General features: G+C 41.4%; 1 pseudogene; it reads right to left on the bottom strand.

Annotated features, from left to right (window-relative positions):
- Nucleotides 1-32805: 32805 nt before the first annotated feature.
- LOC121994817 lies at nucleotides 32806-137393 on the bottom strand (annotated as a pseudogene).
- Between the last annotated feature and the right edge of the window lie 6786 nt (nucleotides 137394-144179).

The following is a 144179-nucleotide window of genomic DNA, read 5'->3' as shown; positions in this document are numbered from 1 at the left end:
AGCAGGAGAGCATAAAAGGCGAGAAATCCCTCATATGCAGGTACGCGCACACACTCTCTAGTCACTTTTTTCCACAACTTTTTTCCTTCTTCTTCTCTCTGTTCTTTCTGGGGAAAAAGGACCTGACTTGAGCGTCGGAGGGCCTGATCCGGGGACTTTTTCCCTAGGTTTCGGTCTCTAACGTGAGAGGGGAGATTGTCTGAGTGTGTGCAGGGTCCTGCAGCAGTGTCAGCCACCCGTGGGAGCCGAATCATCTTCTACGACCTCCCGTCAACCATCGGGACACCTGGACCAGCCTCCGTCCGACTCAGCCTCCGGACGGGATCAAATTTGGCGCCGTCTATGGGAAACACAACAGCCTGATCCGGAGCGTGAAGATAGAGGACTCGGGCCGCAGCTCTAGCAGGAGGATCAACGTAACCATGACCGCGGGGGAGTACGAGCTCTTCAAGGAAGTTAGAAGGCAAGCCGCCTCTGAAAAACAAGGAACGGTTTCACGACCTCGCTTGGCGCCCGAAGCATCTAGAGAGCCAGCTCCTGCCTCCGACAGGGGCTCAAAGAGGAAGCAGCAGGAAGAACTCCCTCGTGCTTCATTTCGGGAGCCTCGCCACAACTATCGTCGAGCCGAACCCCGTGAACGCAGTCCAAAGAAAGAGGAGCCGCCGGCGTCGGTGGCGGAGATCTCTCTACATCCACCTCGGGATTCAGGAAAGGGAAAAGCTATAATCCCTGCCAGAGATCTGCCTGAAGATCCAGATGACAAAGTACCATTCTCGGCTCCGATCCTAAGGGAAAGCCTGCCCAAGGGATATCGAGCCCCGAACATTGGAGAATACGATGGGAGCAAGGACCCGGAAGAGCACCTGAGGAAGTTCAAAAACGCGGCCATCTTGTACCAATACAGCGATGCTGTCAAATTCCGAGTATTCCTACACACCCTGTCCGGGTCGGCGCAGAAGTGGTTCGACGGATTGCCCCCGGAGTCCATCAATTGCTTCACGGATTTCAAAACGGCCTTCCTACGCCGTTTCGCCAGTAGTCGTAAGTATCAAAAAACCGACCACTGCCTTTTTGCTCTCAAGCAGGATTCGACCGAGCCCTTGCGGAGCTACATCAATCGGTTTAGTCAGGTGGCCAATGACGTCCCCTCCGCCACCTCAGAAATATTGATGAGTGCCTTCTCCCACGGATTGCGAGAAGGGGAATTCTTCAGAGACCTCATCAAAAACCCCGCCCGGAGTTTTGATGACATGGTGAAAAAAGCTTCTTGCTACATCAAGGTGGAAGAAGCGCAGGCCGCTAGGAGGAAAGCCGAAAAGACGGTGGCCCCAAGCAATCGACCTGAAAGGAGAGCACCGCAGCCAGCTCAGCCCTTCCAACGAGGTCAACCCAGGCCTGCCCCTTAGCCTGCCCAGGGAATTAGACCAGCGCCGCGAGTTGCCGCCGTACACGCGCCCAGGCCTGGACCAAGGGGAGCGCCATATTGCACATATCATCGGTCCAGGACGCATGATCTCAGTAACTGCTTCCAGTTCGCTCGTGACTCCAGGCGAGCTGCAGAGCAGGGCTTGCCTCCCCCGGCGTTGGCACCCCAAATACAGAGAATGGAGGAAGAACGGGCTGCAGCTGGGCGTGCTCGGCAGACCCGGCCCGACCTAGCCGGCCCATCTAACCAAGCTGGCCTCGGGGAAGACCGAAGGAATGCCGGAGAATTGGAGAACCGGGGCAACGCTACCGTGCGAGAGATCGATATGATCTCAGGAGGACCCACTGACGGAGACTCAGGCCGAGCCCATAAGTCACACGTTCAGCGGCTGTACGTGGGAGCCGTGGGATGCAGAAACGAGCAGGCCTCCGGCCCTGTTATTAGCTTTGGGCCTCAAGACCTGGAGGGTCTGGAACTGCCCCACGACGATGCCCTCATAATCAAGGCCGTTATTGTTAATAGCCGAGTGGCTCGGGTCTTTGTGGATACCGGGAGCTCGGTCAACATTTTATTCAGAGCTGCGTTCGAAGAGATGCAGATCGACGCCGCTGAGCTTCAACCTGTAGCCACTTCCTTGTACGGGTTCACAGGTAACGAAGTCAAACCCATGGGTCAGATCAAGCTGGCCATCTCCTTGGGCACTGAGCCATTGGTGCGTACCCGGAGGAGCACCTTCATTGTGGTGGATTCACCTTCCTCCTATAACGTCATCCTGGGAAGGCCAGCCTTGCATGAGTTCCAAGCTGCCGTCTCCACCTTTCACCAGAAGATCAAGTTCCCAGTAGGCGAGCAGGTCGAAGAAGTAAGGGGAGAGCAGAGGGTGTCTCGAAGTTGCTACATCGATATGGTCCGGGTGGTGGCGCGCAAGAGCCGGCGGACTCAGGATGGCGGTGTACATGCCATCCAGGAGGAGCCTCTGCCTGTTGCTGAGGAGCCTGTCTCCTGCGAAGATATTCAGTTGTATCCTGACAGAGCTGAGAGCATCACTTGCATTGCTAGTGACCTGTCGCCGGAGCTGAAGGCGGAGCTGATACAATGCCTGATCTGCAACAGAGACGTCTTTGCTTGGTCCCCGGAAGAACTGCCCGGGGTCAAACCTGAAGTAGCTGAGCACAAGCTGCATACTATACCCGAGGCCAAGCCAGTCAAGCAGAAGAAGAGAAGCTTCTCCGCCGACCAAAATAAGATTATCCGGGCTGAAGTGGATCAGCTCAGGAAGGTAGGACATGTTCGAGAGGTGCAATTCCCATCCTGGCTTTCCAACGTCGTACTGGTGAAGAAGCCCAACAACAAGTGGAGGGTGTGCATAGACTTTCGCGACCTCAACAAAGCCACCCCCAAAGATTGTTACCCACTCCCGCGGATCGATCAGGTGGTGGATTCAACCGCTGGCTGTGAAAGGATATGCATGATGGACACTTATTAGGGATACCATCAGATACCCCTGGCTAAAGAGGATCAGGAGAAGGTTAGTTTCATAACAGCTGATGGCACTTTCTGCTATACCATCATGCCGTTTGGGCTCAGGAACGCTGGAGCTACCTACCAAAGGATGATGGATAAGGTTTTTCGGAGTCAAATCGAGCGGAACGTAGAAGTCTATGTTGATGACATCCTGATCAAGTCCCCCCTGGCGTCCAGTCTGATAAAAGATGTAGAAGAAACCTGTGGGACTCTGAGGCAATATGGGGTAAAGCTGAATCCCCTGAAATGTTTGTTCGGGGCCAGAGGAGGGAAGTTTCTGGGCTACTTGGTGACTGGGCGAGGGATAGAAGCCAATCCTGAGAAGGTTCAAGCACTTCGTGACATGCAGATCCCACAGAATCTGAAGGAAACACAGAAGCTGGTCGGCCGGATAACAGCACTATCCTGATTTATCTCCAGATCTGCAGATCGAGCTGCGCCCTTCTTCAAAGTGCTCAGGAAGGCAGCCAAGTTTCAGTGGACGGAGGAGTGCACGCAGGCCTTGGAGGAGCTAAAGCAATACCTGGAATCCTTACCGTCGCTGTTTAAGCCTGTTGTGGGAGAGCCTCTTTGGGTCTACTTGTAGGCTACCCCTGAGGCCGTGGGGGTTGTGCTGGTTAAGGAGCAGGACAATGTACAACGGCCAGTGTATTTTTTCAGTCATCTATTGAAGGGGGCTGAGTCTCGGTATACGGCCCTAGAAAATTTGGTTTACGGACTTGTGCTAATGGCTCGGCGCCTCCGACCGTATTTTCTGGCGCATCCCATCATCGTCCTGACAAACAGTACTATGGGTCGAGCCTTCACCAAGGTGGAGGTAGCGGGTCGGCTTATCAAATGGGCGACCGAGCCAGGGGAATATGATATACAGTATCAGCCCCGAACCGCGATCAAAGCACAGGCTCTGGCGGATTTCTTGACAGAAGTTTATCAAGCAGACTCGGAGGAGGTCTGGAAGATTTATGTAGACGGATCAGCTACCCATCGGGGAAGTGGTGTAGGCGCACTTCTAATATCTCCACAGGGAGATATTATGCAGCTGGCTGTACGGCTGAATTTCAGAGCTACTAACAATGAGGCAGAGTATGAAGCCCTATTGGCAGGTCTGCAAGCAGCTCGGCATGTGGGGGCAAGCAAAGTTGTGATATACTCAGATTCACAGCTAGTAACGCAGCAGGTGGTCGGGCATTTCGAGGCAAACAATGAAAAGATGCAAGCTTACAAGGAGGCATATGAGAAGATGAGGAAAGATTTTAAAGAGGTCATAGTCACCAAAATTCCCAGGGCTGAAAATGAAAGGGCAGATGAACTAGCTAAAATGGCCAGCTCCCTGACTACTTGGATGCTAGACAGACCTATAGCGCAGACCTTCCTTATAGCTCAGATCGATCTACAAAATAATCTGTGAGAAGTAATTGATTGGAGGGCGCCCATAATAAGTTTCCTCCAGCAGGGAATTATACCCACCAACCCAGAAGAGGCACGAATGCTCAGGAGACAGGCCCATTCTTATGTTATGATTGGAGATCAACTGTACAAAAGATCCTTCTCCAGACCTCTGCTCAGATGCCTGAATACGGAAGAATCAGATCAGGCCTTACGAGAGATACACTTGGGGTGCTGCGGTAATCACGCAGGCGGGAGAACGCTAGCGCGGAAAGTACTATTGGCCGGATATTTCTGGCCTACCTTGCAGAAGGACGCACAGAAGTTGGTGAACACCTGTCTGTCATGCCAAAGGTACCAGAATCTGACGCACCGACCTACAGAGCTGCTGAGAACTTCTATAGTGTCTTGCCCCTCTGACCAGTGGGGTATGGATATAGTGGGTCCTTTCCCGATGGCTACGGGGCAAAGGCGTTTCTTGCTGGTAGCAGTGGATTACTTCTCCAAGTGGGTGGAAGTGGAAGCTCTGGCTAAGATCACTGAAGATGCGGTGATCCAGTTCTTATGGAAGAATATCTTTTGCAGATTCGGCTTGCCTCACAAACTGGTGTCAGACAATGGTAGGCAATTTCAAGGGCGCAAGATACAAAATTGGTGCAAGGGGTTCGGCATAACTCAGGCCTTCACTTCGGTGGCGCATCCACAAAGCAATGGTCAGACAGAGGTAGTCAACCGAGAAATAGTGCGGGGGCTCAAAGTCAAGCTGGATCATACGGGAGGCAGTTGGGTGGATGAGCTGCCAAGCATTTTATGGGTCTATCGTACAACACCCCGGGAAAGTACAGGTTTGACACCTTTCCATTTAGTGTATGGCAATGAAGCAATGGTACCTCTGGAGGTCGGGATGCCGTCTGCGAGAAGAATGATGTATGATGAAGGGAACGCAGAGCGACGGCTGGCTGAGCTAGATTTCATCAACGAAATTCGTGAACAAACAGCGGCCAGGTTGGAGGCCTACAGACAGAGAATGAGGCAAAACTATAATAGAAGGGCGATCCCTCGTTTCTTCGGAGAAGGAGACCTAGTCTAGAAGCAGGTGAAGCCCTTGGGGGAAGTGACGAAGCTAGCACCACAATGGGACGGACCATACAAAGTTATCAAGAAGCTGGCATCAGGGGCTTATTATTTGCAAGACGCTCAGGGAAGGAAGCTAGAGCGACCTTGGAGTGCTAACTACCTACGGCCCTATCGGGTGTGAGGGATACCGACCCCGTTGCTGTAAGCCAGGGCAGCCAAGGGGGCTAGAGGTAGCATGGTAGTCAAGCCAAAACTCGAAGATACGTGTGTACATGTAAAAATTTCATCGGATTAAGAAGTCGATACAGATCATTTGAAAGGAGCAAAAATATCATCTGGAAAGCCTTGAATGATTTGATGGCGATCCAAAAAGTCTGCGGGGATGGAGCTCAAGAAGCCCTGCGCGTGCGACTGACGGATAACCCCGGCCGCCGTGTATGGTATGGTCGCAGAGAAGCGTGCCCCAGCCTGGGATAAAAATTCGAAAGAGGTCAGATAGGAAATTCGACTTCGCAGGCAACGGTCCTCCTCTCCTTCTTGATAGATGGCCAAGGCGGTGGATACTCCCGACAGAGCCTCTCGGGACTGGGACAGTTCTGCTTTCAGAGCCCTCAGTTCAGCTGCTTGAGTCTCCAGTTGAGCTGCCTGAACCTCCAATCTCTCACCCCTCTCCTGCAGAAGGGTATCTTTGGACTGTATCTCTTGAGCTTGGTGGGCTAGTTGTTGCTGATACCCCGTCTCAGATGCGGCTCTCTCCTCTCTCACAGCTCGGAGCTCATTTTTGACCTGCGTCAGGGATTGCCTCTGCCGGTCGGTCTGATTAGTTAAGGCTTGGATTTCGGCTTGCAAAGCATAGCTGGCTTGGGCAGGGTCGTTCAGCTGCAGCTCTAACTCGGAGACCCTCTCCCGCAGTTCTTTACTTTCATGATGGAGGGTGTGGAAGGATTGGTTCAGCACCAAAGATTCTGCATGAGTCTGGATGGAAGACATAACCCTCAGCTAAGACAAGCTAATGCCAAGTATAAGGTGAAGAGTACTTACTTTAGCCCAGGACTTCGAAAACCTGTCCATCTGGGCTAATGGAGGCGAGTCACCCATTTGATCCATACTCTCCGCCCACAAACTGCCGAGGCAGCCTTTCATCATCAAAAGACTCGCCGAGGCGTCAGGCCGCCAAGCTAAAGCAGCTTAAGAGGGGATGGTGGTCCTGTAGCGATGGCGGGCGGAGGAGGAAGGTTGAGAAGGGCCGGCATCAGCATCAGGAGGAGCAGGAGGTTGGTCAGGAACGGGCTCTGTTGGCGCAGGGTTTTGATGACCGCCTGGAATGTGTTTCTCTGCATTGCTAGGGGCAGAGCGGAACGCAGCGGGTCGCCCCCTGTAGGGGTTGGGAGAGGCTGCCAGATGAAGGAAGCAAAAATGAAGAGGGAAGGATGTCATAGCCAGTTATGACGGCAGCAAGGGGGCAATGTGGTAGTATAAGGAACGGAAGCAAGCGTTGATGAGGTCGGACCTGGTCTTCGGCGCCGTCTGTAAAGCAGGGGCTGGTGGTTAGAGTCAGAATCATCAGAGTGAGGCCAGCCATGTGAAGAGGTTGCCGCAGCCCTGTCTGTGGCGCCCCGGCCAGAAGAACTTAGACCTGCGCGAGGAAGAGCTGCACGACCACGTCCGGAGGCCCGGGGGGTTACTCGGAAGACGCGCCTGGCCGGGCGGCTGGTTGGAGTACTACCCCGGCCTCGGCTCAGAGCGGCAGGCGGAGGAGAAGCGGCGTGTGGGTGTAAAGCCCGAAAAATTCCCGAATTTATTTTAGAAATATCCTATGATTTCTCTAGATTTTTAGGATATTTTTACATAATTTTTGGAGTACCGGAAGTAGAAAAAACAAATAAGTCGCAAAATAGCTTAGGCGGAAATCGAACCCGAGACCTATGGTTTAAGGGATAATGCTAGTAACCAGTTGAACCCAGCAGGGCCGTGCTGAAAGAGAAGGGAAACATTTATATTTATATTTGAGTTGGGCCTAGTTACCCACTTAATATAAATATAAACTTAAGTTGGGGTTGGGTTATATTATTTTGGTTCGGCACATCCTTCTCCACCGAAACCCTCCCAACACCACCGCCGCTTCTTCCTTCTTCCCCTCTTCCTCACGCACGGCACACCAAGCCAAGGGTCAAGGGAACATCTTCCGGCGACGACTCCAACACGAAAAAGGTTCTTCTCCGCGAGAAGAACGCGAAGACGCGAGCGGATCGTCGAGAAGATCATCTCCACTGGAATCCTAGCGAATAGAATCGTAAGAAACTACGAACAGGAGGTAAGAAACCCCTCACCTGCAGTATAATTGCTCTCGCTTGTTAGTTTTGGCGTTAATTCAGTAGTTCTATAGTTTTCAATTTTAGGGTGTGCTTGTAGTGCACACCAAGTATTCGGTAGAATGCCCAGTTCAGAAGGATGCACCAGTAGGCGTCCTAACAGCATGTAAAATGTATTAGAAATATTTTATTCAGCTTATTATCAGTTATTACAGCTATATGGATCAGATATCCATTGGGTGGGCTCCCACAGTAGCCTCTAGGTTCAGATAACCTAGCTCTAGGTTCAGATAACCTAGAACAGCAAAGTAAAATAAAACAGTATTCAGTATTTTACTTTTATTCAGATGGCACTGTACTTGGATCAGATATCCATGGGCTGGACTCCCACAGTCGTCCCTAGGTTCAGATAACCTAGTAACCCTGCTGGATTCGGAACTTGCAATCCCGGGTCTCGTAGGGATGCGCGCACAGTAAGCACAGTTGCCAGGGCCCCAGCAGCATGTTTAGTATTTTCATCTATTATTATATATAGTTTTCCAAATACGTAATCAGGGATGGAAACACTAACTTAGTTTCAGTTTCAGTTAAGTATCTCAGTTAAGTTTCATGATTTGAGTTCATGACCAGTTAGATGTATATGCATGACCAGTTCAGTATTCAAGCTTAGTTTTAGATACAGTATGCTATGCTCCGCTTGTTTGTATGCCATGATCAGTTCAGTACATGTATGTATGCCATGCCATGTTGCCATGCTCAGTTCAGTTTTCAAACAGCATGTTTTAAAAACATAATCGCATCGTTGCATGTTTTTGTGAGATAGATGGTTTTTTACTAAGCTTCTTAGCTTACAGATGCTACTTTTCTTATACTGCAGATACCGGTAAAAGAAAAGTGGACTAGCGGAGGCTGGAGGGCGATGCTACGATGATGTGTGTGTGCAAGGGGTCTGGAATAAAGATCCTTGGGATCTATACGCTTTTATTTCAGTTTTAGTACTTAACATGCCTAGTTTTATGACTTAGTCTTGTTACTAGGTGTTATAGCTTAGTAAACTATGTCTTGTTTAGTTTATCATGTTTAGAATGTTAGTATTTATATGCTAGAGTGGTTTTCATGTATCTAGAGCTTATGTATGGGATTTTTGGCATGAATCAGTGCTGAAAATCAGAAATTCTGATTTCGTTTCAGACTATCAGAACCTGGATCGGTCAGCAGACCGATCCAGTGCTACTCCTCTTCCTGGATCGGTCAGCCGACCGATCCAGATGGATACAGTAGCCTACTGTATCTCCCTCGATCGACCCAGCATCGAACAGTAGGCATCCCAGCGTCTCCAGGTGCCTGGATCGGTCTGTAGACCGATCCAGACACACCTGGATCGGTCTGGGAGACCGATCCAGCCTCTGCTGGATCGGTCCGCAGACCGATCCAGCAGGGCACAAAATCGCGGCAAGTTTGATCGATCCGTGGATCGAACAGTAGCTAGCTGGGAAGTCAACTTTGAGTTCTAGCCCAGATGGGAGGTCAAGTATCCTCCTTAGTACATATACCCCAACCGGAAAGGTCTTGAACCGTTTCTTATAACAGCATGGGTGTACCAGTTGTCAGTTTAATAGAGTCAGTTAGTGAAATTTTATTTTACCCAGTTTCCGCACAGTACAGCACAGTAGCTTCAATAGTTAATGTAGTGATCCGGCTCATAGCCTAGTACCCAGGAGTCGGGTCGTTACAGAGTGGTATCAGAGCAAATTCCTTACTTCCTACACACACATCAGCATTGTGCCTACAACTTCCAAGTAAGAACATCTCTCACTCAGTTTTGTTTTCAGCTTTCATATCAGTTATATGTGCTTTCATGTTTGCTCTCATGTTGGTAGTTAATTAATTCATGTTTACAGTAATAGTATTTAACATGTTACCAGTAGTTAACTATAACATGATAGCCTAGTTATATATATGTATTCTCTGCTATTTAGAAAATGGTACGAGGTCGTCCAGCTAAGAAAGCATCAGCGGCTGAGCCCCAGCATGCCTCCCTCGGACCTTACAACACTAGTGGCTCAGCATTAGCTAGAATGAACAGGAGATAGCCTCCAAAGGCTAACCACAGACTACTCCCCACCACCCAGATCGAACCTCACGACTCAAAGAATCACAGGGGTTATGCCACCAGCAAAGATCAGTCCCGAGTCTCAGAGCGGGGCTAAGAGAGAAGCTTACCTTATCCATGGCAGAGAATTAAGCCCGAGAACTTCTCACAAGGAACCATGGGATGCTCAGGCATGGTTTAAAACACTGGAAAGCACGATGGAGCTTCTAGACTGGCCAGAGCACGAAAAGGTGAAGTGTGCCTCCTTCTGTTTAACAGGAGACGCACGCATGTGGTGGGAGCGGATTAAATCGAAGTGGCCAGTAAACCAGATGACATGGGCCAACTTCGAGAAAGAATTCTTCGAGGAATTCTTTCACATGCAGGTCACGAACCGACACTATGACGAGTTTACAGAATTTCGTCAGGGCAACCTATCAGTTCAGGAAGCCGTGAAGAAATTTAACAGGTTGGCCCGTCTGTGTCCAGAACTAGTCAGCACAGAGAAGGAACGAGTACGGTTGATGCTGAAGATGCTCAGACCAGAGATCGCAATGAATGTGGCTGGTGGCGTTCATAGGCCACAAACCACAGAGGAGCTAGTGAGTAGTGCTCTGATCACCGAGCACTATCAGCACAGCATCACCCAGCAGAAGCAGGTTTCCACAGAGCCCAAGGGACAAGCTGGCTCAGGTACTCAGCAGAAACAACAGGGACATAGCTCCAACTGGAAGGGGAAACGCAAGGCAAGCAGTGACCCAAAAGGAGGGCCAGCTGGAAAACATTCCAGACATCCCAAGTGTGCTACTTGTGGGAAACACCATCCAGGAGTTTGCCGCAAGGGTACGCGAGGTTGTTTTGAATGTGGACAGGAAGGGCACATGGCTGCAAAGGTTCGAACAAGAATCCTTCCTCACCGATACAAGATGGAGCTTCACCAACAGCAGCCTACACCGGATGTATGTCGCCTTAGATGGTCCATGATCACCAGATTAGAAGCCCCACGCCTATCACAAATGCCGTGATTTTCTCACCGACCGAGAGGACGTAGCAAATACCTCGGCAGTTGTCACTGTGTCGATCGATTTTATAGCATAATGCAACCTGTCTTATTCGACATCGGGCAACCCACTCTTATGTATTCAAGGCATTTGCCGAGAAATTAGCAACACCTCCAGAGTTACTCAATAGTCAGTTTCTGACAACACTACCCTCAGGAGACATTATGGCATCTACGCACTGGCTCAGAGCAGTGCCAGTCATTATAGCGGACAGAGAACATTTTGGTGATCTAATAGTGCTAGAAATGACTGACTACGATGTCATCTTTGGAATGGATTTTCTAATTAGATACGGCGCTTCTATAGAGTGCCATAAACAAAAGGTCATATTCCAACCTGAAGAAGGAGTACAGTTTGAGTACATAGGAAAACCAAAGAGAAAAGCCAGGAAGTTTCTCTCAGCATTGAAAGCACAGCAGCTATTGGATTCAGGATGCATGGGATTTTTAGCAAATGTAGTCAACACCAGCCAGGACAAGAACCAACAGCTATCAGAGGTTCGAGTCGTTTGTGACTATCCAGCAGTTTTCCCTGAAGAGCTACCAGGCTTAGCACCAGAGAGGGAGATTGAATTTGAGATAGAGCTCATTCCCGGCACAAATCCAATTTCCAAGGCACCTTACCGCATGGCTCCAGCTGAACTGAAGGAACTTCAGGAGCAATTGCAGGAGCTTCTTGACAAGGGTTTCATACGCCCTAGTCACTCGCCATGGGGAGCACCTGTGTTGTTCGTGAAGAAGAAGGATGGAAGCATGCGCCTATGCATAGACTACCGTGCCTTGAACCAGGTCACAATTAAAAACAGGTACCCTCTCCCCAGGATAGATGACCTGTTTGATCAGCTAAAGGGAGCCATAGTGTTCTCTAAAATTGACCTCAGATCAGGATATCACCAGGTTAGAGTCAAGAAAGGTGATATACCTAAAACAGCTTTCAGGACCAGATACGGACATTATGAGTTCGTAGTCATGCCTTTCGGCGTGACAAATGCTCCAGCTACTTTCATGGACCTCATGAACAGAGTATTCAGAGAATACTTAGACAAGTTTGTCATCGTGTTCATCGATGACATTCTTATCTATTCAGGCACTCAGGAGGACCATGCAGAGCATCTGAAGACAGTTTTGCAGATCCTTCAGCAGAACCAGCTGTACGCCAAATTCATGAAATGTGAATTTTGGCTAGACCAGGTAGCCTTTTTAGGCCACATCATCTCCAAGGATGGTGTTATGGAAGATCCCAGCAAGATAGAAGCAGTAAGTAACTGGAAGAGACCCAGGAACACCAGTGAAATCAGAAGCTTTCTGGGATTAGCAGGCTACTACAGGAAATTCGTAGAGGACTTCTCCAGGATAGCCTCCCCACTGATAGCTCTCACCAGGAAGAACAAGAAATTTCGTGAGAATAGCTTCAGCGAACTAAAATGGAGATTGACCAGTGCTCCTATTTTAGCTATACCAGAAAACACGGACAGCTTTGACATCTACAGTGACGCCTCTAAATTGGGATTAGGAGCAGTACTGATGCAGCAGGGCAAGGTGATCGCTTATGCCTCCCTCAAGGATTATGAGAGGAACTATCCTACTCACGACCTTAAGCTTGCAGCAGTGGTGTTCTCTCTCAAGATTTGGAGACATTATTTGTACGGAGCTCAGTGCAGAGTATATACAGATCATCAAAGTCTGAAGTATTTCTTTACTCAGAAGGATCTGAATATGCGACAGCGCAGATGGTTAGAGCTGGTCAAAGATTATGACATAGATATCCTCTACCATCCAGGGAAAGCTAATAAGGTAGCAGACGCACTCAGCAGGAAGTCCAGTGCTACCTTATTATCTTTAGCAGCTATGTCACCACCCCTAAGGAAGGAGATTACAGCTTTTAGTCTCGAGCTTATAGTCGGGCAGCTTTCCACTATGTCCTTAGCATCTACCTTGCTTGATGATATCCAGACAGCTCAGGAGCAGGATCCTGAAATCCAGAAAATCAAGCAAGGGTTAGCAGAATCAGAAAGTGGAGAGTTCAGAGTGTCCGCGAGTGGGGTAGTGTACTGTGGTGACAGACTTTGTGTTCCAGATCAGGAGGAACTACGAAAACAGATTCTAGACGAGGCTCACAGGACCCTATGCGATGCATCCGGTTCCACCAAAATGTATCGGGATCTAAAGAAACGATTTTGGTGGCAGGATGAGCGAGATATCGCCAGATACGCCAAGATCCGCCTAACTCGTCGAGGGTTAAGGCAACATCGACCGGAGGAGTTTTGCGATCGATCCAGATTCCGAATGGAAGTGGAGGATATCTCTATGGACTTCATAGTGGGATTACCCAGAACCACGAATGGTTTTGATGCCATCCGGTAATAGTCGATTGACTAAATCATCTCACTTCTTAGCTATCGAATATCCTATTCCATGGAGCAACTAGCTCGGTTGTATCTCAAGGAGATTGTCAGTCGCATGGAGTCCCACGAACCATTATATCGGACAGAGACAGCAGATTTACTTCACACTTGGAAGTGTGTACAGTCAACTATGGGCACCCAGTTAAAATTCAGCACAGCCTTCCATCCCAGAATGATGGTCGGACAGGCGAGTAAATCAGGTACTTGAAGATATGCTCCGGCTTGTGCCCTAGATTTCAAGGGAAGTTGGTGCAAATATCTAGTCTAGCAGAATTTACATACAACAACAGCTATCAGGCCACTATCGGCATGGCACCTTATGAGACACTCTATGGGCGGAGGTGCAGATCACCAATCTGCGGGTATGAGAGTGGTGAGCAGAAGGAACTAGAGCTTCAGACTGATCTAGTAGCAGATACCACAACAGCCCATACAGCAGATTCGCCAGAGGATAGAGACAAAGACAGCCAAAGAGCTATGCTTGATACATGACGCAGACCCTAGAGTTTTCGGGATACAGTTTTTCTCAGAGTAGCTCCTATGAAGGGAGTCATGCGTTTTGGGAAGAAGGGCAAGCTAGCTCCCAGATATGTGGGACCATACCTTATCACGAAGAGAGTGGGCAAGGTAGCATATGAGCTAGAGCTACCTCGGGAGATGTCAGCTGTCCACAACGTATTTCATGTCTCCATGCTGAAGAAGCATATTCCAGACGCCACCCAGGTGATTGAGCCCCAGTTGGTACAGGTCCGTGATGATCTCAGCTATGACAGTCGGCCTATTCAGATAATAGACCGAGCAGTAAAGAAATTACGGAACAAGGAAGTACCATTAGTCAAAGTCAGCTGGCAAAATCACACAGCAGCAGAGGCGAATTGGGAGACAGAGGCCAGCATGAGACAGAAGTACCCAGAATTGTTTTAAGTTCGGGGACGAACTTTTTATAAGGTATGGGGGATTATAAAGCCCGAAAAATTCCCGAATTTATTTTAGAAATATCCTATGATTTCTCTAGATTTTTAGGATATTTTTACATAATTTTTGGAGTACCGGAAGTAGCAAAAACAAATAAGTCGTAAAATAGCTTAGGCGGGAATCGAACCCGAGACCTATGGTTTAAGGGATAATGCTAGTAACCAGTTGAACCCAACAGGGCCGTGCTGAAAGAGAAGGGAAACATTTATATTTATATTTGAGTTGGGCCTAGTTACCCACTTAATATAAATATAAACTTAAGTTGGGGTTGGGTTATATTATTTTGGTTCGGCACATCCTTCTCCACCGAAACCCTCCCAACACCACCGCCGCTTCTTCCTTCTTCCCCTCTTCCTCATGCACGGCACACCAAGCCAAGGGTCAAGGGAACATCTTCCGGCGATGACTCCAACATGAAAAAGGTTCTTCTCCGCGAGAAGAACGCGAAGACGCGAGCGGATCATCGAGAAGATCATCTCCACCGGAATCCTAGCGAATAGAATCGTAAGAAATTACAAACAGGAGGTAAGAAACCCCTCACCTGCAGTATAATTATTCTCGCTTGTTAGTTTTGGCGTTAGTTCAGTAGTTCTACAGTTTTCAGTTTTAGGGTGTGCTTGTAGTGCACACCAAGTATTCGGTAGAATGCCCAGTTCAGAAGGATGCACCAGTAGGCGTCCTAACAGCATGTAAAATGTATTAGAAACATTTTATTCAGCTTATTATCAGTTATTACAGCTATATGGATCAGATATCCATTGGGTGGGCTCCCACAGTAGCCTCTAGGTTCAGATAACCTAGCTCTAGGTTTAGATAACCTAGAACAGCAAAGTAAAATAAAACAGTATTCAGTATTTTACTTTTATTCAGATGGCACTGTACTTGGATTAGATATCCTCCCACAGTTTCCCCTAGGTTCAGATAACCTAGTAACCTGCTGGATTTGGAACTTGCAATCCGGGTCTCGTAGGGATGCGCGCATAGTAAGTACAGTGGGCCCAAACAACATGTTTAGTATTTTCATCTATTATTATATATAGTTTTCCAAATACGTAATCAGGGATGGAAACACTAACTTAGTTTCAGTTTCAGTTAAGTATCTCAGTTAAGTTTCATGATTTGAGTTCATGACCAGTTAGATGTATATGCATGACCAGTTCAGTATTCAAGCTTAGTTTTAGATACAGTATGCTATGCTCCGCTTGTTTGTATGTCATGATCAGTTCAGTACATGTTTGTATGCCATGCCATGTTGCCATGCTCAGTTCAGTTTTCAAACAGCATGTTTTAAAAACATAATCGCATCGTTGCATGTTTTTGTGAGATAGATGGTTTCTTACTAAGCTTCTTAGCTTACAGATGCTACTTTTCTTATACTGCAGATACCGGTAAAAGAAAAGTGGACTAGCGGAGGCTGGAGGGCGATGCTACGATGATGTGTGTGTGCAAGGGGTCTGGAATAAAAATCCTTGGGATCTATATGCTTTTATTTCAGTTTTAGTACTTAACATGTCTAGTTTTATGACTTAGTCTTGTTACTAGGTGTTATATCTTAGTAAACTATGTCTTGTTTAGTTTATCATGTTTAGAATGTTAGTATTTACATGCTAGAGTGGTTTTCATGTATCTAGAGCTTGTGTATGGGATTTTTGGCACGAATCAGTGCTGGAAATCAGAAATTCTGATTTCGTTTCAGACTATTAGAACTCGGATCGGCCAGACCGATCGGTTATTCTTCCCGGATCGGTCACCGACCGATCCGGATGGATACTGAGCTCATCAGATTCCCCGATCGGCCACCGACCGACCCAAAGATCGAGAAGCATCCCCGTCTCAGTGCACGATCGCCGCATCGATCCGATACACCGGATCGATCTTCCGACGATTCCGCCGGATCGGTCCGCAGACCGATCCAGCAGGGCACAGAATCGCGGCAAGTTTGATCGATCCGTGGATCGAACAGCAGCTAGCTGGGAAGTCAGCTTTGAGTTCTAACTCAGATGGGAGATCAAGTATCCTCCTTAGTACATATACCCCAACCGAAAAGGTCTTGAACCCTTCCTTATAACAGCATGGGTGTACCAGTTGTCAGTTTAATAGAGTCAGTTAGTGAAATTTTATTTTACCCAGTTTCCACACAGTACAGCACAGTAGCTTCAATAGTTAATGTAGCGATCCGGCTCATAGCCTAGTACCCAGGAGTTGGGTCGTTACAGTGGGGCAGGGCTGGGAACAGGCTGAGTCGCTGCCCCGACTGAGGCAGATCCAGGGTGAGGGAGTAGCCTCCTGTCCAGGATTGCCCGGCCGCGCCGCATTATTTCCAGGTCATCGAGGGGCAGAGGCAGAACCTCCGACGCACGATGCAAAACTTCAGCTGAAGGCATCAACACGAGAAGTCACTCTCACAGGGAAAGTGATCGAAAAGGAGGCATTCAACACGAACTTACCTAAGGAGCGCGGTGTGTCAGAGGTACAGCGGCTCAGCCTGAAAAAAGAAAGTAGGTCTTCAGACAGCAATCTCGTCAGATTCAAGCGCCAATCCTCCATTCGAGCAGCAGCCGTGGCATAAGAGAGGTCCATGTGGAATTCGTCCAGCGCTGGAGTCATAGGCAGTTCAGGTTGCCAATGCGAGATCGAGGGAAAAGAGAACCAGATTGCCGGAGGAGGAAGAGGAGAAAAGAAAGTAGTCTGGCTACGGGCTTGGAAATCAAAAAGACCATCGGCGCGCCGAACGAGAGCGAAGAAGCAATGAAAAAGGGGAGCTGACCAAGAAACCTCACAAACTTCGCAGAGTATTACAAAGCCACAAAAAATCTTTATGGAGTTGGGGGTTAGCTGACCTAAGGAAATTTCAAAGTAGCAGCACACTCCAGACAAAAAAGGATGCGGGGGTAGACGAAGGCCAGATACGAATTGCTCAGTAAAGAAAGTACAAGAACCCGGCGGGGGATCGAAATACAAGTTCACACCAGTAGGGATGATGGGGCGAAAGCTGGTAGGGATTTCGTAAGTGTACCGTAGGTCATCCCAATCCAACTCAGCAAAAGTTGAAGCGCCTGGGAAGTGTTCCGCCAGCAAGGAAATCCAAGAAGGAGAGGTCATTGCAGGGGAGATTATCTCAGGAGGCAGAAAGAACAGACGAAAGGAGGAATCTTAGAGAAAAAAGAAGAAGCGCGGCGCAGTCTCAGAAACGATCAGCCGCGGCGGCGACGTTTGAGTACTTCGTGGCGATGGTGAACCATAACAAAAGGGAGAGAGGAAGAAGATACTTATAGGTATGGTGGAGGAAGGATATTTTCGTAAATCAACAACGGACGGTGGACGCAGGGGCGGAGGCAGGCAGGGAGCGCTCTGTGATGAGCCTCGGAAATATAACCGGAGGGCATTGTGGGAAAGGCGAGGGCTCGAAGCACGAAGCGTCCCCTAAAGGAGGCGCTCCAACCAAGACAAAAGTATACGGAAGAACCAGCAGGGAGACAGGCGGTGCAGGTCAGCAGGCTTCAAGGACATGCGAGGCAAGAGTTGGCCCGGGCCGGGCTAGGTACAAAGGCAGCTATCGGAGGAAGAGCTACGTGGCCGAACAAAGCGAGCAAAATGAGCAAGGGCAAACAGATTAGCGTAGATCTACTAAAACCACGGACGACCTACTAAGGAAAGAAACAAGTTAAAGATGCATGAAGGGGAAGCAAGACAATTATCCGAAATTCAACACGACCATACGATCAAGTACAATCATGGGAGGTTCAGCATCAACACCCAAGAGGTGAACATTACAACACATCGCTCGTCATACAACATCCGGGGGAGAATGCGCAGAATCAACGGAAGCCGGAGGAAGGAGCCCGGGGTTGGCTGGCGCTATATCGGAAGACGCAGGATCAACGGACGCATCAGATGCAGCAGCAGGAGGGGTCTGGGCAGAGATATCCCCGAGAGCTGGATCGGCCGCAGGTGGAGGAGACTCCAAGAGGAAAAGTCCCTCATCCGCTTCAAAAGAAAGGAAGGTGTCCTGCGGCAATTCTCTGGTCAGGCGAGCTGTGTCCAAGAACGTGGCGGGAGGTGACGAGCGTAGGAAACCCTGCTTAAAGGCTTGTCTGACCCCACCAGCGGCCCCATGGCAGAGTAGCAAGATCATCCAGCGTCCCAGCTTATGGAGGAAGAAAGAAGAACGGACGTAGGCCAGCCTGTAGGCCTTCAGCCGCTCTGATTCGCCAGCCCGGTATTCCTCCAAACTGTTTTGGGTCGCCACAGCCTCGGCTCGCGCCACGGTTAAATAGCCCTGGCCTCGAGACACTATTTCCTGGGCCTTCAAGAGATCCGCTTGCAAGGATTGAAGAGTGGCTTGGCACACTTCCCATTGAGCCCGCATGGTTGTTTCTCGAGCAGCAGCAGCACTAGCCAGGGCCTGGGCATCGGCCAACCTCATTTGCAAGAGCTCCTGACCTTGCCGTAGAAGTGTCAACTCCTCTGATTAGGAGAGCAGCTCTGCCTCTTTGGCTTTCAGCTCAGAAACTGTTGCTTGGCGACGATCCACTTCAGAAGCCAGGGAAGACTCACTTGTCTTCAAAGCCGCCTCCAGCTGTTGAAGTTTATCGAAGGCAGCATGGGAAATGGTCCGAGCAGAGGCCGCTGACTCCCCGATGGCATGCAAATAGGCATCCAAGCTTCCCAGAGAAGGCTCGGGAGGAGCTGATGAAGCCGCGGGGTGCTCCAGTTCCTGAAGACGTGCCTTGAGCACCATGTTCTCTCGCTGAAGCTCGGCCGCACGTTGCACGGCGCTCAGACTCGCGGAGCAGGTCTGTAAATAGCCGAAAGAAGAGAAAAGGGGTTACAAAGACACACGGACACCAGGAAAAAGAAGAGAAAAAGCTTACCGCCACCAGAGAACGAGCAATTTGATCAAACTCCCCCATAGGGGAACGACTCTCCCAGAACTGGTCACTGGCCGATTGCCAGGAGATGGCCAAGTCCCCATAGAAATCAACCCTGCCGAAGATGGACAACGAATCGGCAGTGGGCGTGTAGGCCGGATCAGTCTCCGAAGGGAGCCGCCATGACGCTTCAAAGGCTGGGTCTGTAGAGGGCAGGTTCGGAAGCGGCATGGCAGGGCTCGGAGGCGTTATGAGAGGAGATGCGGAGGGCATCGGTAGGTCCAGGGGCTGATCGTCAGGGGACAAGGGCAGAGCAGGTAATTACTCTGAATCGGCAGTGGAGCAGGTAGGTCCGAAGCCGGGTCAGAAACCTCCGGATCGGAGGCCTTCTCCTGGACCAAGCTTGCCTCTTGGACCGAGCTCGTATCCGAGGACCGGGTGGGGGAAGAAAAGCTCACTACACGCTGGCGGCGAGGAGGTGGAGGAGAAGTTGCAGTGGCTGGGGTCGTCCGTTTGCCCTTGCGGGTCAGGCGCAGCTTCATAGTCGGAGGAAGAGAAGAGACTTGTTCTGCAGGCGACGGCTCGGTCGTAGGTTGGTCAGAGGTACAAGGCAGGGCTGAGTCCATTGGATTAAGTGCAGGCGGCTCAACAAGCAGCGGAGCCTCCTCCGCATCAGAAGGCCGGGGTTCCGACAGTTGCGGACCGGAGGCGACGGCGGGATCAGAAGGTAGACCTTATGTCAGCTCTTCGTTCAGAGCTTGCAGAACGGCCACCGCAGGTGTCTCTTTGCTAGCAAAGGAGCGGAGTAGGGCGGCCACTACAAGAATAAGGGGGGGAAAGCACCTCAGTTAGCGAAGAGCGGCATATAAAAAGTAACATCTTACCAAAAGGAGCTCCGATTTCTGTGGAGACAGGACTAAGACCGAAAGCGTGCAGAATGCCTTCCAGCATCAGCACGGACAGGCGAACAAGAACACCTCTTAGCTTGTCCGCAGCTGCGGAGCAGGCAGGTTCATGGACATGCGAAGGGAAGTCCGAAGCGAGGAAAGAACTCCATTGAGAAGGCCCCGTTAAGGGGGCAGGGGGCTTAAGGAAGAAAAAGCGAGACCTCCAGCCTTTATTGGAAGAAGGGAGGTCATCAAAAAACTTAAGGTCCGGCTTGGCCTGAACGTTGAATACCCCCGCCTCAGCTCGCCGGAAGGAATATAAGTGATGGAATAGTCTAGCAGTCAAGGGGATTCGATAAATGCGGCACAAGATGATGGTTCCGCAGACTGCGCGGAATACATTGGGGGCAAACTGAGAGATACCAATCCCGCAATACTGACTCAACTCAGAAAGAAAAGGATGTAAAGGGAAGCGAAGACCGCCTAAGACCTGATCCTTAAAGACAGTGATAAACCCTTCGGGGGGAGAAGAAGGATGTTCTTCTGTCGTGGGAAGGCGAAACTCATATGTGGCGTCTAGCCCCAAGTTGGATTGCAGTGAAGACAGGTCGTGATGGTCTAAATCAGAGATGTAATGTGAATACCAGAGGGGGTCCTTACCATCCATGGCTGTGAGGAGCAGGCAGACGAGGGGGATGAAGACAAGAAGGGTCACAGGTCAGGCGCAAGCAGGACGAGGAGCTGCACTGCTAGAAACGGCCGCGAACGAAGGGAGGAGGAGGATGGCGAAGCGTCGGGGTAAGGAAAGCGGACTGCCTTTAGGGTTTATAAAGCCCATTCATTCCTAGGAAACATCGAGAGTTGAGCCGCATATCTTTTTGGGGCAATGTGCCTCAACGCCGTCGGATGGGAAATAAGCGCCGAAGGGTGCAAAAGGGGGTCAGATGCTGGCGTCACGGGGCGTGCGCAGTAAAGGCGCCGGACAGGTGTCATCGCGAGAAGGAACGCATTAAAGGTCGACAAGGCAAGGTAATCATAAAGAGGCGTGGCCTCAAAAAAGAAGCATTCTTTGTGAAAGGCTCGAGGCTAGGCGGGAAGTTTCATGAAGCTACAGAAGCCAAGCAATTCAAAAGGGTCGCGGGTAAGACGGGGCAACGGAAGCGATTGTCAGACCAGAAAAGTAGCAAGCAGGTCTGCGGGGGTGTTCCTCGTGCGGATTGGCCGAGCGAGTAGCTCTGCGTGGGTAGCCCCGATCTGAGCAACTAGCCGGGTGCGTCGCGAGGACTACGGGGTCACCATAAGATGCAAGGGCACTGTGGCCCAGGGGTTGAGTAAGGGTTTTTACGCTCCCTCTTCCGTTCTTAATTCTATACTGTGCGTAATGCAATTGTAGAAAGAAACGCGACACAAATGAGTACGCCCAAATCTAGCAATAGCGACCAAATTAACTAAAGTAATAAGGCCGGCGTAGTCGGCACGGATGGAGGCGAAGAAGAGTGATGCATCTAGGCCTTTGCCATTTGGGAGTATTATTACTAGTCTCGGACCAGCGCCATCGCCACCGATCTCGGACCGGAGTATTCTTACTGGTCTCGGACCAGCGCCATCTCCACCGGTCTCAGACCGGAGTATTATTACTGGTCTCGGACCAGTGCCATCGCCACCGGTCTCGGACCGGAGTAGCCCCAGACTCTAGCCTCAGTGCGAGTTATAAGTGAGTTCTGCTCTCACGCCCAACGACCTTTCAGGTCGGCTCCCATGCGAGAATTAAAAGTGAGCCCTGTGCTCACGCCCAACGACCTTTTAGGTCGATAGCCCCAGACTCTCGCCTCAGTGCGAGTTATAAGTGAGCTCTGCTCTCACGCCCAACTACCTTTCAGGTCGGCTCCCATGCGAGAATTAAAAGTGAGCCCTGTGCTCACGCCCAACGACCTTTTAGGTCGGTAGCCCCAGACTCTCGCCTCGAGTATAAGTGAGCTTTCTCTCACGCCCAACGACTTTTCAGGTCGGCCCCATGCGAGAATTAAAAGTGAGCCCTGCTCACGCCCAACGACCTTTAGGTCGGTAGCCCCACTCGCCCGAGTTATAAGTGAGCTCGCTCACGCCCAACGACCTTTCATGTCGGCTCCCATGCGAGAATTAAAGTGAGCCCTGCTCACGCCCAACGACCTTTAGGTCGGTTGCCCCAGACTCTCGCCTCGGTCAAGTTATAAGTGAGCTCGCTCTCACGCCCAACGACCTTCAGGTCGGCTCCCATGCGAGAATTAAAGTGAGCCCTGTCACGCCCAACGACCTTTAGGTCGGTAGCCCCAGACTCTCGCTGAGAGTTATAAGTGAGCTCGCTCACGCCCAACGACCTTCGGTCGGCTCCCATGTGAGAATTAAAGTGAGCCATGTGCTCTCGCCCAACGACCTTTTGGGTCGGTGTGCCACTCTACCGAGTTATAAGTGAGCTCGCTCTCACGCCCAACGACCTTTAGGTGCTCCCATCGAGAATTAAAAGTGAGCCCCGTGCTCACGCCCAACGATCTTTTAGGTCGGCTCCCCTGCGGAAGTCCAAGTTATAAGTGAGCTCGCTCACGCCCAACGACCTTTCAGGTCGGCTCCCATGCCGAATTAAAAGTGAGTCATGTGTCAGTCCCAACGACCTTTAGGTCGGTAGCCCCAGACTCTCGCCTCAGGGAGTTATAAGTGAGCTTGCGCTCACGCCCAACGACCTTTCGGGTCGGCTCCGTCGAGAATTAAAAGTGAGCCTTGTGCCCACGCCCAACGACCTTTAGGTCGGTAGCCTGCACTCTCTCCCGCGAGGTTATAAGTGAGCTCGCTCACGCCCAACGACCTTCAGGTCGGCCCATTCGAGAATTAAAAGTGAGCCTTGTGCCCACGCCCAACGACCTTTCAGGTCAGCTCTCATGCGTTATAAGTGAGCTCTGCTCTCACGCCCAACGACCTTTCAGGTCGGCTCCCGTGCGAGAATTAAAAGTGAGCCTTGTGCCCACGCCCAACGACCTTTTAGGTCGGTAGCCCCAGACTCTCGCCCCAACGCGAGTTATAAGTGAGCTCTGCTCTCACGCCCAACGACCTTTTAGGTCGGCTCCCATGCGAGATTCAAAAGTGAGCTCTGTCCTCACGCCCAACGACCTTTCAGGTTGGCCCCATGCGGGAATCAAAAATCAACCCCTCTGCGAAAATCATAAGCGAGCTCGGTGCCTATACCTGACTACCTTTCTGAGGGATGTGCCTCACATTGAGCGGAGCATTTTCTATAATCAGGTCAGCTACACCTGCCTTTATTTTATGCAAATTGCAAATATACAGCAAATGCGCAGGGCAAAGGATGCGAGAGGCCATCTGCCCTACTCCTACAGCGTCGATATTAACTATGAAATCAGGTTTTCCATGTCTACTACAGTTTTTAAGCTTTATATCAGTTTTACTATCCTAAATTCATACATGAAAAGGAATCATGAAACAATTCTGGGCTCTTACATACGGGCCAGTTTCTAAGAAAATACTTGCTAGATGAAAATTGAGCAGGAGAAACTTGGCCAAAAGGGGACGGATGTACAAGCATTGCAGCACAATCCAATAAGAAGGCGATACAGCCAAGGCCACAAGCAGGAACGTCGTGTGGCGAAGGAGCCACTGAGACAACTATTCCCCGGGCCGGCTTTGACTCGGGGAAGGAATTGGCCCTGGGGAATGAACACTTCCGCGTGAAGACCTGTCGGGAGATTCAGGGGCGTTCACAGCTCGAGCCAGCTCCGCGCGTAAAGATCTGATGACCGTTTGCTGCTGAGTGATAGTGCATTGCTTATCCTCGAGGCCCGCGCGGAGGAGGGATAGCTCCTTTTCATGCTCTCGACGCAACTGTTCCTGGAGACCAAGTTGACGCTGCAGGCTAGCCTGGCACTGCTCCTTCCTCGTCTTCTCCACGTCCACGCAGTACTTTGCAAGGCGATACTGGTCTTCCATGGAACGCAGAGCGGCTACCTGGCGATCTCGATCCTGAGACACGCGATTTAGCTCGCGCTCTCTCGAGACAAGTAGCGTGGTGAGTTCGTTTACCAGCATTCGGGAGGGTGGTTGGTCAACTTCCTGAGAAGAGGGAGGAGAATGCATCGTGTGGGGAAGCGGTTGACGGAACGCGGGTAAGACAGCGTGATAGCACGGAGAAGCGACCTTAAGGCTCCTTATAAAGAGGAGTAGCAGCTAAGTCAAAGCAACTTCGTGGGCGCGGCGCCCCAAGCGGCTGGCGACGCAATAAAGGAGGCATGGTATCCCAAGCGACACGACACAAAGGTTGATGTGAGAGCCTAGGCGATGCGACACAAAAGTTGGTGCGTGACGCAGGAAGCAGAAGCGCGCAGAGATATGCTGAGGTCACAGAGATGTGCTGAGCCAGGAGCACGGAGATATGCTGAGGTCTCAGAGATATGCTGACGTCGTAGAGAGGTGCGAAGGTCTAGTCAGTCAGACTGTCGTCCTCCTTCGACTAGACTTGTGAGGGAGGCTTGTGATACGGTTGGTAATGGAGGGGCCCATGAGGAAAGGGTTGGAAAAGTCAAGGCCATATGCCGGTCAAAAGTCAAGAGGACGTGGTGGTCAATAGTCAAGGTGATGTAGCAGTCAAGGGTCAGGCTGATGGGGCGGTTAAAGGCAAGCAGGGGTGATAGTTAGAGGTCAGGCAGGTTGGTCGATCAAGGGGGCAAAGCCGTCGGAAGACGAGGAAAGACGTCAGGCGGAACACAGGTCACGGGTCGGCATCGGCAGGGTTGATCAGAAGCAGCCCGAGCTACAGACCTGCAGTTAAGGGCTAGGAAGTACAAAGCGCAGGATGCAAGTCGGGATCGGCTATGCAGAGGCCAAGAACTGGAAGTATAAGCCAATGGGTCGGCAGCGGCAGAGCTGATCAGAAGCAGCCCGAGCTACAGACCTACGGTTAAGGGCCAGGAAGTACAAAGTGCAGGATGCAAGTCGAGATCGGCTATGCAGAGGTCAAGAACTGGAAGTATAAGCCAATGGGTCGGAAGCGACAGAGCTGATCAGAAGCAGCCCGGGCTACAGACCTGCGGAGGAGGGCCAGGAAGTACAAAGCGCAGGATGCAGGTTGAAGATCAGCGTAGCTGTGTCTAGACAGCTAGGGCTGCAGGTCTGCGAGTTGGAGGCCTGGAAATGCGAACCACAGGTGCAGGCGGGTGCAGGGACACAATGGATCGGAGGAGCTAAGTAATACGATTGTGGAGAATCTCAACGGTCCGTCGAGGAGAGTCATTACATATCAACAATGCGGGCGAAAGCGGAGGTTCCTAAAACGAAAAGATGCCCTCATAACCAGTAGTAGCCTGCCAGTTGTCCCCCACTACAAGACAAAATCCATGTACGAAGGCGGAGGTTCCTAAACGGAAAGATGCTTGCGCAACCAATAGCAGCACGACAGGTGTCCAGAACTAGGGGATAAAGCCCAGCGTCTAACGTTTTTTCTGACAGGATGGCAGGCTCCAAAAGCAGGAGGGCATAAAAGGCGAGAAATCCCTCGTATGCAGGTACGCGCACACACTCTCTAGTCACTTTTTTCCACAACTTTTTTCCTTCTTCTTCTCTCTGTTCTTTTTGGGGAAAAAGGACCTGACTTGAGCGTTGGAGGGCCTGATCCGGGGACTTTTTCCCTGGGTTTCGGTCTCTAACGTGAGGGGGGAGATTGTCTGAGTGTGTACAGGGTCCTGCAGTAGCGTCAGCCACCCGTGGGAGCCGAATCATCTTCTACGACCTCCCGTCAACCATCGGGACACCTGGACCAGTCTCCGTCCGACTCAGCCTCCGGACGGGATCAGCCTTTATCAGAATTGACAGACAACTTGATGAAATATTAAACGGCTGCATGCTCTGCCTTTATACAAGTTCGGTTGTGATGAAGATATTATTAGATTGAATCTGTATAAATATATAAAAATTTATAGATATTTGATTTAATTGTCATATTTTGATTATCTTATTCCTTATAAATAGCTTATCTCTTATGGAATAAATCCTGCTAATTAAGGATGCAGATAATTAATTAAGGATCCTACTAATTAAGGATGAAATATTAAACGGTTGCATGGTCTTCATTTATAGAAGGTTTAGATTGGATAAATATAATTCTATAAAAATTTATAGATATTTGATTTGATTTAATTGTCATATTTTGATTATCTCATTCCTTGTAAATAGTTGATTTTATTTGTGCTCATCTTGTATTGAACAAATTGTGCTAATTAAGGACGGGCAACTTCATTAATATAAAAGTATTGACTTAATATTATTTTGTAAATCTTGACTGATTAGGTTTGACTCATTCATCATATTGGACTTGGCATGGGTAACTTGGCATGACTAGGCTTCACTATTAGAAAAATTATTTTTAACGACGAATATCAATGATAGTATCAAATATCGTCGTTGTTGGTGATTTAACAACGATGAGATTTAATGTCCGTCATTGATGTATACACATTAACGATAATATTTTGATCCGTTGCTAATGCTTTGTCATTAATGACGATATTTTTAATTTTGATCTTTAATGGCATGTCTTTAACGACGGAATTTCCTCCTCTAACCACGGGTTAAAAAAAAAATCTGAATGATCTAGACTCTCCATCTAGTTGGGGGATGATCTGGTCTATTGAATGAATACCACTAATAATGAGCATTAGGAGGAGAAGCCTAAGTTTGAAGAGAGGAACTGACAGAAGGGAGCCTCACGCGCACCTCTCATTCCCCAACGCTAGATCTCGTGCATCCCTATCATCACTGTCGGAGCCCTTTTTCGATTGAAAGAGCTCTCCACCCACGAGTCACCTCCTTCAGTCATCTTCACCACCGGTCGCCAGATCTCATTGCTTCTTCGCCATTGCCAACCGCCCCTAGTGGGAACACTCGGATTTGAGGTTCTCCACTAGCCCTTCTCATCCAGCTTCCGGATTCAGGAGCCATCATCTCTTCTTGCTGTAGATTTCTCCCGATCAGGAGAAGTGCTATAGCTGGTTTCATCAATCCACAGCCTCTTCGTCGACAGATCAATTGTCGGAGAAGCTTCATCCGGCCATCCCACATAGCTTCTTTGTCACAAGCACAGCTCAACTCGCTCCATCTAGATCACACTCGCATTTCCTCTCTGATCAGCTCTCATCCGTAGCTCTTCTTCTGAGAATCGGATAGCAGCCGCCTCTCCAGTCAGGCCTTCCAAGCTCCTCAGATCAGTTCCATCTGAAGCTTCCAACAATAACCTTCAAGATCAGGATAACATTGGTTCGATTCCTTGTGTGACTTGTTGGTTCTTTACTTAAGTATTGAATTGTAATGGAGTTGTCATCTCCTCTTTTGATTGCATGCATTTTGCCTCATTTTGTCTCCAAGGTGGTTAGATCAGGGGTCTCAAGAAAATCCAGTAGCTCTTGATGGTCTCATATACACGCTGGGCACTGTTACGCCAACCCCTTTTAAGGCCAAGCTCTTGAAATCTAAGCCATTCAGGTAAGAAATCATCAAATTAACTAAAAATAATATTATGATTATTCTAATAATTCTATTATAATTATTAGAATAATATAATTCTAAGAATAATTTTTAGAATTATTTTATAATTTATTAATTAATTAATTGATCGAGTACTTTTTTTAATCATTATATATTGTACTATGTTTAAGATAATTATCAATAGAAAACAATAAATTCTATTATTATTCTCATTTTTTTTTTCTTCTTTCTATTTTTTTTCTTTTATGGTATTACAACATCTCTTTTTCTCTTCTCTCAATTTTTTGAGGCGAAGATTAATAAAGACGAACTCTTATTAACATCTATTTGGCTATATCCGTGCACCTTATGATTGCACTGCTGCCGTTTCTCTCGTTTCATGCTTTTTGAATTTGCTCCATGCTTTTCGAAATTACTTTTCTCTCGTTTCATGCTTTTTCGAATTTGTTCCGTGCTTTTCAAAATTGCTCTAACCTTTTCTTTTCTGTCACGTCAACACGAAGAAGGATATTCTGGTGGTCGTTATTGGCAACACCAAACAAATTGAGTTGCTTGTCCATGCAACTCATTCACAACAGCAACTTGCTGTTCCAGCAAATTTGTTCCTTTGCTCCTAATCTCTCTTCTATCTTTCACCCTACATAAGTTATCATTACACAACTCGTTTTAATGTCAGAACTTTCTTCTCCATCTTCCACCACATAAACAAATTTTGTGACACAACTCTCTTTCTTACCCTTAAATGTCATGTCTTATTTATCCATCAAACTCAACAATGATAATTATATGTTTTGGAAAATACAATTTATTTCGCTACTTCATGTTCATGATTTACTCGGAATTGTTGATGGTACCTCTCTTAAACCGCAAGAAGATGATTCAAACTTTACTATATGGAGTAAGAAGGATCAACTAATTATGACATGACTGATTTCAACTATTAGTGAGCCTATACTTCCTATAATTGTAGGGCTTGTTAGTTCTCATCAAATATGGGAAGCTCTTGCTCGAACCTTTACTTCACACTCTCAAGCACGTGTTTTTCAACTTCGCATGCAGTTACAATCGGTGCAATGAGGAGCCAAATCTATCAATGAATATATGCAATCAATCAAGACCATTGTCAATAATTTGGCTGCGATTGGCCATCTAATTTCAGATCCAGATTTACTAATACATGTTCTTGTAGGATTGGGGTCTCAATATGACAGCTTTATTCCTAGCATAACTACTCGCTTAGATCAAGTGTCCCTTGGTACCCTTCATGGCTTGCTCTCTTCGCATGAGCTACTTCTACAATTACAATCTCAAAGAGTCTCAGATTCTCTTGCTCTTTCGGCACACAAGATTAATAGTACTACCTATCAAGGAGATCAAGGTAGACGAGGACATGGACGAGGTCGAAGACAAGGTCGAGGACAAGATCGAGGGCGAGGACGTTGTCAGATTTGTTTCAAGAATGGTCACTTTGCTCATCAATGTTATAAGAGATATGATTTAAATTTTACTGGAGGTTTTGCATCCACAACTCAAGCATCAACCTCAACTCCATCATATCACCCAGGAGCATTTTCTCTTGCAAGCAATACTTATATACCTATGACAAATTCTTCAATCTCAGGATGACATCCAGATTCTGGAGCAACTCATCACGTTACATCATATTATGACATTCTTACAGAGGCCTCCTCCTATCATGGTCATGACACTGTACAAGTAGGCAACGGTTCAGGTTTGTAAAATGCTCACCTTGGAAACACATTTTTTCATTCCTCGGGTCGACTTTTTTCTATGCGTAATACACTTCATGTTCCTTCTATCACTAAAAATTTACTCTCAGTTCGTCAATTTGCTCTTGATAATAATGTGTTTTTTGAATTTCACCCTCATTATTGTCTTGTGAAGGATCAGACAACCAGAACCACCCTGCTCAGAGGAGAAATTAGAGATGATCTTTACTACCTTCAACCTACATCCACCAAAGCTCTAATTGGAGAATGCACAAATAAAACCTCTTGGCATGCACGGCTTGGTCATCCATCTCTACGTCTTGTTCAAGGAATCATTAATTAGTTTGACTTACCGACATCTCTGTCATCCTCATCTCATTCTTGTGAAGCATGTTTGAAAGCAAAAAAGTCATAAATTGCCCTTTGTTTCTTCTTCTCATATGTCCAGTTTTCTTTTAGAAATAATTCATTCTGATGTTTGGGGTCCTGCTCCTATTTTATCAAATCAAGGTTTCCTTTATTATGTGATTTTTATTGATAATTTTAGCAAGTTTACTTGGGTATTTCTCATGAAACGAAAGTCTGATCTTTTCGATATCTTTTGTCAATTCCAAAAACACGTAGAACGTTTCTTTGACCGTAAAATACTCTCCCTCCACTCTGATTGGGGTGGAGAAAATCAAGCACTTCATCGTCATCTAGGCTCTTTGGGCATTCTCCATCGAGTCTCATGTCCTCACACTCCCAAACAAAATGACTCTGTAGAAAGGAAATATCGTTATATAATTGAAACTGCCTTAGCTCTTCTCAATCATGCATCAACTCCACTTAAATTTTGGGATGACGCAGTTCAAACTGAAGTTTATCTTATTAATCGTTTACCTACTCCATTACTTCACCATAAAAGTCCCATGGGAAAACTCCATAATCAGTCTCCTAAATATACCTTCTTACGTATCTTCGGTTGTACATGTTATCTATGGCTACGACCTTACTCTAAGCATAAACTAAATCCCCGTTCCCAACAATGTGTTTTCCTTGGTTATAGTAATTTGCATCATGGGTACCGTTGTCTACATATACCGATAGGACGCATATATATTTCTCGGCATGTTATTTTTGATTAATCTCTATTTCCTTTTGCAGCCTCCACAACAACTCCATCTTCAAACGGTGGTACCTTTTTGACACCACCTAATATCCCATCTAAATTACCACAAGTTGCTTATCCAATTAAACCCATGGGAGATGCAAGAGGAGATGACATCCTAGGTATTGCTCCAGAACTTTCCACAAATTCTCCTAGATCATCAGAATCAACCCAAATGGCTACTCCATTGAGAGCAGTGCATACTGATAAAAGGAAAGATGTTATGAAACCTATTCTGTGTCCAACCTTGGAAGCATTGCCGATTGAAGATAATATGCTTCTAGTTCTGGTTCTTCAGATAATACAAGTCCGTCATCTAAAACACCATGTCAGCCTACTTCCTCGTCACCATCAACAAGTGATTCAGATGATACTGCTCCTCATCGCATGCTTACCTTAAGTGATATCTATGCACGTTGCCCACCAATGACAACTCGACATCCCCTTCCACGAGCTCTAGTAGTTTCTTCAAAATCTATTGAACCAACTTATTTTACACAGGCGAATAAAGATCCAAATTGGCGTAGTGTAATGACTACAGAATTTGATGCACTTCTCCACAATGGAACATGGAGCCTAGTTCCGCGCACTCCCTCCATGAATGTTGTAGGCTCTAAGTAGTATTCCGTCTTAAGCATTGAGCTGATGGTTCTCTTGAACGATACAAAACTCGACTTGTAGCTAAAGGATTTAGTCAACAACCAGGTATTGATTTCAATGACACCTTTAGCCCAGTCATCAAAATTACGTCTGTCAGACTATTATTATCAGTAGCTGTTAGTTATAATTGGCCCGTACGATAATTAGACATTTCAAATGCATTTCTTCACGGCCATCTTAAGGAAACTGTATTTATGAAGCAACCACCTGGGTTCATTCATCCACAATTTCCATCTCATGTTTGTCAACTCAAGAAATCCTTATATGGTCTTCGACAAGCTCCTTGTGCATGGTTTCATCGATTATTTAGTTGGTTACAAGCTCAAAGATTTTTTAGATAAAAAACTGACTCATCTCTATTCCACAATTATAATGATGGATATATGATCTTTTTTCTTATTTATGTGGATGATATTCTAATAACCGACAATGATTATAAGGGTATCACAACTTTATTAAGTCTTCTCAATCAAGAGTTTCCTACTCGAGATTTGGGTATTGCTCATTTTTTCTTGGTATTGAACTTATTCCACATGAGGAAGCCTATCTTCTTTCTCAAAGCAAATATATTACTAGGCTTCTTCAAAAAGCTAAAATGGATGGAGCATGTCCAGTCTCTACACCAATTGCTATAAGCAGCTCTACAACTACATCCTCTCCTGCTCTGTCTGATCCACAAATTTATCGAAGCATTGTTGGAGTCTTACAATATGTCACTATCACATGCCCTGATATTACATTTGCAGTAAATCGTGCTTATCAATTCATGCATGCTCCAACTGAACAAAATTGGGATAATGTAAAAAGAATACTTCGCTATCTCAAAGGTACTATTCTACATGATCTTCTTTTATATCATCAATCGTCTCGAGATTTACATGTCTAAGGTGATACGGATTGGGCAAGTTCTCCTGAAGATAGACGCTCTACAAGTGGATATGCAATATTTCTTGGACGAAACCTTATCTCATGGAATTCGAAAAAATAACCTACTGTCTCTCGTTCAAGCACTGAGGCAGAATATAAAGCTATAGCAAATACAACGTCTAAAATTATTTGGCTTCAATCACTTCTCTCTGAACTTCATCTTGCATCAAATATTGCACCCAAAATTTGGTGTGATAATATTGGAGCAACATATTTCACAGCAAATCCGATTTTTCATACTTATACAAAACATGTGGAAATTGATTTTCATTTTGTTCGAGAGTGTGTGGAAACTCAACAATTATCTGTTTCTTATGTTTCTATGGAGGATTAAATTGCTGATATCTTTACTAAACCATTGTCCAAACACCGTTTCAACAAGCTAGCAAGCAAACTCAACGGCAGAAATCTCCCGTTGAATTTGTCGGGGTGGGGGTAAAAGAGATAAAAGAGAATCACCAAGATTGACCGAATCAAATCACCAAATTAACTCAAAATAATATTAGAATTATTCTAATAATTCTGTTATAATTATTAGAATAATTCTTAGAATAATTTTTAGAATTATTCTGTAATTTACTAATTAATTAATTGATCGAGTACCTTTTTTTAACCATTATATATTGTACTTAGGACAATTATCAATAGAAAATCTATTATTGTTCTCGTATTCTTTTCTTCTTCCTATTCTTCTTCTTTCACCAAGCTCCTTAGATCAGTTCCATCTGAAGCTTCCAACAATAACCTTCAAGATCCGGATAACATTGGTTCGATTCCTTGTGTGACTCGTTGGTTCTTTATTTTAAGTCTTGAATTGTAATGGAGTTTTCATTTCCTCTTTTGATTGCATGCATTTTGCCTCATTTGTCTCCGAGGTGATCGGATCAGGGGCCTCAAGAAAATCCAGTTGCAGGTGGATGGTCTCATATACATACTGGGCACTGTCACCCCAACCCTTTTTAAGGCCAAGCTCTTGAAATCTAAACCATTCATGTAAGAAACAACCTATCAACAAAACTTAGAGTCGTGGAAGTTACATGATTTCACAAATTTCCACTACATATTTCAATGCCCAGAGTAGACCGTTATTAATTACCTGTGCTGGAATTCTGAGTACGGTGTATCCAATGGGATACTCAGCAGATGTTGCTCTGCCTTCCTCAATGCTGCCCCGAGGGCACTAAGGCTTTGGATCCTATAATTCAACATCATTGACTACATAGCAAGAATGAAAATAGTTAATTACAGAAGCTTAGAAGCTCAATGCTTTCCTGGACAGATCTTTGCCAATGGCAGAAACCAATTTCTAGTTACTCAAGAAAAGTGTGCACGTGTACATCTGTTATTGAACTAAAATTGAGTACTAAACATGCCCTTGTAGTTGTGTTTCCTTAGGAATTTAAGCAAGGGGTACAAACTTTCTTTGTCTTGGAACAACTTTGAAGAGAGGTGACGGTTGAGGAACTGCACTCCATTACCTATAGATTTTGACAGCGAGGGGCGACGAAAAGAAGCATTGAAGGGCTCAAAATCCAACTCCAATACAAAGTTGTTGTTCTGTGGGATGAAAGAAGAAGAATTACAAATGGTTCTCTCAAAGAGTTATAAAGCATCTGATGATAGTGATACAGGTCTTAGCTTCACCTACCTTCCATCAGCAAGTTCCTCCTTGAAATGCAAATATTTTGGAATAGCCAACTCCTCCACAGTGAGCTCACTGATATTGACCCGGACGTATTCCTAGACTCCAGGCCTAGGTCGGATAGCCAAAGCAACCCATGGAGGAATAACAATGGCTTCCTGCATTGAGGATGATCCCGTCCGAAATCTGAATCAGATGGAGGTCGGCTATGCTGTCGCTGGCATTAACGGAAGGAGACGGAGACTTTCCACGAGTACAGTATTTCACGGGCAAGTCCATGGGCTGATGACAAGGAGTGATGACAGGGGTCCAAAGACGGGAGTTCCCTGCGCACACTTAGACAAGCACCCTCCACGTTAGGGACCAAGAACCAGGGAAAAAGTCCCTAGAGCAGGCTCTCCTACGCTTAAGTCAGGTACTTTTTCCCCAGAAGAATGGTACAATTGCAGAAAGTAAAAGACAGATGTGAAAAGGTGAGAGAGCGTACCTGTGTAAGGGAGAGGACCCCCTTTTTATATGGTAGTGCGTACTTCTATTTTTTGATAAATGTCAAGGAATGTCGGGTGTCAGACCTTGTCTGGGGGTAAGTACCACATGACATCCTATCATAGGTTACAGGTGTTGGAATGTATACTAAAAGCTTAGTTTTTTGTATAAACATTTATTTAGAAGTAAGAATCACATTGGTCAATGTCTACATTTATGTTAAATGTAATTGTCCATTTAATTTATATTATAGATAACATGGTGTGTGGTGTCACACATAAAAGATCATGTTATCAGTTTCTTATAAATTATAAATAGTAGCTCATGACCAAAATGGAAAGGGGCAAACCATTGGAATGGTCGTAGTGTAATTTGGTATTAGTTTATCTTGACTATAAAATTACACTAGTACACTTAGAGTGTATTGAGTAGGATCATTTGAGGTTGTTTCTTTTTATACTGATTGAATAAAAGAACAGAACCTCAGTTATTATGGAAGTGTGTACTCTTAATCCTAATATAACAACAAATACGTATACTTAGTATTTATTTCTTTGACTTATCAATGGATGAGATTTAGTTTGATAAATCAAAAGACCCGATAGGTTGGGAAATGATATTATTTATATGGTGTGTTGTTGGTTATAGAAGGAAACTGTGTCCTAATAATCTAGGTTGATGATGTCAGGCGGACTTAGTCTGACATGACAATAAAGTTGAGTGGTGCTACTCTTGGAGCTAGATGTTAATTAAGTGAGTGTCAGTAGCTCATTTAATTAATGGACATTCGATATCTTAAACACAAGGAGATTAACACACTCATGATAAGAAGGAGCCCAAAATGTAATTTGGGATTGGTGCGGTAGTTCAATAGTAGCTCTTTAGTGGTATGAGTTGTTATTGATGAACTTAAGTTGTGTGTTCGGGGTGAACACGGGAAGCTCAAGATCATCGGGAGACCAAAACCAATTCCTCTTCTCGGTCCCTATTGTAGCCTCTTATATGAAGTCTTATATCCACTAAGTTCACTTTTTATCCAAGTAATGGACCAGACACAACCTTGCTTGGAGCAAGGGGGTCGGCCAAGTATTTATTTGGAGCCAAGTAGTGGCCGGCCAAAGCTTGGTGCCCAAGCTAAGGGCCAACCACATGAAGGATAAAAAGGATTTTAATTTTTTATTAAAATCTTTCCTTAAGTAGCCATTCATGAAGGGATTTAAAAGAAAATTTTAATTTTGAAATTTCCTATTATAGACATTTTCATGGTTTTAAAAAGAGAGTTTTAGATTTTAAAATCTTTCCTTTTATAGCTATCTACAAAAGATTAAAGAGAGATTTTAATTTTGTTAAAATCTTTTTTTATTTGTAGTTGTCTATAATGTTTAAAAGAAAGATTTTAATTTTTGATAAAACTTTCCTTTTATGTAACCATGATTTTAAAAGAGAAGTTTTAATTAATCTTTCTTTTTTTGTAGTTATCTACATATATTAAAAGAGAGAGATTAATTTTAAAACTTTCCTTTATTGCCATGTATAATAGGAAATTTAAAAAGAGAGATTTTAATTGTTATTAAAATTTCCTCTTTTAAAGGGAGGCCACAAATAAGGAAGTTTTAATTATGTTTAAAACTTTCCTTTTTTAGACATCATGGTTTAAAAGGAAGCTTTAATTTTTGTTGTAAATTTTTTTTCTTTTTACCATAACATGATGTGGCCATTAAAAGGAAGTTTTAATTAAACTTTCCTTTTTTTGCCAAGATCAAGGATTATAAAAGAGAAGGAGAGGGTGCCTTATGAGACACAACATAATTCTATTCTCTCCTCTTTTCTCTTTGGTGTGACCGGCCATCCCTCTCTATTATCTCCTTTGTTTGTTCTCCTAGGGCCGGCCCTATCCTTAGCACCTCTTCCTTTCATCAAGCTTAATGGCCGAAACATTGCTTGGAGAGGAAGAATCCTAGGGCCGACTGCATACTTGGAGAAGAAGGAGAAGAGAAGGAATTTCCTATTTTGGCATCCCTTGATGGCTCAAGAGTCTTGGAGAAGAAGAAGTGGTCCTGGTGGAATTCTTCTTGGTAGATCGTCGCCCACACGACGTCCAAGAGAATGAGAGGAATACAATAGAAGATCAAGAGGTCATTGTTAACAAAAAAAGGTATAACTAGTAGTTTTATTCCACATAATACTAGTTTAGTTTCTTTGTATGGATCATAAAATACCAACACAAGAGGCTAACGATTCTAGGAAATCGATTTTATGTTTCTATTTTTGTGTTTCTTTTGTCTTTCGAACTTGTGATTCGATTATTCTTAGTGGTTAAACCTAGGGTTACTACAAGAAGATTAAATATTGAATTTTTTTAAAAGGCTTTGTAAGGAAGTGGTGGATGATCCCATAACCAAGAAGGCCTAGTGCCTCACCATGTTTAACCTGGAAGCCAATTTTAGAAATAAATATTTAATCAACTTTGTAACATGGGTGGATTTGGATTAATAATGTTAAGCATCATTTGCGATCCAAGTCTAAACCTCTAAGAACAGGTAAGTTGAACTTGGAATCAATAATATTAAGTTCTGTTTGTGATCCCAAGTTTAATTTCTAAAGAACATAATATATTGTTAGGAAAGGTTCGGGACTTGTACAAAAATTTTGTACAGGGGAACCAGTACGATATTCCGAGTAGCAACCAACAACAGGAAAGTTCTTCTGGTAATGAGTCACCGACCATTGGAATTGACACCTGCCAGTTATTCCCTGACAGGTGGTTGCGATTCTCTGGCTTAATTGTCGTGTAGTGACCTACCGACTTGAAGGGAGAAGCTCTGGTTGACCGATCTATCCAGACTAGCATATCCTAACCTGTAAGCCCTGGTCTGTGAATCCTGACATGCATAGCTTGTCCTAGAAGGTTCGTTCTATAAATACTGACCCGCATAGCCTAGCTGGTAAGTCTTGTTCTGTAAATCCTGATCTGCATAGCCTGTCCTAGAAGCTTCGTTCTATAAATACTGACCCGCATAGCCTGGCTGGTAAGTCTTGTTCTGTAAATCCTGACCTGCATAGCCTATCCTGGAAGCTTCGTTCTATAAATACTAAACCGTATAGCCTGGCTGGTAAGTCCTGTTCTGTAAATCTTGACCTGCATAGCTTGTCCTGGAAGCCTCGTTCTATAAATACTGACCGGACTGCTTCCTTCCCCTTCTTCCTTATTCTTGATGTTATTTTCTCGGCTTTTTGACCAGAGCACCTCGACCAACACACCCATTCGCACTCCCGACCTGGATCTCTTACTAGAACATCCTTTTTGAGCCCCTGACCTAGATCTCTTACTTGAACAACCTTTTTGATCCCCTGACCTGGATCTCTTACTCGAACAGCCTTTTTAAGCCCCTGACCTGGACATCCCGACCGAGCATTCATCCTCAACTCTTGACCTGGGCCTCTTGCCCAAGTAACCTATCTTAATTTCTGGCCTGGAACTCCAGACCTAGCATTAGTTGGGTCGCAGCCCCCTTGACTCACTACCACGTCCCCTTGACTCCTGACTGTCATATCCCCTTGACTCCTAACTGTCATTTCCCCTTGACTCCTGACTGCCACATCCCCTTGACTCCTGACTGCCATATCCCCTTGATTCCTGACTGCCACATCCCCTTGACTCCTGACTGTCACGTCCCCTTGACCAGGTCCTACCTTTATGCACCGTATCATAAGCCTCCCCCTCAAGTCTAGTCGAAGGAGGCTCAAGTCCGACTAACTAGACTAGAACCCTGCTTCACTCGATCCTCTTACCAAGACATTAACTCCTTCTATTTTTTCCCAAGTCCTTGGTAATTTTATCAAATAAATTCTGTATTTCAAATGATGTCCCAGGAGATTTATCAAATAAATGCTAATCAGACTACGCTATGCTCTTTTGCTCTTGCTTTTTCATTTGTGTCCTCTTTCCTTGCGTAGTATTTCGTCTTTGGTGTAATCCTTTCAAATTATTGAGATTTGTGCTGAGGTGAGGGCCGAGAATCCCGGCCGAACATCGAGGCCTGTGAGAACTTACTTACAACCTGCCCTGGGGCAAGAGTTTGGGACTAGACTGAAGGTGTGAGAGCATACTCACTTATAACTTGTACTGAGGCGAGAGTTTGGAGCTGTGAGAGCGAGCTCACTTATAACTCACACTGAGGCGAGAGTCTGGAACCTGACCGGGAGGTCGTTGGACGTGAGAGCAAGCTCACTTATAACTCGTACTGAGGCGAGGGTCTGGAGGTGTGAGAGCGAGCTCACTTATAACTCGCACTGAGGCGAGAGTCTAAAACCCGACCGGGAGGTCGTTGGGCGTGAGAGGAAGCTCACTTATAACTCGCACTGAGGCGAGAGTCTAGAGGCGTGAGAGTATGCTCACTTATAACACATCCAGGGGCGAGAGTCTGGAATTCGACCGGGAGGTCGTTGGTTCGTGAGAGCAACCTCACTTATAACTCGCACTAAGGCGAGAGTCTGGAGGCGTGAGAGCATGCTCACTTATAACTCGTCCGGGGGCGAGAGTCTGGAATCCGATCGGAAGGTCGTTGGGTTGTGAGAGCAAGCTCACTTATAACTTGCACTGAGGCGAGAGTCTGGAACCCGGCCGGGAGGTTGTTGGGCGTGAGAGCAAACTCACTTATAACTCGCACTGAGGCGAGAGTCTGGAGGCGTGAGAGCATGCTCACTTATAACTTGCTCAAGGTCGAGAGTCTAGAATCTGACCAAGAGGTCGTTGGGTCATGAGAGCAAGCTCACCTATAACTCGCACTGAGGCGAGAGTTTGGAACCCGACCAGGAGGTCGTTAGGCGTGAGAGCAAGCTCACTTATAGCTTGCACTAAGACGAGAGTCTGGAGGCATGAGAGCATGCTCACTTATAACTCGACCGGGGGTGAGAGTCTGAAATTCGATCGGGAGGTCATTGGGTCATGAGAGCAAGCTCACTTATAACTCGCATTAAGGCGAGAGTCTGGAGGTGTGAGAGCATTCTCACTTATAACTCGCCCGGGGGCGAGAGTCTGGAATCCGATCGGGAGGTCGTTGGGTCGTGAGAGCAAGCTCACTTATAACTCGTACTAATGTGAGAGTCTGGAGGCATGAGAGCATGCTCACTTATAACTCACACTGAGGCGAGAGTCTGGAGGAGTGAGAGCATGCTCACTTATAACTCACCCAGGGGCGAGAGTCTGGAATCCGACCGAGAAGTCGTTGGGCGTGAGAGCCAACTCACTTATAACTCGCACTAAGGTGAGAGTCTGGAGGCGTGAGAGCATGCTCACTTATAAATCGCCCGGGGGCGAGCGTCTGGTATTCGACCGGGAGGTCGTTGGGCGTGAGAGCAAGCTCACTTATAACTCACACTCAGGCGAGAGTCTGGAGGCGTGAGAGTATGCTCACTTATAACTCGCCTGGGGGCGAGATGCTGGGACCTGACCAGGAGGTCATTGGACGTGAGAGCAAGCTCACTTATAACTTGCACTGAGACGAGATTCTGGAACCCGACTGGGAGGTCGTTGGACATAAGAGCAAGCTCACTTATAACTCGCCCGGGGGAGAGAGTATGGAATTCGACTGGGAGGTTGTTGGGAGTGAGAACAAGCTCACTTATAACTCGTACTGAGGCGAGAGTCTGGAACCCGACTAGGGGGTCGTTGGAAAACTCCTTGGAGCTGGTCCAAAAATTGGATTGACGTTTGAGGGTTGGCCCAGGGGTTGTTCCCATAATTCCTGCCCTGGTGTTGCCTTTTAGAAGTCAAGCCAATTGTGCGCGACTTGGGGCACCCCCTGGAAATACCTCATATAAACTCTAATTAGGTAATTGCGGTGTCTTCCAAGCAGGTCGAGTACCCAGCTGGAGACCAGCCTGGGGGTTCTTCGACTCCTTCGGTTCCTCTTCCTATGACCTCCTCAGAACGGTCCAAGACTGGATATGCCTTCTCCTCCTCCTTTCACCTACCTTCTATAGCCAGGCTGGACCTTGTTCATATAGGCGACCCTTCCTCGTTATGTGGTCAAGTTCAGCTACATGGGGCTTTAGCTACCTTCTGGCAATCAGCCAATGAACAATTTTGGGTAGGCGCCCGCCGATGGTGAGAACAGACCTATTTTCTCAACGCATATTATCAGTGAGTCCTTCTTTTTCTATTTGGGATATCCAGAGTTATTCTTAACTCATCTTTATTCTGTATTGGCCTATTCTATGGGCTTGAGTCTTTCCCATGTCGCGGTGGGTTTACAACGAGAGAACGACTCCCTGAAGGCTCGTATACAAGAAATGGAGTTACTCATAACTCAGCAGAGTGTGCTTGACCCTGCGACTCCTGGTGACCCCGTGCAATCTTACCTCCAGGCGGCCAGAAAATCCACTGAATCTGCCCGATCCTTGGCTACTGTAGCCTCCGACAAAATAAAAACTTTGGAAAAGGCCATGAAGGATAGTAAATCCTAACTGAAATCAGAGGGACAATGTCATCGCCAAATCTTGGCCGACCTGGAAGAGAAAGAGGCGGAAGTAACCACTCTTTCCGAGCAATTGAAGACCATGCAAGAGTCCTATGTCACTCTGGAAAAAGAACTGATGGTTACCAAGGCAAACCTAACTGCCAGCTGCGACCGGGAGACGACCCTCAAAAGCCAATGGGAGGCCGGGAAAGAAACTATCAGATCTTTGCAATCAGATCTTCTCAAGGCCAAGGAGGAGGCTTCCCATGTTGCCCGAGAAATAACGCTAGTGCGGGCTGACGGGGACAAGATTAAAGGAGAGCTGGCAGACTACAAGGCGGGGGAGGTTGGCCAATCTCGTGCTGATGTCCACTTTAGTTTACTTAAGCCATCGAGCAAGTGCCTTTTCTTAGATTATTGCATGTCTTACGCCCACTAGTTCTCTGAGGTTACGAGCAAGATCCGTCCATCCCTCGGTCGGGATTCTGTTTGAACTTTCTTTATATCCTGACCAATGTCGTTGACTGGGATCGTGGATGGCCTACCCTTTTTAGTACATCTTCCAATCTTTGTAGTGATAGGGTTTGAAGGAGCAATAACTGTGACTGCGCTCCTTCCCGAGGCTACCATACCTCTTTATTACCCTCGTATTTCACACCATTACTTTTTCTGACAACTCTCCTCGACACTTTTCTCTATGCTGATCTGACGACCCCTTTGTTCGGAGGACTTGAGGTATCCACGCTATGGACCATCAGATGCTTGATGACAATAATGCCCCTGAGAGTGGAATATATAAATATACTTCCTTCTCCGCTCCTCTGCACTTTTCTCTATGATCCCGTCACCTGCTGTGATTAGCTGCTGGTTTACTGCTTTGGTCTTCCCCATGGTGTCCCCTGCACCTGTTTATGCTCCTGGAGTTTCCACCTTTTCGAGAGTGGACCTAGATGACTTTCGTTACAATTATGAGGTTTCTAAGGAGATGCACATCATCATACCTTCAGCGATCCACTGAGTCTCTACCCCTCCAGAGGGGTTATGTTACTTTCTTTAAGGAGCAACTTGTTGTTGGTCTCCGCTTCCCTGCCCATTCCCTTTTCTCTGCGGTGAGCCGCTATTTTAGAATTCTTCTAGGCCAACTATCCCCCAATTCCCTGAGGATCCTGTATGAGTTTGTTGTCCTCTGTGAAGTGTGTGATATCTCCTGGTCTCCTCGCTTATTTCACTACTTCTTTACCCCTCGCCGTCAGTGCGAGGGCTTCTTTTGCCTTCAAGCCCGTATTCGCACTACCTTCTTTTGTTCCATCCCTTCCTCTGATGACGACTGGAAGGATAAATATTTCTTCCTTCACTTCCCTGCCGCTGTGGAATGGCCTACTCGATGGTAGCCATCCCTTCTAGTAGCGCCTCACTTGGGGGATTTCCAGATTGATCCCCTCTTTATGGAAGCTTTTACCCAGTTATCGTGTTGGCGATTGAATCTGCTCACATTATTGGCTGAGGATGTGCTATTTTTATTTAGGATAAGTCGCATTCCCTCTGAACTGCCCCACTCCCTAAGTAAATTTTATTTAGTCTTAACTTGTTTTTCCCTGCTTGCAGCTTTAATTTTGAAACTCCTTTTCCAGCCAACACCTTGAATCGTGCCTCGGAGGCCCATCCTTTGCCTTTAAGCAACCAGGAAATAGACCGCAGAGGCCATCTTATCCTGGCTCAGAGAAGTCTTCCCCATTCTGCCTCCTCTCACCCTGGAACCTTCGGGGCCCCAGCTCCCCGATCGGTCCCTTAATCAACCCTCCAATCAGCTCCCCGTTCAGATCCCAGATCAGCCTCTATACCAACCTCCCGATCCGCCACCCGTGTGCATTTTACTCCCGATCCTGCTCAACGAATCATGTCTGCCCTGTTCACCAGTCTCGATCGCCCCCAGAGGATTCGGGTTCAAATGACCGGCCGCTACGCCATAGACCTCGATGAAGATCCATAGGACCAGACCTAGCCTCAACAGATCCACCTGCTGCTCAGACTCCCCCTCCTCCTCCTACCGCTGCTCCAGGTTCACAACTTCCAGGTGCCTTTATTACCCCACCAGAGGTTCGAGAGGGAAACTCCCAAGGAAAGGCTCCGGTGGTTAAAGAGGAAGTTCTTTCGGAACCTTTCCCCATTCCGGTGGACCCTTTTCCAGCACAAGCACCTCGTCCTACTTCGGCGACTCCTTCTCGACCTGCATCTTCGCCACCCTTTGCCTTTGTTCAGTCCGAGTTTCAGGGCACAGCAGCGGGGCCTTCGACGAGACTACTCATGATGAGACTCAGGCTGGACCCTCCCACTCACAGTGTTCTTCCTACTCCTATTTCAGAGTAGCCATACCCTCTGAATGGCACTTACGCTGTCAATCGGATGCTCCCACCAGTCGCCTCACTTTAAGGGGGCAGTTGTCGACCCGCTGGGAAGAAAGTTTACAGCAGATGCATGCTCTTCCTGTTCCTGTCCAACTGGATCTTTTCTCTAAATGGGTCGTCTCTGTAAGTCTCCTCCTATGCTTTCTCCCATTACTTCCCTTTCTATTTGATGGACCCTTATCGTATGTTTAGGGCTTTGTCGAGTCCTTAGTGTTAATTCAAACGCTCTCCTTTCTGTATCAAGAGAACAAATCTTTGAAAGATAAGGTGGATGAGTTGGAGACTCAACTTAATAACCTAGCCGTAGCCAGCTATCACTTAAGGGGAGACATAGCATCTTTGTAGAGAACAAATGCCCTCCACCGACAATCCCTGAGAGAAACCGATCAGGAAATCAAGCAACTCCGTGAGGAAAAAACAAGCTCGAGGCCTTCTATAAACAGGAACTGGATCAACAAATTCAAGAGCTACACTCTAAAGGGATACTTCTAATGAACCAGAGCAGGGACTTGGAAACTCGAGACAAGGAATTACAATCGTTACAGACCGAATTAGCCCAATCCCATTCTGTTTCCTCGGAGATTGCCTCATCTATGGCAATGTATAAGGTAGGGGAAAATGAACGATGTAGACTGAGCACGGAGGCATACTTGCATTCCTTGGAGTTTGGTACTCAAGTAGGCGACCGTTTCGTCACTGTGATAGCCTAGGGGCGGCAGGGGTGCTCAGGAAATTATATTAAAAAGGGTATTTATCGTCAGCCCCTCTTGAAGACTTTCTAGACCACCAACGGATCTTAAGAGAAATTCCTGACAATGTATTTGACGAGTTTAAATGAACCTATCTGCGAGTTAAACCTTTTGTGTTTATAACATGTAAATTTGGATGCTAAGTATGATTTATTCTTGTTTGGTATTCTACTATAATGAGACCTACACATACAGTTCCTAGTTTGGGGCACCTAGTGAGTCATGATATGTACAGTTATTAGGAACCACTTGTTCTGAACCAGGTAACCGCTCCTGACCCGGAGGTCGTGTTGGACATAACTCGCATGTCATACTTAATAGACCTTGCCCTTTATCACCCTATTCTTTATCTTTACAAAAAGACAAATTATCTAAGTGCGATAGGGTTGTAAGTAATTAGAACTTCAAGGCCGGTCTAACCTTTTACCACGAGCGTCTTACAAGTAATAGGCTCCTGATGCTAATTTCTTAATGATTTTATAAGGTCCATCCCATTGAGGTGTTAGCTTGGTTACTTCCCCGACTAGCTTGGTTTGCTTCCATACCAGGTCTCCTTCTATAAAGAATCGAGGGATTACTCTTTTATTGTAATTTTGTCGCATTCTTTGTCGGTAAGCTTCCAATCTGGCTGTTGCCCGTTCGCAGACTTCACTGATGAGATCCAGCTCTGTTAATCACCGTTCTGCATTTCCTTTATCATACAATATTCGTCTAATGGAAGGTACCTCGATCTCTATAGGCACTACCACCTCATTACCATAGACCAAATGAAAAGGAGTGAGCCCAGTACTTTCTCGAGGGGTCGTTCGATATGCCCATAGAATATTAGGCAATTCTTCCAACCAATTACCTCCCACATGATCCAATTTAACCTTCAATCCTCGCACTATCTCTTGGTTGATGACTTTTGTTTGCCCACTGCTTTGCAGATACGCCACAGAAGTGAAGGTCTGACTGATACTGAATCCCTGACACCAATCCTGAAGCTTGCGACCTTGAAATTGCCTCCCATTGTTAGAAACTAATTTATGCGGTATCCCAAATTTACAAAGGATATTCCTCCATAAGAACTGAATGACAACACCCTCTGTGAAACTAGCCAGAGCTTCCGCCTCCACCCATTTGGAGAAGTAATCCACAGTCACTAGTAAGAATCGCTTTTGATCGGGTGCCATGGGAAATGGACCAACTATATCCATTCCCTATTGGTCAAAGAGAAAAGAGACTACGGATGTCCTTAGCATGGTGATGGGTCTGTGTTTCAAATTCTGATGCTTTTGACAGGATAGGCAAGTGCTCACCCATTTTTGAGCTTCTTTTTATAAGGAGTGTTGGATCGAGAGGTGCTAGAGGGGGGGTTGAATAGTGCTCGTGGCTATTTTGTTCGATTTGTAAAACTCGAGTAATAAATGCAGCGGAAATTAATAAGAGAAACACACGCTAACACAGGTTGTTTACTTGGTTCGGAGCCTGTGACGACTACTACTCCAAGGCCCAAGTTCGTTGAACTTTTACTGTGGGCAACAACTATAATATCATAAAATTATTACAAGTTAAATACAAATAGAATAAGAATTATACCAACGACAATGGGAAAAATAAATTTGGAAGCTTCGGGTCGTCGGCGTCGAGTTATAGCTTCGTCGGACTATCTCGTTAGCAGCTTATCGGAGAAGGGTTTCTTGTTCATTGATTCCCTATACTGCTGGTCAAGATGTCCTTTTATTGGACGTTGAAGGCGCCTCTAATGCCAGACAAGGCACCTTAAACCCCAACACTTATCCCTCTTTCTGCGCTGCGATAAGCTCCGCTGACAACTGCTTATCCCTGCCTGGAGGCGCCTCTGACAAACCTCTGAGGCGCCTCCAAGCCAGTGTCTGAGGCACCTCAGACTCCTTTGAGGCGCCTTCAGCCCCACTTCGCAGCTAGCTGATCTCTTTGTACCCGAGGCGCCTCCAAGCTCCATGGAGGCTCCTCGGACACTGCTCATCCGAGGGAAAACTTTACTCATTTGTACCTGCAAGACATGTTAGACCCAAAACACAAACATATCCTGTAAAACACAGTTAGTACAGATAAAAATAATAAATGAAATATTTGACAGCCTTTGGGCTGTCCGATTCTGACTTCGAATTTTCCACCGAAAATCCTAGGTCGAACTGATGCCTACTGTTCCCTCTGTGGGGAACGCGTCCTCACCTACTCCTCTCAGGAGAGTTCACCTTTTGCTAGTTCGGTCCACCAGACCGACTAGACTTTTGTTCAGCGTCCGATGCTTCCGGTCTTCATGCTGGACGTCCGATCCACGACTCGTCCAGACTTCTACCCGGTTCACGACACCAGGATTTTAACCTAGGGTTACCGCCCCCTAGGATTTTTGCCCGAAGCTCCGACCCACCAAGACTTCCCGTATAAGGTTACCACCACCTATGACGTAGGGTTACTACCCCCTAGGGTTTTCCACTTGCCTAACTGCAGCTAGGACTTTCCTAAAACACTCAATCATACACATTAGATAACAATTAAGCTTAACTTTGAATCCCTTTGCCATTATCAAAACTAAGGTTCGATCGTCGGATGCTTCCCGCACCAACAAGGAGGGCCAGAAGTACCCGACCAGTAATACCTTTCGGGATAGCGTTCTACCTCCAGCATGATTTCCGTAACAACCCAGGTGTATTTCCCACAAAAATGCTTTGCCTCCTCCATGTCTAAAAATTTGAGGAACGACTTAAAGAAGACTCGCTTGTACAACTGGTCTCCGATCATGACATAAGCATGAGCTCTTTTCCAGACCAACCGTGCTTCCTCTAGATCTGTTGGTAAGATGTTTTCTGGAAGATAGCTAATCATTGGTGCCCTCTAACAATTAGCTCCTCCATATTATTTTGCAGATATATTTGGGCTATCAGGAAGGTCTGCACAATCAACCGATCTAGCGCCCAAGTGGTCAGAGAGCTAGCCATCTTGGCTAATTCATCAGCTCAGCTATTCTTAGTTCTAGGGATCTTAGTCACCGTAACCTCCTTGAACTCTTCCTTCATTTTCTCGTATGCCTCTCGGTATACTTGTAACTTATTACTGTTAACCCCGAAATTGCCTGCTACTTGCTGAGCTACCAATTGGGAATCCAAATAAATAATCATTTGGCAGCTCCCACATGCCTATCAGCTTGTAACCCTGCCAATAAGACCTTATATTCTATTTCATTATTAGTAGCTTTGAAATTTAATCGAACAGTCAATTGTAGTATATCCTCTTGAGGAGATACCAGCAGGAGTCCTACACTACTGCCCTGCTGAGTAGCCGACCCATTCATATAAACTTTCCAAGTTTCCTCATAATCTTCTTGACGGACTTCTGTCAGAAAATCTGCTAAGCCTTGTGCTTTAATGGCAGTACGAGGCTGGTATTGCACGTCGTATTCTCCCAACTTGGTCGCCCATTCGATGAGGCGGTCTGCAACTTCCACATTAGTGAGAGCTTTCCCCATGGTGCTATTAGTTAATACAACAATGGGGTGCACCAAAAAATAAGGTCGTAAGCGACGAGCCATGAGCACCAATCCATAAACTAACTTTTTCAGGGGTAGTGTACCTGGTTTCAACTCCCTTCAGTAAGTGACTAAAAAAGTACACTGGCCATTGTACATTGTCCTGTTCCTTCACTAATACCGCCCTCACGGCCTCAGGGGTGGATGATAGGTATACCCAAAGCATTCCCCCGGTCACGGGCTTGAATAGGGAAGGCAAAGTCTCTAAATACTTCTTTAACTCTTCGAAGACTCTAGTACACTCCTCATCCCATTGGAACTTGGCAGCTTCCTAAGTACTTTAAAGAAGGGCGCCGCTCGATCCGTTGATCTGGAGATAAATCTGGACAGAGCTATTATTCTGCCAACTAACTTCTGCGTTTCTTTCAAGTTTTGAGGAGTTTTCATATCTTGGAGCGCCCGAACTTTCTCGGGATTAGCCTCAATCCCCCGCTCGGTCATAAGATAGCCCAAAAACTTCCCTCCCCGAGCTCCGAACAAGCATTTCAACGGATTTAACTTCAATCCATATTGCCTGAGAGTGTGGCATGTTTCTTCCACATCAGTAATTAGATTTATGGCCAAATTGGACTTAATGAGAATGTCATCTACATAGACTTCCACATTTCTCTCAATCTGTTCCTGAAAGATTTTATCAATCATCCTCTGATATGTAGCTCCTGCATTTTTCAGGCCAAAAGGCATGACCGTATAATAGAATGTGTCATCTGCTGTGATGAAGCTAATCTTTTCCTGATCCTCGGAGGCTAAGGGAATCTGATGGGTAAGCGTCTTTTTCAAAGCATTTTGAAAGATTTAAATGAAATTTTTAAATAAGTTTTTGAAATAATTTGTCAAAGGATTTTAAAATAAGTTTTTTGAAATACTTATTTGAAATAATTTTTCAAAGGATTTTAAAATAAGTTTTTGAAATAATTTTTCAAGGGATTTTTAAAATAAGTTTTTGAAATAATTTTTCAGAGGATTTTAAAGAATCTTTAAAATGATTTTTCAAATAATTTTAAAAGAATTTTTAAAATGATTTTTCAAATAATTTTTTAAACAATTTTTAAAATGTTTTTTCAAATAATTTTTAATGAACTTTTAAAATGATTTTTCGAATAATTTTTAAAGATTTTTTCAAATGATTTTTTAAATAATTTTTCAAAGAATTTTTAAAATGATTTTTCAAATAATTTTTTAAACAATTTTTAAAATGATTTTTCAAATAATTTTTAAAGAATTTTTAAAATGATTTTCCAAATAATTTTTAAAGAATTTTTAAAATCAAATAATTTTTAAAATAATTTTTAAAGTGATTTTTCAAATAATTTGTAAAGAATTTTTAAAATGATTCTTCAAATAATTTTTAAAGAATTTTTAAAATGATTTTTCAAATAATTTTTAAATAATTTTTAAAATGTTTTCAAATAATTTTTTAAAGACTTTTTAAAATGATTTTTCAAATAATTTTTAAAGAATTTTTAAAATAATTTTTCAAATAATTTTTAAAGAATTTTTAAAATGATTTTTCAAATAATTTTTAAAGAATTTTTTAAATTATTTTTTAAGTATTTTTTAAATAATTTTTAAAATGATTTTTCATATATTTTTTTAAAAAAAAATTAAAATGATTTTTCAAATAATTTTTTAAACAATTTTTAAAATGATTTTTCATTTAATTTTTAAAGAATTTTTAAAATGATTTTTTCAAATAATTTTTTAAACAATTTGTAAAATGATTTTTCAAATAATTTTTTAAAAAAATTTTAAAATGATTTTTCAAATAATTTTTAAAGAATTTTTAAAATGATTTTTTAAGGATTTTTGAAATAATTTTTAAAATAAAGGTTGATTGGGTTTAGTTGATTTTAATTAAATTTGATTAAATTTTGAACAATTTGAATTTATTTGAACTTAGATCCATCTCACCCGATTCTAAATTATCAACCAGGTAATCTTAAGTAATTTTGTGAGATGGTTATCTTTAATTTAAGTTATTTCTAAGGATTAATTTACATTTGAGTTAAACTTTGATTTTCTAATTAGTCAATTAAATATATCTTTCCATGATTGATTCCCAGGTCAGGGCGAGGCTCTAGGCCTTCTTGGGTATGAGATCATCCACCCCTTCCTAAACAGAACCGCTCAAAGAAATATATATTTAATTTTATTTTTGAAACTCCTTGATTTAACTAACAAGTGTAAATTACGCCTAGATCCTTAAGCTATCCTAGTCTAAGCATGTATATTGCAAGGAAAATAAATAAACAAGCATCAATCAATTTTATCTATTTGTTGAGATAGTTTTTCTATTAGCTCCCCCTGGATCATAGCCTCGATATGGTCTATCAAGGAAATGGATCTGATCCTTGGGGACCCAATAGTGACCTAGTCCAACTTGATTAACCAAGTTTGACTTGGGGACCCATGCTTGAATTATATTTCTATTATTTCTATTTACTAGAGATAGATATGATTTATACTTACTTATGGTTTTGAATCCAAGTCCGGACTTGTTGTAAACGGCTCACTGTTTTCCAAGAATCAGATCCAGATTCTTGGAACCTATGGTGAACCGTTCCAACGTCTCCTTGATTTCTTTAATTTGAGTTTTCAAATTGGAATTTTCTTCCTCAAGTTATTGGACTTGAGTTGAACTTCCAATTTGAACTTGCTTAGTTAAAGAACTCGAGTCAATCGCTTCTTTAAGGGCTATTACCTCCTTTTGGAGCGACTTGACCCGGATGTTGGATTTTGCTAATTTTTTTTAACAAGATACTAATTCTTGCAATTCATCTAAGTGAGTTTCGATGAGTAGGGCACTTACAATGAGGTTCGGTCCTTCGGAAATGGATGCGGATCCGTGGCTTCGCTCGGACTCGGTGTCTGACTCACTCTCGGCTTCGTCAAGGTTTACTTGTACTGGCAATGCGAGGAAGCTTGTCGGTTCTTCTTCGTCGCACCCGGATTCCTTCTTCCTTTGTTGCTTTCGATTTGGACAGTCCGGCTTGTAGTGCCCTTCTGGTTACAGCCGAAGCAAGTGACTCTAGTCTTTGTTGGTGCAACATCCCTCAGGTCAAGGTTGACCTGGGTGACCAAGCTGAGTCTTGGTTTGAGTTTAGATGTTTGACAATAAGAAATTGATTGGAGAAGAGTCAAGTAGGTCAAGGTTGACCGGATACTTGACAGGGAAGTCCTGGTGAGTGAAGCCAGGCAGAAGGAAAACCCTAGTGAGTGAAGCTAGGTGAAAGTCCTAGTGAGTGAAGCTAGGTGAAAGTCCTGGTGAGTGAAGCCAGGCAGAAGGAAAACCCTAGTGAGTGAAGCTAGGTGAAAGTCCTGGTGAGTGAAGCCAGGTGAAAGCCCTAGTGAGTGAAGCTAGGCAGATGGAAAACCCTAGTGAGTGAAGCTAGGTGAAAGTCCTGGTGAGTGATGCCAGGCAGAAGGAAAATCCAGATGGATCAAGGATGATCGGACATCTGGTGTTGGGAAGTCCAAGTAGGTCAAAGGATTGACTGGATACTTGGCACGAGGAAATACAGATAGGTCAAAGGGATTGACCAGACATCTGATGGAAGTCCAAGTAGGTCAAGGGAGTGACCAGATACTTGGCATGAATAAAAAGTCTAAGTGGGTCAAAGGGATTGACCGGACACTTGGTGGGAAGTCCAGATGTCAAAGGAGTGACCAGATGCTGGGCATGATGTACCAACAGTCAAGGTTGACCGGATGTTGGTTTGAGAGGCTTGGAACTTGGTTTTGGGCAAAAACCATGTTGGATCGATCGATGATCGATCCAGAGCCGGATTGATCGATGGATCGATCCAGCTTCTCCGCAGCGAGAGCCTCCGGATCGATTCGTGGATCGATCCAGATGTTCCAATCGATCGCTGGATCGATTGACGCTGGCTTCGCGCGATAGCGCCGGATCGATCCGTGGATCGATCCAGCGTTTCCAGATAAGCGCCGGATCGATCCGTGGATCGATCCAAAGCCTCCCGATCGATTGGGAACATTCGAATCGATCGGGATCCGACCGTTGGCGTCGATAAAGGCCGCAGGCGTTCATTTCCTTCGGCATCTCTTCTCCGATTCACTCCAGATTTCTCGCCAGCTCCTCCACAAGCTCAGATCACCAGTTCGTGAAGGATCTTGGAAGTTTTCCAAGTCAAGAGGCGGATCAAAGCCAAGAAGAGAAGCTAGGGTTAGGGTTTATACTCATTGTAAGCTTATAAGCTTGTATTTCTTGTATCCTTTCTCTCTCTTCTTGTATTGAGTCTTGTAGGGCTTCTCCGCCCTTGGTAGTTACCATAAAGGAGAGTTTTATTTAGTGGAGGGTGTATGTGTTGGTGTGGATCCTTGGATTAGTCACCTCTTGTGAGGTGGATACCAAGTAAATCAACCGTGTTAGCGTTGTGTGATTGTTTCTGTATTTTCCGCTGCGTATCTTTGAAGAAACAAGCAACGCCGAGCAACGAGCGAACGCGACGAGCTATTCACCCCCCCCCTCTAGCTACTTTTGGTCCTAACAGTCTTGTCCTTTGTGTTCGTTTGAGTCACCTTTTTCAACTTGCATGTCTTCCATACGAGCTTTATCAGTTCGGAAGTAACTTCGTCTTCGTCCTTTGTGTCTGATTCGTCTTTGGACTCGGGTTTGGTTTTGCGCCTTGATGTCAGTTCGCGCATTCTGTTAGTACCTGCAAGAAAAGCTATACCCTTTTCGACCAGGTGTGCATTAATCTGTTCATGCAACTAGAATCTAGAAAACATTTCGTCTAATTTAATAGAGGAAAGATCCTTGGAAACCTTGTAAGCATCTACCATGGATGCCCACAAGGTATTCCTTAGAAAGACATTTAAGGCATACCTTATGACGTCCTTGTTCTCCACCCTTTGGTCAATCACATGAAGCCCGTTGAGTAGGTCCTGGATGCGTGCATGGAGTTGGCTGGCCATCTCACCTTCCTGCATTTTAATATTGTATAATTTATTGAAAATTAAGTCGCGCTTACTTACTTTAGCATCGGAGGTGCCCTTGTGCAGCTCGATTAGTTTGTTCCATAACTCTTTTGCACTTGAGAATGGTCCGACTCTATTCAGTTCTTCTTTTGTCAACCCACATTGTAGCATGCAGGTTACTTTGGCATCAGCTTCAACCTTCTTTTTTATGCTGGTGTCCCAGTTGGTGCATGAAACTAACCTAAAGCCTTCTTGGAAGGCCATTTAAAATTTACACAAAAAGACAGAAAAAGAATGTCCCAGGACTTGATCCTGGATTAGTAGTGTGGTTTGAAAAATAAAAAAAAATGAATTCGAGTGGTGTTACACCAACTTTGAGCAAAGAATTCGATTACGAAAAACTTGATCGAAAGACGGCAAGAATACTGATTCCGATCGACTCCGAAAATCTAAAAAATACCACAAAAAAATTTACTTGACTGGTGGTTGCACCAAATCGAATCGACCCCGCTCTGATACCAATTGTTGGATCGAGAGGCGCTAGAGGGGGGGTGAATAGTGCTCGTGGCTATTTTATTCGATTAGTAAAACTCGAGAAATAAACGCAGCAGAAATTAATAAGAGAAACACACGCTAACACAAGTTGTTTACTTGGTTTGGAGCATGTGACGGCTCCTACTCCAAGGCCCAAGTTCGTTGAACTTTCACTGCGGGCAACAACTATAATAATGTAAAATTATTACAAGTTAAATACAAACAGAATAAGAATTATACCAACGATAATGGGAAAAAGAAATTTGGAAGCTCCGGGTCATCGGCGTCGAGTTATAGCTTCATCGGACTGTCTCGTTAGTAACTTATCGGAGAAGGGTTGCTTGTTCATTGATTCCCTGTACTGCTGGTCGAGATGTCCTTTTATTGGACGTTGAAGGCGCCTCTAATGCCAGTCAAGGCACCTTAAACCCCAACACTTATCCCTCTTTTTGCACTGCGATAAGCTCCGCTGACTGCTGCTTATCCCTGCCTGGAGGCGCCTCCAACAAACCTTTGAGGAGCCTCCAAGCCAGTGTCTAAGGTGCCTCAGACTCCTTTGAGGCGCCTTCAGCCCCACTTCGCAGCTAGCTGATCCCGAGGCACCACCAAGCTCCATAGAGGTGCCTCGGACACTGCTCATCCGAGGGAAAACTTTGCTCTTTTATACCTGCAAGACATGTTAGACCCAGAACACAAACATATCCTGTAAAACACAGTTGGTACAGATAAAAATAATAAATGAAATGTTTGACAGCCTTTGGGTTGTCCGATTCTGACTTCGAATTTTCCACCAAAAATCCTACGTCGAACCGACGCCTACTGTTCCCTCCGCGGGGAACACGTCCTCACCTACTCCTCTTAGGAGAGTTCACCTTTTGCCAGTTCGGTCCACCAGACCGACTGAACTTTTGCTCAACGTCCGATGCTTCCAGTCTTCATGCTGGACGTCCGGTCCACGACCCGTCCAGACTTCTACCCGGTTCGCAACACCAGGATTTTAACCTAGGGTTACCGCCCCCTAGGATTTTTGCCCGAAGCTCTGACCCGCCAAGACTTCCCGCATAAGGTTACCACCCCCTATGACCTAGGGTTACCACCCCCTAGAGTTTTCCACTTGTCTAACCGCAGCTAGGACTTTCCTGAAACACTCAATCATACACATTAGATAACAATTAAGCTTAACTTTGAATCCCTTTGCCATTATCAAAACTAAGGTTCGATCGTCGGATGCTTCTCGCACCAACAAGGAGGGCCAGAAGTACCCGACCAGTAATACCTTTCGGGATAGCGTTCTACCTTCAGCATGATTTCTGCAACAACCCAGGTGTATTTCCCGCAAAACATGCTTTGCCTCCTCCATGTCTAAACATTTGAGGAACGACTTAGAGAAGGCTCGCTTGTACAACTGGTCTCCGATCTTGACATAAGCATGGGCTCTTTTCCGGACCAACCGTGCTTCCTCTAGATCTGTTGGTAAGATGTTTTCTGGAAGATAGCTAATCATTGGTGCCCTCTAATCAATTAGCTGTTAGGTTTTTCGGGCCACGAAAACCGCTTTTCGCGTCGCGGAAACCCCGAAACACCCTAGCCAAGGATCTCGTGCAAAGAAAAATCCGATTCGAAAAATTCCACGTATTTATATCATGCTTAATACCCGAATATGTTAGATCTACTCCTAGATCTATAGTTTAAAGAAAAACTACCTTTGATGCGTGCCCTTCGCTTATCCCGCTCGACTAAGGTTGAAGTTGGATCTAGAGGGCACAAAGTAGAGCCCCTCTATATGTGTCCACACAAGCAATTAGGTGGAGAAGATGACCGAAACAAGGTGTGCTAGCACCTATGTGGTTTTCGGCCAAGAAGAGGAGGAAGAGAGGAGAAGTTGCCGAGAGCACCAAGGAAGAAGAAGAATCAAAAAAATTGACTTCAACATTCAATCAATCCACCATATCATGTGGCCGGCCACATAAATGTCATTAAGTGGGCAATTAATGCTCTTAATTGCCCCCTTAATGTGGCCGGCCACTCATGGGTAACCTCCCATGAGGTGGCAAGCATGAGGTGGCATGGTGATGTGTAGCATCCCCATTGGTTCTCCCATGCCACCTCATCAAATGTGGTGGCATCCAAGTCAAGTCAATATTGACTTTCAACCTTCCTAATTTGGCCAAAGTCAAACATGACCAAATTAACTCCCTTAATTGATTTATCCAACATTTGGATCATACTTGAGTCTAACTCATAGTCAAGTCAAACTTGTGGATTTAGGTCAAGTCAAACTTGCCTTTTATAGACTTTCCATATTTAGCCAAGTCAAACTTGACTTCATCTTTCCTCTTGGTTCATCATATGAACTAGTCTCCATCTATTGCTCTATGTGTGTGACCCTATAGGTTCTTGTCAACGTTGGCAATGTCCCTAAATCCAATTAGGGACATAAGCAATGAGAGGTATCTAGCAACACATCATTGCTACCCAAGTTACAAGAATGTTGAGATCCAACATCACCAATATGACTAATAATTGTGACTCTCACAATATGTGACATTGTCCTTCTATCCTTGATATCTAGATTGATCTTATATGAGGCATAGACCGTGTCATCCTCCAATCAATCTAAGTGTCTTGAACTCCAAGTAAACTCACTATAATCAAATAAGCACAATATCACATATTGCCTTATTTGGGCATGGCCATGCACTTAGTGATCTCACTCTATCAAGACTATGATATCACTCCTGTAATATAGGAGGGATAGATCCCATCTACATCACTCACATCCCTCCGCATAATTTGTTACATACCCGAGAATCGCCTTTATAGTCCACCCAGTTACGGGTGACGTTTGACGAAACCAAAGTACATAACTCCTTATGTAGGGAACCATGGTGACTTCAGGTCTAAGGACTAAAGTCATACTAATAGTCACTTGAGAAAGTATATGACACTCATATAACGATCCATGATACTTTCTCATGGCGGGTCATTTAGTATACATTCTCCAATGTATACCCATGTGTCAACTTGATATCTCATATCCATGACTTGTGAGATCAAGTCATCATGTTGACCTACATGCTAGTCTCAATGCATTAACATTGTCCTTCTATGTTAATACTTGACTAGGAATAATTAAGTGTAGTGTTCTCTATATCATCTTACTATCGATTTAACTAATCGATTGATATAGATATGAACCTACTACCCTAGGACATTATTATACTTATTTATATAGCACAAATACACACAAGTATAATAATCACAATGCCTTTATTTATATATCAGAAATATATGTACAAGAATATGATACAAAGAGTCCAAAAAGTAACCATCACATGATTGGCTCTAGGGCTCTCACTAACAATCTCCCACTAGCACTAGTGCCAATCAGTAGTATCTAATACCCAATGACCTAGTGTGACCATCATGCTTAGTCTCGTGCCAAAGCCTTGGTCAAGGGATCTGCGACGTTAGCCTCTGTGGGTACTCAGCAAATCTTCACATCTCCTCGATCGATAATCTCTCGAATGAGATGGAAGCGCAGTAGTATATGCTTTGTCCACTGGTGTGAGGTTCCTTAGCTGCGCAATAGCTCCATTGTTGTCGCAGAGAGCTCTCAGGATCGATATGCTAGGAACCACCCCAAGCTCGAAATGAACTTGCGGATCCAATTGCCTCCTTTGCCGCCTCGATGCGAATATACTCAACCTCCGTTGTAGAATCAAGCGTGTCACCGAACTCTTCCACCACTCCACCATTCAAGCGTAACACGAACCCCGATCGCGATCCGTAATCATCCGGTCGGTTTGGAAGCTAGCATCGGTGTAACCCTTTACAACTAGATGCTCATCACCTCAAATATCAAGAAATAATCCTTAGTCCTTCTCAAGTACTTAAGGATATTCTTGACCGCAATCCATGATGCTCACCGGATCTGGTATCTGCTCGTCATGCTCAAAGCATACGAGACATCGTGACGAGTACATAACATGGCGTACATGATAGATCCTATGGCCGAGGCATAGGGATCTTATCCATGCGGTCCCTCTCCTCTCTAGAAGAGGGACTTTGAGTCTTCGAAGACTCACACCATGTGACATCGGCATTTCCTTCTTGGAATTCTCGCATGGCAAACCAAGTAATACGTGTCAATGTATGTATTCCGACTTAGGCCAAGCAATCTCTTAGATCTATCTCTATAGATCTTAATGCCTAGAATGCGTTGCTTCACCTAAGTCCTTCATTGAGAAACAATTCCCTAGCCAAGTCTTCACAGACTGTAGCGAGGAAATGTCGTTCCCAATGAGAAGTATGTCATCCACATACAATACGAGGAAGACAACTGTGCTCCCACTAACCCTCTTGTAGACACAGGGTTCATCTTCGTTCTTGATGAAACCAAACTATTTGATTGCATCATCGAATCGAAGATTCCAGCCCCGAGAGGCTTGCTTGAGACCATAAATGGCCCTATGCAGCATACTTGCTAGTATCTTGTGGATCTACAAAACCCTCAGGTTGTGTCATGTACACATCCTCGAGGAGGTTTCCATTCAGAAACGCTGTCTTGACATCCATCTGCCAGATCTCATAATCATGGTAGGCTGCAATAGCAAGCATAATCCGAATGGACTTAAACATCGCTACTGGAGAGAAGGTTTCATCATAGTCAATACCATGAATCTGCTTGAAACCTTTAGCTACCAGTCTACCTTTATAGGTATGAGTAAGTCCGTCCATGTTAGTCTTTCTCTTAAAGACCCACTTACACCCAATAGGTTTGACCCCTTCAGGTGGATCAACCAAGGTCCAAACTTGGTTGGTGTACATGGAATCCATTTCAGATCTCATGGCTTCTAGCCATGACTCAGAATCTGGGCTCATCACAGCTTCCTGATAGGTGGTAGGCTCATTCTCAATGAGCATAACGTCATCCTGGTCAGGCAAGAGAAATGAGTATCTCTCAGGCTGACGACGTACCCTATCAGACCTGCGAAGAGGTAGGTCTACATGAACAGGCAGGTTGTTGTTCCACAACTTCTTGTGCAACAATCTCATCATCCACAACTCTTTGTGGTTCCTGTTCAGTATCCATCAATGGCTCAGTGTTTTGGTCGTTGTCTTGAACTTCTTCAAGATCAAACGAACTACCACTAGCCTTTCTAGAAACAAAGTCTCTTTCTAGAAAGACCCCAGTCTTAGCAACAAACACTTTGTGCTGACTAGGAATGTAGAAGTAATATCCTTAGTTTCCTTGGGATATCCTATAAAATAACACTTATCGATTTGGGTCCCAGTTTCGAGACTTGACGTCCAACGTAAGCCTCACAACCCAAACCCTCATGAAAGACATCTTGGGACTCCTCCCGGTCCATATCATATATGGTGTCTTCATGGCCTTTGATGGAACACGGTTAAGTGTGAACGCTGCGTGTCGAGCATATCCCCAAAGGATATAGGAAGATCTGCGTGACTCATCATAGATCGTACCATATCTAATAAGGTACGATTCCTCCTTTCGGATACACCATTCCACCGTGGTGTTCCAGGAGGAGTGAGTTGGGATAGAATCCCACACTCGCTAGATAGTCACTAAACTCATGGCTTAAGTATTCTCCACCTCGATCTGATCGAAGTATCTTAATACTTTTGCCGAGCTGGTTTTGTACTTCATTTGAATTCCTTGAACTTTTCAAAGGATTCAGACTTATGTGTCATCAAGTACACATAACCATATCTACTGAAGTCGTCAGTAAATGTGATAAAGTACCTATAACCACCCCGAGCAGCGATATTGAAAGGGCCACATACATCACTATGTATGAGTCCTAGCAAGTCTGTCGCTCTCTCGCTATGTCCACTAAAGGGAGTCTTGGTCATCTTGCCTAGAAGGCATGACTCACATGTCTCATATGATTCAAAATCAAATGAGTCCAGCAAACCATCCTTATGGAGCTGGGACAAGCGACTCTCGTTTATGTGGCCTAGGCGGTAATGCCAGAGATAGGTTGGGTTCAACTCATTTGATCTCAACCTCTTGGTACTCACGTTATAGATAGGGCTCTCTAAATCTAGAATATAGAGGCCATTCATCAGATGTGCACTACAATAGAACATATCTTTCAAATAAACAGAACAACATTTGTCCTTTATTATGAATGAAAAACCTTTATTATCTAAACAGGAAACTGAAATAATATTCTTTGTTAGTGCAGGGACATAACAACAATTATCTAGTTCCAATACAAGCCTAGCGGGCAGAGATAGAAAATATGTTCCTACAGCAACAGCAGCAACCCTTGCTCCATTGCCTACTCGTAGGTCCACCTCGCCGCCAATGCCCTACTTCTCAGCGCCTGCACATTAGTACAAATGTGAGATGCACATCCAGTATCTAATACCCATGATGTAGAAATAGAAAGGTTGACTTCTATAACATTTATACCTGAAGTAGAAGCCTCGCTTCTTTTCTTCTTAAGATCCTCCAGGTAGATCTTGCAGTTCCTCTTCCAGTGCCCTGTCTGACCACAGTGGAAGCAGGTAGCATCCTTTTGCACCCCGCCCTTGGGTTTGAGTGCTGAAGAGCTGGCTTTGCCCTTGGTCTGGGTCTTACCCTTACCCTTGGGCTTCCACTTGCCCTTACCCTTGCCCTTTTGTACCATCAGGACGGTACTGGTCTTGGTAGTGGTGAGATTGGGCTCAGCAGTTCTCAACATGTTGAGCATCTCGGGCAGTGGTTTGTCTAATTCGTTCATGTTATAGTTCATGACGAATTGACGGTAACTTGCCGGCAACGATTGCAGGATCAAGTCAGTGGCCAGCTCTTGGCCCAATGGGAACCCCAACCTCTCTAGGTTCTCGACGTGCCCAATCATCTTGAGTACGTGAGTTCCTACAGGGGTTCCCTCTTTCATCTTACATGAAAAGAGGGCCTGAGTCACTTCAAACCTCTCATGCCTGGCTTGCCCTTGATATAATTGCTTAAGATGGCCAATCATATCAAAGGCATTCATGTTCTCGTGTTGCTTCTGAAGCTCAGAGGACATGCAGCATAGCATTAGGCACGACACGTCTAACGCATCGTCTTGATGCTTCTGATGAGCATCCTTAATGCTACGGGCGGCAGAGGCTGGTGGTGCTTCAGGAACTGCTTGCTCCAGAACGTACAGCTTACGTTCCTGCATGAGGACTATCCTCAGGTTCCTGTACCAGTCCAGGAAGTTAGCTCCTGTGAGCTTGTCCTTCTCAAGGACAGATCGTAGGGAGAGAGTGTTCGCGTTTGGTGACATGGCAATCTACAACATATTAAACATGCAGAGAATCAATATCATATTCTATCATCTAATTAGGCCTTTAATTAAATGATGCTCCCACTGAATTTTGTGGGACAAGATCCACATCATACTACATCTTGAGTCAGCTTTGGCTGAATCGCCCAAGACCTAGTATGATCGGTAGGTAGCTAATTACCAATTACATCTCCATGCAACTCTTGTTTATAGGATCAAGATTTAACTTTTACAAATAATCTTGAGTTAGCTTTGGCTAAATCGCCCAAGATTATTTATAAACGTGATCTTGTCCTACCTTTCCAACTATTGGAATACGCCTATAGCTTCACTCGATCCTATTGAGCTTTGCTAGCTACTCAATCTAATTGAGCTCAATCTAACCCGAGCGTGATAGGCGGGACCAAGGTTGTCCCTCCGCATCCTACCAAGATTAAATGCGTTGCTCTGCTTTGGCAGATACGACAATCGCATATGATCGAGGTAGTGATGGGTATCATGGCCCGGTAGGCGTTTACGAGTTGATTTCGATTTAGATCTAATCTAATCGACGATGTGCATCATATTTAGGCGTAAATTAAATCTAATTTAAATCCTAAATGTGTATTGTGCACATCAAGATGTGGTTCCCACATCACATGTGCATCACATACACTCATGCATATTCTATTCTACACAAACATGCATCACATACACATAAGCAAAAATAAAATATATACATTTAAATTATGTGATTGGTCATGGCCCTACTAGGATCCTCTCTAGCCAAAGAGAAGATCCAATGGTCATCCTAGGGTCTAGGTGGCAGCTTCTCCAAGCTCCTCCTTCCGATCCCCATGTGTTGCCGGCATGCTCCCGCGAGTCCGTCTTCTCCGGAATTTCGTCATCTTCAAATTTTGTACATTACAAAATTTATACTCGAGTTACATTCGAGTCTTAAAACTAATTTTTACAGAAATAAAATAATGGAAAAAGGCAACACGCAGGTCGCATCCACAATACAGCACACACAACACATGACGGCACGCAGGCCGTATTATGAATTACACGCATAATTTTTCATAAAAATTCTGGGACTTGGGCCATGACCAACACATACTGTACATAATTCAGAATTGTGTATTTTTTTTATTTAAAATTTTTCTACTGATTTTTCTGAATTTTTGAGTCCCTTCTCCACGGCGGTCCCGCTAAGCGGGTTTCGGGCGTAATCGCGGGACAAGGCCCCTTGCGGGGTTAGGGGCAGCGCCCCTATTCGCGAAATAACCTTCGCGAGTGTCCTCTTGCGATTATACAGCGCCCTTACCTGCTGTCCCAAAATCTATTTGGGTGAAACTTGCCGTTTCGGAGAAATTTTTCTCGGTGACAAAAGTGTACAAGTGCTTCGCACTCGTTCTTTCGCCTCTACGAGAAAAATACCCAAAAATTCCTAAAATTTAGAAAAATCACAGAAACTTAAAAGCATCTAAATTTTGTATCTAATACAGAAAAAAAATAAATACGTGCTTCGCACGATGGCTCTGATACCACTGTTAGAATTTTTCGGGCCACGAAAACCGCTTTTCGCGTCGCGGAAACCCCGAAACACCCTAGCCAAGGATCTCGTGCAAAGAAAAATCCGATTCGAAAAATTCCACGTATTTATATCATGCTTAATACCCGAATATGTTAGATCTACTCCTAGATCTATAGTTTAAAGAAAAACTACCTTTGATGCATGCCCTTCGCTTATCCCGCTCGACTAAGGTTGAAGTTGGATCTAGAGGGCACAAAGTAGAGCCCCTCTATATGTGTCCACACAAGCAATTAGGTGGAGAAGATGACCGAAACAAGGTGTGCTAGCACCTATGTGGTTTTCGGCCAAGAAGAGGAGGAAGAGAGGGAGAAGTTGCCGAGAGCACCAAGGAAGAAGAAGAATCAAAAATTGAATTCAAAAATTCAATCAATCCACCATATCATGTGGCCGGCCACATAAATGTCATTAAGTGGGCAATTAATGCTCTTCATTGCCCCCTTAATGTGGCCGGCCACTCATGGGTAACCTCCCATGAGGTGGCAAGCATGAGGTGGCATGGTGATGTGTAGCATCCCCATTGGTTCTCCCATGCCACCTCATCAAATGTGGTGGCATCCAAGTCAAGTCAATATTGACTTTCAACCTTCCTAATTTGGCCAAAGTCAAACATGACCAAATTAACTCCCTTAATTGATTTATCCAACATTTGGATCATACTTGAGTCTAACTCATAGTCAAGTCAAACTTGTGGATTTAGGTCAAGTCAAACTTGCCTTTTATAGACTTTCCATATTTAGCCAAGTCAAACTTGACTTCATCTTTCCTCTTGGTTCATCATATGAACTAGTCTCCATCTATTGCTCTATGTGTGTGACCCTATAGGTTCTTGTCAACGTTGGCAATGTCCCTAAATCCAATTAGGGACATAAGCAATGAGAGGTATCTAGCAACACATCATTGCTACCCAAGTTACAAGAATGTTGAGATCCAACATCACCAATATGACTAATAATTGTGACTCTCACAATATGTGACATTGTCCTTCTATCCTTGATATCTAGATTGATCTTATATGAGGCATAGACCGTGTCATCCTCCAATCAATCTAAGTGTCTTGAACTCCAAGTAGACTCACTATAATCAAATAAGCACAATATCACATATTGCCTTATTTGGGCATGGCCATGCACTTAGTGATCTCACTCTATCAAGACTATGATATCACTCCTGTAATATAGGAGGGATAGATCCCATCTACATCACTCACATCCCTCTGCATAATTTGTTACATACCCAGTAATCGCCTTTATAGTCCACCCAGTTACGGGTGACGTTTGACGAAACCAAAGTACATAACTCCTTATGTAGGGAACCATGGTGACTTCAGGTCTAAGGACTAAAGTCATACTAATAGTCACTTGAGAAAGTATATGACACTCATATAACGATCCATGATACTTTCTCATGGCGGGTCATTCAGTATACATTCTCCAATGTATACCCATGTGTCAACTTGATATCTCATATCCATGACTTGTGAGATCAAGTCATCATGTTGACCTACATGCTAGTCTCAATGCATTAACATTGTCCTTCTATGTTAATACTTGACTAGGAATAATTAAGTGTAGTGTTCTCTATATCATCTTACTATCGATTTAACTAATCGATTGATATAGATATGAACCTACTACCCTAGGACATTATTATATTTATTTATATAGCACAAATACACACAAGTATAATAATCACAATGCCTTTATTTATATATCAGAAATATATGTACAAGAATATGATACAAAGAGTCCAAAAAGTAACCATCACATGATTGGCTCTAGGGCTCTCACTAACATTAGCTCCTCCATATTATTTTGCAGATCTATTTCGGCTATCAAGAAGGTCTGCGCAATCAACCGATCCAGCGCCCAAGTGATCAAAGAGCTGGCCATCTTGGCTAATTCATCAGCTCGGCTATTCTCGGTTCTGGGGATCTTAGTCACCGTAACCTCCTTGAACTCTTCCTTCATTTTCTCGTATGTCTCTCAGTATACTTGTAACTTATTGCTGTTAACCCCGAAATTGCCTGCTACTTGCTGAGCTACCAATTGGGAATCCAAATAAATAATCACTTGGCAGCTCCCACATGCCTAGCAGCTTGTAACCCTGCCAATAAGACCTTATATTCTGCTTCATTATTGGTAGTTTTGAAATTTAATTGAACAGTCAATTGTAGTATATCCTCTTGAGGAGATACCAGCAGGAGTCCTACACCACTGCCCTGCTAAGTAGCCGACCCATTCACATAAACTTTCCAAGTTTCCTCAGAATCTTCTTGAGGGACTTCTGTCAGAAAATCTGGCTTGTGCTTTAATGGCAGTGCGAGGCTGGTATTGCACGTCGTATTCTCCCAACTCGGTCGACCATTTGATGAGGCGGTCTGCAACTTCCACATTAGTGAGAGCTTTTCCCATGGTGCTATTAGTTAATACAATAATGGGGTGCACCAAAAAATAAGGTCGTAAGCGACGAGCCATGAGCACCAATCCATAAACTAACTTTTCCAAGGGTAGTGTACCTGGTTTCAACTCCCTTCAGTAAGTGACTAAAAAAGTACACTGACCATTGTACATTGTCCTGTTCCTTCACTAATACCGTCCTCACGGCCTCAGGGGTGGATGATAGGTATACCCAGAGCGTTCCCCCGATCACGGGCTTGAATAGGGAAGGCAAAGTCTCTAAATACTTCTTTAGCTCTTCGAAGGCTCTAGTACACTCCTCATCCCATTGGAATTTGGCATCTTTCCTGAGTACTTTAAAGAAGGGCGCCGCTCGATCAGCTGATCTGGAGATAAATCTGGACAGAGATGTTATTCTGCCAACTAACTTCTGCGCTTCTTTCAAGTTTTGAGGAGCTTTCATATCTTGGAGCGCCTGAACTTTCTCGGGATTAGCCTCAATCCCCCGCTCGGTCACAAGATACCCCAGAAACTCCCTCCCCGAGCTCCGAACAAGCATTTCAACAGATTTAACTTCAATCCATATTGCCTGAGAGTGTGGCATGTTTCTTCCACATCAGTAATTAGATTTATGGCCAAATTGGACTTGATGAGAATGTCATCCACATAGACTTCCACATTTCTCTCGATCTGTTCCTGAAAGATCTTATCAATCATCCTCTGATATGTAGCTCCTGCATTTCTTAGGCCAAAAGGCATGACCGTGTAACAGAATGTGCCATCTGCTATGATGAAGCTAATCTTTTCCTGATCCTCGGAGGCTAAGGGAATCTGATGATATCCCTGGTAAGCGTCCAACATGCAGAGTCTTTCACAACCAGCTGTGGAGTATGCCATCTGATCAATTATGGGCAATGGATAACAATATTCGGGACTAGTGCGATTGAGATCCCGAAAGTCAATGCAAACTCTCCACTTATTGTTAGGCTTGGCCATAAGAACTACGTTAGAAAGCCAAGATGGAAATTGTACTTCTCTAATATGCCCCACTTTCCTGAGCTGATCCACTTCTGCTCGAATGATTTTATTCTGCTCAGGTGAAAAGTTTCTTTTCTTCTGTTTGACAAGTCGGGAATCAGGTAGGAGGTGCAGCTTATGCTGTGCTACTTCAGGCTTAACCCCTGGCAACTCCTCTAGAGACCAAGCAAAGACATCTTTGTTGCGAGTCAGGCATTGGATCAAATCCACCTTGAGTTCGGTGGCTAGGTCACTTGCTATACGAGTGAGGCTTTCTGGGCGATCGGGATGAAGCTGGACCTTTTCCTAAGGAATGGGCTCCTCTGCTACAGAGAGAGGCTCTTCTTGGATGGTGTGGACATCGCCATCCTGAGTTCTGTGTGCTTTGCGGGTCTCCACTCTAACCGTATCGATATAACATCGGCGGGAGACCCTCTACTCTCCTTTAACTTCCCTGACCTGGTCTCCCTCGGGAAACTTGATTTTTTGGGTGGAAGGTGGAGACTGTCGCTTGGAATTTATGCAATGTCGGTCTGCCTAGAATGACATTGTAAGATGAGGGCGAATCCACCACTATGAAGGTGCTTCTCCTCGTTCACACCAGGGGCTCACTGCCCAGAGATACGGCTAACTTGATATGGCCCATGGGTTTTACTTCATTGCCCATGAAGCCATATAGAGAGGTGGCCACTGGTTGAAGCTCGCGGGCGTTTATTTGCATTTCTTCAAATGCGGTTTTAAATATCGCCTTGACAGAGCTCCCAGTGTCGACAAAAAACCCAGGATACATGGCTGTTGGCGATTCCAGCTTTGATGATGAGAGCATCATCATGGGGTAATTCCAACCCCTTCTAGGTCTTGTGGTCCAAAGCTAATGACAGGACCGGTCGCTTGTCCTTGTCCTGCCTAAATCTCCATCTGTAGGCCCTCCAAAAATCATGCCTATCTCTCGAATAGCCATATTGCCTTGATTCTCTTCTTCTCGAGCTTCTCCTTGTTCCTGGGCACCTCCTGGTTGTTGACCACATGGCCCTGCTCGGTCTGATCGAGGCATGCTAGCCTGACCTACGGTACGTTGGTCATCTATCATTTTCTGTACTTGGGGAGCCAGCTCAGGCATTGGTAGGCCCAACTCAGCAGCTCGCATAGAATCGGGAGTGAATTGGAAATAATCATTAGTGGCATGCGTATGAGACCGATGATAGGTACAATAGTGAGGGTCCCATGGACCAAGTCTAGGCATGAATCGTCACCACCCGGGGGACCGGTCGAGAATCCTGACTAGGTGGAGAGGTGGGTCGAGTTTCTCGAGCGTGCGGTAGAGGTTGAGCAGGTGGCTGGGGTGCTCTTTTCTCCAGCTTGTTAACAGAAGAGGGTGTCTTATCAGCCTTCCTTCGTACTGCCTGTGCCTCCTCTACATTAATATAACTGTCAGCCTTCTCCAACATCTCGTCAAAGTTCTTTACCAAATTTTTGATAAGGTCTCTGAAGAACTCTCCTTCTACCAATCCATGAGAGAAAGCACTCATCAGTATCTCGGAGGTGGTAGAGGGTGTTGGTTGCTACTCGGAAAACCTAGAGGTTCCATTGTACAAAAATTTTGTACAAAGGTCTGAACCTTTTCCTAGCTACCATGTGTTCTTTTAAATTAAATTTTGGATCGCCTGCGGAACTTAACACGTTTGATCCAAAACTTAATCTATTCGTTCTTTTAGGTTTTGACTTGGGTCTCCTGCGGAACTTAACACGTTCGACCCAAATCACCTTAAGTTATTAATTCCATTAAATATTAATTTTCATAATTGGTTCCAAGTACTAACGTGGTGAGGCACACGACCTTCTTGGATATGGGAGCAACCACCACCGACTAGACAAAACCTTTTATAGAAAGCTAATATTTAATTTCCTAAAATAACTTTAGGTTAACCGAAAAGAATAATCAAATCACAAGGAAAAATAAAACAAAAGAACACAACATCGAAAAAAACATATTCGAAATACTAGAATCGTAAGCCTCTTGTATTTGGTATTATTTCCATAAATAACTAGTATGATGCGGAAAGGAAAAATTACTAGTTATACCTTCTAGAAAGACCTCTTGATCTTCTACCGTATTCCTCTTCTAACCTCGGACGTTGTGTGGGCAACGATCTTCCGAGATGAGAAACCACCAACCACCTTCTTCTCCTCCTAGCTAGGTTCGGCCACAACAAAGAAGCTTTACCAAGGATGAAGAACAAATCACCAACCAAGCTCCAAGGGATGCAAGCTTTCTCTCCTTCTTCTTCTTCTTCTCCAAGTAGTATCCGGCCACCACAAGAGCTCCAAGGGAGATGAAGGATTCGGCCACCACAAGAGGAAGAGAGGGAGAGGATGATGGCCGGCCACAACACCAAGGAAAAGAGGGAGAGAACAATAGAAGTTGTTCCATGAAGGCACCCCTACCCCTTCTTTTATATTCCTTGGCTTTGGCAAATAAGGAAATTTATTTATAATAAAATTTCCTTAACTTTCTTTGACAATAATTAATTAAGAAAAATTTAATAAAATTTCTTAATCAACTTATCATGGCCGTCCACCTCAAATAGAAAAATTAGGAGAGTTTCAATCAACAATTAAAACTTCCTTATTTGTCTTTGAAAATTTTAAAAAATAAAATTTCCCTTTATAATCCCTTCATGGTTGATAAAAAGAAATTTCTATAATTTTAATTTTTTAACATGTGAATAATTTTTAAATAGAAAAAATAAAATATCTTTCCAATCTACAAATAAGGAAAGAGATCTAATTTCTTTCTTTAATCTTTTGTAGATCCTTTTAAGAGAGATATTTTAATTTTAATTCTCTTTAATAAATTATATCTTCCACATAATAAAAATTAAAATTAAAAATCCTTTTTAATTTAATTATGGCCGGCCCTCTCTAGCTTGGGTTCAAGCTAGGGCCGGCCACCCTAAACCATGCTTAGGCCGGCCCTAGCTTGATTCTAAGCTAGCTTGGCCGGCCCCCTTTAGGTGGGTATAGGTGGGCATAGTACTCTATAAATAAGAGGCTACGATAGGGACCGAGAGGAGGAATTGGTTTTGGTCTCCCGATAAAATTAAGCATCCCGTGTTCGCCCCGAACACACAACTTAATTTTATCAATAATAATTCATTCCACTAGAGAACTATTATTGAACTACCGCACCAATCCCAAATTACATTTTGGGCTCATTCTTATTATGAGTGTGTTAGTCTCCCTGTGTTTAAGATATCGAATGTCCACTAATTAAGTGAGTTACTGACAACTCATTTAATTAATATTTTAGTCCAAGAGTAGTACCACTCAACCTTATCGTTATGTCAGACTAAGTCCACCTGCAGGGTTTGACATGACAATCCTTATGAGCTCCTCTTGGGGACATTATCAACCTAGTATCTCTAGGACACAGTTTCCTTCTATAATCAACAACACACACTATAAGTGATATCATTTCCCAACTTATCGGGTTTATTGATTCATCGAACTAAATCTCACCCATTGATAAATTAAAGAAATAAATATAAAATATATGTGCTTGTTATTATATTAGGATTAAGAGCACACACTTTCATAATAACCGAGGTATTTGTTCCTTTATAAAGTCAGTATAAAAGAAACAACCTCAAATGGTCCTACTCAATACACTCTAAGTGTACTAGTGTAATTATATAGTCAAGATAAACTAATTCCTAATTACACTACGACCTTCCAATGGTTTGTCCTTTCCATTTTGGTCGTGAGCTACTGTTTATAATTTATAAGGTACTGATAACATCATCTTCTATATGTGACATCACATACTATGTTATCTACAATATAAATTAATTGAACAACTACAAACAAATGTAGATAAATTGACCAAATGTGATTCTTTATTTAACATAAATGTTTACAAAAACTTAGGCTTTCAGTATACACTCCAATAATCTCCCACTTATACTAATGACTAAGCTGCCATATCTTCTACCATACATCTGATTCCCATTCCCTCCACATGCCGATCGAAAGCTTTCGCCGGAAGGGCCTTAGTGAAAGGATCTGCCAGGTTATCTGCTGATGCAATCTTGGCAATGACAACTTCTCCTCGCTTCACGATATCTCGTATCAGGTGGCACTTGCGCTCTATATGTTTACTTGCCTTATGAGCTCGTGGTTCCTTCGAGTTTACAACTGCACCGTTATTATCACAATAAATTGTGATGATTTTGGGCAAACCAGGAATCACATCTAAGTCCATTAGAAAGTTCCTGAGCCATACTGTTTCTTTAGCTGCCTCAGAGGCTGCTACATGGTTGAGTCCAAAACGCATTTCGCTTAACACTCCTCCATGAAATGGCTCCACCTCCTAAAGTAAACACATAGCCTGATGTAGACTTACTGTTGTCCCTATCGAGTCGAAATCCGTGTAACCCACAGAGAGCAAATTATCTCCTTGGTAAACTAGCATATAATCTCTAGTCCTTCTCGGTACTTTAATATATGCTTTACAGTCCAATGCCCTTGTCCAGGTTACTCGATATCTGCTGACCATGCCCACAAAACAAATATCGGGTCTCGTACATAGCATTGCATACATAAGGCTTCCTACAGAGGAAGAACCGCTTTCATGTCTTCTATCTCCTTTGATGTCTTAGGAGACATCATTTTAGATAGAGCTATTCCATGCCTAAAAGGTAAGAAACCTTTCTTGGAATCCTGCATGCTAAAACGAGCAAGGATTGTATCTATATATGAAGCTTGGGACAGACACAACATTCTTTTCTTGCGATCCCTTATTACTTTGATCCCAAGAATGTGTGCACACTCTCCTAAGTCCTTCATATCAAATTGTTTGGACAACCATACCCTTACGTCTGATAATACCTTGACATTGTTGTCAATTAACAAAATATCATCTACGTATAGTATAAGAAATACCACCACATTTCCGTTACACTTCTTATATACACAAGACTCATCCGGACTTTGAATAAATCCATATGACTGGATTACTTCATTAAACCGGATGTTCCAAGATCTTGAAGCTTGCTTCAGTCTATAAATGGACCGATTGAGCTTGCACACTAGATGCTCTTTGCCTTTTTCAATGAACCCTTCTGGTTGCTTCATATGGATGTTCTCTTCAAGACTTCCATTAAGGAAAGCTGTCTTGACATCCATTTGCCAAATCTCATAATCCATATGAGCAGCAATGGATAAGAGTATCCGGATAGACTTAAGCATGGCTACCGGTGAAAAGGTTTCCTCATAATTGATTCCCTCTTTCTGAGTGTACCCTTTCGCAACAAGCCTAGCTTTGAAGGTTTCTACCTTCCCGTCTGTCCCTCTTTTCCTTTTGTAAATCCACTTGCATCCAATAGCTTTTACACCATCAGGTGGTTCTACAAGCTCCCAGACCTTATTAGAGTACATAGACTCTATTTCAGAATTCATCGCCTTTTGCCAAGATGTTGCATCTATATCTTGGAGTGCTTCGTCATATGTCCGGGGATCAGGTTCATGTTTACCCGGGATCAAGTCCGAAGACTCTCCCAAAAACATGAATCTCTCAGGCTGCCTTACAACCCTCCCACTACGACGAGGCACTGTCTGTGGTTGTGTATCATGTGTGACACGTGTTGCAGTTTCTTGTGGTACTTCATCTTGTACTATTGGTACTAAAGTAGACGTGTCCTCTCTTAGTTCTTCTAAAACAACTTTACTACTGGGCTTGTGATCCATTATATAGTCTTCTTCTAAAAACTGGGCATTGGTGCTAACAATGACCTTCTGGTCTTTAGGACTATAAAATAAACCTCCTTTCGTTCCTTTGGGATATCCCACAAACACTCGAACTTCTGTACGAGATTCTAACTTATCAGCATCTGGTTTCAGCACATGTGCTGGACTACCCCAAATCCGAATATGTCTTAGACTGGGTTTTCGCCCATTCCACAATTCTGTGGGAGTAGAAGAAACTGATTTAGAAGGTACTAAGTTCAGAACGTATATTGCTGTTTCCAGAGCATATCCCCAAAATGAATTTAGTAATTCTGAATAACTCATCATCGATCTAACCATCTCCATAAGAGTCCTATTCCTTCGTTCTGCCACACCATTCTGTTGGGGTGTTCCAGGTGCAGACAATTGGGATTGAATCCTGACCTCTGATAAGTAATTCCTAAACTCTCCTAAGAGGTATTCGCAACCACGATCGGACCGTAGTGTCTTGATACTTTTACCTAGTCGTTTCTCCACATCAGCCTTGTATTCTTTGAACTTATCAAAGCACTCGGACTTGCAGCGCATTAGGTAAATGTATCTGTATCTTAAATAATCATCTATAAAAGAGACAAAATATTCAAAACCACCTCTTGCCTGGACAGACATAGGACCACACAAATCAGAATGAACCAATTCTAACACTTCTTTGGCTCTATACCCCATGGCCTTGAACGGCCTCTTGGTCATTTTACCTTCCAAGCAAGATTCACAAGTTGGAAAATTTTCCAACACTAATGAACCCAAAAGTCCATCGGCTATTAGCCTCTGAATCCTACTTAAGTTAATATGACCAAGCCTTAGATGCCAAAGATATGCTTGGTTCATTTCCGAAGGTTCTTTTCTCTTATTTGAATTAAAAGATGAGTTATAAATTTCCATGTTTTGCTTTGTGGGAGAAATTGGATTTAAAATATATAAATTGCCAACTAATGTACCAGAACAGATAATCACTTTATTTCTCTTAATAACTACATCGTTACTAAAGGAAACTGAATATCCATCTAAAAACAGTTTAGAAACTGAAATTAAATTCTTTCTAAAATTGGGTACATAAAGACAATTTCTTAAAACCAAATTTTTATTTCTACTAAAAGATAAGTAGACGTCTCCCACTGCAACAGCTGCCCCCTTAGTAGCATTGCCCATGTAGACGGTAATCTCTCCTTCAGATAGTCGTCGGGTTTCCTGGAACCCCTGCAAGGAATTGCAGACATGATCAGTGGCTCCCGTATCTACACACCAGGTGCTGGTAGATAACACCGCTAAACATGTTTCAACAACTAGAGCATGAGATATACCTTTGTTGTTCTGATTCCTACGAGGATAGTCCGCCTGCTTGCAGATGAAGCACTTGCCCTTCGGCTTCTTCATTCCAGCTTTAGGTCCTGTACTATGAGATTTATTTACTTTCTTTGCTGAACCAACTTGTTTCATCTTCTTCTTTCCTTTCGGCTTAGAAGTAGAACCATTTTCAACATAATGAATATGAGAGTTGTGACGAAACAATCCTTCTGCTGCTTGAAGTTCTGTCAGTAGTTCCGCCAATGAATATACCCTTTTGTTCATATTGTAATTCAGGCGGAATTGCTCAAAACTTCTAGGTAGTGTTTGGAGGATCATATCGATCTGGGTTTCCCCATCAATTTCTCCTCCAAGGATCTGTATCTCATTCAGATAAGCCATCATCTTTAGGATATGATCCCTCACAGGAGTACCCTCTTGCATGGTGGCTGTCATTATCTTTCTTATGGCTTCTTGTCTAGAAGCCCTATCCTGATGACCAAAGAGTTCCTTGAGATTGTTCATAATATCATAGGATGTTGGTAAATCTTGATGCTGATGTTGTAATACATTTGACATTGAAGCCAAAATGTAACACCGCGCCATCTCATCTGCTTTTACCCATTTCCTATGATATTCAATCTCCTCTTGGGTAGATTCACCAGTAGGTGCTTCAGGGCAAGGCTCAGTCAGTACAAATTTATAGCTTTCAGCAGTAAGGACAATGTCCAGGTTCCTTTTCCAATCTATGTAATTAGGTCCAGTAAGTCTATTCTGTTGAAGTATGATGGACAGTGTGTTGAAAGTCATCCTAAGAATCACAAATAACTTTTGGTCAGAACTCTAAATTTAGAATAATATTGATTCCTCAAACAATATTATTTTAAATTAACCAACACCTCAAACCACCGTGAATTTTGTATGCCACGATAGTGTGGACGTATACAAATTCAACATTTGTAAAAGGAGGGTTTTAACCCATTAATTTTATTATCTTGTCAACCTAACTTTTTGACAAATAAAATTAATAGTTGGTATCCTTTGGTCACACAAATAATAGCAGTGACTCCGATGGGGAGGATACTATTAGTTGTGCCTAAGTTTATACCATTACTTGACACTAAGTCCATTAATAAGATTGTGCCCCTTCCGATGGGGAAGATCACACACTCTTAATTAACTTCCTATAGTCATCCCAAATGGAAGTTTGTTCTAGTGATTCACAAACAAACTCATCCGATATGGAGGAAGGCACTCAGAGCCAACGCGCAAGCTTGTTTGCATCACTTACAAACCAGTAATGGAGACCATGGGTTTTATTTAAAAATTCCTCTCCCACTTAGTTATTTATAAATGAGGAATTTTAACTATGCTAGCCTACTAAACATGTATACTAACATACACACACAGTACAATATAAAAGCAATAAATAGAAAATCTAATTTTCAACTATTATGGCTTTTATCTATGGTTGTCCTCCGTGTGTTGTCATCCCAAGCTGCTGCCATATTTGGCCACCGCCACCGGGTCTAGCTGTCGCATCCATCTTGCTCCTTGTTCCGCTGCGCCTCTGGTCCTCAGAAGATTCCACACTTTGCAAGATTCGATCCGCGACATAAATAGAATTTTACAATTTTGATCCTATATTCCATAAAAGGAATGTACATGTATCTAGATCAAAAATTAAATCCTAATAAAACTAAATACAGCTCCTGCTGTATTTTATAATACAATCATGCACACACATATAAATGCCCTTGACATGTCCAAGGGTCCAATCACACACATAAAACTATAAGCCATAATAATTGGATCCTGCATCCACAAAGTTAGCACATCCTATTATTATCCTACCTAAATTATGTATGACATGTGCATAATTAAACTAATATCAAATACACAGAGGCAAAACCCTAGCTCTGATACCAATTGTTGGTTGCTACTCGGAAAACCTAGAAGTTCCACTGTACAAAAATTTTGTACAAAAGTCTGAACCTTTTCCTAGATACCATGTGTTCTTTTAAATTAAATTTTGGATCGCCTGCGGAACTTAACACGTTTGATCCAAAACTTAATCTATTCGTTCTTTTAGGTTTTGACTTGGGTCTCCTGCGAAACTTAACACGTTCGACCCAAATCACCTTAAGTTATTAATTCCATTAAATATTAATTTTCATAATTGGTTCCCAGTAGTGATGTGGCGAGGCACACGGCCTTCTTGGATATGGGAGCAACCACCACCGACTAGACAAAACCTTTTATAGAAAGCTAATATTTAATTTCCTAAAATAACTTTAGGTTAGCCGAAAAGAACAATCAAATCACAAGGAAAAATAAAACAAAAGAACACAACATCGAAAAAAATATATTCGAAATACTAGAATCGTAAGCCTCTTGTATTTGGTATTATTTCCATAAATAACTAGTATGATGCGGAAAGGAAAAATTACTAGTTATACCTTCTAGAAAGACCTCTTGATCTTCTACCGTATTCCTCTTCTAACCTCGAACGTTGTGTGGGAAATGATCTTCCGAGATGAGAAACCACCAACCACCTTCTTCTCCTCCTAGCTAGGTTCGGCCACAACAAAGAAGCTTTACCAAGGATGAAGAACAAATCACCAACCAAGCTCCAAGGGATGCAAGCTTTCTCTCCTTCTTCTTCTTCTTCTCCAAGTAGTATCCGGCCACTACAAGAGCTCCAAGGGAGATGAAGGATTCGGCCACCACAAGAGGAAGAGAGGGAGAGGATGATGGCCGGCCACAACACCAAGGAAAAGAGGGAGAGAACAATAGAAGTTGTTCCATGAAAGCACCCCTACCCCTTCTTTTATATTCCTTGGCTTTGGCAAATAAGGAAATTTATTTATAATAAAATTTCCTTAACTTTCTTTGACAATAATTAATTAATAAAAATTTAATAAAATTTCTTAATCAACTTATCATGGCCGGCCGCCTCAAATAGAAAAATTAGGAGAGTTTCAATCAACAATTAAAACTTCCTTATTTGTCTTTGGAAATTTTAAAAAATAAAATTTCCCTTTATAATCCCTTCATGGTTGATAAAAAGAAATTTCTATAATTTTAATTTTTCAACATGTGAATAATTTTTAAAGAGAAAAAATAAAATATCTTTCCAATCTACAAATAAGGAAAGAAATCTAATCTCTTTCTTTAATCTTTTGTAGATCCTTTTAAGATAGATATTTTAATTTTAATTCTCTTTAATAAATTATATCTTCCACATAATAAAAATTAAAATTAAAAATCCTTTTAAATTTAATTATGGCCGGCCCTCTCTAGCTTGGGTTCAAGCTAGGGCCGGCCACCCTAAACCATGCTTAGGCCGGCCCTAGCTTGATTCCAAGCTAGCTTGGCCGGCCCCTTTTAGGTGGGTATAGGTGGGTATAGTACTCTATAAATAAGAGGCTACGATAGGGACCGAGAGGAGGAATTGGTTTTGGTCTCCCGATAAAATTAAGCATCCTGTGTTCGCCCCGAACACACAACTTAATTTTATCAATAATAATTCATTCCACTAGAGAACTATTATTGAACTACCGCACCAATCCCAAATTACATTTTGGGTTCCTTCTTATTATGAGTGTGTTAGTCTCCCTGTGTTTAAGATATCGAATGTCCACTAATTAAGTGAGTTACTGACAACTCATTTAATTAATATTTTAGTCCAAGAGTAGTACCACTCAACCTTATCGTTATGTCAGACTAAGTCCACCTGCAGGGTTTGACATGACAATCCTTATGAGCTCCTCTTGGGGACATTATCAACCTAGTATCTCTAGGACACAATTTCCTTCTATAATCAACAACACACACTATAAGTGATATCATTTCCCAACTTATCGAGTTTATTGATTCATCGAACTAAATCTCACCCATTGGTAAATTAAAGAAATAAATGTCAAATATATGTGCTTGTTATTATATTAGGATTAAGAGCACACACTTCCATAATAACCGAGGTATTTGTTCCTTTATAAAGTCAGTATAAAAGAAACAACCTCAAATGGTCCTACTCAATACACTCTAAGTGTACTAGTGTAATTATATAGTCAAGATAAACTAATTCCTAATTACACTACGACCTTCCAATGGTTTGTTCCTTTCCATTTTGGTCGTGAGCTACTGTTTATAATTTATAAGGTACTGATAACATCATCTTCTATATGTGACACCACATACTATGTTATCTACAATATAAATTAATTGAACAACTACAAACAAATGTAGATAAATTGACCAAATGTGATTCTTTATTTAACATAAATGTTTACAAAAGCTTAGGCTTTCAGTATACACTCCAACAGAGGGAACATCCTGGGCCACTTGATTGAAGCGCTTGATATAACTCCTCAGAGGTTCGACAGGTCCCTGCTTGAGGGCGAAGAGGCAGTGGTCAGTTTTTTGATATTTCCTGCTGCTAGCGAAATGACGCAGGAAAGTGGTTTTGCAGTCCTGAAAACAAGTGATGGACCCGTGTGGCAATCCATCGAACCATTTTTGTGTCGATCCAGATAAAGTATTCAGGAATACTCGACACTTGACAGCATCACTATATTGATGCAACAATGTCGCGTTCCTGAATTTGCGAAGATGATCCTCAGGATCCTTGCTACCGTCATACTCCCCAATCGCCGGGGGGCTTATACCCTTTAGGTAACTTCTCTTCTAGTACTCGTAGGGAAAAGGGCACTTGTTCTTCAAGTTCTATCCTGGGCTCCTTCCGGAGGATAATGGCTTTTCCCTTCTTATAGTCCCTAGGTGGGGAACTCTCTGCTATGGAAGCTTATGGTTGCTCCTTCTTTTGATTGTAGCCCTAGGGGTTTCGCTGATAGAAACCCAGACCGGGTTCCCGATAAAAGGCCGAGGGAAATTCCTCAGGCTGCTTTCTTTTAGATCCTCAATCAGAAATATTCGTTGGATCCTTGGAAACTTCAGGTATTTTATGTGATCGGGAAACAGTGGTTTGTTTTGCCGAGGCTGTACACCTTTTGGCATCCCTGAATAGCTCGTATTCTCTAACGGGCATGGTCACATTGATTTTGCAAGTTTCGTCCATCTTCACGTTCTAGAACAGGTAAGATATGTTCCCACATATGACACCAAATTGATCCTGTCCGGAATCTGAGTCAGATGGAAGTCGGCTGTGCTATCGCTTGCGTTGACGGAAGGAGACAGAGACTTTCCACGAGTACAGTATTGTACGGGCAAGTCCACGGGCTGATGACAAGGAGTGATGACAGGGGTCCAGAGACGGGAGTTCCCTGCGCACACTTAGACAAGCACCCTCCACGTTAGGGACCAAGAACTAAGGAAAAAGTCCCTGGAGCAAGCCCTCCGATGCTCAAGTCAAGTACTTTTTCCTCAGAAGATTGGTACAATCGCATAAAGTAAAAGACAGATGCAAAAAGGTGAGAAAGCATACCTGCGTAAGGGAGAGGACCCCCTTTTTATATGGTAGTGCGTATTTATGTTTTCTGGCAAATGTCAAGGAATGTCGGGTGTCAGACCCTGTATGGGGGTAAGTACCACGTGGCATCCTATCATAGGTTACAGGAAAGTTCTTCTGGTAATGAGTCACCGACGATTGAAATATACCCTGACACCTGGCGGTTATTCCCTTACAGGTGGTTGCGATTCTCTGGCTTAATTATCGTGTAGTGACCTACCGACTTAAAGGGAGAAGCTCTGGCTGACCGATCTATCCAAACTAGCATATCATGACTTGTAAGCCCTGGTCTGTGAATCCTGACATGCATAGCTCGTCCTAGAAGATTCGTTCTATAAATACTGACTCGTATAGCCTGGCTGGTAAATCCTGTTCTATAAATCCTGACCTGCATAGCCTGTCCTGGAAGCTTCGTTCTATAAATACTGACCCGCATAGCCTGGCTGGTAAGCCCTGTTCTATAAATCCTGACCTACATAGCTTGTCCTGGAAGCCTCGTTCTATAAATACTGACCCGCATAGCCTGGCTGGTAAGTCTTGTTCTGTAAATCCTGACCTGCATAGCTTGTCCTGGAAGCCTTGTTCTATAAATACTGACTGGACTGGTTCCTTCCCCTTCTTCCTTATTCTTAATGTTATTTTCCCGACTTTTTGACCAGAGCACCTCGACCAGCACACCCATTCGCACTCCCAACCTGGATCTCTTACTCGAACAACCTTTTTGAGCCCTTGGCCTGGATCTCTTACTCAAACAGTCTTTTTGAGCCCCTGACCTGGATCTCTTACTCGAACAGTCTTTTTGAGCCCCTGACCTGGATATCCGGACCGAGCATTCATCCTCAACTCTTGACCTGGGCCTCTTGCCCAAGTAACCTATCTTAATTTCTGGCCTGGGACTCCAGACCCAACGTTAGCTGGGTCGCGGCCCTCTTGACTCACTACCACGTCCCCTTGATTCCTAACTGTCACGTCTCATTGACTCTTGACTGTCACGTCCCCTTGATTCCTGACTGTCACGCCCCCTTTATCGGGTCCTATCTTTATGCACCGTATCAGATGACAAGATGATCCAATGAGAAAATGAAAAGATTAAAACATGACGATCCTAGAAACAGTATTATCCAATGTATACCTGTGCTGCCTTGATAACATCCTCAAAGGTTCCATCCTTCAGTTTTTCCTTATTGTCTTCATAAAAGGTAGCTCCATACTCAGCCAACAACTCGTGGGGTTGGAGCGTACCCTTGCCCTGGCGAATAAACCTGAGAGATGAAAGTAATCAGATGCAAGTTATCAAAAATGGACCATTAACAATTGAAACAACAAGAACAAGGCTAAAGATTTGAATGAGAATCAAAAATCCAAAATCCCAAAGATGTGTCCAACTCATTAACTCATGGTTTCTCAAGATAAGGGTAATAGAATTGCAATATGACCATTATATCTTAGACAATTTTAGAATACAACGGTTGTAAGGTAAAGTGTGATAGGCGATGATCTATAAGTATTTTTAAAGAAGGCATGTGCAGTGGGTAGATCATTCTATTTTCATGTTGATAAACCATGAAACAGTAAATCATAAGCTGAATAGATGGTTGGTTGCTCTTTGAGTATTACATCGTTTTGGCAATGCAAGTAAACATGCAGATATCCAACCATCCAGAAGAAAGAAAGACTTCTCTCGATATTTTTATGGAACAAAAGAATAGATCTGAGATGGTTATATATATACTTTGAGAAAAGTGCCACCAGTTCATTGGGATGGGAAGAAAGGGAGGTCACCAATGCGCTCCCTAACACTGAGAGCACGGGTCAAGCTGGGTTGATGCATTTTTGTTGATGATTTCTTTCAAGCTTCAAAGAGCCTCTAAAAACATAGAGATCTATTTGTTAGAACAACAGGAAGCATTAAAAAAACAAATGCAAGAGAAATTTTTCACTTTCTCAGTAAAAAGAAAAATTACATTTTACCTTCAAATAAACTTAATTTACATTTTACCATAAGTAAACTCAATTTTTTTTTCTTCCTTTCAACAACTTTTTCACGACCCCAGAAACAAAACTAGTTTCCAAGTACAAGAATTAACAAACTAATAACCTAGATCCATGCCCATGACAGTGAAAAAAGATTTGAAAGGTTAAATCTATACAAGAGGATTTAAACAAAATAAATAAATAAATAAATACTAGAATGTGAGTTGGCAGGCACATAATCAAGAAATAGTTTAGATCTCCAACACAGCAAAAGCTTGGGAAAAATAACTTAACAATATAACAAATACAAATAATGAAGTGGACAGGTCTTTGCTAGACGTTCTCATATCCTTGCTTTTTTATATTTGTAGTAGAAAAATAATTCTATGTTAAATAATTAAATAAAATTAAGAATCTGTCCAACTGAATTTGTAGAGGTGCTATCGAGTCAAGCCGAGCCGAACTCTTGAATGTTTGAGTTTGACTCGTTTATAATCGAGTCGAGCTCGATCTTTATTTGATGAATATATTCATGACTTATGAGCTTATTCAAACTTTTATCAAGTTTAAACGAGCTTAATAAATATAAATTATAAATTTAAATATTTATTAAAAACTAAATTATATATTTAGAAAAAATTATAATATTTTTTATTAAAATTTATAATTTTATTATAATAAATAAATTTAATATATATATTTGTCTATATTTTTCATAAGTAGAGTGTAACATCTATAAATTCTATAGAAAAACTATTATTTTTTATTTAAAAGTTGATTCATGAACTTACTAATGAACATATTTACGAGCTAACGAGCTAAGTATTGTTAAGCTTGAGCTTGATTTGTTTATTTTAACGAGCCTCATTAAGCAAGCTTAAATTAGCTTTTATCGAATCAAGCTTCGAATAGCTCATGAGGGGCTTACCTCATTTACAACTCTACGGATTTACAGGATAAAAGATAAGTTTCACCAGAAGACATGGTGTGAGTAGGCCCGGCTCAAGGCATAGGTCATTAAGGCCTATGCCTAGGCCCCAATATTATTGGGGACCATTGATTAAATAATTAAGTAAAACATTAAAAAAATAAATTGAGTCATTAATAAATATCATGCTAACCCATTAATATCATCTTATTAATTAATTCATTATTCCTATTGACACATTAAACGTATCCTTATTTCCTCATAATTACAATTAATCATGATTTTATTTTATTTAATCTTATTTCCTCATAATTGCACTTAGCCAAGATTTTATTCTATTTAATTATATATCTTATAAAACTAATAAACTCTTTCCTTCTCAATATCTCTAAAAAAAACTCTAATTATTCTTTCTCTAATGCTGCCTATTTCTTTTCTCCTCATTAATTTTGTATATTTATATTTTCTCACTGCTATCTTTTTTCTTTTTTCATCAATAACTTTGTATGTTTATGCTCTGCCAACGAAACTTTTAGAGAACGTCTTTCTCCACTGATAATATATCTTTCTCACTCTTTCTTTTTCTTCTTTTATAATAACATGAATCAGAGATTTTTTTTATCCATACAATGTAAAGTAAAATACTTTATAAAAAAATTTAAAATTAAAATTAATAAAATTTTATTTACGTTCAATGTCTCAAAAAAATTAAATAATTTAACAGTGTTAAAAAAATTATCTAAATATTAGTCAGAAAACTAAATTTTATATAAAAAGAATATTTTATTTTTTAAAAAATAAATCAATTTGTTTTAAGCCGGTCATTCTCAATCCCAAATTCAAATGAAAAAAAATTAATTTTTTTTAAAAAAATATATTAAAAGATTTTTTTTAATTTATTTTTGCCTAGGACCTAGGGGGAATCTTGAGACGACGCTGGGTGTGAGAAAACTTTCTTTTATTTTCATATGCTAAAAGCTAGAAATCTACACTTCTGAAGCTAAATCTGTGTCCAAATGTTCCATCGCAAAGTAAAATTGCAGATATCATTATCAGGGGGGCAATATTTCGAAAGTATTCTGTCAAGGGTATACTGCGTGGAAGAACAACCATATAATCTCTTTATTATCCGCAGAAAGTGTATCCTCTACAAGTTTGAGAATGATTTCTAGGTTTCCTTTGTCAAAATCGCCATTTTCTTCCTGGATGCTGGCAACGAACACAGCCAGCTCACAGATCTAACTCAAACTCAAGTAGATAGAAAAAAAAAGACCTTATAAGAATCTCCCGATTCTGATACATAAACCTTGACCAAAATCGATTTTTTGTGTCATTAAACTTGACAACCAAGAGAGCTCGGTTTAGACAAGTCATAATTTTCGCCAGAAATTTGGCTCAAAATCGGATCTTACACAAGAAAACGCAGCTGGAGCATCTCCGCTGCAACATGCAACAGGCAAACAGATCCATTTGGTGGCAGGAGGTGGGTGCAAGATTAGGGCTTTACCTCTAACCGGAAACGCAATGCTGCTCGACGGAGGATCCGTCAGCAAAACAAACAACCCAAAACCGAAAAGGAAAGAAACGCAACGTGATCCTATCCGAAAGTAGAGGAGATGGAAAGTTAGAGATGTGACGTTTCCACTGACCATATGTAGATTCTGCTCGGACTTGCAACACAAAATATGTTAGTGTCGAGGCATGGAAGGGGTTCCCGACGTTGGCCCTCCAACGATCAAGTCAGTCACTGGTGGTGAAGTATAAGGCGGAACAACAAGAAGACTATAACACAAACAGTGAATATCGCATACCTCAACCAATGTTTGGACCCCCTTTATATATAGCTTTGGTAGCGTGTGTGCACGCTTCCCAAGATGAGCATGCTTCTCAAAGTTTCCCTTGAAAAAATTTGTCAGTAAAGTGTCTCTAACATAGTACCTTAACAAGCTAAGCATATCTCTGAAGTGATAGTGGAAGCTTCCACCGTATGATCTTCTGGCTGTCCATGCCTGGTGTTGGCAGCACAAACTCCCAAAATGATGTTGTTGGATATTAGAGGGAGTGTACTGCTAGGCCGAGTGGGTTGATCGCTCAGTCAGGATCTCGCCGCTCTGGTGTCCCGTCCGGTCGGCTGGAACCTTACTACTCCTGTGCGTGTCTGCTCGACCGAAATTCCCCTCTGCCACTGCCACTGCCGAGACCTGCTGCCAGGCCGAGCGGGATAGCCACTCGGCCAAAGTTGAACTCTACCAATGTCGAGTTCTGCTGTCTGGTCGAACGGGGTAATCACTCAGCTAGGCTTCTGCACTTCGTTCTCGCCTCCGTTCGGCGTCCAATGATCATTTGAACGTCGATTATTTGACTCCTCCCCATGTCGAAGGAGGCAGCGGATCGGAGCCTTCTTCCCCAGTCGGGGCATACTTCGCCCGATCGGCCTATGCTATCCGCACGTTAACCGTCTTGACTTTGACTTCTACCGTAACTATGGAATGGGGCCTCATCATCATCGTATTATAACATAATTAAGAAAAGGGAATGGACGGAGTTGAGATGGAATGGTGAGAAAAGCTCAGTCCCGATATCCTTTTTATAATTGGGAAGAAATCCCACCCACCTTCTCCTTTACTTTAACCAGTAAAAGATTGGCTGTTGCGGCACTTGCTGGTTTTGTTCATTTTCTTCCAACTTCAGTCATGTCTAGGGATGACAATGGGTCGAGTTCGGATCGGATTCTATATCCTCTGTCTCCGTATCCATCGGATATAGGATCCTCGATAGGTATACTCATACCCATTAAAAAATCGGATATCTTCTATAGTTTTAATTTGTCTTCTTTCTATTCAACTATTATTATTCAACAAAACTATATTAAAATTAACATCATATATATATATATATATATATATATATATATATATATATATATATATATATATATATATATATATATATATATATATATTATCTGACATATCTTTATGTCACGGAGCTGCAAGGATAACAATTGTTTTTATTTTTTTAAATTTATGAATTAAAAAAATAATTGAAAAAAAATAAAAAATAAAATATTTTTTTAAGAGTTTATTTTTAGGGTTCAGGCTTTGGTTGTAGTATTAAAGTTATTTTTTTTTTAGATTTTACCTCTGGGATTTAGGCTTCCCAATTAGATTATAGTGTTTGGTTTTAAAAAAAAAAATTAAAATAAAATTAATTTAAGCATTTATTGAGTATTGTAATATGTTAAGGGGATATATTAAGGTATTAAAAATTTATATAAGGAAATGTTTAATTTTTTAATTGATTTTAAAATATTAAAAAAAACAAAAAAATAAAAAAAAGCTGATCACAGATCGATCAGTACATATCCTGATCGGTCTGTGGACCGATCAGGACACGGTCTGGGACATGTCGCGTCGATGTCGTGCACAATCGCACATCTTAAGTCCCGCGGGATATCAAAACTCTATATATATATATATATATATATATATATATATATATATATATATATATATATATATAGTTTTGATCTCCTGCGCGCTCGCACAGTGCGCGACTGTGCGCACGCGCAGGAGATCGCTCAATTTTTTTTTTTAATTTTTTTAATATTTTAAATTTAAAAAATCAATTAAAAAATTTAACATTTCCTTATATAAATTTTTAATACCTTAATATATCCCCTTAACATATTACAATACTCAATAAATGCTTAAATTAATTTTATTTTATTATTTTTTTAAAACCAAACACTATAACTTAATTGGAAAGTCTAAACCCCAGAGGTAAAATCTAAAAAAAAATAACTTTAACACTATAACCAAAGCCTGAACCCTAGAAATAAACTCTTAAAAAAATATTTTATTTTTTATTTTTTTCAATTATTTTTTAATTCATAAACAAATAATTAAAAAAAACAAAAAACAATTAAAAAAACCTCATATACAGTGTTGAATCCTGCGCGCGCGCACAGTCGCGCACTGTGCGACGCGCAGGATATCAACACTGTATATATATATATAATTAAAAAAATAGATTAAACATCTACATAGTCGCATCATAATATCAACAAAAATAGCAAGTTGATTTAAAAAAAAAAAGAAAATTTTCTTTAATATATGTATATATATTATTTAATCGAGTATTTGGGTCAGGTATTGGGTATTGATAGCCTCTCCATATCCTCCTCCATTCGAGTCGAGTATCGAATCCTCCATCAGATTCGGATGAAATTATCATCCCTACTCATGTCGCGGCGTAATATTGAAGGTTGCGAATAATCTTAATTGGTAACTTCTTAAATCAACAAATTTTAAAAGGATTAGTTAACTAATCTTAATCTACCACAATATTTATACTCTATTTCAAATTTAATATTATATATTAATTACAGAAATTTTTACGAATTGGTAACTTGGTTAAAAGTTACCAATTAAGAATAAAACATCCTAAATTATATAAAGGGTAATAGGACATCTATTTTTTTTAAAAAAATTATAAGTACATTCCATCATAGCGAGTACTTGATTTTCCTTAAGAACAAGTTGTCTCTAATATTTAAAATTAAATTGCCTTAATAATTGACACGTGTATATGTCATAGAAAATAAGATTTTACACCAGAAAAATATTAATATATAACTATGATTATCTAATATACGAATGATATTAATTTAAAATTTTCAACACAAATTACCAAAGCAAAGTTGAAAATAGACTTGACCCCGGGCCAGATCTAGCCTAGACCTAGCTTGGATCTTGCTTGGACCCAGCTTGGGTTCAGATCATGCTCGTAATTGAATTAACGAGCTGATTGCCAGTTGACTCAGGTCATCGGGCTGAATCATAATCGGCCCGACAGAGTTCCAAGCTCCTAAAAATCGACAGACCACTAGTTCTATCAGTCAATTCTAATTTTTTTTTTTATATGTACCATCGCCCAGCGGTTTCTGACTATTGGATCCGTTGGTTTCTTAGCCAAGATGGGGGATTCCCTAGCCATGGAGGGGGGAATGATATTTTTTCAAAGTTTAAAATCATTTGACCATTTTTGATCAATGGTTATGATGTAATGTCTATTATTATCCAAACTCTATAAATAGATAGTTTATTTCATTATTTTCACACACATTTTCTCTACTCTCATTCTTAATTTTGTATTTTCTACCCATTTTCGACTCCAAGTCTCCATTTCTACGCACTTTCGTTTTCAACTTTCAATTATAATGGAAGGAGGCCTTGGAGGTTTATCATCTCGTTCTCATAAAGAAAAAGAAATAGTGAATCTACACGAGGACCTCAACATTCAATCCACCGATGATAAGACCGAGCATCTTCTGACACACGAACTATAAATTCTAAGCTGGCAACAACTATCGGTCATTGAAACTATCACGCCCTGAGGGTATACTTGTGTGCCAAATCGTATGGTACCCCTAGTGATAATATAGGAAATACGATATCAAACCAATTGAAGCCAACATAAAAATACCGATGTAATATAACAACACCAAGTCACAAAATAATAATGCATGTATATATGCATGTACATGTGAACATACTCAAAATTTAATACAGAAAGAAACTGTAACCATAAACAACAGGAACAATAATATAAAGCAACTCAATGGAAACCCAACTCGAGCAAGACTGGCAGCCAGGACCTCTGAGCGACACAACACCTCCTCTATCAGCTAACCTGAAGGTCAGGAAAAGCAAAGGGTAGTAAGTACAACTACTCAGTGAGTAGAAGAAGATAGTGCATGCATAATATACTAGCAGGAGATCAAATGATATAGTCTTAGGTAAAATACTTACTAACCAACGTAGTTATCGCAATATAATCACTAGCTAACCAAAAGTATAATCAATAACATAACACTTCACCAACCTGCTCAACCAAGAGTAGCCAACAAATCGAGAGTACATACAGTACATCCAAACTTGCACGAACAAATACATGACTTATAACAAGTATATTACAAACACTGACTCTAGGAGAACACTCTACTACGGATGGTCCTGTGGGTAGTTAGGGTAAATGACTAGTCACTATCCGCGGGAGAACGCTCTATCACGGATAGTCTCATGGACGGACAGAGTAAATAACTAGTCACTCTCTGTGGGAGAATGCTTTACCACGGATAGTCCCGTGGACAGACAGGTATATATCAACGGTCACTAATGACTCTCTCTCTCTCACCCACGCATGGGAGACATGATATACTAATGATCGCTGACGACTCTCTCAACCACAAATAGGAGACAATGATCGACAGGATATACCAATAGTTGCTGACGACTCTCTCAACCACGAATAGGAGACAATGGTCAACAAAGTATGACAACCAAGGGGTCTAGTAGGATCCTTGAAATCTTACATTATAGTATAATTCTACTAATGTATAAGCTTAAGCCTATATAAAATAGTAAGGATCTACTAGGATACTTGGTACCCTATATTACGATATAACCCTACTAATATATAGACATCCAATAGACAATCACGTTCCCAAGTTACTAGTTACCTAGTATTAATATCTCGACTAATTTTGTGTAATCATCTCAGATATAATAAACAACGGGATCAAGATCAAGTAATCCTACGGGTTGATTCAAAAGGAAAAGCCTAGTGGAATACACTACCTTTCTGCTAGGAAGTGATTTTCATCAAGTATAGGTCAGTATAATCTCACTAACATATATGCCCTCGTACCCGTATACAACTATACAACATATAATATCAGTAACCTCTAGGCACAAGCTTAAGTATATAACCATACTATAATACAAATTCACGAACAATAGCTATAGGCTTAAATAACAACAAGGGTTTATTAGGGTACTCAATATCCTATACCATAGTATGAAATAATAAATAAAGGTTTAGCCAAATGCTCGATATCCTATACTACGGTATGATCATCCTAACAATAAACACAAACTCAAATCATCTATTAAGGGGGTCTAGCAGAATATCCAATATCCTACACTATGGTATGGTAATATCATGCATATCCATAAACACCATCATGAATATTAAACATAATTGTATAATTATCCACAATAGATTAACATATAAAGATAAACAATAAGGTATCAAACTCAGGAGTGATGTAGGATATACTTAATCATCAAAACATGACAGTAATCAATCATGCACTAAAATCAAAGCTATCAAGAAGATAAGCAAGATCTATCCACCTTAACCGTATAACGTGCTTATTGTCTTCTAGCCAAAGAATTTGCCTCAAGCTCGAATCTAAGTGTCGGATACGAAGCCAATCTAAGTAAAACAATAATCCTGGTTATCAACCCATTGTTTAATTTCTATGTTGATATATTAATCCCTCCATCAATTGAATTATAATTTAATCATGTAACCTCAATTAATCAATTAATTAATAAACATCTAGTCCATCCATTAATCTCAATTAATCAGTCATTTCAACCAACCTAATAATTATCTAGCTTATCATTTCAATTAATCCATTAATAAATTAATTACAACCTAAATCAATCTTACATACCCATTAATCAGTAATTAAATTAATTAATACAAATTAATTGATTAACTAACTTAATTAAAACTAATTCTTACCACTGTCACTGTAGATCGCTGCGATGTCGGCGATGGAGGTTTTGCTACGGTGCTAGCGGTTCATCAATATGGAACCGCAACGATGGTAGGATGACTGGGAGCAGAAGGGCAACTGGCAATGGCGGAGGTGTGCGGTAGCATCATCATCGCATGGCGTCGCAGTGTCGGATCACGCCGCGGAACGTCGACGAGGAGACTGGTGCGGTAATGGGCATCTGTCGTTGTTCACAAGGCTACAGGGTTACTCTCGGTGGCCGGTGGAATCGGTGATGGCGTCGACTGGCAGAGGAGGTAGGCTGATGACGGATCTGCTGTGGAAAAATCACAGCGGCTGCCACGCGATCGTACGCGATAACAGCCAGCAGAGGTCGTAGGTTGCTCGCGGAGGGAGCCTCGGAAGACCTCTGTGACTGTTCTCCGACGGCGAGTAAGACGGCGACAACAGTGGATTCCAGCGCGACGATGACAGAGGGAAAAAGACCACATTCTTCTTCCTCCGTGGTAGCTCATGGCGATTTAGCGGTCGGCAGAGACGGACGTGGCACCTGCGTCGGTCAGTCGCATGGGCGGAGGGGCGACGCCGGGGTTGGCGTAAAGGCGATGTCTGTCGCTGTCACACACGTGGGGAGGATGGGCGGTAATTGAACTTAGAGTTTGAATTACTAAAAACTTAAGCTTTGATTCTATTAACTCCTAACTTAAATAGGGTATTTCAAAATAGACTTTTATTTTATCCCTTTATCCTCGTAAAATATAAAAAGTTAAATTTAAAATCCAACAAAATTTTTATAAAATTCTATAAATTCATATAATCTTATTTTCTGATTAATTATCCATTTTTATGTTATTAATTTTCTAAATAAATTCATTTACTTAAAATATTTATTCATTTTAAGTCATTATTGAAAATATAAAATTTATATTTTCAGGTATCTTACAAAAATGAAATATAGAAATGAAAGACATGATGTAATATGGACTCGACCGTTCTCAAACATAATTATCTAGATCTTTTTCAACTAGCGGTGGTATTGATTCAGATTTATTTTTATATTATCTTAATAAATTAAGAGAATTATTAACTAAATTTGTTTATGTAGAACTTCTTTATTTTAATTTTGGATCTAAATGCATATTTGAATATTTTTTGTAAAGAATCTCTTAATCCATGTGCTAAATGTGTTCATTGGACTATACTTACTCGTATAATTACAAAAATAGTAAAGGATGGAAATTTTTTTTAAATGATGAATTTAGTAAATTAAATAATAAAATTTCTTTATGTTCAAATATTTGGAGTGATCATTGATAAACACATTCGTATATGAGTGTGACTTGTTATTGTATCAATAACTCGAACATCCAAAAAAGATTGTTAGCTTATATGGGTTTTGATTAATCACATACTGCTCATAACATTATACAATTATTATATTTAATTTTAGAAAAATATGAATTAACTCATAAAATATTTTTAATATCATTAGATAATGTTAGTTTTAATACCGTATGTATAGAAGATCTAAAATTTATTTGTCAACCTATTATTAGTAGTTTATTTTTTTATATTCGTTGTGCATACCATGTTTTAAATTTATGTGTTCAAGATGGATTAAAAATTTAAAAAAAAATTAATTTTCCATCTAAAATGAAAGAATGTGGTAGATTTTGTAAAACTAATAGAATGAGATCTAAAAAATTTTCATATACCAGCACATTGGAATTTAACATATCAATTATTACAAGATTTATTTCAATATAAAAAGTTATTATACTCATTTTTTTATAAAATACTAATACTAATATATATTTTTTTCATAACAATGAAATATTTGTAGAAGTTTTTATGAAATTTTAAAAGTATTTAACGATGCAACCGAACAACTTTTCGATGTTTATTATTTCACTGCTCATTTAGTTTTAAAGAATTTTTCTATTATAATATTAGTTTTAAATTAATATATTAATAATGACTCTTTATCTTCTTAGTTATGAAAACTAAATAAGAAAAATATTTTTATTTTATTTCTAAAATTTATTTTATTGTATTTATTTTATATCCTAGATTTAAATTAGAAGTTTTCTGATAAATGTTAACTTTGTATTATGGCATTTTAGTTACATTTAAAGATTTTTCTTCTCCTAGTCTAATTAATATTATATATAATGTTAAAATTTATTTATATGATATTTATTATCAATATTATGTAAAATATAGAATACAAACTAATATTTCTGAAACACAACAAACTACTAGTAATAATTTAAAACTTACAAAAGCATAATTTTTTATTAAAAGAATAGACGAAATGTCCATGAGAATTCTCAAGTTCTACACATGAACTTGAGAATTATTTTATGACTTCTTTTGATTTTAATAAAGCAGATAGCAAAATTTCGATATCCTAAAGTGGTGGCCATAGAAGGCTTAAAGCTCTCCCATCCTTTTTGTAATAGACAAAAAAAATTAGTTTGTCCAATGTCAACTGTTGTTATGGAGTAGACGTTCAGTGATGATGACAACATATTAGATGAACGATGATTGACTTCATCTCTTGACTCATTGGAAACCCAAGTATTACTCAACGATTAAATCAAAATTGAGAAAAGAATCCATGAAATGCAACTTTTAGATGATGAAGACAAAGATTTTAATATCAAAGAAATGAATACAATAAGAATGGGAACTGAAAGTAAGAAATAACACTAATTCCTAATGTAAAAGAGTAAAAATATAAAAGAACTACCTAAGCTTTGATTCTCCTATACCCTGAGGGGATACGTAGGCAATTTAAATAAGTACAAATATTTTTTAAATAAATTTTAAATTTTAATATAATAATATTGAACCATGACAAATCGTGTACCGACTCTTTCGAACTATAAATCATAATCATTTTAGATGGTTAAGTTTAAAAGTCAATCTATCAGAAACTATTGACTCAATGGTTCCAAACTGTTGAACTATATATTTTGAATCATTAAACCGTCAATTCTAAAATATCAAATTATCACTTTCGAATCATAGTCAGTCGGGTAAAAGGGTTAATATTTATAACTCTAATAATAGTCTCTTGAATATAAATTTTTTAAGGGAACTACTAAAACAAATAGTGAAAATTGACATTTTTAATAAAAAAATTGATTTAGTTTTAAAAAAATAATTATCAAAAGGAATTTTATACTAATAGTTATTAATTTAATATTATTGCTTTTAACAGTAAAGTTTCAAATAAGAATATGGAGCTAACCCGATCTCAGTAGGTCTGGTATGGTCAATACATGGCTCAAGTTTGGCTCGCTAAAAATATCATCGAGATATAATAATTGATGGATATTGGGTCTTAAAATGACCAATACGATCTTGTAAGGAAAAATCGATGTACCATCAATTGATGAAAGTTAGAATTGTCTTCTAAATCAAAATTTACGTTTTGTATAGATGAATCTAGACTATTAATTTGCTCAAAATCAATTACGGGTAAATGAGAAATTAATTGTTTAAAGTTAAGCCCAAATAACATTAAGGAAGAAGATGGGGAATAGTCACACATCCGAAATTTCCAAGAGAGCTTACTTCCTTTTATGTATTGCTGTGTTAATGCAGTTAACATAAAAAGCACAAGGTGCTCTCTTCCCATGGGCAAGCACGCAATGGGTGTTTTGTTGGTGCACTTTACACTTTACATCGTCGTTTTTTTTTTGGATAAAAGAGGGTGATGGATCATAAGTGATACAATCTGGAGCGTTGATCAAGAAGTGTCGTAATCCGACCATTGGAGCACTACGATTTATCGAAAATGAGTTGAACATAGTCGATGAGATCAGAAAGCATAATTAGCAAAGCAATCCCCGACAGTGCTGACAGTCATAAATCGACTACAAGTTCAATCATAAAACAATATCATGCAAACTGATGGCTGTTGGTGCAACATCTCTCAAGTCAAGGTTGACCTGGTTGACCTGGTTGACCAAGCTTGAGTCTTGGTTTGGGTTTCGATTTTTGACAATACAAGGTTGATTGAAGAAGAGTCAAGTAGGTCAAGGATTGACCGGATACTTGACTGGGAAGTCCTAACTGGGATGTTAGGCGAAAAGAGAAGTCCTGGTGAGTGAAGCCAGGCAGAAGAGAAGTCCTAGTGAGTGAAGCTAGGCAGATTGGAAGTCCTGGTGAGTGAAGCCAGGCATGATGAAGAAAAGTCCAAGTTGACCGGATACTTGGCATAAAGAAAAGTCCAAGTAGGTCAAAGGAATTGACCAGATACTTGGCACAAAGAAAAGTCCAAGTAGGTCAAAGGGATTGACCGGATACTTGGCACAAAGAAAAGTCTAAGTAGGTCAAAGGGATTGACCGGATACTTGGCACAAAGAAAAGTCCAAGTGGGTCAAAGGGATTGACCGGACACTTGGTGAGGGAGTCCTAGCAGGTCAAGGAAGTGACTAGATGCTAGGCATGATGTACCAACAGGTTAAGGTTGACCGAATGTTGGTTTGGGAGGCTTGGGACTTGGTTTTGGGTAAAAACCAAGAGCTGGATCAATCAGTGGATCGATTAGTGGATTGATCAGTGGATCGATCAGTGGATCGATCCAGGCAGTTTACCAGCGCACAGAAAGCCTCTGGATCGATCAGTGGATCGATTGGGACGCTGCTGCTTCACGCGATAAGCGTTGGATCGATCCGTGGATCGATCCAGGCATTTTTCCATAGCACAGAGGCGCTCTGGATCAATCCGTGGATCGATCCAAAGCCTCCCTGATCGATTGGGAGCATTCCAATCGATCGGGATTCGACCGTTAGCGTCGATTTAAGCCGCAGGAGTTCATTTCCTTCGACATTGCTTCCACGATAGACCTCAGATCTTCACCAGCGACTCCACAGAGCTCTCCACGCCAGTTCTTGAAGTTCTTGGAGGTTCTTCCAAGTCAAGAGGCGGATCTATTGCAAGAGGAAGAAAGCTAGGGTTAGGGTTTTCTTGTACTCATTGTAAGCTTTGTGCTTGTATTTTGTATCCTTTCCCCTTCTTCTTGTAGTGTGAACTTGTAGGGCTTCTCCGCCTTCGGTAGTTACCGAAAAGGAGGGTTTTATTAGTGGAGGGTGCGTGAGTAGGTGTGGATCCTTGGACTAGTCACCTCTTGTGAGGTGGATACCAAGTAAACCAACCTTATTAGCGTTGTGTGGTTTGTTTCTTGTGTTTCCGCTGCGTATCTTTGAAGAAACAAGCAACGCCAACCACGAAGCACGCGACGAGCTATTCACCCCCCCCTCTAGCTACTTTTCGGTCCCAACAAGTGGTATCAGAGCAAGGTCGCTCTTCACCGGAATCATTGCCGGAAGGGGCAAACAAAACAAACAAAGCTAGAGGGTGAAGAAGTTGGAGCAAATTCATCAAAGTCAAAGAATTCAAGAAACTCAACTTCAAGATGCAATTCCAAGATGGACTTGGATCTGACACACGGGTGCCTCCACCATTCACAATGACAAGCTTCGATCTTTGGAGATCAAGGATCGAAAATTTCTTGATGGTGGAGATAGAGCAATGGTTTGCTCTTATGGAAGGTTTCGAAGCTCCAATGAACTCCAAGGGCAAAGTCCTCAAGAAAAGCAAATAGAGCCCAGAGCAAGTCTAAAGGTGCGAAGCAAATGACAAGGTAACCAAACTATTGGTTAATTTATTGCCTAGCACAATTCTATGCGAAATTGGACAATTCAAAGATGCCAAGGAGCTTTGGAGCAAGTTGGCTAAGCTCCATGAAGAACCCTCCACTGTACCAAATCAAGAGAAATCCAAAGAGGGCGACTCATTGGAGCAAGACCAAGAGGAGGACTCCGAAGTTGAGAGATGCTCAACTTCCAAAGAAGAAGTCCAAGAAGCTTCATCTTCAGAGGAATGCAATGAAAAGGGCAAGGAGGGAGCATACTCCTTGTTCCATATACAAGATGAAGATGAAGAAGCCTCCACCTCTAGGATTGAGGGGGAGCAACTTTTGGTGACACCGGATCAAGAAGAAGGAGAAGCCTCCACGTCCGGGTCAAAAGAAGAAGAGGATGAAGAAGCTTCCACCTCCACAAGTAAAGCAAAACCAAATGGAGGAGTATCATCTTCGGATCAAGAGGAAGCTTCTACCTCCGGATCCAAAGGAAAAAGTGTCATCCCTACACAAAAAGGTATAAACATTTCACATAATAATAAAAATCATATTATATGCTTTAAATGTAGGGAACATGGGCATTACAAGAGCAAATGCCCTAAATTGGCCAAGAAAAAGGGCCAAGTGGCATTAAAGGGCAAGGAGAAGCCCAAGGAGACCATCCCCGGAACAAAGAAGAGCAAGGAGCACATTGTGTGCTTCTCTTGCAATCAGAAGGGGCATTACCGAAGTCAATGTCCTAAGGGGAAGAAGGTGGTCAAGGCTCAAGGAGGAAACTCAACTCAAGGGGGAGCCTCCAAGGTAAAAAGAAAGGTAACCTTTATTGAGCCTATCCCCTTGAATAATGGTAAAAAGTATGATAGTTCAAGTTTATATCATTTTAATGCTATTTACCATGAAAATAGGAAGCATGATAGCGTTAAGGAAAAATATATAGCTTTTCATGCTAAAACTACCACACCTAGGGTTAGGAAGGTAGATGAAAATCTAGGCAAGAAAACTAAGGGTTTTAGTTATAGGCCTAGAAATAAAAATGCTCATGGGTTTAATGAAAAACCAAAATCTAAGGATTTAATGGTAGAAAATCAAGTCTTGAGGTCAAGGCTTGATAAAATGGAAAAGACCCTAAAAAGGATGAAAAATATCCTAAAAGGGCAAAATGAGCATAGCCTAGGTCTAGGAGCACAAAGGTCATCCAATGGCCATAGAGGTTTGGGATACAAACCCAAGGCTAAGAAGAATGTGCCCTATTACCATAGGGTTCCATATAGCTATGGAACAAACCCTAGGTCTAGTGGTCAAGTCAAGAATACTAGGGAGGTCATCTCTAAGAATATTTTTGCAACAAATGTGACTAAGACTTCTAAGAAGTCTAAGAAAGTCACAAACAAGGTCACAAGGGAAGCAATCCCTAGGGTTGACCTAGAAAAGGTGACCAAGGCTTCTAAGAAGCCTAACAAGGTCACTAGGAAGGTATCTAGGGAAGTTATCCCTAGTGAATACCTAGAGCATCCAAGGAGCACCAATAGGTTTTGGGTTCCTAGGAGCATCTTCTCTACCCATAGATGGGTTAGGGAGTGTCAACTCTAAGAAGAAGGGTAATTAACCCAACTTTGAAGAAATTGACACTCAAGGAGCATTTTCAAGGTTATTATAAACCTTTGAAAATGAAAAGGATTTACATTTACTCTTTGGAAGAGTGAAATGTGCCAAATTTGAGAAGTATTGATTTTAATCTTAATTGCCACAATTTAGGAAACATAAGAAATACCAAGTTGGGACTTTGGTATTTTCTTAGTAATTTAAGACAAATCTAAGTCTTAATTTAAATTGCTACTCTTGTGGAAAAATGAAATATGCCAACATTTGAGGAATATACTTGATTTCAATTGACATAAATTAATCAAGAGAATTAGAAATGTCAATTTAGGTTTTGGCATTTTCTTAAAGCACTTTTGGGCAATCTAGGTTTAATTTTAACTTAGCTAAGGGTTAAGGACAACTAGATAGGTAATCTAGGTATTTTATTTACGCTAAACTTTGCCATGATTGTTTGGCCATTATATGTCAACACATCATGTTTTAGTTTTGTATTTTGCATTCATCTGTTATCATGAAAAATACAAAAATATCATGTCATGTCATACATACATCATGTAGTTATAGGAATCTTTCTTTTGAAAGCTATTTCATTTTGATGTATGCCATAACATTATCATGCATTATGTTTATTTCCTTAAAATTAAGGACAAATGTTTTACCAACAAGTGGTATAAACAAATGACATTTATAAACAAGTGGAATCAACAAGTAACATCCTTGTTGGATGTTTTCCACTCAAAATGCCTAGATAGATATGCATGATCCCTAGATTAGGGCAAAACCAAACTTTACATCTCACAAAGACACATAAAATGACTTGTATGTGTTTCAGTGCGTATTAGATACAAGTGAGATGTTAGGATGATGAACAAAAACTCAAGATGTTGATTTAGTGCATTCTTTTGAGTTTTAAGTTCATCAAAACACATAGTATGTGTTTTCCCATTATTGGGAAAGCTAATGTACAAGTCATGTACATTAAGCCCAAGGAACATGATGGGATATTGGTTTTGAAAATGGTTTTAAAATGTTTTTGGAAAACCTTGGTGAAAGCTATCTTTTGATAGTAATCACCATTGAATAGTTAAACACAAACTTGAAGAAAATACTAAAATTTTTGTAAGTTTTCAAGTTTGTGTCAATCTTTGAAAACATGAAGTATTTTCATAGAAAACTATTTTTCCATAATAATATATGCCCTAAACAATGTCTACACAAATTTTCACGATTTTTGGAATTTTGTAGAATTTTCTAGGGATTTCTGAAGTTGACTGAAATTGAATTTCAGCAACTTTCAGACCTCAATCGATCACCCGATCGATTGAAGGGTCTCAATCGATCGGGCGATCGATTGAGAGCAGGCTTTCTGCGAACAGAAGCCGTCTGGATCGATCCACCGATCGATCCAGCCCTCCTGAATCGATTAGTGGATCGATTCAGCAAGGTTCAATCGATTGGAACCCAACTCAAATCGATCCAAGTTGTGATTTTGGCTGGGAAGGCCTGATTTCAGCATTTTGAACCTATGTTAGTCTAGGTAACCATTCCAAACCCCTCAAAATACATTTGTATACCTAAAAAGAGAGTTTTCATGTTGAAAACAAGGATGGATTGGTTAAGGAAGACTATATTGAAGTTTAGGTTGAGGTTTGTTTCAAAGTTTTGAATATTTGAACCTCACAACAAAATTTGGGTTACCTAAAGGTTTAGGGATTCCAAGTCATTGTTGGTGCAATGACAGAAGTTATCACCATGTCTTTAGGGGGAGGGACTCTTTAAAGACATGAAAATTATTTTCATGAACCTTGGAAGGTGGTTAACTTTCCTTTAAGAACATGCTCAAAGTTGAGCGTTTGAACTTTAATGGGAAGTGGATATCCTCATTGTTCAAGTTGTTCAAGTGGATAATGCTCAAGGATGGGCATTTAACTACATTGAAGGAGAATGTAGGATTAAGGACAAATGAAGGGTATGGGACCTTCATTTGGGTCATTAGACCTTGTTAATGCTCCAGGGTGAGCATTGGTTGAAAATGAAGGGAATGAGACATTCATTATCGTGTTGATCACAACGAGTGAAGTTGTGATCAACGATGAGCAACTCTTCAGGGGGAGAGTTTTCAACAATGGATTTGTTGATGTGTGCCCAAAAATGGGGCATGGGTTGATGTGTGCCCAAAAATGGGGCATGGTTTGACGTGTGCCAATAGGGGAAGAATGAAAGGACTTATGAAAGGGGGTAAGTTAGACTTTCATTATCTAAGAGGGAGTTTGCCCTCTTAGGGGGAGAATGAAGAGCTTAACTTATGCTTCCATTACCTAGTGGCATGAAAAAGGTTTTGACTATGGGATTAGCCTAACTTACATGTGGTATTGTAAGTGTTATTGTGGTATTGTCAAACATCAAAAACGGGGAGATTGTTGGTGCAACATCTCTCAGGTCAAGGTTGACCTAGTTGACCAAGCTTGAGTCTTGGTTTGGGTTTCGATGTTTGACAATACAAGGTTGATTGAAGAAGAGTCAAGTTATGAAAGGGGGTAAGTTAGACTTTCATTATCTAAGAGGGAGTTTGCCCTCTTAGGGGGAGAATGAAGAGCTTAACTTATGCTTCCATTACCTAGTGGCATGAAGAAGGTTTTGGCTATGGGATTAGCCTAACTTACATGTGGTATTGTAAGTGTTATTATGGTATTGTCAAACATCAAAAAGGGGGAGATTGTTGGTGCAACATCTCTCAGGTCAAGGTTGACCTGGTTGACCAAGCTTGAGACTTGGTTTGAGTTTCGATGTTTGACAATACAAGGTTGATTGAAGAAGAGTCAAGTAGGTCAAGGATTGACCGGATACTTGACTGGGAAGTCCTAACTGGGATGTTAGGCGAAAAGAGAAGTCCTGGTGAGTGAAGCCAGGAAGAAGAGAAGTCCTAGTGAGTGAAGCTAGGCAGATTGAAAGTCCTGGTGAGTGAAGCCAGGAATGATGAAGAAAAGTCCAAGTTGACCGGATACTTGGCACAAAGAAAAGTCCAAGTAGGTCAAAGGGATTGACCGGATATTTGGCACAAAGAAAAATCCAAGTAGGTCAAAGGGATTGACCGGATACTTGGCACAAAGAAAAGTCCAAGTGGGTCAAAGGGATTGACCGGACACTTGGTGAGGGAGTCCTAGCAGGTCAAGGAAGTGACTAGATGCTAGGCATGACGTACCAATAGGTTAAGGTTGACCGAATGTTGGTTTGGGAGGCTTGAGACTTGGTTTTGGGTAAAAACCAAGAGCTGGATCAATCAGTGGATCGATCAGTGGATTGATCAGTGGATCGATCAGTGGATCAATTAGTGGATCGATCAGTGGATCGATCCAGGCAGTTTACCAGTGCACAGAAAGCCTCTGGATCGATCAGTGGTCCCAATCGATCAGTGGATCGATTGGGACGCTGCTGCTTCGCGCGATAAGCACTGGATCGATCCGTGGATCGATCCAGGATTTTTTCCAGAGCACAGAGGCGCTCTGGATCGATCCGTGGATCGATCCAAAGCCTCCCCGATCAATTGGGAGCATTCCAATCGATCAGGATTCGACCGTTAGCGTCGATTTAAGCCGCAGGAGTTCATTTCCTTCGACATTGCTTCCACGACAGACCTCAGATCTTCACCAGCGACTCCACAGAGCTCTCCACGCCAGTTCTTGAAGTTCTTGGAGGTTCTTCCAAGTCAAGAGGCGGATCTATTGCAAGAGGAAGAAAGCTAGGGTTAGGGTTTTCTTGTACTCATTGTAAGCTTTGTGCTTGTATTTTGTATCCTTTCCCCTTCTTCTTGTAGTGTGAACTTGTAGGGCTTCTCCGCCTTCGGTAGTTACCGAAAAGGAGGGTTTTATTAGTGGAGGGTGCGTGAGTAGGTGTGGATCCTTGGACTAGTCACCTCTTGTGAGGTGGATACCAAGTAAACCAACCTTATTAGCGTTGTGTGGTTTGTTTCTTGTGTTTCCGCTGTGTATCTTTGAAGAAACAAGCAACGCCAACCACGAAGCACGCGACGAGCTATTCACCCCCCCCTCTAGCTACTTTTCGGTCCCAACAATGGCTAGGATCAACGATGGCAGCAAAAGATGTTGTTTTACCTGATAACGCTAAACCTTGTACGATTTTTGCATGAAAACCCACCAGCTGCTATAGAAGGCAAGTCCGATAATAAGATTGCATGCGATACATGGATGCACGGAGATTTCCTGTTCCACAACTACGTTCTCAACACATTGGACAACACGTTGTATAACATGTATTGTTCGATGGAAACGACAAAATTTCTGTGGGAGTCACTTGAAAAGAAATACAAAACCGAAAACACTGATTGAAGAAATTCATCGTCGGACAATTTTTGGATTTCAAGATGTTGATTCCAAGAGCATGACGTCTCAAGTCCAAGGCATGTAACTAATACTGCATGATCTGGATGTCGAAGGCATGAAGCTAAACGAGTCATTCAAAGTAGCTGCGGTAATCGAGAAACTCCCTCCATCATAGAAGGATTTTAAAAATTACCTAAAGCACAAGCAAAAGGAAATGACACTTGAAGACCTAATCTTGAGGCTACGATAGAGGAAGATAATTGAAAGATGTCCGACTCTATAAGAACGAAGTGGGCAGTCGACGAGATGTCCAACCTGGCTGAACCAAAAGCCAAACAGATGAAGCAATCAAAAAAGAAGGTTCAAGGCAAGAAATTCAAGGGCACGTGCTACAATTGCATCTAAAGATTGAAGACACTCGAAGAAACTGACCAAAAGTCAAAAGGATGCTGTGAACCAGTTCATAACTTCTGACGACATGGAATTGGATCTGACTACAGTCGTGTTTGAAGCCAACACGTTGACGGACAACCCGAAGCAGTGGTGGATCGATACTAGAGCAAACGTTATATCTATTCTGATAAGGCGATGTTCTCTAAATATACTTCGATAAGTGGGAGAAAGCTCTATATAGGAAATACTACGACATCCCCGATTGTCGGATTCGAGAAAGTTATTCTGAAAATGATGTCTGGGAAAGAGTTAACGCTCATTGATGTGCTCCATGTTCCTGACATCAGAAAGAACCTAGTTTCTGGATCAACACTTGTTAAAGCCAGTTTCAGACTAGTGTTCCAATCAAACAATGATCCTGTCCGAACCAGGGGTTAACGAACACTGGGGATGTGGCGCTCCCTGCTAGATTCTCGAGTGCTCCGGCGAACCTGCAACAAAACCGAGCCGGGAGGGGTGTCCCGGCGACGGCCCTCCGACGCTCAAGTCAGGCGAGGAATAACAAAGAGGTGGCTTAGAAACAGAAGACTTGTGTACCTCCGGTGAAGAAATGAAGACCTTATATAGCCCTCTCGAAGGAGCCTGGGCACGTCAATCGAAAGCAATCACCTGCTTTCAACCATGCCCAGGTATGGGTCTGTCAGAAGGGCATCCATAAGGCCATACCGCTACTGTATCAACCTCTCCATGATGTGACGGGTAGATCCTCTATCGTGAAATCTTGTGTACGGCATAATCATTAGGCATGCCTTTGCTGACATCCCATATCCCGAGCCGAACGAATAGGCCGTTCGGCTAACCTTTGTATCCTCGCCCTTATCCTGGCCGAACGGACCACTCGCTCGGCCCTTCGGTTCCAGCCGGGCAGACACCCGCTCGGCCCTTCGGTTCCGGCCGGGCAGACACCCGCCTTGGCGTCGGAAACCCCAGCTTATGGCTGGGTTATATCTGGCTCCACTCGGACCTGCTCAACTGCTCGACGCGGCCCTTACCCGCTTAGTCAGCCCTCCATCTGTCCTCAGGCTGGGACCCTTCAGGAAGTGGGTCCCCCATTCTCACCGCCGGATCACTTGCCTCCCCTTCAAGTCTAGTCGAAGGAGGCAGTGAGTCCGACTGACTGGACTATGTGTCCGAGCGGGCGGTCGTCGCCTTACCGTCGCTTATAATATCCCTTGAGCCGTTCGACCCTTATGCCAAATTCAGCCGCTCGGCTCTTCGTTTTGAATGTCTTGGCGCTCCATGTAGATGTTTGCTTGTCTAAATCTTCTCGAAAATCACGCAAATCCTTTTCATTAAGTCGAAGCACGCGCGGTATGGGCGCATTAATTGCGCCTGGTGACAGAGCGCCACGTGGCTCTTCTCGCGTGGCGGTGATGATCCGTACGATGGGACGCCTACTGTTTTGAAACGGATGGCCCGATGACGTCCTTGTTTCTCGTGACCTGGATCGGACGATGGAGGTCAATCGACTTTGGCCGTATAAAGCCTTAGCCCTCCTCCTCTGCCGCATCTTTTCTCGTGCTTTGTCCTTCTGACTCCTCTGTTGCTACGGCCTCCGGCGATCCAGTTCCCGTTTTTCGGCGGCTATCCTCTCACTGGCGATCTTCTCCGCCCATCTCCTTCTTAGTGAGCCTTCTTTCCTCGCTTACCAGGTCTTTCCTAATCGTTTCACCTCTCTTTCGTTGCTATCCTTTTGTCTCTTCGAGATGGCGAGCTCTTCCGAACCCGCTACCTATGTTCACGATCCATGGTATATGAGTATGGAAAGTAAATTTGACGAGGAGGGCGCTCGGCGTCTTGTTCAGACGTACGGGATTCCGGACGACCATGAAATAGTTATAGCCGACCCGACTGATCGGCCCCATAACCCGCCGATCGGTACCATTTGCTTTTTTCTAGACCAATTCCAGGGCGGCCTTAGATTTCCTACCCATCTATTTATTTTGGAAGTCTGTAATTATTTCCGGATCTCGCTCGGCCAACTTGTGCCGAATTCCTTTAGGCTGCTGAGTGGGGTGGTCGTCCTCTTTAGGCTGCATAGTATTCCACTTGACCCCAAAATATTCCACTTCTTCTTCTACCCCAAACAATCCGAGTTGGGCACTTTTATTTTCCAAAGTAGAATAGGCTTCAAATTTTTTGATAATATGCCGACCTCCAACAAGCACTGGAAGGAGTTTTTCTTCTATATGCGACTTCCCGAGCGGCCAGCATTCCGAACTAAATGGCAGACCGCCGTGCCGACCCAGCCGGAGCTCGGCAAATTCAGAAGCAATCCAGCCTACCTTCATGCGGCAAACTGGTTGTCCGGTCAGCGGTACAAAATCGACCAGTTGCTTCTCAAGGGGGTGTTGTACATTTTTGGATTGTCTCCCGTTCGGGCCAATCTTCCCTACCGCATGAGTAAGGACTCTTTACTCACTTCGCCTTTTTTTGTCTAACTGATTTTAATTTTTTCTACTGCAGCTGAAGTCATGTGGCGCTCCAAGGCTACTGATCATCTGAAGTTGAAAGCCGTGGAAATTGAGGCGGCTACCAAAAAAGAACTCGCCGAGCGGGGTCTAATCCCCAGCCGCCCGGCAGCTACAGGAGAGGGGGGGACGCAGTCCGCCCCCGAAACAGAGGCGGATCCTGTTTCCTCTGCCCCAGCCGAGCTGGGAGTCCCCCAGGCCGGGGATTCACCACGGGAAGTTCGGCGGAAACGTCGAAGAGACCCCAGCCTTCTGCCGACCCAAGAGGGCGAACCACAGGCGCCGATTGAGGTCGCTTCGCCAGATCGCACGCCGTCGCAGATCGGGACCTCAGTGGCCTCGCCCACCGCACAACCCTCTGGCTCTCCTCCTCGGACTCGTCGTCGCTTACGACAGTTGGGCGAAACATCAACCATAGGGGAGTCCTCGGGCCAGGCGACTGCGGCTGAGGAAGTGCCGGCCGGCCACCCGACCGTCAAGACTACCCTTCGATTCCCATCGGAGGAATATTTATTGTCTGCCGATCGGCCTTCAAGCCCCGTTCATGAGATAACGTTGAGGGGTCCGCTCGCCAAGCTTTTTGAGGACGCTCAGATTAGGGTGGCCCTCATGACGCCCAAGCAGCTTGGTGATAACCACATGCAGCAGGCCACTCAGGTAGGTTCATTTTTCTTCTTGTGTCCTGCTACTGTTTGGTTTCTGATTTTATTGTTTCCCTTACAGCATTGGGCCGAGCAAATCGCCACTAGCCATCGGCTGGCCGAGCTGGAGGCTCTCATGGAAAACTCCAAGTCTCGGGGGGTCCATCGGCCGAGCTGGAGAAACAAGCCCGTGAGGCCGAACAGAAGAAGGCCGCCGACCTGGCTACAGAAGGCCTGGTGAAGAAACGCGACACAGACGTGAAGCGCGCCAGTAGCCAGAAGAAGCGGGCGATTGCTGATCTGGACAAGATGAAAGTTGAAGTCCGAGCCCTAGATCAGCAATCTAAGAATCTGGAAGCCCAGCTAGCTGCCGAACGGGATGGGCGCTCCGCTGAACGCACTAAAGCGGAGGTGGACCAGAAAGTTCTCCAGGACTCGCTAATTGCCTCTCGAGCGGCTTTCAGAAAGTACAAGGAAGGGGAGCCGAGTCGCCTAGCAGCAGTGCGCCAAGAATACCTCCGCTCGGAGCGGTTCGGCGAAAAGTTCGGTGGCAACGTCTCCTCAACTTTCGCCGAGGCGGTCAAGGTCACCATGGCGTATTTGAAGAAGGGAGGGCACCTTCCTGCTGACCTGAGCATTCCCCCTTCAGATCTGGCGGCTATGATTCACGATATCCCGGACGCCTTTTTTAATTTTGAGGACCCGGAGTGAAGCGAGTTCTTCCCAGTACTTTCTGTATTTTATCTGCTGATATAAAATTTTTACATGTGCCGATCGGCGTAATTGTCTTCTTTTGTCTATTTTTGCTTGCCCTTCATCGTCGTTTTTTGTCTGTTTGGTGCTTATTCGTAGAATCAGTTAAGCTCCACGTGTTCCACACTAGACGACCGATCGGGTTAATCAGTTGACTTGTTTTCCTCGAAATCGTTCAGCGCTTGGCTATGCTGTTTGCATTCAGTGAATGCGAAGTATTGGCAAATTGATGGCCGATCGGACTTAATCAATTTAGTACTTGCGAACGCTCGTTATTTGGCGTCCTTAGTTTCGTCCAGTAAGCTCACAGTCGCGGGTTTGACTCTTGATCTTTAACGTCGGATCTCGACGGCGCGGTTATTTATAGCCAGTCGGCGCGGGTCTCGATTTTTAACGACGGGGCTCGTCGGTCTTCCGCTCGGACGTTTATAGACGCCGGCTCGTCTCTCGATCTTTAACGTCGGTGCTCGACGTCGGGGCTCGTTGATCTTCCGTTCGGACGTTTATAGACGCCGGCTCGTCTCTCGATCTTTAACGTCGGTGCTCGATGGCGCGGTTATTTATAGCCGGTCGGCGCGGCTCTCGATTTTTAACGACGGGGCTCGTCGGTCTTCCGTTCGGACGTTTATAGACGCCGGCTCGTCTCTCGATCTTTAACGTCGGTGCTCGACGGCGCGGTTATTTATAGCCGGTCGGCGCGGCTCTCGATTTTTAACGACGGGGCTCGTTGGTCTTCCGCTCGGACGTTTATAGACGCCGGCTCGTCTCTCGATCTTTAACGTCGGTGCTCGACGGCGCGGTTATTTATAGCCGGTCGCCGCAGCTGTCGATTTTCAAATATGGGGCTCGTCGGTCTTCCGCTCGGACGTTTATAGACGCCGGCTCGTCTCGATCTTTAACGTCGGTGCTCGACGGCGCGGTTATTTATCGGCGCGGCTCTCGATTTTTAACGACGGGGCTCGTCGGTCTTCCGCTCGGACATTTATAGACGCCGGCTCGTCTCTCGATCTTTAACGTCGGTGCTCGACGGCGCGGTTATTTATAGCCGGTCGGCGCGGCTCTCGATTTTTAACGACGGGGCTCGTCGGTCTTCCGCTCGGACGTTTATAGACGCCGGCTCGTCTCTCGATCTTTAACGTCGGTGCTCGACGGCGCGGTTATTTATAGCCGGTCGGCGCGGCTCTCGATTTTTAACGACGGGGCTCGTCGGCGCGGATATTTATAGCCGGTCGGCGCGGCTCTCGATTTTTAACGTCTGGGCTAGACGGCGCGGTTATTTATAGCCGGTCGGCGCGGCTCTCGATTTTTAACGACGGGGCTCGTCGGTCTTCCGCTCGGACGTTTATAGACGCCGGCTCGTCTCTCGATCTTTAACGTCGGTGCTCGACGGCGCGGTTATTTATAGCCGGTCGGCGCGGCTCTACGGTTTAACGTCTGGGCTAGACGGCCGTTAAGGCTAATTTTAACGCTCCCGTTCGGCGCAGCTTAACATATACAGAATTAGCGCCATATTACACCACTTTGCTTCCCGCACGTGGCCTTCGGTTTTTGTGTCGATGCTTGGGTATCGTACGCCCGGCCGAACGGCACGGGGTCTTCAGCATTGAGCATTTTGGCTCGGATAATTTACTTCCATCCGGCAGCCTCCGAAACCACCGTTGAGCCGATCCCGAGAGAGTGGTAAGAAAGACTCGGCACTTTACTCCATCGGTGTATTGATGGAGCGTGACTGTGTTATCAAACTTACCCAGATGATCATCCGGGTCAGTTGTTCCATTGTACTCGCCGATCGTCGGAGGCACGTAGTGCTAGGGCAGAGGGTCTCGCAGAATAGCCTCCTAAAATTGGCGATTGATCCGCTCGGGAGATGAATCCGCTCGGGGAGGTTTCCCCTTTCTGTCATCTCACCTAGGCATCTCGTCTGAAGAAGATCCTCTATCTCTCCGAGCTAGTACGGCTTCAGGGGTGCGGAATAAGGCCCGATAGAATGCGACGGTGGCTTGAGGTGCTTCCGCTCGGCCACCCGACGCAGACGTTGCTTGTTGCTCCAGCCGCTCGGCTGATGCTTTTTGTTTTTGCTCCACAAGTTTGGCGGCCCTTATCTCGACCAGAGCGTCCAACTCTTCTTGTGAGAGTGCCACGGTATGTATTCTTCCAGCCTCGTCCATCGTTCCCGTTCGGATGCAGGAGCGTTCCCACAGATGGCGCCAAATTGATCCTGTCCGAACCAGGGGTCAACGAACACTGGGGATGTGGCGCTCCCTACTAGATTCTCCAGTGCTCCGGCGAACCTGCAACAAAACCGAGTCGGGAGGGGTGTCCCGGTGACGACCCTCCGACGCTCAAGTCAGGCGAGGAATAACAAAGAGGTGGCTTAGAAACAGAAGACTCGTGTACCTCCGGTGAAGAAATGGAGACCTTATATAGCCCTCTCGAAGGAGCCTGGGCACGCCAATCGAAAGCAATCACCTGCTTTCGACCATGCCCAGGTATGGGTCTGTCAGAAGGGCATCCATAAGGCCATAACGCTACTGTATCAACCTCTCCATGATGTGACGGCTAGATCCTCTATCGTGAAATCTTGTGTACGGCATAATCATTAGGCATGCCTTTGCTGACATCCCATATCCCGAGCCGAACGAATAGGCCGTTCGGCTAACCTTTGTATCCTCGCCCTTATCCTGGCCGAACGGACCACCCGCTCGGCCCTTCGGTTCCAGCCGGGCAGACACCCGCTCGGCCCTTCGGTTCCGGCCGGGCAGACACCCGCCTTGGCGTCGGAAACCCCAGCCTATGGCTGGGTTATATCTGGCTCCGCTCGGACCTGCTCAACTGCTCGACGCGGCCCTTACCCGCTTAGTCAGCCCTCCATCTGTCCTCAGGCTGGGACCCTTCAGGAAGTGGGTCCCCCATTCTCACCGCCGGATCAAACAACTTTGTACTTACAAAGAATGATGTATTCGTAGGTAAGGGGTACTTAAAACAGAGTCTGTTTAAAATGATTGTAATGACTGTACACTGTGATTTTGATGATAATAAAATAAAAGCTTCCAACTATGTTGTTGAATATTTTAATTTATAGCATGATCGACTTGGGCATGCCAATAATAATACTCTTAAACATCTCATCAAGTTAAATTTATTACCAAATGTCAATATGTGTGTGGAAGTAAAAATGACAAGACTACCCTTTCATTCGGTGGAAAGATCAACGAAGCCTCTAGAGTTAATACATAATGATCTATGTGACTTAAAATTTATGTAAACTAGAGGAGGTAAAAAGTATTTTATTACTTTTATCGATGATTGCAAGAGGTTCTGTTATGTCTTTCTTTTAAGAAGTAAAGACGAAGCGTTAGAAGCTTTCATAACCTATAAAACAAAAGTTGAAAATCAACTTGATAAATGAATTTAAATAATTCGTAGTGATAGAGGTAGAGAATCTTGTGCACTATTGATGAGTTTTGTTCAAAATCTGGCATTATCCATCAAACAACGGCGCCTTACTCAACTCAATCAAATGGTGTTGCCGAATGTAAAAATCGGCCACTAAAGGAAATGATAAATGCCTTGTTGATAAATTCAGGCTTACCCCAGAACTTGTGGGGGGAAGTTATATTATTGGCAAACCACATTCTCAACAAAATCACTCACAAGAAAAAAGATAAAACACCATATGAACTATGGAAAGACCACGAGCCATCGTACAAATACATGAAAGTGTGGCGGTGCTTAGCAAAGGTCAACATACCCAAGCCAAAGCAAGTAAAAATCAAACCTGAAACGTTCGATGCGATATTTGTAGAATATGCCCATAATAGTAGTGCATATCATTTCATAATTTACAAGTCAGACATTCATGATATTCATGTGGGAATAACCATAGAATCTCGGAATGTGATATTCTTTGAAAACATATTCCCGAATAAGAGAAACATTCAAAGTGACAACAATGGAAGTTCTAACGAAAATGATGTTTCTGAACTTAGTTGTCATAAAAGAACTATTGACAATCAAAGCAAAGAGGCACGTCGAAGCAAACGGGCTAGAGTTGAGAAATTATTTATTCCAGACTTCATGACTTTTATGTTGGAAATAGACCCAAGAACATTAAACGAAACTCTCTCTAGTCCCAAAGCCCCATTGTGGAAAGAAACTTTCAATAATGAAATCGAATCCATCATGAATAACCATACTTGGGAATTAGTAGACCTTCCTTCTGGTACTAAATCATTAGGTTGTAAGTGGATACTAAAATGCAAGTATAAAGCTGATGGATCGATTGACAAGTATAAAGCCAGACTTGTAGCCAAAGGATACAAGCAAAAGGAAGGTATTGATTACTTCAATACCTACTCGTCGGTGATAAGGATTACGTCCATACAAGTGTTGATAGCCATCACAACACTGTTTAACCTTGAAATACACAAAATGAATGTTAAGACTGCATTCTTAAATGGTAAGTTGGAAGAAGAAATCTATATGGAGCAACACGAGGGGTTTGTCGCTCCAGGAAAAGAGGGAAAGGTGTGTCGACTTGTTAAGTCATTGTACGGACTTAAACAAGCGCCTAAACAATGACACGAAAAGTTTGACAAAACAATGCTGTCAAATGAATTCAAAATAAATGAATGTGACAAATGTATTTATGTCAAATACACACCTGAATGTCATATAATCATTTGCTTATATGTATACGACATGCATATAATGGGCAATAATCATGAGTACAAAGAAAATGTTGACCAAGAATTTCGATATGAAATATATGAGTTTAGCAGATGTTATATTGAGAATTAAAATTATCTGGATATTTGATGGGATAATTTTGACACAATCCCATTATGTAGAGATAGTGTTGGAAAGGTTCAATGCGTATGATCTCTCTACAGTAAAAATACCTATGGATCTAAGTCAACACTTAGCAAAAACCATGATGAGCCCATATCACAATTGTAATATTCTCGGATAATAGGCAGTTTGATGTATCTCGCAAACTGCAGACGTCCATATATTACTTGTGTGGTAAACAAGTAGAGTCATTTTACGAGTAAGCCAAACGACACCCATTGGAAAGCATTGATGCGAGTTCTTAGATATTTGAAATATAATATGAACTACGGATTACAGAATATATCCCGTTGTCTTAGAGGGATTTTGTGATGCTAATTGGATATCAGATACAAAAGATTCCAAATCTACTAGTGGGCATGTATTCACAATTGGTGGAGCGGTATCTTGGAAATCCACAAAGTAGACATACATTGCTCGGTTAACTATGGAATTCGAGTTTATAGCACTAGACAAAGCAGCAGAAGAAGCCGAATAGCTGAGGAATTTCTTGGAAGATATTCTGAGCTGGACAAAACTTGTGCCCGTTGTACTTATACACTGTGATAGTTAATCGACGATTGGAAGGGCACAGAGTAGTATGTATAATGGTAAGTCTCGACATATATGTCACAATTTTAATATTATTAGGCAGTTAATCTCGAATGGAGTGATTGCAATCAACTATGTCAAGTCAAAAGATAACTTGGCAGACCCTCTTACGAAGGGGCTAAGTCGAGATCAAGTATATTGCTTATCGAGAGGAATGAGATTAAAAAACTACAACTAAAACGACTGTGGTGGTAACCCAACCTCGTTGACTGAAGATCCTAAGATCTTGGTTCAATGGGATAATGAAATTACAGAAGTTATGTTATAACACACGAGATATATTATCTCTATCCCAATCCTAGGATGAACTTGTGCTATCCTACCACATGTAGTGAGGTTAAGCGTATGCTTTTAATGACTTCTATACCTTTATAAAGTGGAGAATGGTAGGAACCTCTTGATAGAAATGTCACATATATGAGTGTGAAGACTGGCCGCTTCAATGAAACACCTATGAATCCAAGATTTTGTCCATGGCCAAAACGGAACCAAGCATGAGACACAAAAGTAGGTGAGATAAGTCTTTGTGTGGGTATTATTGTCTTACACAAACAGCTAAGCAGTTCAAGACATTACGTTCATTGCGCAGCCTAGTATGCTCGATAGCATTCCACTACGGAAGGTTCAAAGCCACAAGCTACCTCTCCCGATGCATTGATTTATCGATTGGACTCCTGTAAAGTGTTAGTATGCATATATGCATTAATTTCCATTCACGTGGAGGATTGTTGGATATTGGATCTTAAAATGGCCAATACGATTTTGCAAGAAAAAATCGAGGTGTCATCAATCGATAAAAGTCAGAATTAACTACTAAATCAAAATCTACGTTTCACATAGATGAATTTAGACTATTAATTTGCTCAAAACCAATTACAAGTGAATGAAAAATTAATTATTCAAAGTTAAGTCCAAAATAGTATTAAGGAAGAAGATGGGGAATAGTCCGACATCCGAAATTTTCAAGAGAGATTGCTTTCTTATATGTATTACTGTGTTAATGGAGTTAACATAAAATGTACAAGGTGCTCTCTTCCCATGGATGAGCAGGTGGAAGGGCGCTTTGCTGTCGGATTAGATTTCTTCGAGTAGTGTGGTGATTAAAATATGAAATATTATTGTATAAAATTTTAGGATCAAAATTTGACATATTTAAATATATCTTTTATATCTTGACCCTCTATACTAATAAATAGTAGTTATTTATAATTATCTCCTCTTGGTCTAGAAATAAATTAATAGGGGTACTAAGGACGAATAAATTATCTTTTGCCACATTGATGGTCGAGTCAAGTCCTACGATACAGTGAAAGGAGCTAAATTATTATTTAGGTATTCATAATTTGATATCCAACTATAGTATATTTATAGAGATTTTTCTTTTAAATGAGATATATAATTATGAGATATTGAGCTTTTAATTATTCATCATGAATACATTTTAATTTATCCTAACGATCATGAAAGTTTTCTATGGGCCGAACCGATAGTCCTAAATTCGATAGTACTTGTTTCACATTTGCAGCTGAGTCACAGGTGGAGCATGTGATGCGATCCTTATGGTATATTTGTCTGAGATTAAATCTTCTGTCCCTAAATTTCTCTGTCCCCGTGTCCCCTTGTCGATCAGACGGACCAGATTACATCTCAAGGATACCTTGCATATCACAAGGATACTGCACACATCTTAAAGATAACATAATGTCTTGAGATGTAATCTGGTCCGTCCGATCGGCATGGAACACAGAGAGAAAAAAATTTAGGGACAGAAGATTTGATCTGTATTTGTCTCTGCGTGGCCACTCAATATAATTCCAGTGGGATGGATAATTTAAAATTTTCTATTGGATAAGATGGTCAGAGGCCTGGGCTCATCATTTCCAATCTAATAACTAGAATATTTAAGTGAAAAAATAAATATTAAAAAAGCGATTGGTAGGAGGATTAAAAGAGGGAAAGTGAAATTTTAATCAGTCCACTAAATCAAAAAGGGCGTCCCAAAGTTATCAAAAAGTCTAATATGAACACTCATTAAAAAAAAATTTTAAAAAATAAAAGGACATCTCATTAAATATTTTATTTCAAAAATACTCTTTATTTTAGTACCATTGTGGATATCTATGCAACATATAAAACCTAATGCTACGACTTATTTAAAGCTTAGAATTTAATATTTAATTTGATTAAAGTAAAATAAATGTTTTTTTATATTGTAACATCTAAATTTTAAATTTTAAATTCTATATTATTATATTAAAATATTATTTACTAACTTGATGAAAATTATTTAAACTTCATTCAAAATATTTTAAATTAATTAAAATTATTTTAAAATAATTATATAAGTTACTAAATAATTACTACAATACTATAATATTAAATATTACACGTTATAATAGCTACATAATAATAATTTCTATACATTATAACAATTAATTATAACTATTATAAAATCACTGACATTAAGAAATAACATTATAACAGTTGCTGAACAGCTCAGGATAACTAATATAATGATATTGAAATAATGAGTATTTTAGGATAAATATATGATAAGGCATCAGTTTGACTATTTTTTTTTTTTTTTTAAGAAAGCCACTCAATGTTTTCTTATAATTTAGAGTCCTCTTTTAATTTTTGCCCAATAAAAAAAAACCTAGGCACGCTTGTTTATGTTGTAGTAATGCCTGATAATTAAGCATGCCAATATAATATAGTTTATCATATAGGTGCCAATTTGTGAGTGTCCTCTTAAGTGAAAAATAGTAAAAAAATCATTAGTATCTTATATAGAAATGATTTTATTAAATGTAAAACTAACAAATATAATGCATAAAAATTATTAATACTTTTAAAATAATTTTTATAAATAGATCAATTCTTGTCAACTTAATACTTTATAAATTTAGAGTCAAATTTGATCATCCTACTTATCTAATATTGTTAGGTCTATACACAACAACTATTCATTTTATCTATTTCACATCGCCAACTCTATTTATAATTGATCGATTGGTCAATAACACTTAGGTAGCTTTGCCAACCTCAATTATTTGTTATCAAACCCAATCAAAAATTATGTGGGTGATCGAGTAGTTGGTCATAAAATGATTACGAATGTCACAAAAGAAAACATTAATAGAGAGATTGCATTGAATGGTGCTAGTTGCTTCTCACTTCATGTGTTGCCATAAAGAAATATAATTAAGGATCTAATCGATAGTGATTCATCAATGTAGGAAGAGATAGTACATCAATGAAGTGGGGTTATATATATAGTTAGTAATGGAGTTTCCACTTCATTGATATGTTTCACATTTTAGCATTTTTATAGTCTTAAATCTCTTTCTTTTCTTTATATTTTTCGTAATCTTTCTTAGAGGAAACAACAATCTCACTTGATAATTTGTGAACCTACACTATCATTTTTGATCATATTCCTCAAGGTAACATTGTTTTCTCGTAACCTCATAGTTGTCTCTTGGGCAAGCCCTTTATATATCTTGTCCTCACTGGTAGCTAAGATTTGTATGGAGCCATCTACTAGGAAGTAGACAATCAATAATATCAATATTGGAGATGATAGCATGATGCAACAAGTGATTGACAACAAAAGAAAGATTTTTTCAATATGCACATGCATATTATATGCTTTGTTAAATCAAATAAATTTGTAGATAAAGTGAGACATTTTTGTTGGGGAAACAACTCACACTTTGTGGTTAGGCTTAATCATAACAATTTTGTGTTGAAAATTTATTTTAGTTAGGGGTGTTTTGTATTTTAATATGTTTACCAAGTATCTAGCTAGGTGCTTAAATGGAGATTGTGAGTATATCATGCTTATATATAAGATTTCCTATTTTTTGATCCAAAATTTCTATATAGTTTTCATGAATTGTATCATGATGATTAACATGAATATGGCATGAATGAATTGTATTTATAGTAAATTATTTACATATTTGATCATGCTTGATTGATGTACTTTGAGGTCATGCTTGGATGTAATTTATTGGATGTTAGATAGTTTATTTGTTTGACAAAGGGAAAAAAATGTGTCGAGAGGCTTAAGGGAGTAAACCTCCCCAATCAAAAACAAAGGTTCACTTCAACATAGCTCAACTTGAGGACCATTATCTCGAATCAATAGATCTAAGGTTGTGTTGGTTACTACTCGAAAAATCTACGATTTCACTGTACAAAAATTTTGTACAAAGGTCTGAACCTTTTCTTAGCTACCATGTGTTCTTTTAAATTAAACTTGGATCGCCTGCGGAACTTAACACGTTTGATCCTAAGTTTAATTTATTTGTTCTTTTAGGTTTAGACTTGGATCTCCTGCGGAACTTAACACGTTCGATCCAAATCACCTAGGTCACGAAGACAATTAAATATCTATTTCCAAAATCGGCTTCCAGTACTGCATGGCGAGACACATGACATTCTTGGATATAGGAGCAACCACCACCGACTAGACAAAACTTTTTAAGGAAATTAAATATTTAACCTTCCCATAGTAACCCTAGGTTAACCGCTAAGAACAATCAAATCACAAGGAAAAGAAAAAAATAAAAGAACACAATTTCGAAAACTAATTCAAAAAACTAGAATCGTATGCCTCTTGTATTTGGTATTTTTACAAAGAAACAAAACTAACATGATGCGGAAAATAATTATTAGTTATACATTTCTTTGTGAATAATGACCTCTTGATCTTCTACTGTATTCCTCTTCTAATCTCGGACGTTGTGTAGGTAACGATCTTCCGAGACGAGAACCAACTAGCACCTTCTTCTTCTTCCTTCAAGTTTCGGCCAAGGACAAAACTTCTAAAGGATGAAGAACTTTTTCCAACAACCAAGCTCCAAGGGATGCAAGCTTTCTCTCCTTCTTCTCCAAGCTAAGATCCGGCCACCACTTGATCTCCAAGAAATATGAGAGGTTCGGCCACACCAAGGAGAGGAGAGAACTTGAAGGGACCGACCACACCAAGGAAGAAAAGAGGGAGAAAATAGAATAGAGATTGTGTCCATAAAGGCACCCAAACCCCCTCTTTTATATTCCTTAGCCTTGGCAAATAAGAAAAATTTAATAAAACCTTCCTTAATTCTTTTGCCATTGAAAAGAAAAATTTTAATTAATTAAAATTAAAATCCTTTTCTATATGCTTATGGCCGGCCACATCAAACAAGCAAACAAGGAAATTTTTCGCTAGAAAAATTAAAGCTTCCTAATTTGCTTTCGGAAAAATTTTAAAATAAAATTTCTCTTTAATAATCCCTTCATGATGCTATAAAAGGAAATTTCTTTAATTTTAAAATTTATCTTTTCAACATGTGGACGATTTATAAACAAGGAAAGTTTTTACCAAAATTAAAAACAACCTTTTAATCTACAAATAAGGAAAGAGATTTAACTCTTCTCTTAATCTTTTGTAGAATCTTATAAAAGGAAATATTTTAATTTTTAAACTCTCTTTTAAATCATGTATTCCACATAAGAAAAAATTTAAAATTAAAATTCCTTTTTTATTTTTAATGGCTGGCCACCTAGACTTGGGTTCAAGCTAGGGTCGGCCACCCATGGACCAAGGCTTGGCCGGCCCTAGCTTGGTTCCCAAGCTAGCTTGGCTGACCCCTATAACATGGGTATGAAGGTGGGTATAGGTGGGTATAGTACTCTATAAATAAGATGCTACAATAGGGACCGAGAGGAGAAATTGGTTTTGGTCTTCCGATAAAATTAAGCATCCCGTGTTCGCCCCGAACACACAACTTAATTTTATCAATAATAATTCATTCCACTAGAGAACTATTATTGAACTACCGCACCAATCCCAAATTACATTTTTGGGCTCCTTCTTATTATGAGTGTGTTAGTCTCCTTGTGTTTAAGATGTCGAATGCCCACTAATTAAGTGAGTTACTGACAACTCATTTAATTAATATCTTAGTCCAAGAGTAGTATCACTCAACCTTATCGTCATGTCAGACTAAGTCCACCTGCAGGGTTTAACATGACAATCCTTATGAGCTCCTCTTGGGGACATTATTAACTTAGATCACTAGGACACAGTTTCCTTCTATAATCAACAACACACACTATAAGTGATATAATTTCCCAACTTATCGGGCTTATTGATTTATCGAACTAAATCTCACCCATTGATAAATTAAAGAAATAAATATCAAATATATGTGCTTGTTATTATATTAGGATTAAGAGCACATACTTCCATAATAACTGAGGTCTTTGCTCCTTTATAAACTCAGTATAAAAGAAACGACCTCTAATGGTCCTACTCAATACACTCTAAGTGTATTAGTGTAATTATATAGTTAAGATAAACTAATTCCTAATTACACTACGACCTTCCAATGATTTGTTCCTTTCCATCTTGGTCGTAAGTTACTGTTTATAATTTATAAGGTACTGATAACATTATCTTCTGTATGTGACACCACATACTATGTCATCTACAATATAAATTAATTGAACAACTACAAACAAATGTAGATAATTTGACCAAATGTGATTCTTTATTCAAAATAAATGTCTACAAAAGCTTAGACTTTTAGTATACACTCTAATAGGTTGAAGGAAAGCTTTCGAGTTTTTGATTGTTTAGTTTATTTTCATATGTTTACTAATATCCCCAATTTAAATGAACTATCATATTATATAAAAAAAGGAATGTTGTTATTGTTGGTGATCTCGTGACTGGCTAGAAGGGGATTTTATAGCTAGGTCACCCTCAAGTTGATTTCTTCTTTACAAGGTTAGTGCGCAAGCGGAAATATAACTAACTAATGAAAATAATAAAAGCAATGTAGAGAAAGAATATCAAATGCTAATACAATTTCTTTTACGTGGTTCGGAGATTGCTTGCTCCTACTCCACAACTTATCCTTGAGATGGACAAACCCTTAATCCTTCGGTGGATTAGTCCCCGACAATCTCCAGCTAAAGCTTACTCTTTCTCGGTGGAGTACAACCTCTCACAAGGCACTCTTCTTCTTTACAAGATTGAGAATAGGAATAGGAAGAAGAGTGTTAAGCTTTGGAAGCTTGGATGCCAAGACTAGGAGTGTTTCAACAAGATCAGTAATCTCCTTCAATACCCCAAGCTTCCAATATATAGAGAGGAAGGAGTTGATTACAAGATAACTCATTTCCTGCACATCAGTCGACTAACACTTCCATCAATCGTTTGATGCAACCATTGGACACAATCAATGGCTACTTGGAAAAATTAGGGTTTCTGCCAATGGTCGCCAACAGTCACTTACCAGTCAACTGGTGAAAGTACCAGTCGACTGGTCACTGTTGGCTGAGTGAACAAAATATTTCTGTTCGCTCCCAGTCGACTGAGCAGTCGACTGGACCAATCAACTTCAACTTCCATCAGTCGACTGGTCTCGGTTACACACTCACACTCATCTTCTTCGGAGCCCCCTTGAAGCCCTCTTTCTCTGCCTTCGTCCCTCAGATGCACCCGAGCCCATGGCTCCTCTCCATGCTATCTTTCACGTTACCTTGAAGTCCGCTTCCCTCGGCCCAACTCTATTGCTCCTCGTCCGACAGTCCCTCGGATGTCTTCCACATTATTGTTCACCGTCTCAAGGACCCGAGCCCTAGGATGAGCTTCCCAAGCTTAGCTGCACCAAGCTCCTCATGTGTATTTCACCAAGTCTTGCATGACTCAAACACACATATCAAACCAATATGAAAACCTAACTCAAACTCTTTGACACACATATCAAAACCATGATCGTACCGATCAAACTTAGGTCAATTGCACCAACAATCTCCCTCTTTTTGATGTGTGGCAATATGTTTAAGTTAGACACAAATAATAACAACTTTAAAATTACAAGCAATATGCAAACATGAATTGTAAATACAAACTCCCCCTTAACATATGCTCTCAACCTTAATTTTCAAGTTTTGCACAAATATAAAGAATTAAGTTTCTAACTTGAACTTTTCCATTTCTCCCCCTTTGACACCATCAAAAAGATTGTACCACACAATTACTCATACCATGGCATCAAATTTTGTACTAAGTTAACCAAGACCAGCTTCTAAAAGTGCTGAAAATCATGTACCAGTTGATTGGTATATGATACAGTTGATTGGTACATATGCTATTCAAATTTCAACATTCTGAAGTTAATTTCAGAAATACATAAAAATTCCAAAAAATTTGAAAAATCATAAAATTTTGAAAACATATTAATTTTAAGGTCCTCTATTAAGGAAAAATATGTTTTCATAGAAAATAAAAGTATTTTTGAAATTTTGATCAAATCTCAAAAAATCTTGGAAATATGTAATTGTGTATCAAATTGAAACCTTGTTTTGTATTCATATGTTTCAAGATAAGTGTACCACTATAAGTAAAACATAGAATGTTTTCAAAACATTTAAAATGTACAACTATAATCTATGGGCAAGATGCCCATTAATTACATATTTGCTTTCCTCATAGTTGGTCTATAATCACTAAACATTGATATATTTCATAACTCATCAAAATATTATAAGCATAAGTGAATTATTAGTATCATCCTGACATCTCACATCTATGTTTAAAATGATAAAGTAAGCCATTGTGAGATGAAATGAAGGTAACCTCTACTTAGCCTTCATGATGTTATATTCAAGGCTAAGTGCTCCCCCTTAAGGTCTCAACTCAACCACATAGAAAAAATTAGAATTATGACTTTCATGGTTGACTTATCCCAAAATCCTCTAACCCTTGAGGATTGATTTTGGTACCCAATAGAAGTTCTTTCTAATTGGGTTGACCAAATACTCCTTGGGGATCCATTTCCTATTTATGATCCTTGTTTTGGATTGCTCCCTAGCAAGTAAATAATGGTGGACTTTCTCATTTTTAGGTTCATTGTATCCTAACCCCTTTTTGTTAAAGCTTGTCCTTTGGCTCCCAATAATCATGCTTAGGGTGTTTGAGCCAATTTTAAATTTTCTAATGGCTTTGGTGAGGTGTTCTACCTTTTACCTTAAAGCCTTATTTTCTCCTTCTAAGCATGATGTATTTGAAATAGTAGAAGGATCATGCATATCATTATCCTTAGAACACATGGATTCTAATTTTTCTTCAAGGAAAATAATATCATGCCTCAATGATTTGTTTTTCCTTTTTACCTTAAACAAATCTTCATTTGCACTTTTAATAATTTTAATTAAAACATGAGGAGGGAGATTGTATACCTCACTTACCAAGAAGTCCGAATCGGAAAATTGTCCTCCCCCTTCACTTGAGCTCTCTTCTTCTTCTTCACTCGAGCTCTTTCCTTTTTCATTTCGAGTGAGTTGGAGGCTAGTCATCAATTCCCATTAAAGCAAAATGGGAAACATGGTATTCTTCTTCCTCCGATGATGATGGATCATCCCATGTTGCCTTGAGATTTTTGACCTTCTTCCCCTTTTCTTTTGTCTTTTTCTTCTCTTCTTCTTTTCTTCATTTTTCTTCAAAAGAGAACATTCATCCCTCATGTATCCTTCTCCTTGGAAATTATAGCAAATGACTCTCCTTGTCCTACTCTTACCTCTTGAACTCTTCTTAGAATGAGATTTATTAGTTGAAAATTTCTTAAATGTTTTTCTCATTTTTCTTACCATGTATGCCTCTTGATCGCTATCCATTGAGGTGCTTGAATCTTTGGAGTCGGAGGTTGGTGGGGATGAATACTTCTTCTTTTTACCCTTTCCCTTGTTTACCACAAGGGATACTCCTCTTGATCTATGAGCTTCTCCATCTAGCCCTTCAACTCTAGTTTCGTGGAGCTCCATTGTTGAGAAGAATTCATCTAGATAGCACTTCTCTAGATCCCTTGAAATGTAGAATGAGTCTACAATTGAGATCCAAGTTGTGATTCTTAGGAAGGCATTGATGGCTTTCATCATTATGTCATGGTTGGAGAGATTCTCAACTATGCTTGTTAGTCCATTCAATATTTCCTTAATTTTTGAATGAAGTGTAGATACCTTATCTCCTTTTTCGAGTTTCACATTGTTGAGTTGAGTTTGGAGGAGATCTCTTCTTGCCAATTTTTCTTCCGACGTTCCTTTATAAAGCTCTACTAGCTTTTCCCACAAGTCCTTAGCGCTTGTGTAGTTCCCTATCCTAGTTACTTCTTGTTGGGGAAGCACACTTAGTAAGTGATGCATTTCCTTTGAGTTTGCTAAGTGCTCTTCCTTTTGCTTCTTGCTCCATCTTATTTTGTTGATTATTGTATTATTTTCATCCCTAGGTATCTCAAAACCATTTTCCATGATTAGCATAATATCGAAGTCGATTTCGAAGAATACCTCCATTCTTTTCTTCCACCAAGAAAAATCTCTTTCGAATTTTAGTGGTTGAATGTGTGAGCTGACCATTTGATGATGTTACTCTTCTTGGCAATTAGTCTGTTGAAGGGCATCATTACTCTGATACCACTTATTGGTGATCTCATGACCAGCTAGAAGGGGGGTTGGATAGCTAGGTCATGCCTAAGTTGATTTCTTCTCTACAAGGTTAGTGCGCAAGCGGAAATACAACTAACTAATGAAAATAATAAAAACAATGTAGAGAAAGAATACCAAACGTTAACACAATTCCTTTTACGTGGTTCAGAGATTGCTTGCTCCTACTCCACAGCTTGTCCTTGAGGTGGAGGAACCCTTAATCCTTCGATGGATTAGTCCTCGACAATCTCCAGCTAAAGCTTACTCTTTCTCGGTGGAGTACAACCTTTCACAAGGCACTCTTCTTCTTTATAAGATTGAGAATAGGAATTAGAAGAAGAGTGTTAAGCTTTGGAAGCTTGAAGGCCAAGACTAGGAGTGTTTCAACAAGATCAGGAACCTCCTTCAATGCCTCAAGCTTCCAATATATAGAGAGGAAAGAGTTGATCACAAGACAACTCATTTTTTGCACACCAGTCGATTGACACTTCCATTAGTTGACTAGTGCAACCATTGGACACAGCCAACGACTACTTGGCAGAATCAGAGTTTCTACCAACGATCGCCAACGGTCACTTGCCAGTCGACTGGTGAAAGTACTAGTCGACTGGTCACTGCTGGCTAAGCGAATAGAATTCTTCTGTTTGCTCCCAGTCGACTGAGCAGTCGATTGGACCAGTCAACTGCAACTTCCATCAGTCGACTGGTTTCGTTACACACTCACACTCATCCTCTCCAGAGTTGCCCTTGAAGCTCTCTTTCTCGGCCTTCGTCCCTCAGATGAACCCGAACTCGTGGCTCCTCTCCGTGCCATCCTTTACATTGCCTTGAATTCCACTTCCCTCAGCTTAACTCTATTGCTCCTCGTTTGGCGGTCTCTCGGATGTCTTCCACATCATCCTTCATCGTCTCAAGGACCCGAGCCTTAGCATGAGCTTCCCAAGCTTAGACACACCAAGCTCCTCATGTGTGTTTCACCAAGTCCTGCATGAGTCAAACACACATATCAAATCAATACGAAAGTCTAACTTAAACTCTTTGACACACACATTAAAACCATGATCGTACCAATCAAATTTAGGTTGATTGTACTAACAATTATGAAGATGATTCTTACCTTCCAATAAATCTTAACCATTTTATTTTGCTATATTAAATCCGCCAATGTCGGTCCCAAGCTTGGATAAAAGGGCAAGGGTTGCATGTTAGGTTGTTAGTTAGCATGAACTTTCAGGCAAATGCTCAATAAATTGATCCATCAAACTATTATGATAATACTAAGATGTTCTCTGAAAGAAACATGTTTAGGGTTCGATTGTAACGTCATGGCATAGATCATTACATCTCCATGAAAATTTAAGAGTAGTGTTAAATATGCAAGAGTTTTTACACCATAGGTTGAGTAAGAATAAAAATTATATAAAAATTAATTGTCTAAGATTTAAAAATATAATTTAGCAACACTCATTGGTAAAGTAATAGAAGTAGTAGATATAATGATTAGGAAAAGAATTAATATTTTGTGTGTAAGAAACAAAATAAATAGATGAGGAGGCAAAAATGATATAGAATTTGGGTTTTAAGTTATGATATACAAGAAAAAGTAAAACAAGAAATGGAATAGTTATTGATGTAGATATATAGTTTATTAAATGATGAAGTAGTAAAAGTAGTTAAAAAGGGATAGGATTATAGCTCTTAAGATAGTGGTGGCGAAAGAAACCTTTGGCGACTTCTACTCTAAGGCCCACACACAAGGGTGTTTTCGATGGACAATCTCTAATAATTCGAGAATTTATTACAAACTAAGTACAAAAATTAATTAGCGAAGAAAACCCGACAACAAGAAAAGAAAGACAAAACAAACTAGCACTTTTGTCGGAGAGCTTTCGCAGCGTGGCAGGAGCACAGAAGAGTAGTTCTTTCATTGTTGTTGTGACTCCAGCCTCTACCCTCCTTATATAGGATGTTCGGGGCGCTTGGATCCTTCCAGGCGCCCTGAATATGACGTAGCCAAGCCAACCAGACATCTCCACGTGGCGAGGTGACACTGAGGATATATTTTGCATTCCGGACGCTCGGATCCCTCCCGGGCGCCCGGACCTCCGGGCGCCCAGACTACTCTTCTCCAGAAAGTCCTTCTCCTGCACGAAAAAGTTAGTCCAAGGTAAAATGTAAATAATATTATCTTGCAAAACAAAGTGTTAGCACAGTTTAAGATTAACAAGTAGAGTAGTAGCTAGATTCCGTCTCCTCGAGACCGGAATCTAATCGCGATCTTGACTTAGATATCTGAAATGGGTCTAAGTCGGATTGACATCGAATGTTCCCTTCCCGAAAACACGTCCTCACAGTCACTCCCCTCCAGTGACTTACCTTCACTTACCTATCAGACGTCCGGTCAGCCCTTCGACCCGTTTGGACTTCGTGTCAGCTACTTGATCAGCCCGTCGACCTAGCTAAGCTTCCCTGCAACACTGAGTTAGCACAGTATTAACAGAATGCAAGTATAACCTAGGGTTACCTCCTAGGTTTGCTTAGCTTCACTCACTAAAACTTCCATTGCCTGGCTTCACTCACCAGGACTTCCTTCACCTAGCTTCACTCACTAGGGCTTGACTTCACTCACTAGGACTTCCTCACCTAGCTTCACTCACTAGGGTTCGGCTTCACTTACCGGGACTTTCACCACCTAGCTTCACTCACTAGGGTCTGACTTCACTCACCGGGACTTCTACCACCTAGCTTCACTCACTAGGGCCCTACTTCACTCACCGGAACTTCCACTTTGTGTCACGCCCCGGAGGAGTCCATGTCCGAAGAAATTTCGGCAACATCTCCCCTGTACGGCGGACAATCTGAAACTTTCTACATCCCATATACCTCAGCCACATGCGGCTGGAATAATAACAGAAATAAAACAAACATATACATAATCATCACACGCAGTTAATATAAATTTCAGCCTCTGGCTGACACCACCACGCAGTATATATAAATATAAGCAAACAAAACAGTAATACCATGACTCGAAATCAACCCTACTTCACTACACCCATAAAGCTCAAATCTGACAAACTCACCTCTTCTGCCGTCCAGTCAGGCATGTAGTAAAACATAATGAATAAAAATCCATCGACATGCACAAACCATACAATATCCAAGTATCAAATCAACCAAGTCTAAAACATAGTCAAATGAGAAGCATAAACAAAACCAAAGATAACTACAGCTGGTGGTCTGCAGGGGACTAGCAACTGGAACTCTCTCGTGACAGCATCAACCTGAAAATGACAACAATGGAGGCGGGGTGAGTCCAACACTCAGCAGGTACAACTGATATGCAAAGTAAGGAAATAACACCTAGCACTAATCATGCGTACAGTCTCCTGATGTAATAAAGGTAAATGCAAACTGAAGTAAACAGGAGAATACTGTACTAACCAGGACCTGGGTATAAAGACAAGTAGTCTGAGAGGTATAGAAATCCTGTATGCATGTCAAACATAGGTATCCATACAATGTGCAGCATATAAATGCAACAAACACAAACACAAACAATAAATGCATCATGCATATGATGCCAATGTCATGGTCACCCCTGACGCCAGTCAGCCAACTCACAACAAAAGTGGGACCAAGTGGGTAGGGCTGTGACAACCGTGCACTTTGCATCACTACTCCTGATGAGTGACCGAGAGGACGGGATGCTGTCGGAGTACGTACATACTCCTACCCCAAATCATAAATGGGGGAGCTCAGTGCTCTCATCTCCCGGTACACTATGACGGGGAGGGATCTCTAACGTGCTACACGCTGCGTCACACTACCCATGAGCGGACCAACGGAGCACCGGAAGAGCAAACTGACGTGCTACCATGCTGCATCACGCTACCCATGAGCGTCACAACGGAGCACCGAACAGTGATGAAACTGGCAATGTGCTCGACAATAATGGAGCAATCTATCACACAACATGCAATCATGCAAATGGTGCATGACACTAAGCATGGTAATATACTAAACCAATCTATGGACATATAATGATGTGCATCATAGTAAATAAATCATATCAAAGTACCCTGATCAAATAAGGTATCAAACCTAGGTCTTGAACATGGTGAAATATGGTTATATCACTACCCCTATGAGCATGTATAATCAGGTACATAACAACACGAAATGCAAAACAAACAATCAATCAAGCAGGTAACAGGTAATCGGGTAGTGATTAACCGAAACAAATGAGGAACATAATTAATGCAACTTGTTAATGTCATTACTATGTATATCAAAGACAATAAGTCAAAAGTACCCGCCTCCAATAGGAATGTCCAAGTCCGACATCGAGATACCCGTCTCGTGTCAAAATCCTGTGGTATCAAACATATCCGGATTTAGCTAATTACTATATACATTCAGTAGCTAAATCAAATTTCTATTAAATCAAGAACCCTAATCAACATCACATAATCAACTTGCTTTAGGTCTAAACCTAAATAAACTTGATTTCTCCCAAGTATGCTCCTAAGACCAGAACAAATTATACACCTTACCTCAAATCACAGCCCTGTTTATTGATTCACAGCAGGAAGTGTTGCTGTTGATAAGAAGAAGAGCTGCTAGGGAAATAGCTGCCAGAACCAAAACCCTCCACAGAGTCCAACCTCCTTATTGGACACTTCGCTGACCAGCATCAAGAAAAGTAAATCCAGAATCAACAAGATAACCTAATTCCATATACATCTATTCATCCTACCTCTTTCTCTCCACTGGTCGAAGATGATGAACAATCTGGCGAAGGAAAACTCTAGCCCACAGTGTCGTGGTGGCTGTAATCTAGCTAATCTTCTACCCTCGGACACCAAAAACTCCTAAATCAACACCACACAGAGCTCAAATGCCCAAAATCCACAACTAGGGCACGGTAAGAAGAAAAAATACCTGAGCTAAAGAAGAAAGAAAAGTTGCCGCCGGTGGTCTCTCTGTGGCGATCAACGTGTAACACCCCACCCTCCTCGCTACCTGGACTGTGAGGGCGGAGTGCTACTGGACTACTAACTTTACTTAACTATCCTTATTCACATGTTGATAGTAATTCCTAAAACTCTCGGAGAACTCAAAACTTACAATTAACTAGCAGCGGAAGACTAAATGACTCATCTAATACATTCTACTCAACTCTTTGTTAATAAATTCTTACGCTAAATCACAAGGCTTCTATAGTCCTGGCATCACACATCCTTCGAACACCTCCTTGTCGCCTTCCTTTCTATATCTTTTCTTTTCCTGTATCTGCAGTAAGAGGAAGTGTAGTCTATAAGCAAAATTTGCTTAGTAAGCGCTATCTAACTCACAAAATCTCGATATGCATGAGGATATATTGAAATCTAAAACTGAATGCTCAAAAGGAAATCTACTCATGCTCATCTACTAGTGAAAGAAACAAGGCGTACTGGAATGCTAAACATGTAAAGCAAATCTAAACAATCATGCTAGCATAAAGAACTAAGCTTACTGAATTCTAAACGCCTTCTGAATCTTATTTCACTTGTTTAAAGACTTATTCTTTAAATACTTTATACTTATGTAAAACTTGCTTTACTTGTTCAAAAACTTATACTTATAATACTTCAAAATAATAATCAACTTCTTCTTGGGCCCGACAACTGTGCTTTTTCTTTTGTAACGACCCGACCCATTCGGCGGCCCATTTGGCGGCCCATTAGGCAACCCTATGGTCGTCGACCGTCGACTAGGTTATCTAAACCTAGGGACGACTATGGGAGCCCAGCCCAAGGACAAAGAGTCCAGTACAGTGCCACTGATAAAAGTAAAATACTTGTTATCTTTTAATACTTCTATATAATGCCTCGGCATTTTCTTTAGCACCTTGTGTGCCTAAAACCCCTAAAGTCTTGACTTTGGGATCTACTTAAGGCCTCGGCTTTTTCTTTCTTTTCTTTATCTTTCTTATACTTTTCTTTAAAAGAATGCTTCTTACAAAACTGAAATATTTAAACAAATTCTAACACTGAAATGCTTAAACAAAATCTGCATACAAGTTTAAACAGAAATCTTCATATTAAGCTTAACTAAAATCTGCCTATTAAGCTTATCTAAAATCTGCATACTAAGCTTATCTAAAATCTGCATACTAAGCTTATCTAAAATCTGCATACTATGCTAGTCAAAATTCTGCATACTATACTAATCAAGATTCTACATTCTATGCTACACTATTTCTGCATACTATGCAAACATAAATTCTGCACTATAATACTTAACCAAACTGCACTATAATATTTTTCTTTAAAAACTGTACTATAAGTTCCACCAAAAATCTGTACTACAAGTTCCACCAAAAATCTGCATTATAAATTCCACCAAAAATCTGCTCTACAAGCTCTAAAGAAATATGCATTTTAAGCTCTAAGAAATCTGCACTATAAGCCTACATAAAAATCTGCACTATAAGCTTAATTAAAATCTGCACTATAGGCTTAATTAAAAATCTGCACTAATTAAAATATGCACTATAAGCTTAATTAAAAATCTGCACTATAAGCGCTTCTTATGCTTCGAATTCAAGAAGAACAAAGGTCCGAAACTACTCCTACTGCAGGTGAGAAGCACTTACCTTGATTCTTGGACTCACAACCGAACAAAAAGGGCATCTAGGACCTTGGCCGCTCACCGGAGATGATACCCTAACTCCCTTTCATTTTCTGCCCGAGCTCCGCCATCATACGCAAAAGAGAAGGAGAGAATGGTTTAAGTCATGGGAAAACAGAGCATCAACTTATCCCCTTTTATAATCTAATATTCTGTTAATTATCTTAGATAAATTTGCTACTTTTTCTAAACAAACAAATCCAACATCAACTTATCACTTTTATAATCCAATGTTCTGTTAATTATCTTAAATAAATTTGCTACTTTTTCTAAACAAACAAATCCAACATCAACTTATCCCTTTTATAATATTCTGTTAACTATCTTAAATAAATTCTCTACCTTTTCTAAACAAACAAATCCAAGATCAACTTATCCCTTTTATAATCCAATATTCTGTTAACTATCTTAAATAAATTCGCTACCTTTTCTAAACAAAAAAATCTGTTTGCCCACCTGGTCAGTCGTGTTTTGACCGAGTCAAAGGTCGCGGGTTCTATTCTCGGCTTGGACATTTTTTTGTCGAAACTTTCTTCGTTTAATAAAAATACCAAACGACCTCCAAAAATTACATAAAAATACTCTAAAAATTTCTAAAAATCCCTAGAATATTTATATAGCATTTTTAAATATTTTAAAATTACTTTTAGGACTCTAATTGAGGAAATTTGGGACGTTACAATTCTCCCCTCCTTATAAAAAGTTCGTCCTCGAACTTAGAATAATTTTGAATATCTCTGTCTCATACTGTCCTCACGCTCCTAACTTCCTCGTGCTTCTGGTTCTAAATGACTTTCACTAATGGTACTCTTTGTTCCTTAGTCTCTTAACTTCTCGGTCCTCTATTATTCATATCGCATTGTACCCATTAGGGGTCCTTGGAAGGCTTGTAATAAGGTCCCTGGAGACCACAGGTGCATTGGTTACACCAAATGGCATGACTACAACTTCGTAGTGTCCATATCGGGTCCTGGAAACTATTCTGGACTCTTCATTCTACTGTGCTCGGTCCTAATGGTACGGGGGCGTCCTCTTCTTGACATCTAGTTATGTAGAGAAACTTAAAATTGTCCCTATGCTTTCTAGACATATATACATATGTAAACAAAAGAAATCAAGAACTTCTATCTTACTTAAACATTTCTAAGAAAATACTCTATACTACAAATAATAAGAAAAGTATAGAAGAAAAAAACATAAATACTTTCTTACTTGAAGACGGCAAAGATGGTGCTGATGTGTGATGCTGGAGAATAGGAACTGCTCTGATACCAACTGTAACACCCCACCCTCCTTGCTACTAGTCTGCGAGGGCGGAGCGCTACTGGACTACTAACTTTACTTAACTATCCTTGTTCACATATTGATAGTAATTCCTAAAACTCTCAGAGAACTCAAAACTTATAATTAACTAGCAGCGGAAGACTAAATGACTCATCTAATACATTCTACTCAACTCTTTGTTAATAAATTCTTATGCTAAATCCCAAGGCTTCTATAGTCCTGACATCACACATCCTTCGAACACCTCCTTGTCGCCTTCCTTTCTATATCTTTTCTTTTCCTGTATCTGCAGTAAGAGGAAGTGTAGTCTATAAGCAAAATTTGCTTAGTAAGCGCTATCTAACTCACAAAATCTCGATATGCATGAGGATATATTGAAATCTAAAACTGAATGCTCAAAAGGAAATCTACTCATGCTCATCTACTAGTGAAAGAAACAAGGCGTACTGGAATGCTAAACATGTAAAGCAAATCTAAACAATCATGCTAGCATAAAGAACTAAGCTTACTGAATTCTAAACGCCTTCTGAATCTTATTTCACTTGTTTAAAGACTTACTCTTTAAATACTTTATACTTATGTAAAACTTGCTTTACTTGTTCAAAAACTTATACTTATAATACTTCAAAATAATAATCAACTTCTTCTTGGGCCCGGCAACTGTGCTTTTTCTTTTGTAACGACCCGACCCATTTGGCGGCCCATTTGGCGACCCTATGGTCGTCGACCGACGACCGTCGGCCGAGCCGTTACTACTAGGTTATCTAAACCTAGGGACGACTATGGGAGCCCAACCCAAGGACAGAGAGTCCAACACAGTGCCACTGATAAAAGTAAAATACTTGTTATCTTTTAATACTTTTATATAATGCCTCGGCATTTTCTTTAGCACCTTGTGTGCCTAAAACCCCTAAAGTCTTGACTTTGGGATCTACTTAAGGCCTCGGCCTTTTCTTTCTTTTCTTTTCTTTAAAAGAATGCTTCTTACAAAACTGAAATATTTAAACAAATTCTAACACTGAAATGCTTAAACAAAATCTGCATACAAGTTTAAACAGAAATCTGCATATTAAGCTTAACTAAAATCTGTCTATTAAGCTTATCTAAAATCTGCATACTAAGCTTATCTAAAATCTGCATACTATGCTAGTCAAAATTCTGCATACTATACTAATCAAGATTCTACATTCTATGCTACACTATTTCTGCATACTATGCAAACATAAATTCTGCACTATAATACTTAACCAAACTGCACTATAATATTTTTCTTTAAAAACTGTACTATAAGTTCCACCAAAAATCTGTACTACAAGTTCCACCAAAAATCTGCATTATAAATTCCACCAAAAATCTGCTCTACAAGCTCTAAAGAAATATGCATTTTAAGCTCTAAGAAATCTGCACTATAAGCCTACATAAAAATCTGCACTATAAGCTTAATTAAAATCTGTACTATAGGCTTAATTAAAAATCTGCACTACAAGCTTAATTAAAATATGCACTATAAGCTTAATTAAAAATCTGCACTATAAGCGCTTCTTATGCTTCGAATTCAAGAAGAACAAAGGTCCGAAACTACTCCTACTGCAGGTGAGAAGCACTTACCTTGATTCTTGGACTCACAACCGAACAAAAAGGGCATCTAGGACCTTGGCCGCTCACCGGAGATGATACCCTAACTCCCTTTCATTTTCTGCCCGAGCTCCGCCATCATACGCAAAAGAGAAGGAGAGAATGGTTTAAGTCACGGGAAAACAGAGCATCAACTTATCCCCTTTTATAATCTAATATTCTGTTAATTATCTTAGATAAATTTGCTACTTTTTCTAAACAAACAAATCCAACATCAACTTATCACTTTTATAATCCAATGTTCTGTTAATTATCTTAAATAAATTTGCTACTTTTTCTAAACAAACAAATCCAACATCAACTTATCCCTTTTATAATATTCTGTTAACTATCTTAAATAAATTCGCTACCTTTTCTAAACAAACAAATCCAAGATCAACTTATCCCTTTTATAATCCAATATTCTGTTAACTATCTTAACAATGAGTATATGTACAAACTAAAGGATATAGCATCTTTATACTTGTTATGAACAAGTGCTATAACCCATTTTGTTTGATAGATATATATTTCTAAGTTTCGGCCCAAGAGAAGTTGTGAGCAACAAGGTGGTCTCGACCAAAATGTTGTGAATAACATGAGCTCATAATTTGTTGTTGAAATCATAGTAAATTTATGTTATAAGGATATTGTAAATATAAATGACATGGTGCATGATTATGACCCTTTAACCCCAATGTGATCGTGTGATGTTGTAATTTATAATATGGCCTGCGTGTCGTGCCTTCATCTTTTTCATTCTTGTTGTAATTTTAGACTACACTAGAATGTAACTCGAGTTTCTTTAGATTTTGTAATGTACAAATTAGAAAGAAGTTAGTCTACTGGACGACGGGTGAAAAGGAAGGAAGGACAACAACACACGACAACTAAGGAAGCGCTTGGAGAAGTTGCTTTGACCTAGGTTGACTTATCGGTCTTCTCATTGGCTTGAGAAGATCGTAGTTTATGGGGGTCATAATCATGTCACGTTTTATTTATGCATATATGTGATGTGTGCCTTGGTTGTATTCGATACATGTTTAATTTAACCATAAGTAGGTCTTTTTAATATATGTCTACCAAAGTTTAGTACTTACTTCTAGCTCGATCAATTGTAGTCAGGTTTTGACAAAGTAAAGTGACACGAATTATCTTGCTAGAGCACGACAGGACAATTGTGATGTCTGACTATTAAACTTTGGGTGCGATTTAACTAAGTTGTCTCACTTGGATTGAGAGCTTAGAGGCATATCCCATAATATGAAATTCAAATTATACTAATCTTGGGCGATTAGCTAAAGCTAATTCAAGATGAGGTATAATATGAATCTTGCTCCACATGTATGTCATTACGATTGGATTTGGAGCTAGTAGTGTGGGTAAAACCATAACCATGACTTGCTCCTACCAAACTTTATAATTCAGTGGGAGAATCATTTAATTAAAGACCTAATTAAATGATTGATGTATGATACTCATTTCTGCATTATAATGTTGTTGTAGATTACCATGTCATCAAATACATCGAACACTCTCTCTTTGTGATTTGTCCTTGATAAGGACAAGCTTAATGGAGCTAATTTCCTAGACTGGTACAAAAACTTGAGAATAGTTCTCAAGCAAGAACGAAAATTATACGTCCTAGAGTAGTCCATTCCCGAAGCACCACCCACTACTGCCACTAGAGCTGATAGGGATGCTTACAAGAAGCATCAAGATGATGCATTAGATGTGTCATGCCTTATGCTCGCCACCATGAACTTTGAGCTTCAGAAGCAACATGAGAACATGGATGCTTATGATATGGTTGAACATCTTAGACAACTATATCAAGGACAAGCAAGACATAAGAGATTTAAGATCTCCAAGGATCTGTTTCAATGCAGAATGTAAGAAGGAAGTCCGTAGGGCCTTATGTGCTCAAGATGATCGAGTATGTGGAGAATCTACAAAAGTTGAGATTTCCACTAGGTCAAGAATTGGCCACTGACCTTATTCAACAGTCATTGGCCAATAGCTATATTCAATTTGTCATAAATTACAGCATGAATGAAATTGACAAACTACTGCCTGAGATGTTGAGCATATTGAGAACTGTTGAACTCAACCTTAAGAAGGCAAAGCCTAGTACCATTTTGATGGTGCCTAAGGGCAAAGGCAAGTGGAAGCCTAAAGGTAAGGATAAGACCCAAGCCAAAGGCAAGGGCAATACTCATGCACTGAAACCCAAAGGCAGGGTTGCTAAGGAAGGAACCTGCTTCCACTATGGTAAGAACGGACACTAGAAGAGGAGCTGCAAGGTGTACCTAGAGGAACTGAAATGGAAGAGAAGTGAGACTTCTACCTCAGGTATATATGTTATAGAAGTCAATGTATCAATTTCTTCTTCATGGGTATTAGATACCGGATGTGTGTCTCACATTTGTACTAATGTGCAGGGACTGAAAAATAGCAGAGCGTTGACAAAGGGCGAAGTGGACCTACGAGTAGGCAATGGTGCAAAAGTTACTGCTGTCACTGTAGGAACATATTCCTATCTTTACCCACTGAGCTTGTTTTAGAACTAGAAGAGTGTTATTATGTGATTTCTTTGACTAAGAACATTATCTCTATTTTTTGTTTGGACAAGAAAGGTTTTTCATTTGTAATAAAGGACAAATGTTATTCCGTTTATTTCAATGACATGTTTTATTGTAGTGCACCTCTTATGAATGACCTTTATATTCTAGACTTTGAAAACTCAATCTATAACATAAATACCAAATGATTTAAGTCTAATGATTTAAACCAAACATATCTTTGACATTGTCGCTTACGTCACATAAATGAGAGTCGCATATCCCAACTCCACAAGGATGGACTTTTGGACTCATTTGATTTTGAATCATATAAGACATGCGGATCTTGTCTTCAAGGCAAGACAAAGACTCTATTTAGTGGACACAGTGAAAGGGCTAATGATCTATTAGGACTCATACATATTGATGTATGAGACCCTTTCAGAATAGAAGCCAGAGGAGGCTATCATTACTTCTTTACTTTTATTGATGATTTCAGTAGATATGACTATGTGTATCTGATGAGACACAAGTCAAAATCCTTCGAAAAGTTCAAAGAATTCAAGAATGAGATACAAAATTAACTTAGAAAGAGTATTAAAATGATTCAATCAGATCGAGGTGGTGAATACCTTAGCCAAGAGTTTCATGACCATCTGATTGAGTGCAGAATCATATCCCAACTCACTCCACCTGGAACACCACAATGGAATGGTATATCAAAAAGGAGAAATCGTAGTTTATTATATATAGTGTGATCGATGATGAGTCAAATAGATCTTCCTACTTCCTTCTGGGTGCATGCTCTAGAGACGACCGCTTTCATACTTAACCGTGTTTTATCTAAGGTCGTTATAAAGACACCATATACGATATGGACTGGGAAGAGTCCCAAGATATCTTTCATGAAGATTTGGGGTTGTGAGACTTACGTTCAACGATAAGTCTTAGATAAACTAGGACCCAAATCAGACAAATACTACTTTGTAGGATATCCCAAGGAAACAAAGGGATATTACTTTTATAATCCCACATAAGGCAAGGTGTTTGTTGTCAAAACTGGTGTCTTTCTAAAAAGGAAATTTCTTTCTAGAAAAACTAGTGGAGTGAAGTCGGTCTTGAAGAAGTTCAAGATACACAAACTAGCATCAAAGCCTTGATGGATATTGAACAGGTACCACAAGATATTGTGGATCAGGATTTTGTTACACCATAAGAAGTTGTAAAGCAATAACCTGTTCAAGTAGCACACTCTCTACGTAGATCTGATAGGAACTGTCATCAACCTGAAAGATATTCGTTTCTCTTGTCTGACCATAGTGATGTAGTGCTTGTTGGTCTCGGCGAAGCTACATCCTATCAAGAAGATGTATAGGGCCCAGATTATGAGAAATGGCTAGAGACCATGAGATCCGAAATGAAATCCATGTACACTAACCAAGTATGGATTTTGGTTGATCCACCTAAAGGGATTAAACCCATTGGGTGTAAGTGGGTCTTCAAAGTGAAGAATGACATGGATGGGCATATGCATACCTATAAAGGTAAATTGGTGGCTAAAAGATTCATGTAAATTCATGGTATAGATTATGATGAAACCTTTTCACTAGTTGTGATGTTTAAGTCCATTCAGATTTTACTTACTATTGCAGGTTATTATGATTATGAGATCTGACAGATGGATGTCAAAACTGTGTTTCTTAACGAAAATCTACTCGAGGATGTGTACATGACACAACTTGAGGGTTTTGTAGATCCAAAGCATGCTGAAAAGGTTTGTAAGTTGCAAAGATCCATTTATGGATTAGAGCAAGCTTCTAGAACACTGGAATCTTTGATTCGATGATGTGATTAAAACATTTAGTTTCATCAAGAATAAAGATGAACCTTGTGTCTATAAGAAGGTTATTGGGAGCACAATCATCTTTCTCATATTATATGTAGATGACATACTTCTTATTGGAAATGAGATCCCTACTCTTCAATCAGTGAAGACTTGGTTTGGGAATTATTTTTCAATAAAAGACTTAGACGAGGCAGCCTATATTTTAGGCCTTAAGATCTATAGAGATAAATCTAAAAGATTACTTGGCCTAGGACAGAGTACATACATTGACAAGGTGCCTAAATTTTTTGCCATGAAGAATTCCAAGAAGGGATTTCTGTTGATGTTACATGGTGTGAGTCTTTCGAAGAATCAGTGCCCTTCTTCTAAGGAAGAAAGGGACCACATGGATCAGATTCCTTATGCATCTGCTATAGGGTCTATCATGTATGTCATACTTTGTACTCGCCCAGATGTCTCATATGTATTAAGAATGATGAGCAGATACTAATCAGATCTAGGTGAAGGTCATTGGACAGCAGTCAAGAATATTCTTAATTACTTGAGAAGAACTCAATATTATTTCTTGATCTTTAGAGGTGATGAAGAGCTTGATGTAAAGGGTTAGACCGATGCTAGCTTCTAAACTGACAAGAATGATTACAGATCGCAGTCAGGGTATATATTTTTCTTAAATGGTGGTGCTGTGAGCTGGAAAAGTTCGAACCAAGACACAGTCACTGGTTCTACAATAGAAGTTGAGTACATTGTCGCTTCAACTGCAACTAAAGAGGCTGTTTGGATCAGAAAGTTCATTATAGAACTTGGTGTTGTTCCTAGTATAGCGAAACCAATAGACCTCTATTGTGATAATAATGGGGCTATTGCATGGGCCAAGGAACCTCACTTTCATCAGAGATCCAAACATAAACTATGGCGATTCCATCTCATTCGAGAGATCATCGATAGAGGAGATGTGAGGATATGCAGAGTACCGACCGATACTAACATTATGGATCCCTTGACCAAGGCTTTGGCACAAATAAAGCATGATGGTCACACTAGGTAAATGGGTATTCGATATCTCAGTGATTGACACTAGTGCTAGTGAGAGATTATTAGTAATAGCCCTAGTACCAATTATGATATGATTGTAAAGGGCTCATTTTTGTATCGTATTCCATTATTAATAAAAGGCAAAGTTGGTTATTATATTTATTTCAGTTTAGTGTCGATTGAATAAATATAATAATGTCCTTGAGTAGTAGGTTCTTATCTACAACATACCAATATTTGAATTGATAGTGAGATATTATAGATATACATAGAACACTACTCTTAACTATTCCTAGTTAAGCATTAATATACAAAGATATTATTAATGCATTGAGACTAGCATGTAGGTTAACGGATGCCTTTATTTCACAAGTCATGGATATGAGATATCAAGTTGACACATGAGTATATATAGAGAATATGTACTGAATGACTCGCCATGAGAATTTTTCATGGATCATTATATGAGTGTCATAAACATTCTCATGTGACTATTGGTATGAATAGTTCTTAGACTTGAAGTCACTAGATTACCTACATAAGGAGTTGTGTAATTTGGTATCGACAAACATCACCTGTAATAAGGTGGACAATAAAGTTGATCACTGGGTATGTAATGAATTATGCGGAGGGATGTGAGTGATGTAGATGAGATCTATCGCTTCTATATGATGGAAGTGATATTTATGGATCCCTTGATTAGTATGACACAAGAAAGCATGGTCATGCTCAAATGAGTCAATATAAGATATTGAGCTTATTTGATTGAGTGTGTCTACTTAGAGATCAAGAAACACAAAGGTTGATAAGAGGATGACACAGTTTATGCCTTATTGATCAATCTAGATATCAAGGATAGTGGGACCAAGCCATACAAGATAATAGCCACGGACAGGTTAGGTCGGATCTCAACTTTCTCGTCACTTGGGTAGTAATGATGCCTTGCTAGATGTCACTCATTACTTATGTATATAAATGTTGATTTGGATACATTGCCGACGTTACGAGAACCTATTAGGTCACACACAAAAACAAGTAGATTTGGAGATTGGTTCATATGATGAATTATTGGATTAAATCTAATCCGAATTAGACTTATTGAGTTAGACTCAATTGGATCTAATTATTGGATTGAGTCCAATCAAACTAGACTCAAGGACTCAATTCGAATTAATGAAATAGTGATTCATTGAATTTGAAATTGCATGAGATTAATTGAGTTAGATTCAAGTGAATCTAACTATATGGATTCAATAAAATCTGAATTAAACTTGAGTTAGATTCAAGTGAATTCATTCACTAAAGAGGATTAATGGAGATTAATTCATTCACTTGAATTAGAAGAATTTTTAAATTAATTATTCATTCAATTTCGAAATTGAATTCAAAATAAAAAGTTCAAAGGTGGTACTTAATGGAGTGTTAATGCTCATTATTCATTGGATAAAGTACAAAAGGATTTTTCTCTCATTTTGAATGTGAATTTTTCTTCTTCTTCCTCTCTTTCTCTTGCATTGGCCGAAACTTACCTTCTTGGTTGCTAGCACAACCTTAGGTAGTTTTCCTTCTCCATTTTGTGAGTTTGTGAGACAAACAAAGACACTTATTTGTGTGAATATCGAAAGAGGCACAGACACTTAATCGTGCTGAGATCTAAGCTGTCGGGAGATCGTGTGCACACATCAAAGGTGTAACCTTCTTATGATGTAAAACTTAGTATGTGTTGTTATTTTCTTTCCCTTCACATGGATCTTCTGGAGGAACTAGATGTTTTCTGCTGCGCTTTAGCGTATTTAACGGCCTAGTTCCTTACCAGTTGAGCTGGGCTTATATCCGAGTCCGAACTTGTTGTACACAGCTCTTTGTGATCTAAGTATCATATCGAGGTACTTGGATCTAGTTATGAATTTTGTAGTAACTTCTTTTAGTTTAATTATTTTATTTTTTAATCTAAAATTATCCTCAAGTTTTACAACTTGAGTTGAGATTTCATCTTGAATTGGTTCAATCGTTGCACTTAGTTTTAATTGTTCATTAAGTTTGTTATTTTCTTTTGTTAATTCATTTATTTTATTCTTGGATATAGTTAATTTTTTATTCAAGCATGCAATGACTTTAAAAAACTTTCTGCTTAATCCAAAGTATACCTATTCATGAGTACAGACTCGTGGCTTGATTTGGGTTCGGACCCGTCTTCCGATTTGTTCTCCGATTCTGTTTTGTAAATCATCAGCGCGAGGTAGTTGGAGTGCTTCGGTTCTCCGTCATCTGATTCATCTCCGAACAATTCATCCCACATTGCTTTGAGGGCATTCTTCTTCTTTAGATTCAGGCAGTCGGTCTTGTAGTGCCCCTTATTGTTGCATCCAAAGCAGGTCACATTTTTGTTGTTAGAGTTAGAGGCGGAGTTGATCTTCTTCAGGTCCTTGCTGGTGAAGTTCTTTTTTCTCCTGGTGAACATTTTTCTTACCAAGTTCACCAGGTATTTTTCATCATCTGAGTCTAGGTCAGACTCGATTTCAGGTTTCAGCTTAGATTTGGACTTGTCTTTTGATGACCCTGCAATAAGAGCAAGACCTTTATTGGATTTGACGTTATTCTATTGGTGCAGTTCTAGTTCATAGAGTAATTCATCTAATTTTAACTTTTATAAGTTCCTCAAAATCTTATAGGCATCCACGATGGATGCCCACAGTGTATTTCAAGGAAATGCGTTTAAGGCATACCTTATCAGATTCCGGTTCTCTAATTGGTGGTCGATTGTATGGAGTCTGTTGAGGATATCCTTTATCCTCGTGTGCAGTTGACAGCCAGTCTCACCTTCCTGCATTTTGACATTAAATACTTTTTTAAAAAAATAAATCTCTCTTTGTTATCTTTGCGTCGTCGGCTCCCTTGTGCAGTTCTATGAGCTTGTCCTAAAGTTCCTTTGCATTTTCGTGTAGGCCGATGCGGTTCGGCTTTTCTTTTGTTAGCCCACAAAGGATTGTGTTGAGGGCTTTGAAGTCAATTTGTGCTTTTTTTCTTCATTTCCGGATTCTAATTTTCTGGGTCCATTGGAATTCCAATGTTGTGGTCGACTGGAGCCTTGTACCCTTTGACGATGCTGAACCATTGGTCGTAGTTTGTTTTTAGGTACACCTCCATCCACTTCTTCCAGTATGGGAAGTCGTCACCGTTTGAATAGGAGAGGATGAACAGTGTTGTACCCTTCAAGTTGTGTCATTTCCCAACTGTAGAAAAAAAAAACTAAAATGGGGTACCAAGACTTGATCTTGGATTAACAGTATTTGAGATATAAAAAATGTAGAAAATTTTGAGAGGTGTTGCACCAATCTCAAATTAAAATCGAACGAAAAAATTATCTAAATAGGTAAAGTTTTACTAATTCAAATAGAATACGAAAAATAAAAAAAATGATTCCCTCGGCTTGATTGGTGGTTGCACCAATTCAGAGCAGAACCTGGTCTGATACCACTTGTTGGATCGATCACACGTGAGAAGGGGGGGTGAATCACATGGTTTCAAAAACTTATATTTTTTGGTTTTGAAATCACGAGTATGCGCAGCGGAAATTTAAAGGGCGAACAATATAAGAAAACATGAGTGGTTTTACTTGGTTTGGAGCCTTCGACAACTCCTACTCCAAGACCCAGGTCTCGCGGACCTATCAATGGGTAATTCACTAAAAATCTCTTCTAGTACCTCTGGAAGAGGGAATCGAGTACAGAGAAAGTTCGGAAAAGTGTAATAGACTACACTTTCCGTTTACAGAATTTAATTACAACTAGAAATCTTATTATCGACACTTTAGGAATTGATGTGAAAGCGCTCATGTCAGAGTCGGTCTGCCTGTCATGATCAAAAGTCCTTCGAGTAGTCGTCGGACGCAGCAACATTGTAGCAGAGTCATAGTAGGAGCCCGGAGCAGTCGGAGCTTCAAATGGATGCGCAGTAACTCGTATAAGTGTTGTTGTTCAATGCCTTCTCGAAACAGCCTTATAAAAGGCATGGAAGGCGCCTTCCATAGCCATGGAAAGCGCCTCCAAGGAGGCAACTTTGATCTCGATTAGCCCGGTACTTATCTAAACTGCGGCCAAAATTTATCCTGCGGAAGACGCCTTCCATAGCGCCTTCTATGAACAGTATGAAGACGCCTTCTATCAAGCTTGAAGGTGCCTTCGGGCATTATTCATCCGAAGGCAAATGTGCTCCTTTGTCCTGTAAAATAACATTAGTCCAATAAACAAAATAATAACCTACACGACAAATGTTAGTACACTAATAATAAGTAGTATTAATTAGTTCCTATCTTCTCATGACCAAAAACTAGTCAAGGTCTCAGCTTAGGGATCCTAAATGGACCTAAACTGGACCGACGCCTATTTTCCCACTAATCGAGGTGCATCCTCACTTGGTCACTCTCCTCCAGTGATTTATCTTAACTTACTAGTTTGCCAGACATCCGGTTAGTCCGTCGACCTGTCTGGACTTCATGGCAGCTATCCATCGACCCATTGACCTAGCTGGACTTCTTACCAGATATCCAGTCAGCCCGTCGACCTATCTGGATTTCTTACCAGCTATCCGATCGGCCCGTCGACCTAGCTGGATTTCGTACTAGCTATCCGATCGGCCCATTGACCTAGCTAGATTTCATACCAGCTATCCGGTCGACCCATTGACTTAGCCAGATTTCCTGTACACTTAATCAAGTGATTAAATCACAACAAAATCTAACTTAACTTATTTGTCATTCATCAAAACCTGAGTTAGTTCGTTAATGCAAAACTACAACAACACTACTCCTCCTCTTCAGAAGTGTGATGGGGTTGAAAGTTCTAAGTTTGATGATTCTCTCAGTCATAGCCAAAAAGTACTAAGAACGAATAGACTTTGAAGTTGTGTGGGAGAGGTGATAACCTTTTAGAAGAAGTGACATAAAGTAGCTGGATGAGATAAGCTGCCACAAATCTTGCATATATCATCAATTGGTTCTGTGGAAAGGTCAACTTCATTTTGGAAGAGATGACATATGGCAGTCGGGTGAGTTTGAGTACCATATACTTTGTAGATGTTCGGTATTTGTTCGTCATCCAAATTATACTTTACATTAAAGCCTCTAGGTTGCCAAGAATATCAATTCATGGCTAAATAAAATTTCTATTCTCCCCTGAAATAATAGCAATAAAATCACAAGACACAGGGAGTAATCATGACATAACACATGTAAAAGATCTAAAATAATCAAGGCACGTAACTAATTTTTGTTTTGATTTAAAAAATAAACTTAGAATTTAAAGACAAGAAAGAAAGTACATAATGAAAACAAGAAATAAAATAAAAAAATAAAAAAATGTCTATAATAACTTATATGTTAATCAACTAATGTTAATAAAAAATAATCCCCGACAACGGTGTAAAAAACTTATTATGTTACCACAAGTGGATGATTGTCATCAAGTATTAAAAATATCGATCCCATAGGGACTGTTTATTAAGCATTAGTTAATTTTGCATAGCGAATTGTCTAGACAATTGAGAGTTGGTTCACAAATGCTAGGAAGAGAGAGATTGGGAGAAGAGTAGAGAGTAGAGAGAGGGAGCGTAAGTGAGTGAAGGTGAAGTTGGATTTTTTTTTGGGGGGGGGGTGGTGAGAGATGCTAGGATTTCAATTTCATCATGATGCTAGTTAATGTCTCTATGCATTGTTCGTATACCTAACTCCATTCTTACATTCGTGTAAGGCTTCTAACTAAAGTCTGACACAACCTCGCGCGGGTTTTATCAGAGAGTTTACCCAAGTTCTAATGGCATTATATAATGAAGCAACTCTAGAAAGTTCGGTTAAAAGGATACCTAGGACCCTCGGTCATACAATCTCTTTAACTGATTTACTTTCTAATGGTAGATTAATGCAATTAAATAGAAGAGGTAACCTAGAAAGTCTGGTTAAAAGGATATCCTTTATCACAGGGCCCCCTGGTCATACAATCTCTAGATTACACAAATCACTTCCTAACATTAATTTGATAAAAACTCTCTGAACTCTAATTAGCTTTCCTTGTAGAGAATTGCCTCCCGTTTCAAGGATGATACCCTAAAAAGTAAGGGATGCTCTCTATCATAGGATCCCTAGTTAAACAAACTAGAATATCTCCTCTACTTGGTGAACAAAACTCTACATCTACATGAATTGACCCCACACACATTTTGTCAAACACATATAAGGTGCACATATATAGAACATGATATAAACATATCATAGCACAAGAAAATATCTAAATACATAGTTCATACATTAACATTACATCACAACTTCTTCCTATAACCTAGATTTGGAGAATCTACTCAATTGCGAAGGATTTATAAACAAGAGACAAGAAAATAGCAATCTACAACCCAATAAACAAGATAAAGAGAGGAGAAAACTCATCAATGTGTCGCCGGTCTTCTTACTTGAAATCCTTGTTCCGGAGGTGGATGGATCGTGTGGAACGGCGAAGATGGAAGCCCTAGGGTTCCCCCAAAAATGAGAACTCTTCCCCAAGGAAAGGGGAGGAGTCACAAATCAAAGATACAAGAAAAGGGGAGAAAAATTCCCTTTTATAGTATGTTGGAGTGTATACTGAAAGCCTAAGCTTTGTAAACATTCATTATGAATAAAGAATCACATTTGGTTAAATTGTCTACATTTAGTTGTAGTTGTTCAATTAATTTATATTGTAGATAACATAGTATGTGGTGTCACATGCAGAAGATAATGTTATCAGTACCTTATAAATTATAAACAGAAGCTCACGACTAAAATAGAAAGGAACAAACCATTAGAAGGTCGTAGTGTAATTAGTTATTAGTTTATCTTGACTATATAATTACACTAGTACACTCAGAGTGTATTGAGTAGGACCATATGAGGTCGTTTCTTTTATACTGACTTTATAAAGGAACAAAGACCTCAGTTATTATGGAAGTGTGTGCTCTTAATCCTAATATAATAACAAGCACATATATTTGATATTTATTTCTTTAATTTATCAATGGGTGAGATTTAGTTCGATGAATCAATAAACCCGATAAGTTAGGAAATGGTATCACTTATAGTGTGTGTTGTTGATTATAGAAGGAAACTGTGTCCTAGAGATACTAGGTTGATAATGTCCTCAAGAGGAGCTTATAAGGATTGTCATGTTAAACCCTGCAGGTGGACTTAGTCCGACATGATGATAAGGTTGAGTGATACTACTCTTGGACTAAGATATTAATTAAATGAGTTGTCAGTAACTCACTTAATTAGTGGACATTCGATATCTTAAACATGGGGAGACTAACACACTCATAATAAGAAGGAGCCCAAAAATATAATTTGGGATTGGTGCGGTAGTTCAATAATAGTTCTCTAGTGGAATGAATTATTATTGATAAAATTAAGTTGTGTGTTCGGGGCGAACACGGGATGCTTAATTTTATCGGGAGACCAAAACCAATTCCTCCTCTCGGTCCCTATCGTAGCCTCTTATTTATAGAGTAATATACCCACCTATACCCACTTTCTATACCCACCAATAGGGGGCCGGCCAAGCTAGCTTGGGAACCAAGCTAGGGCCGGCCTAGGTATAAGATTGGGTGGCCGGCCCTAGCTTGAACCCAAGCTAGTGGGGGCCGGCCAAATTAAATTAAAAAGGAATTTTAATTTTAATTTTTATTATGTGGAAGATATAATTTATTAAAGAGAATTAAATTAAAATATCTCTCTTGTAAAAGATCTACAAAACATTAAAGAAAGAGATTAAATCTCTTTCCTTATTTGTAGATTGGTGAGATATTTTATTTTCTCTTTAAAAAATTATTCACATGTTGTTAAATTAAAATTATAGAAATTTCCTTTTATCAACCATGAAGAGATTTTTAAAGAGAAATTTTAATTTTTAAAATTTCCGGAAACAAATTAGGAAGTTTTAATTGTTGATTAAAACTTGTGTAATTTACCTCTTTTGATGTGGCCGGCCATTAGAGATTAATTGGGGAAATTTTATTTTATTTTTCTCAATTAAATCATGTCAAGGGAATTAAGGAAATTTTATTGTAATTAAATTTCCTAATTTGCCTAGGCCAAGGAATATAAAAGAAGGGGTGATGGTGCCTTCATGAGACACAACCTCTATTATTTTCTCTCCCTCTTTTCCTTGGTGTTGTGGCCGGCCATCATCTTCTCCCTCTCTTCCTCTTGTGGTGGCCGAATACTTCATCCCTCTTGGAGTTCTCGTGGTGGCCGGATACTACTTGGAGAAGAAGAAGAAGGAGAGAAAGCTTGCATCTCTTGGAGCTTGGTTGGTGTTTTGTTCTTCATCCTTGGTAAAGCTTCTTTGTGGCCGAACCTAGCTAGGAGGAGAAGAAGGTGGTTGGTAGTTTCTCATCTCGGAAGATCATTGCCAACACAACGTCCGAGGTTAGAAGAGGAATACGGTAGAAGATCAAGAGGTCTTTCTAAAAGGTATAACTAGTAATTTTTCTTTCCGCATCATACTAGTTATTTTTGGAAAAATACCAAATACAAGAGGCTTATGATTCTAGAATTTCGAATATGTTTTTCGATGTTGTGTTCTTTTGTTTTTTCTTTTCCTTATGATTAGATTATTCTTTTCGGTTAACCTAAAGTTATTTTAGTAAATTAAATATTAGCTTTCTATAAAAGGTTTTGTCTAGTCGGTGGTGGTTGCTCCCATATCCAAGAAGGCCATGTGCCTCGCCACGTCAGTACTGGGAACCGATTATGGAAATTAATATTTAATGGAATTAATAACTTAAGGTGATTTGGGTCGAATCTGCAGGAGACCCAAGTCAAAACCTAAAAGAACGAATAGATTAAGTTTTGGATCAAACGTGTTAAGTTCCGCAGGCGATCCAAAATTTAATTTAAAAGAACACATGGTAGCTAGGAAAAGGTTCAGACCTTTGTACAAAATTTTTGTACAGTGGAACCTCTAGGTTTTCCGAGTAGCAACCAACAATTGGTATCAGAGCTAGGGTTTTGCCTCTGTGTATTTGGTATTAGTTTAATTATGCACATGTCATACATAATTTAGGCAGGTTAATAGTAGGATGTGCTAACTTTGTGGATGCAGGATCTAACTATTATGGCTTTTAGTTATTATGTGTGTGATTGGACCCTTGGACATGTCAAGGGCATTTATATGTGTGTGCATGATTGTATTAAAATACAGCAGGAGCTGTATTTAGTTTTATT

Source organism: Zingiber officinale, chromosome 6A (assembly GCF_018446385.1).
Source record: "Zingiber officinale cultivar Zhangliang chromosome 6A, Zo_v1.1, whole genome shotgun sequence".
Lineage (NCBI taxonomy): Eukaryota > Viridiplantae > Streptophyta > Magnoliopsida > Zingiberales > Zingiberaceae > Zingiber > Zingiber officinale.
This window is presented reverse-complemented; position numbering and strand designations above follow the sequence as displayed.